This window comes from Gopherus flavomarginatus, chromosome 2 (assembly GCF_025201925.1).
Source record: "Gopherus flavomarginatus isolate rGopFla2 chromosome 2, rGopFla2.mat.asm, whole genome shotgun sequence".
NCBI classification, from domain to species: Eukaryota; Metazoa; Chordata; order Testudines; family Testudinidae; genus Gopherus; species Gopherus flavomarginatus.
The window spans coordinates 94,112,003-94,216,966 of record NC_066618.1 but is presented as its reverse complement, the minus strand read 5'-3'; the positions used below and the strand labels follow the sequence as shown (position 1 = coordinate 94,216,966).

Here is a 104,964-nt window from a genome sequence, read left to right as displayed (position 1 = left end):
AGTGGGAGTCTTTCCAGTAAAAAAAAGATTTTATCTTTTTAAAATCCTCTCCTCAGACAGTACAAGCAAAGACAGAAAGAAGCTGATGAGGGAAGATTGGTTGGCAACATGTGGAACATGTTAAGAATCCTATTAAAGGTATTATAATCTAAATATTTTACACATATTCATACAAACACTTTGTCTATAATCTGTATACTTTATATGGGAGGCAATGTATCAGTGGGTAGAACTTAGAACAGATCTGTGTTCTAAACACTGTCTTGTACTATGATCTTGAGCAAGTCATTTGGGCCCAAATACTCAAGGGTATTTAGGCACCTAAATAGCCTCTTTGTCAATTCAGTACCCCATCTGTAAAATGTGGATATTACCCATGTTTGCAGAGAGCTTTGATATCTTTGCAAGCAAAGTGCTGTAGCAAATCCAAAGTATTCTTTTTATGTTATATACATTTTCTGTATAGACACTGATTTTTATTATATGAGAACTGGCCAGTTTTGTAATAATTTTAATAAGTGAATTATAAACCTGCATTAATACAATGTTAATTTTGCATAGCTAAAGTCCTAAGAAGTTAGCAATTGCAAATAACTCAACCAACCACACTGTACATGCTGTATTTTAAGCCATAAATGTAGGCCTTCATTTTGCAAGTTCTTGTGCTGTACCCCACAGGTGGCCTGAACTGTTACATTCTAGTGAAAGCACAAATAGAAGCTCTATTTGTGTATGGGGAGGCATAGTTCTTTGCAGCACTATGCAGTAGTAGTAAATCTCAAGCCTCCTGTACATCCAGATCCTGATCCAATACTCAAGTGACGTCAGTGGAAGGTGTCAGGGTGGATATTTCAACACTGCAGCTGCAAGTGAACCTCCCAGTCTGGGTAGACAGACAAACCCTAGCTCTGCTTGAGCTACGGTCTCTCCGCTCGCATTTATCCTTATACCTGCTACCAGGCAGGAGTATCTTGGAAGCCACATAGCAGTTTTGGCAATGCAGGACCAGCTTCTCCTGCATATCTTCTTCTGCTCATCTCTCTCTCTCTCTCCTTTTTTTTTTACTGTCCATATACATATGCAACATTCCGCATCTGCACTGACAGGATCAAGCCCAAGGTGTCTACTTCAATGCATTGAGCATTCATGTAAAACTGGTTACCTCGGAATTTACAAGCTGTGCTGTCAAAGCTCTTGCATCTGGTAATCTCTGCAAATCTAAATCATCCCTAGGTTGATTTAGCTTTTCTTAAAAGGAATGTTGGAAAATCTACATCCTATAAGTCCGTCCAAAATGTATTTTTCAAACTTTGCTCCTGTTTTTGTGTCTCTTACTAATAATGAATGTGATAATCTTTCTAAACAGATTACTGGAGATTTAGATCAAGTTCTGAATCTTGGCTGTAGATATCCTTTTGTGGCTGAATAACTGATATAAATATCTGCTGTGAAGAGATTAATTATGCAACAACACACATTCACTAATCTTGTACATTTATTAGACAGACACAGCTAAAGTCTAAACCCTCATTGCTATATGATGCTGAGCTAATTGTAGTTTGTCTTGCATGACAACCTTTTCCACCATTCTTAATGCAAAACTGTTGACTTGGCTCATCTTCTTTTGGCTCTCAAGCCTTAACCATGGACTGAGTGCAATCAACTCAAGGTCCCCAGCGTGCATATACATACAGTAGGGTGACCAGATGTCCTGATTTTATAGGGACTTGTCATAAACAGATAAGTAAGAGTTAATAGAACAGAAGTACTTCATATCTCTTTTGCCTGTAAAGGGTTAACAAGATCAGCGAGCCTGGCTGTCACCTGACCAGAGGACCAATCAGGGGACAGGATACTTTCAAATCTTGAGGGAGGGAAGTTTTTGTGTGTGCTGTTAGTTTTTGGTTGTTGTTCACTCTGGGGGCTCAGAGGGACCAGACATGCAACCAGGTTTCTCTCCAATCTCTCTGATACAGGCTCTTATGTGCTCAGAATAGTAAGTAATAGGTAGATAAGGCGAGTTAGGCTTATGTTTGTTTTCTTTATTTGCAAATGTGTATTTGGCTGGAAGGAGTTCAAATTTTTATTTTGCTGAAAGGATTTTAATTTGTACTTGTATACTTAGACTGGGAGGATATTCCCAGTGTCTATAGCTGAAAGACCCTGTAACATATTCCATCTTAAATTTACAAAGATAATTTTTACTGTTTTTTTCTTTCTTTAATTAAAAGCTTTTCTTGTTTAAGAACCTGATTTGTTTTTTTATTGTGGTGAGACCTCAGGGGACTGGGTCTGGATCCACCAGGGAATTGGTGGGGAGAAAGGAGGGAAGGGGGAGAGAAAGGTTAATTTTCTCTCTGTGTTAGGATTACTTTCTTTCTCAGGGAGAGTCTGGGAGGGGGAGAGAGAAGGAGGGGGGAAGGTGAATTTTCCTCTCTGTTTTCAGATTCAAGGAGGTTGAATCACAGTAATCTTCCAGGGTAACCCAGGGAGGGGAAGCCTGGGAGAAGCAATGGTGAGGGAAAGGGTTTACTTTCCTTGTGTTAAGTTCCAGAGGGATTGGGCCTTGGGGGTCCCCAGGCAAGGTTTTGGGGGGGACCAGAGTGTACCAGGCACTGGAATTCCTGGTTGGTGGCAGTGCTACAAGTACTAAGCTGGTAACTGAGCTTAGAGGAATTCATGCTGGTACCCCATCTTTTGTACGCTAAGGTTCAGAGTGGGGAATTATACCATGACAAGACTGTCCCAGTTTTTGGGTCTTGTTCTTATATAGGCTCCTATTACCCTCCACCCCATCCTGATTTTTCACACTTGCTGTCTGGTCACCCTAACATACACACACAAAGTTACGGACTAGGGTTGATACAGAAGATCTGAGCTGCATGTAAGATCTCTTAAATATAACTGTAAGTCCCAGACTAGTTCATTCTGAAGTTTTGCATTCTTTACTATAAGTTGCTCAGTTGCAACGTTGTTGAAGTTTGTAGTAAACTTTCCCCTTTCCTCCCCACCCTCTTGAAAAAAGAAGAAAAATCCAGACGATTACAGATTTTTTGTCTGTGGACAGAACAGGATGAAAAATGCAAATGTGTCTAATAATAATAATAATAATAATTGGAGATAGATAAACCTATTTCCTAGAACTGGAAGGGACCTTGAACGGTCATCAAGTCCAGCCCCCTGCCTTCACTAGCAGGACCAAGTACTGATTTTTGCCCCAGATCCATAAGTGTCCCCCTCAAGGATTGAACTCACAACCCTGGGTTTAACAGGCCAATGCTCATCATTTCACAGTGTGAAAATATCATTTTGATTAATACAAATATATTTAAAACAATATAATTTGTTTAATGAATTACTGAAAGGGGGAAATGTTTTGTTTTATGGGCTAGCTTTGCTGAGTGTCAGTGCTATGGGGAAGGACAGAGGTGAGTTCTGTGTGGAAAATTGTGTAGTCAAAACTACATTAGCTCTGAAGATATTAAGCGGGTAGTGCTGGTGGACAAACCCTGCTAAGTCTGGTTGCCCCAGCAACGGATACTACTTTGCTGTCTCTAGATCTGGTAAAAATATTTGGCACATTTTTTTTTTAAAGAAAATGGCCCCTTTTGTGATAATAAAATTTTTTATAAAAAAAAAATTGTCAACAATATAGAATGTTTTCATTTTTCTGTGACTTTTTTTTCAAAAATTTAAATTCTTTCTGACTTTTTTTTACTGCAGAAAACTTGGTTTCAATAAGAAAACACTGGTTTTAGCAAACAAAATATGTCTTATCAGAATATTGGTAAACTTTCTATAACAATTTTGGCAAAAACATCACTAATAGTTTCAAAAAGATGAAAAAACATTTTGAAATTTGCCCTGCAGGTTTCTTCCTGCCTTTTGACCAGCTCTGTCTCTCTGTGGAGAGGGAAAGTAGAGCTCTGCTGCAGACTTCTATCTGCCTGAGGCCCCCTTATTTGTCTCCTTCCACTCATTGCCAAGTACAAAGAGCTCATCCTCTGGCAGCTTCTACTCTGGAGAGGCCAAACGTTCTATTTTTGGTCTATCCCTGCTCCCTGTCACAATATTATCTCTGCCACTGACTTTCCAGGAAGACTTAAAGGACTTCAAGCATCTATGACAACGTAAATTAACCATTGTTGGACGTATTAACACTATTTAGGGGAAACAAAACCCAGCAATCAGCCATTATGCTGTTGGGAAACATTCCTCACCAGTCCCATGATAGCAGTCAAAGAAGTCTAGAGCCAAATTAGCTTATCCATGAAGTAGATGGAAAATTCCACACAGTGATAAATGCTTGAAGCGATGAACGAGTGAAAAGAATCTGGATTCACCCTCCAGAACACTTCAGACATTAGTCATGAAGGAAGGGGGTGGGGGGGAATTTTAACCGCAGTCATGGGAAAAGAATATACAAACTCTCTGGTGCAATCAGTTGGCTTTGGAAGGAGGTTTCCATCACTAGCTTGCTTGTCTCGCTCTGCCTCTTACTTGTCTTGGGTCATCTCAGTATAGTGAGGTGAGCCAGGAAGACAGTGTGAAGCACAACACATTTAGGGGTTATGATATCAATGCCCAAGAACAAAAGGTGATCAGAATATCCTTAAGGGACAGGAAAGAGTCGTCCAGTGGTTGAAGAGCATTTTCATTCAGAGTTCTTAAACTTCAAACCTAAGAGAAAAGGGAAAGGAGCATAAAAAACTGTCAGTGACATGGCTGCTGAAGTAAAATGGGTAGGTAAAGAGGCACACTGGCAGACACTGTCTGTGAAAGAGTTCCACAGCAAGGGACTCTGACTGAGAAAGTCTTAGATCCACTCTGATCTAGTCTAAATCTAAGGACTAAGAGCAGATCTAGCTCAGTTGATCATAACTGTCTTGTCTCCCCAGATCCATCATTACAGGGACTAACAAGTCCATGTAACCATAACCAGTCCCACCCTCAGCCTGCCAAATCCCCACCTCCCAACTGCGTTAACCAACTTTCAGGACCACTGTGTATGTGGTCCTAGGACAGACCTGGCTCCTAGGGCTGAGAGTGCAAATAGAGGCCCTCAGAGCAGGAGGTAAAGGACATCTTACAATAAACTCCATCATCACCTCCCCCTGCCATCCTAGGCCAGGCGCTGTGGGGGAAGCAAACTTTCTTTAGGAAATGTTGCTTCCACTGTAGAGAACAGGAGCAGTGGAGATGTCTGGCCATGCTCTTAGCTGTTGGTAGGATGCTGGTGGTTGCCTAGCAGCTACCAAGTTCTCACATGGTATTTGATGATTTTTAAGCCAACTTCATGATGTTTGGGGAGCCTGAATCGTGGTTTTGATTGCTTGCGGTTGGCAATACTGAATTAATTATCGTATTTGGTGCTTAGGGAGTACTTTCTATGTAAGGTGGGCTAATGAACCTGAGACAGCTGGAGCTGGTCAACTCCTCCTCCTTCCCCTGCTCTGACACATTAGGTGCAAGGGAGCAGGAGGGGAAGCATCGAGAAGGGGAGCGGGAGTAGTAGTAAGTCTTGAGTTCCTCTTTACCGGTCCAACTGAAAAAGAAACCTTGATAACTACCTGCAGCCCTGCATACAAGTGCATTTTAGCTCTAATGAGTGAGAGAGAGATACTCTGGGCAAATATGTAGCTGTCCTCCAGCTGGCGACCGTCAGTAAATATGCTGCACTCTCTGCTGGTTCCTGCTAGCCCCATCGCTAATAGTGAGGGTCCCAGTCACTGGCAACATTTATATGTAAGAGGACAGCAATTGCGACTGCTGGTTTTTGTCTTCCCCAGCTGCCTATGGTCCACAGCACAGGAAAGAGGAGCACAGGCATCTGGTGGTAGCGGTGGACAGTGGTTGATACCAATGTCCTTGGCTCCCCCTGCTGTGTGTGGCAGAAAACGCTGCTTGTGGAGGAGTTGTCTGACCATGTCCTGCCTTCCGGAAGCGGTTGGAAGTTTCTGTTGATGTTTTTTGGCTGCTCTCGCTGTCCATTGTTCAGGGCCCTGCAGAGAATTCTTCCCTCTGACAAAAATTTTTTTTTTAATTGGACCTACATTTAAAAATCAATTTGGAAAATATGTTGCTTTAAATGAACCCAGTTTTAACAATCAGTTCAAGATGTGTCATTCCCTGAGCCAGCAGGGGCTGGGAGCACAGTTCACGCAGCCCACTCAGCCCCTCAGCTTCCCTCCGGCAGAGGGAGGGTTACTGCGATGCAGGCAAGAGGTACTGCAGCTGTAAAAGAAAGGAAGGCCTACAACACCTAAAAGAAAAACAAGGTGTGAATAGCAAAACCTGTATTGATGCTTTAAATCTGTGTAATACGTCATTTAATCAGGGTTAGATCCTTCATTTGCATGGAGAGTTGGCTGCAGTGTTTTAATAGGTCTTTTCCAGTTCTAATCTCTAAAACCCTACCTGTTCTTGGCAAATTACCTGTTGTAGCATATACCAATAAAAGATACAGGCTGCGAAGACTTGGGGAAAGGTAGCAACAACAGAAGCAAGCAGGACCAGGCTAATGTAGCCTGCCAACTTCCCACCCCAAAGTTACTGAGACTCAAAGCCAATCATTGCTGCAACACTAGAGATTAAAATTCTTCAGAACGCAGTCACTCATTCTCTAAGGACAAAGTGGTGTTCCGAAAGCATTCTTGACACAGCTATGCAGTTGAGGCTCTTGTCAATATCTATAGACGTGGGTGATAACTGATAAGGAATAACTGGGAATTTGGCTGAGAAAATGAAGGACACAGTGCCTGGAATAAATCAAAGTGTAGGACTGTCAGAAATGGATGTCGGAGGAACGTTAATACGATGTAATGTGAGGGGATAATGAATCAAGACAGGCTTAGAAGGAATGAATTCTTCTAAGTAAGCAATAATATATGACTGGGTGTGTATTTGCCAGTCAATATTACCCTGGCAGGGCTTGCAATTTTCCTGCTTTGGTGCACTCCTTTTATAAGAATCACCTCTGTCCTGGATGATTTGTTTCTTATAAACAGTTGATTCTTACAAGTGGAGTATCTTAGTACTTTAGGAATGATTTTGTCCCCGTGGTTTTGATTCCTATATGTGGTTGATTCTTATATCAGTGATTCTTATAAATGGAGTGCACTGTCCCACAGAATATATTTTCTTTGAATGTAACCATGGACATGATTTTTTAATTTAGAACTTTATCCCATTGACTTCAGTGGCTTGGACTCTTTCCATTGACTACAGTATGCTTCGGATCAGGGTCTTTTTTCAGTAGATTGAGTTGGCAATATTAGGTAAGTGCAGAGATGCACACGCTAGATAACAGGTTTCAGTGCAGGGGCGACATCGTTTCCATTGAGAGTTGCTATATTGCTTAATAACGATCTGGCAACATTTTGAGACTTGCACTGTAAGAAGAATTTCTAGAAATAAAGAACATTCTGAGCGTGGGAGAAATTTAAACTAGTGACCATAATGTGCAGTCAGTCTCAGCCATCTGTTCTTTCTCTTCCATTTTTCTCTTCTCTTTCCCACCCTTTAATTCCTTCTTGCACCTGAATCTGTACCGTACATAGTGTGTAAAACATGGATTCCAATATGCTCATCTGACTTTTGTGTTTTTAATTGTGTTGCTGCTTTTGGTGTTTGTGCATGTTTGTGATCTACAGCTATCTTTTTTTCCAATGTAAATTATACCTATAATATAAAATATACAACCATGTGGTGTGAAATAAAAGTTTTGTTTGCATAAGCGGGTCCTCCCAAAATATCACTTTTCTACGTCACCTCTCTTGCAGACAAAACCATCTTTAACATATTTTAGGGAGTTTTACAATTTTTTCTCCCAATTTTCCATCTAAAGACACAGATTATCTTAGTTATTCACACTGAGTTAACTGCTCTACTCACTGCTCAATGATGCCTCCTTCTGGCTGTTCTGGGGATTAGCTCTGCCCAGCTGACACCCTTGCACTCTGTCACTCTCCCTTTCTCTCTCACTCCAGGAGCTGCTGCTTTCTGTTCATGATTCAGTCCTGATATTTTCCAAGTCTCTCAGGAAAAAACAGCATTCAACAGTCCTCACGCCCGCTGTCCAGACCCTGTCACTCCTGCCATGACTCAGAAAGTCTGCTAGTTCATTGCTCCTGGCAGCACCACTCAGCAATGGTAGATTTTTTTTAAAATGGTGTCTGAAGTTAGGTTTCTAAATCCATATTTAGGCTTTTTAAATAATAATAGTTAATAACGTTTGCTTTTTTTCAGGAGAGCTAAGTACTCACAACTCCTACTGAAGTCACTGGCCTGGTTGAAAGTCAGCCCACTTATTTCAGTGCCAAATATGAACTTGGTACAGTGTTTCTCAAACTGGGGTCACCGCTTGTGTAGGGAAAGCCCCTGGTGGGCCAGGCCCGGTTTGTTTACCTACCCCATCTGCAGGTCTGGCTGATCACGGCTCCCACTGGCCACGGTTGCTGCTCCAGGCCAATGGGGGCTGCTGGAAGTGGTGGCCAGTAAGTCCCTCGGCCTGCGCCGCTTCCAGCGGCCCCCATTGGCCTGCAGCGGTGAACCGCGGCCAGTGGGAGCTGTCATCGGCTGGACTTGCTGACAGGGCAGGTAAACAAACTGACCCGGCCCACAAGGGGCTTTCCCTACACAAGCAGTGACCCTAGTTTGAGAAACACTGACTTAGTAGCTTAACTTTAGACACTCAGGGTGAAATCCTGGCCCCACTGAAGTCAATGGCAAAACTACCATTGTCTGCAATGGGACCGTGATTTCACTCCCATTATTTAGATTTTTGGCCTTCAGACCTAATTCTTCAGAGTCACAAGATGTAGAACTGTAAATTGATCACTGAGCAGAGTTAATATATATATATATTCCCCCCTTGCATTTTGACATAATATATATTTACTTTTTATAGGATAACACTTGTGTTCTTTCTCTTTATATTGATATTATAGGGCCCAGTCATGCCCACACTGAAGTCAATGCTCAGTGAGAGCAGAAGTAATTATTATTATTTTTTTTAAATAAATAACAAGTTGACTACACACTAAAAAGTAGAGATCTTTGTTCAGACCATAAAGAGGTTATGGATGAGATTTAAACTTTTAAGTCTGTTTGCACATCATAAAATGGAAGGAAAGTAAGAGCAAGAGAATTGTATAGAAAATGCAATCTATAGGAATCATAAAATATAATCACAGTGCAATAATCTATATCATTATCCATAGGGGATAAACCATGGCAACTCTTGTTGAAATATACAGCATAAGGCTACAGTAATCAGATGAAATACAAAAAAGGCTTGCAATAACATGATTATACACATTTTCAACTAAGGTTGAGTGCCTAGGGATTAACATTAGTGGGAATGGGGCATTCAGATCCCATATGCAGCTTTGAAAATCTCAGCCCTAAATCCTTACTTGGGAACCCAAATAACTGGCCTTATTTTCAAATGTACTAAGTTCAAACAACTCTCATGGACCTGAAACTTTTGGCTCAGTGTTGTTATTGGTGAATAGAAGCAGTCTGTACAAGTCATTGAGTTAAATGCTGATACGCTTGCATATGCGCTTTTCCACAGAAAACAGAGATGTGTAACTATTGTGTTTTAACCATTGTTGAGTGAACGGCACCACCCAAACTTTACATGTAGGCAGAACTTTAAAATCAATTCACCTCCCTCCAAACTGAGGGCTGACCGTTTTCTATTCAGTACGTGCATCTAATATGCAGTACATTTTGTTTTTGTCAACCCAGGAAAAATGTAGATACTGTATATTCTAGGTTTCTGTTTACCCCTTAATCCAAAACATAGAGAGAGAGAAAGGATGAGAGAAGGAAAAATGTTGAAGCGGCTAGACTTTATAAATACATTTTCCCTTTTTTTATGTTTTTTCCCTACCTTGGCAGAATGGCTTTGTTGAATAGAACAGTAATAACAAATTGAATAGGTCCACCAAACTGTATTGGATGACTAGCTGATTAGATAAGGATCATCTCAATATCCATACATATGTATATACACTCACTCACAAAAACAAACAGGTTAGATTGTAAGCTGTTTGGGGACAGGGACTGCCTCTTATTAATATATGTGTGCATAGAGTCTAGAACAATGGTGGGTACCTGGGACTTCAAGACACTGCCACAATACTAATGACTAGTAATGATAATTAACAAGAAAAGCCAAGAACAACTAAAAGAAAGTTAAATTTTTAGCAAAATGTAAATATAGAAGATATGGTTACTCAGCTTTCTAGAATCTGTGACTGCACTGCAGAAATGGTGCTATTTGCTTGCATTTCACATTTCACTAGAGCTGTCACTTGAAAAAGTAACACCATTCATTGGTAAAAGTAAAATGTGTCACCATTAATTAGTACTGCCTGCAAGATTTATATAATACTGAATTCATGACAACCTCATGCTAAGAGTTAATTAATTACAAGAATAGAAGTGTTGCCTCTGTAGTATGCAGGTATGTTTGTCTCCAACTCTTCCGTGGTGTATGTTTATACAACATTGGAGAATTCTGATACCTGCTGTGCCCTGTTAAAAAGAAATGACAGTAAATTCAAGAACACTCTCATCCATTAGTTATAGTAAAATGTTCAGCTTCCATAACACCAGACAGGTGTTATTAGAAATTATGAGGTAATGTCACCTGCATCTTCCTCTGTAGAGTCACTGGCACTCTGCGAGGCAGTTACACTGACAGAAGTAGTGACACATATTAAACTTGATATTGTCTCAAAAGGGGAGTGACTGAGTCATCATTGTGTGGGTCAGTTAAAATTAGATGGCTGGACACCTTAGCCTGCACTATATGGGAGGATCCTGGTTGGCCTACCAGTTCTTTCATATCTTTCGCTCCCATTAATGGTAGGCATGGGTTTTACAAATTGCAAATTATAGATGAGGGATCAGATCCTCACCCTGTGTAAATTGGTGTCGTTCTCCTGGATTTAGTGGAGCTTCACCAATTCACACCATCTGGCCCAAGTTCTGTTAGGTTTCCGGATTGTTGTGATTCATTCAGTGAAAAAATAAACCCATTCTTGGTTACTTTAAAAATTGAAATTAGCTGAATTAATTAGTGCTTAATTTCCTACTAGCATCAAATGCAGCCAAGGCAGCTAGTTATAACTCCAGAATGTCTCTGAAGGATTTATAGATATCACAGAAATCTTCCTTTCCAACTTCCCAAAGGTTTGAGCATGACACTTGCTTCTTAGCATCAGTTCATCTTTAGCTCCTGTGGAAACAACACCAAACCTAAACATGGAATGGGAATGAACTCACACCATCTGCAAAGACTTCTCTTTGGGACATGAAGTGTTTAACTAAGGAAGAGCCCCATGTGAGCAGCAGCAGTTCAAATAAAAAGCCTCCTATAACAAGTGCATTTTAAATGGTGTTTATGGTGATACAAAATGTTACACTCACTGATATTCCTTCCAGGATTCATTACAGGGAAACACTGAAATAGAAATTAGCTTCATGAGCAGATATCAGACTTTTCAAAATGCTAGGTTAAAACAAAGCATCATACTGAAGTGGAAACTACAGAATGAGGCTAGGAGAGGTTTATTATAGCTAGCAAAAGTGTAGTGATTGCAACATGTCCAAATGTGGCATTATGCTCATTATATATAACATGATTATGCTTTTTGATAACAGTCATATATATAGAAGCATAATAATTACAATACATTCATACTTAGCACTTCTATGCATATTGAATCTTCAAAGCATTTAAATCACCTAAGCTAATGAATCTTCACAGTATGCTTGTGAAGTAAGATGTAAGTCTTATTGTCCCCATGCTACCAAAGGAAAAACAAGCAGTGCAATTAGGTGACTTGCCCAGGGCACCAGAAAGAATCAATATCAGGACTGAGATTGGAAGCAGACATGCCAAACCTGTGGGAAAAAAACGTAGAAATTGGGCTTGTTTTTGGCTTAATTGGCTTGTGAGTTGCTTGTTGGCTAGTTTTTGGCTTGTTGCTTGTTTAGTTTGTAGCTTGTTGTGTGTTGCTTCTTTTTTTTGATCGGCTCCCAGCTAGCAGGAGCAAGGGAGGGCAAGCAGAGGCAAGGGGGAGAGAGTCAGGGGTGCACAGCAGGCCCACCGCAGTTCCAGACTGCACACTAGTGGGATTTAGTCACATAGAGTGTTGAGGTTCTTTGGGATTGGCTTGTTTTGGTCTTGTTTTGAAATAGGATTAGCTTCATTTTTGGCTTATTGTGAAAGTCGGGGTGCTTATTTACCACATGAAAGTTGGCAACTGTGACTGGAAGTTGGAAGTAGGATGTGTGTAGAATGAAGAACTTTGTACAAGAGGATGATAAACTGATATGGCTGGTACATGAACTGTGCTGGCACTGAGATACCTGGATTGTTTGAGAGCTAACAAATAGTCCAAATTTTAAGAATTTGTGAAGCCAATGGGCCCCTGACCTTCTGAGAATTCCACAATGAAAACCTCTTCCAATGGTCTTTGTTGTTGGAGTCTTCAAGTTCTCCAGAAATATTTGTTTAATTTTCAGGGAATAGTCATAATCTGAACTGATCAGTGAACCAGTATCAATATACCAGTCTCAGTGATTTCAGGTCTGGATGGAGAATCTATGCCTGTTCTTGCTGTAAGTACTCGTTGGCTGAGAACGGCGAACCGTGGCCACTGGGAGCTGCGAGCGGCCATACCTGCAGACACTCAGGTAAACAAAGCATCTCACGGCCCACCAGGGGCTTACCCTGAACAAGCCATGAACCAAGTTTGGGAACCACTGATCTGGCAGAATTGAAAGTATTGCTGGAGGTTCCAATTCTGAGGCAAGGAGATCTGAGAATCGAAACTCAAGTGCCCAAAGTTGGAGCTATTTTATGTCACCTGAACTTTCTCCTGTTGGTCCTCATGATGACCCTAAAAGAAGTGTAGGGAGGGCAAAATTCTTGACTCTGGTTCAGAAGGAAGATATGCATTAGGGAGCCCAGATCTCTGCCATATCAGGAGCAGAACTGAAGGTACCTTATATTCTCTTTCATGGTCCTATTTCATGGGCTCTTTCACGCCCATATTTGGAACACAAAGTCCTTGAAGGCCCCTCATGCTAGGTGTTATATTTCTAGCATGAATTGTCTGCCAGCATGTCATCCTTGTTGGGAAAATGAAGGGCCAGAGGAATGATTTGAAGCTGATTACATTATTCCTGGTACCTGACATCCTCCTACAGAGTGGTTGAGACTGACTTTCTCCTGTGGGTTAACATAATACAGAAGATTTCTCCATGGATTTGTCTGCAAAAAGACCTCTCTTGAGATAAAGGAAGAGAGTGTTGAAAGTCAATGAAATTGTCCTCAGCTACCCAGACATTTATTTGAAGCAATAGTTCTTTAGGTTTGTAGAGACCCTGGATCATACAATTCTGAGGTGCACTCCCCAGAAAGATGTACTTTGATGTCTGGCAAGTATTGTCATATAGATGCAGGAAGCCATGACTTCCATACCCCTAAGGAAGACTCTTATCCTCTTTTGACATTGAAATTGCACAGAGAATCCTGATCTATTAATCTCTTAAATTCTGTCATTTGACAAGTAAGTAACTGCAGAGTTGGTATCCAAAACAGCTTTTATGAAACCCAGCTGTGCCCTACAGTTACAGGCAGATTAGCTTGTAAGGGTTTCTCCAGCAACAGGAGATATATCTTGGTGGGTGGTCTTCACCCAAGCACTGCAGAAACTGAGTCTGCCAATCTGTAAACAGTATCCTTCCAACATAAAATGTACTTTATTTCAACTACAGTTCCTTACTGCAGTCTGCCATATGTAACAGCCTAGACAATCGGACTGGCTGGAGCCAAAAGAATGGCTGCTAGCTGAACTCAGCCTTCTTTGAACCAGATAGGGGAACCAGTTCAACACACAGACCGGGCAATGATGACAATACATAACCAATATTAAGACAACAAATCCTAACAACTAAAATAGGAACAAACTAGCTAATAGTTGACCAATACATAAAAGGTTCTTCCTTGAGTTAGTCAAAAGTTTCACAAATTTGTTGTTTATTTTCCTAAAAAAATTTTCACTCGAGTTTAAAAAAAAAAAATTTCCAAGATTTTTTCCCCTCCACTGTTTTAACCAGCTCTAGCTCTTTTAGACTTTGATGATAGGAAGGCAATGAGGGTTTGCTGAGTATTAACACCGCATTCTTGAATTCCGACTTGAAACTAATGGTGCACGCTCGTCACAAGAGGGGGGGTCAATATGGACAATACTCAGAAGAAAACCTGGAGATGGAGTGTGCGGTGTTATATTTTCAAAGCTATTATATGTAAACATGACAATAATACTTTTTTGTTTGAAAAAGTGTAAAATCAAGCTCATCCAACTGCTAACCGTGTACAAGATCATAACCTTACATATGTTTGCGTTATGGTATATGAAAATACTACATTTTACTATCAAAAATAGTGCAACAGGTGTCACGTAATTTCTTTGTTTATTTGTGCACACAGACTCCTCCCCTCAGCCCTAGGGGGATTTTCACATAGACAAACTCTGAAGAGGGGGAGCTGTGCCAGAATCCTTGCACCCCACTACCTCAAGTTTAGGAAATTATTTTATAGACTCAGAGTCTTTAAGGCCAGAAAGGCCCATCATGACCATCTAATCTGATCTCCTGTACATCTCCAGCCACAGAACTTTGCCCAACCACTCCAGTAATGGAGACCTAACCTCTGGCTGAGTTACTGAAGTCCCCAAATCATAATTTAAAGATTGCAGGTTACAGCAAATCCACCACTTAATTTAAACCTTCAAGTGACCCATGCCGCATCCTGCAGAGGAAGGCGAAAACCTCCCATGGTATCTGCCATTCTGGGTTGAGAGAAAATTCCTTCCTGACCCCAAATGTGGTGATTAGTTAGACCCTGAGCATGTGGGCAAGACCCACCAGGCAGACACCTGGGAAAGAATTATCTGTAGTAACGCCGAGCCCTCCTCAGCTAGTGTCCTGTCTCCAGCAGTTGGGGATTTTTGTCCCCAAATCATCAGGGAAAATTCCTTCCCAACCCCCGAAATACAGTTGGACCTTGAGCATATCAGTATGACCCACCAGCCAGACACCTAGGAAAGACTTCTCTACAGTAGCTCCGAGCCCTCCCCATCTAGGTCCCATCACCGGCCATTGAAGATATTTGCTACTAGCAGTTGCAGATCAGCTACAAGTATTCTAGGCAGTCTTGTCATATCATCCCCTCCATAAACTTATCAAGCTCAGTCTTGAATCCAGTTAGGTTTTTTTCTCCCACTGCTCCCCTTAGAAGGCTGTTCTAGAACTTCACTCCGATGGTTAGAAACAGCCATCTAATTTCAAGTGAAAACTTCTTGATGGCCGGTTTATATCCACTGCCTCTATCTTCATCTTCTTCCCTCTCTCAGGTCAGGCTGCGAGACGGAGGATTCTGCCTACTACGTTTGAAGTTTTATGCAGAGGGGGAACTGTCACGCTGATCTAGGCTTCCTTGGCACCTCTTTGGTCTGAGACTGCAGCAGAGACCTCAGATCAGTGTTCTTGCTCTGCAGATACACAGGCTCTGCTGAGCAGCACTTGCTGAGGACAGCACTGGGCCAACAGGCAAGACAGGGTGGCCACACAGGCAAACACCTTAGGTAGAGCCCAGATCATGGGGGTAGGGTCAGCAAGGTCAGCAACACATGGCTCACTCAAAGACAAATGTATATGGCTCAATACAGTGGGGTGATGTAAGCTCCAGAGGACTTTAGTATATTTGATCAAGAATGACCCACAGGTGGCACCTTTTTGACCTGATATAGGAAGATATATTCAAATACAGTTAATATAAGTTAATCATTAATATGCTTGTGGCACTTTGCTCATTCAGGTTGGGATGGCCAGTGCTAGCAGACTGTATGTGGAATCAATATCAGGTTTTTTAAAATGTGAATGGAACCGAGAGCCCTGTGGTTGAGACTTTGGCAATTTTGAAACCTCGAACAATTGAATTAATGCTATGAGCATGGTAAGGTAAACTACAACTGCTCCAAACTCTAAAAATAGCCCATTTCTTCTATAGGTGTTACATCATCTTTTCCAGCTGCACAAGTCCTTTATTAAACAGGTATGATGCGTGTTTGTATGAGATACAAAACGTATCCCCGACCATGTGTAACTTTCATAGCTCATTTGTGACTTTCCCCTTGGAGAGTTATTTCTCCACCTCACTTTGTGGGAAGAAATTCAGAGCCTATATAAACCCACAGAACATTTTTCATTTCCGAACAATTTAGAACTTATAGTTGCAAATAACCTGAATAGGCAACTGGAAATGGTAGGTGAGGTACCCATCTTGTCTCATCATTTTTGTATGCCAAAATTCATATGCATACTCGCATTTTGTAAATAAATATGTTTATAACGTGTGAGTGTGTATGGATGGATGGATGGAGGATGAAGATTATTTTATGCTGTGGCTGTGTGAGAAGCAAGGAAGAGGTTTCTTTTTTCTCTACCAGTTTCCACAAAAATTCAGCGAGTAGATCGGCTCCAGATTCCGCGTAGTAGGGTTAATCCAGATTGCCTTTGCTCAGCAAGTATTGTGAGGCCCTCCTACTGTGCAGAAATGTTGTGTTAATTTTGTGGAGAACATTGATTGGGTGAGGGGCAAACTATCTGCTTCTGTGTAGAAAGAATAAGGTTATGCATGTAGGTGAAAATTTTGTTAGCAAAGGGCTAGCCCTAGGCATTTTGCCACCCAAAGTGGAAAATGTTTTCAACTGAGCAAAAAACCAAACCAAAACAGCTGAGTAAGGTGATGTTCTCCCAGAGGCTGATTTGGCGCCCTCAGGGGAACTTCCATGATTACTCAGCCCTGCAGCCAACCCTGTGTTAGAGCTTCAGTTGGTATCACTCACAGAGATGCTGGAGGTGTTGAGAGAACTTCGGGCCACAATGTGTGTCTTGTCCCATGTTCTTCCTGGCTGGTGAAACCCAGGAAATCCATTGCTGGTGTACAGCATGAACATCTCTCTTAAAGAGGGCAGACAGTCCCTTCTTTAACTTGTGATCATATCTAAAAATGACAATTCACTATCGTCTAGGTTAAAAAAAGAGATTAAAAATGCTATTCATAAACTTGAGCTGTATGTTATACTAGATGTGATCCTATGATTTACATATGAAGATTGGAACACTAGGGACTCGTATCAAGTATCAGAGGGGTAGCCGTGTTAGTCTGGATCTGTAAAAGCAGCAAAGAATCCTGTGGCACCTTATAGACTAACAGACGTTTTGGAGCATGAGCTTTCGTGGGTGAATACCCACTTCGTCAGATGCATGTCTGGTAATGAAATATGGAGGTTTTCACCTATATATTACCCGTTCACATCTAGCTCAAGTTAGTAGGAGCCAAAAGTTATGAGTATCTGATTGCTGTGTGATAGGCTGTGTAAACTGAGTTAGTGTTGTTAGTCTAGCTACTTAAAGACTTTTTTAAAGACTACTTAAATTTTTCACATCACAGAAAAATATAATCACAGCTGGTGGTAACTGATCTTCCATTTTGGCACTTGAGTTAAAGCGTCAAAGAACTAAATGGGCATGGATAATGAAGTAATTGCCAGGGTTGAGACACATTGGTGGGATAGCGTGGAGGAGTTTGCGTCAGCATTGCCTGTGCTGTACTATCCTGTGAATAAGTAATAATAGTACTAGTTAGCTCTTCTCCAGATCTTTTCATCAGTAAATTGTGAAGCACTTTACAGAGGATGTCAGTAGAGGATTTCAGTACCCCGGGCTGTGAACATATAGTACTTTTCATAAACACTTCAGTTGTTTAATGAAGAGAAGGTGGTTGATGATGATGATAACAATAAAAATACATTATCTAGCATCTTTCATCCAGATGATTGATCGGTCTGTCTGTCCCCCCTGAGAAAGGCAAACAATGTGAAAGAATATATAGCAATATTAAATAATAGTCTGGTTCAAGAATTGCCTCATAAATCATAATTACCCTTGTTCTTTCTTTGTCCAATTGAAACTGCAGGGGGAATTTAGGTAGGTATAATGTAACTACCTGTGTGGAATTTGGCCAGAATATCTGGATCAAGTATCCTGATACTGTGACTCTTAATTTATTTCAGTTAATAAATTTGCTAATAAAAACAATCTCTTAGTGGAGACCTAATAATGAAAACAATAGTTAAACAGTGATTTGAAAAATTGATGCAATGCTAGCAGAAGACCACCAAACTCTGTCCACACAAATAAAAGAAATGCAACCCCTCCTATATCCCATCAGTTAAAAAGCCTGTGTAAACATAGGCCAAGCAATGTGCCATGAAGTCAACAAATCTGGCTCTGATACATCAGCTGGTGGAGTAAAGCTAGAGTCAAATTCCCTCCCTAAAAATGTCCTGCCACCAAGTTGCTGTTAGTTCAAGTATCATAGAATCATAGAATATCAGGGTTGGAAGGGATCTCAGAAGGTCATCTAGTCCAACCTACTCAGGCTAATTACAACTGTGGTGGTATTACCAAGGAATAACACAGTCTTTTAGGTAGTGAGGACCTAAACTATACAGTTTTATAGGCCAAAACCTACATTTTGAGTTATACTGGTAGCCATTGCAGATTATAGAAACCAAGTACAATTTACTCTTAGTGAAGAGCTCCACAAAGCAAATGGGCTGCTGAACTAGCACATTCTCAACTAGGTACAATTTCAAAATTGTCTTCAGTTATAGACTCGTACTGTCTGTAGTGTACATCAGAGTAAACTAGTGACAAAGTGCTACATAACTGCAATGAAGTCCACATCCAAATGGAAAGGTCTTATCTAATAGCCAATGTAGATGGAAAACTTTTGGGGGACTATGTGCTACTCGATTTTCTTCTAAATAAAAATGTCAAAAGATGGCCAGGTCTTGGGTTTACAACTTGTCCTCATAATTTTTGTGGGAACTAATATTAGTCAATGGAACATTTTAGTGTGACATTTTTCAGTATAAAATAAGTGCTGTTTACCACTGAGCACAGGATTTCTACAAACATATTGTGAAACAGGTGGACCTAAGTTCTTTACACATTTGAAACACCTGACCAAACACTTGGTACCTATTATATGCATCTCAAAGCCTGTTAAGACCCGATGCCTCCAGCAGCTGCCATGGAAATAGAGAAGAATCTTTGCAGGAGGCTTTACAAAATGTATTGTCTTTGGCCAACCTTCTCTGATGTTTTTGGCTGGCTGAGATGCATCTTGCTGTTAAGATATTATCCAACATTTACTACTACTCTTAAAGAGAACCTCCAGAGATGGTAATTTCATTCGTGAGCAACACTTTTGATGTCACGCAAGTACTGTATAATATATACAATATTACCAGGAATCTCTTAAGTATCATAGTTCTTTGCTTTCTGTGGCTTAATTTTCTCATTTGCCTGTTTTGCAATTCCAGCTCAAGTGGCTCACGTGGTGGAAAAGCAGCAGGTGCATGGGAACATATCATCATGCCCTGTTTCTTTTTAGACTACTCCCTTTGATTATTTCTCAGAACATTTCCCACTAGGCCCATTTGTCCTTTTCATTCACATGTGTAAGAGTAAAATAACTGGAAAAAAAAATAATCCTAAGGGCAATATAGTTTTGGCAGTGTGCTAGAAAACAAAGAGCATAAGATGGAAATTACATGGAAAGGAGTAAGGAGCATTTAATTTCCAACTTCAGCAGCTCAGTTAAGAAAGCTTTTCTTGGAAAGAAAAAGACAGGGTCATACATGATGACTGTTAATTTCCACGGACCGGATAGGATTTTGCCTTCCAATAATATCTACCTACCTATTTAATTGGGAGTTGCAAGTAATTGGCACATCTCAGAATCAAACTCTAAAGGTCAAATTTACCCTATAGCAGAGCCCACACAAATGCACCACTTGAACCATATTAAAGCCCTGGGTTAAAGGTTTAACACCAATCTCCACAGGCCAGGGGTCTGTCAGGATATATCTATACTGCAATTAAAAACCTTTGGCTGACTCAGACTAAAGGGCATGGACTAAGGGGCTGTTTAACTGGAGTGTAGACATCTGAGCTTGAACTGCAGTCCTAGCTTTAGGATTCTGGGTCCCAGAGCCTGGGCTGCAACCCAAGCCCAAACATCTACACTGCAATTAAACAGCCCCTTAGCTGGGTTGACATATGCTTAGTGAGAGGCAGTAAGTGTATTGTATGCAGAGATGAGCAAACCTTGTGGTTTTTGATATTTTGTGAATCTGCAATATACTTGGGGGGGTTGTGGTATTCTCAGAAACATCTTACTTTAAATCCAGATGTGTACTTCAAGAAAGATAAAAAAAAAATTTTAAGTTAAAGGGCAGCCTATGCTCTGTTTAGTATGCTCTGGACTAGCTCTTCATCTGCACCAGAGCTCCACTTGCCACAGTTGAGGAGAGCAAGGCAAAGTTGGCTTTAAGCACCTTTGGCATTCACCAATCCCCACAGCTTTTGGGGGCCAGTTTGACCCTGTGTCCCTTAGATCCATCCCAGAAACCCTCCCTCCCTACAAAGCAACCAAAGAAAGGGCCAAGGAGCAGTCCTCTTTGGTGTATTAGGTATCTCTTCCTTCATTAGAATTTTCTCTCTCATATTGCTTCTTTTTTCAATCTCCTTACAGTGCACCCTCATTCTGCCCACTCTCTGCTTCGCTTTTCACCCTGTTCTTTCTTGGTGTTTTCTTTCCTCTCTCTGCTCCTTTCAGGGGTCCTCTCCTAAACAGAGCATGCCCCGTTTAATGTCCAAGTCTGAGATGAAAATTACAACTCAGAATGTTTGAGTAGGTTGGAAATTAGGCAAAATGAGTTTGCTCATCCCTAATTGTGAGTGTCTCTGAAGTGAGTATGGGATGTTACTTTATTACCCATTGAATACAAAATTGACAAAACTTCTGAGAAATGTTTCATTAGAAAACTCAAACCTTCAGAACTGAATTTTTTTTGTCGGAAAGCAGAATCTTTTTTAGGTTTTTGGCAGTTTTTGGATGATTTAATTTAATTTATTCATTCTTCGGGTGAAGATTTTGTTTTTTGTTTGTTTGTTTTTAATTGTAAAATCAATTTTTTTGCTATTACAGTGAAAACCAAAAATATTTTTATTCACATTTTCTGGGGGGAAAGCTCCATTTTTCCAGGCAGCTATACTTGCAGGGGTCACAGACTGAGATGTATGGCTGCAATGGTATTAACAGGCTTCTATACTGATAACATTAGCTAGTATTTTACTAGAGCACAGATGATATACAACAGAACCTTGCTTTTATCTATTTCCACATGGTACTAGAAGAGTTCTTTTGGTTTTTTAATCACTACTCTCATATTTATGGGTAGAAACCCCAAGACGTGGCTGTTCATAAGCTGACTGAGTATATAGTTTCTATCAGTCGGGAGTATATTGTCCCTTGGTTGCATCAGCATAAATCCAATTAGCTTTAATGGGAACAGAATGTTTTATTCATCTGCCCATGGGCAATGCATAACTCCTATTCAACCCTTCATAGCTGTTTTTCTGGTCCAGCTTCTGAGCTGCCACTACTTCTGTTCCTGTTCTGACATTCCACAGGAATCGCAATGGAACTTCATGATATACCGGGAACAATGGTGGTGTGTTTTGCCTGACAGCAGCAATATATATATATATATATACACACACACATGCGTATGGATAGAGAGCAGACAACACTGATAGACAATTTCCTCCTGTTGAGAGAAACATCTATATGTGCTAAGGAACACGTGTGAAACATAAATAATCCTTTGTGAAAAGGTTTGGTTTAGTTTTAAGAAATGTATGTCCTTTCGTAAAACTGTAATTTTTCCCTTTAAAAAGTAACCTCCAGTACCTTTGTATTTAAGCCATATTTGTCATCTCTAATATCGGAGCACTCAGAGCCTCAGTTAAAAGTACTTAATTAATTGAATGCATGTAGAAGGTGCCTATTTTGTGAATATGCATACAGTGACAGTACAGTAAATTAACACTATTACAATAATAAATAAATAAGAACCACGTGAAAAGACCCCCAGCCAGCTGAAAAGGAAATGGCAAAAGAGCAAGCCCTGTATCATTAAGACAAACCACTCACCAAACAAAAGAGAGCAACTCTCTATTAAAACAAAAACCAGGAAAGATAAGGCGTTAAAGCAGCAAAGAATCCTGTGGCACCTTATAGACTAACAGACGTTATGGAGCATGAGCTTTCGTGGGTGAATACCCACTTGGTCAGATGCTCATGCTCCAAAACGTCTGTTAGTCTATAAGGTGCCACAGGATTCTTTGCTGCTTTTACAGATCCAGACTAACATGGCTACCCCTCTGATAAGGAGTTAAGATACCAAAAAGGAAATCAAAACAAAGGAGAGGGTCCAAAAAGAGTCAGTGGTGACCCTGATTCAAAAACCAGGCCCTAGAAGCAACCTATGAAGTATCACATGTGGGAGAGAGTTCTCCAACACAGGTCCCTTGCCCAAGAAAGACAACCGACAGTTGACTCATGCTTGCTGGCCAGAAATATACAGCAGGCCACGAAATGATTATTCAGGCATCTAGGGCTTAGATGATTTATGTATTACACTATCTCTTACCGCTTGACATCTGCTTTCAATTTCTATTTCGATTTATGACTAGACAATGGCTCCCTGGAATGCAGCTGTGCAGTAGCAGGGAGGGAGTCAGGAGTCTTTCCATACTTGCGTAACCCACATAAAGGTCGCCCAGAATTGGTGTCCCTGTGCTTGAAGGAGTGCAGAGGTTGCTACTTAGTTGCTCACCCAAGCAGCAAGTCACTAGAAAGGAAGAGGGGACTAGCTGTGGCAAGTTGGTCGGTTCTGTGTGTGGGGGTGAGTTGGGGGGAAAAATTGTTCTGTACCCTTAAAGGGGTATCACAGATTGCCTCCCAGCAGTCCCTGGTTGCACAGAGGGTAGCACAATCTGCCTGTAGCTGCATGCCCCAATTCAGTCCAATACAAGAACAGAAACCAGCACTGAAATGAACTTGTCTGCCTACTGAGAGAACACTTCTTTCACTGAAAACGGTACTGAGTTTGTGACTCTGAGTGAAGGATAATTTTATTGGCAAGGACAAAACTCAAACTTCTCTTAGTGATGTAGATTGCAACATAAAAATGACAACTGAACTGGTGCCCTTTCAAGAACATCAGAACTGTTTGTTTGTTAGAGCTGTCAAGCTTGCAAAAAACCTATGGCATGTGAGTCCAGTAAGCTTTTCTTTTCTTTTTCCAGCTTAGCCACATTTGCCTGGCTTGACTCGAGCCTGAGGTGAGCTCTATTAGCACTAACTGGCTTTTGGAGAAGGCATGATTCACAATCAGTGCACTCAGCTAGCACATATGGGTACAGTCAAAGGGTGCCTGTAGAAATACATGTATAAAGCATACATTTTTTGTGTGCGCGCATCAGGAGGAAGACCCTGACAGTCCCTACTCCATAGAGTTTATAATCTACATAGATAAGATAAACAAAAAAGCGGGGTGAAAAGAAATGCTATTATCCCCATATTACAGGATGGGGTAGCAAGGCACAGAGAGACTAAGGGTATGTCTACCCTGCAAAAAAAGGCCCACCGCAGTGTTAGGATATAGATATTCAAGCCTGTCTGCAAAGGCCTATACTTTAAGAATTTAGGTGTATTCTTATCACTTAGCTAGTTATAGAGTTATAAAAGAAAGAATCAAAATCATCGTCTATGTAAGGGCCTTCTCTCACTGTGACAGTTTAAGGCCCTGTTTAGTCATACTGAAATAAGGCAATCTGGGGCTATTAGGAAGGTGATCTGATCTATCACCTCCAGAGAAAGAGAAAAGCCTAGAGCATGTAAAAGGAAATTTAGTTTGATAGTTTTCTGTCTGGTAAGAACTCACTTATCAATAGACACAGCTGGAAAACCCTTATGTCTGTATAGATGTAGTTGTGAAATCCTCACTTCTGAATTGTTTTGTATGTTTGTTTGCATGGTCTCCGTATGGTTCTGTGATTGTTTCTGTCTGCTGTATAATTAATTTTGCTGAGTGTAAACTAATTAAGGTGGTGGGATATAATTGGTGAGCTAATCATGTTACAATATGTCAGGATTGGTTTGGTAAATTTTAGTAGAATGATTGGTTAAGGTATAACTAAGAATATTACTATATAAATTAAGGGCAAACAGGAAGTAAGTTGGGATTCGAAAATAAGGAAAAAGAAACTTGGATTTAAGTTTGCTGGAAGTTCACCCCAATAAACATCCAATTGTTTGCACCTTCGGACTTCAGGTATTGTTGCTCTCTCTTCATGCGAGAAGGACCAGGGAAGTGGGAGAGTGAAAGAATAAGCTCTCTAACATGCAGCAAATCTCAGAGTCTGGGTAAACCAACTTGGGCTTGTTGGGCCAAAAATTGCAGTGTAGATATTCAGGCACAGGCTGGAACCTGGGCTCTGAGACCAGCCTGAGACAATGTAATTGTAAGCTCAAAAGCTTGTTTCTCTCACCAACAGAAGTTGGGCCAATAAAAGTATTACTTCATGCACTTTGTCTCTCTAATACCCTGGGACTGACACGGCTACAACAGGACTCCTACCTGTCTTTCATAGTAGAGAGTTTTGGGTTAAGTAATCTGGTGCTTTGTTTTGTTTAATAAGTATTTTGGACCTTCATTTTGATCTGCTTCCAGAAATGGCTGTATCAATCCATGTGAATCTTTATACTAAAGCCTTTTAAAATTATATATATTAAGGAAAAAAGCAATGTTGTACCGTAGTAAAGCTACGGGGATGACACTACCACTATGATAACCACATTCAGTATAATTTCATGTGGCTGAATTCCCTTTACCTGAAAATCCTAGTTATTTGAATTCAGTGTCCCCTTCATAAATCCCTATGTTAGTAATCACTCGTTAGTAACTTCTCAGGTAACCTCTTAGTGACTGATGCAACTATCTTACAGAATCTACTGTTGCATAACTACATTAGAAAACTGAACAAAAAAGATATGCTCACAAACTACAGACTGTGATTAGTCAGTATTTTAAAAAAGATAAATAATTCAGAATTAAATTATGTCTAGAATGGTTTTGATATCATTTTGGTGTTTTAATAAAGTAAGTAAAGTTGGATTTTTACTCATTACTAAAAAACCAACTATTAAGCAAACATCAGCATTACTCCTTTTGTTCCCCGTATTTCTATGTCAGAAAAACTGCAGCTCAAAACAGCACTTCTGTTGTTCAGATAACATCCTGTTATCTGAAAGTTTCAGATGTTCCCAGGCCATTCAGATAAAGAGAGGTATATTGTATATCCTACCTATGTGTTAATCCTGTCACCAGAATGATGATGTGATAGTCTATACCCCATGTTCACCATTTTTACAAGACTACGATAAATTTTGTACAAGCATGCCTTGTGAAGTATCATTTGAAAACTCATAATCTGCTGAACATTATTTTCGTGGTAAAATGTGTATCGACATTGTATGTAAAGTTATAATTTTCTACTGTATAACATTTGCTGTAACATGTTCCGGGGTTAGAAAGGCAGGCCTAAACCAATTATTTGGAGACAAAGACACACTGGCACCCCAAGATAGGTATTAACAAAGTCGAGTGGGCTATCACTTAGTTAAGAAGCCATTTTCTGGCAGGGGGAAGGCATTGACAAGAAATTACATTTCATCACAAGGACAGCTGAAACCTCACGTCCACAAGAGACTGTTTGGTCACCATGACTCAACAAAGATATTTCTAGTTCAAGAAATTGAATTGGAAAGAGGGGAGAAAAATGCTTGACCTCACTCCTCTCCTTCTTCATCTCTGCTCATGACATCAATGATGCATAAAGAAATGAATGGGGGGAGGGACTCTTCAGCCAGGACAGCCTGCTGTAAGTTTATGGTGAGAAAACCCTTTTTCTTTTAAGTTCACTTAGCTTGTTAAGTTATGCAATTAGTGTGTGTTTTATCTTATTTCTTTTGTTATCAATCCTAACTTTTATGCCTCATTACTTGTAGCCACTTAAAAACTTTCTTTTCTTTCTGTAGTTAATAAACACATCTTATTGTTTTATCTTCACCAGTGTGGATTAAAGTGTATGGAAAATTCCATTTGGGATAACAAGGCTGGAGCATACAATTTTCCATTGATGAAATGACAGACTTTATATGAGCTTGCATTGTTCAGCAGTGTGTTGGACAGCACAAGATTCACATTTTGGTGGGAAAGTCTGGAACTAGACAGCTTGCTGGTATTGCTCTGCAGTTTAATTCATGAGTGGCTAACTAGTCCCATTTACAATGGAGTTTCAGTGGGATCAGTCCTGGAAGAGGATCACAACCCAATGTCAAGGTTAATTTTAGTGAAACAATCTCTTTGTAGTATTGCATTCCAGTCTACTAGTACAAATTGTCTTTTCCCCCTTTAAAGTTCAATGCATTCTGATGGCTATTCCTAAACAAAACAAGGGTACAAATATTTTTCCACCAAGTTGGAGAACCAAAAAATGCCACACATTGAACACAAGTTAATCACCGAGTGCTAGAATTTACCTGCCAGATTTAGATCAATCTCAAATTCGGTAGCAGTGCCAGTTTCCATCCAAACCTTGCAAGAGGAACTACAATTTAATATTAACAACAATGGTGTAAGCATTACGTCAAATGGAATTGGTGACATTCAGAACCTCTGCAAATGAGAATCGGTGCCTAAATTTAGGCATCTGAGGTAAAATTTTTAAAAATACCTAAGTGACTTACGAGTCTAAGTCCCACTGACAATTAGTTTGTTGCTACTTAATTTCAGTGGGTAAAATTTTCAAACTGAATGTCAATGGGACTTAGGCTTTTTAGCAACTTAAACTCTTAATTCACTTAGATTCTTCTACAAATTTTACCCTCACATCTACATTGAGGCACCTAAATAAATGGCCTGATTTTCACAAGTGCTCCCTACCCTGAAGCCCTCACTGATTTTAATGAGAAAAGAAAATGTTTGATTACTGTATTACACCCAGGATAGTTGTTATAAAGAAATTACTTTCCCAGAGTCTCATTTACACGAAAGCCCCTTTACATCACCCAGGCAGTGGAAATGGACCTTAAAGTTGGCATAAAGGTAATTTACTCCCACTATAAAGCACTTAACACTGCCAGAGTGGTGTAAAAGGGCCAATAAGCAATGTTAAGGGCCTTATATGCCTCTGTTGAAGACAGTGATAACAAACTAAGCAAACTTTTTGTTTAATGACGCACTCATTAAAAACAACAAAGAAACAAAGCCAAGGCTCTTTATTCTTTCTTTAACAAGTCCCTTTATTGAATATATAGAGCAGAACTAAAAAATTCAAAACCAGCATTGTTTTAAACCGTATATATTTTGCCATTGAAAATTAACTTGGATGTCACTGCAACATTTTAAAAAGCACTTTGTGTTACAGACTTCTCCAAATGAATATTAAAAGACCATCTAATATTGTTATAAGCAATATAATTATAGACATGGTATTACACCCGCACACAGAGAGAATACATAGATATCTGTTAAACTACAAGAAAGTCTTTCCTAATGATGTGGAGTCACAGTTCCATGTTTGCTAGCCAAGTTTATTATATTTTCCAGCTTTCAACAAGAAGCCCTAATGAAAACAATATGCAATTAGTCACAAAATTATAGAGGAATCACAGACTAAATGCATACTAAATTGATAGGAAATCCAATTCTATTTTCACTAGCACATCTCAATAAACTTTTCATGTTTGGGAAAATACCATTAATTAATTATATTTCAGCTAGTTCACATGTATACTTGCAGGAAGGGCTCCACTAAAGAAAATTCCTTCATGACTCCAGCTCTGAAAGGAAAATACCGTGACACTGTAGCACAGTGTGTAAGTGATAAAAGCTAGTAAGGTGTAGAGAAACTAATAATATACCTAGGTCCACTCTCTTCCAAAGGTGATTCTGGCCTTTGGTTTGTTAATTAAGGTACTACTGGTGAGTAAATTATACATTGTATATAATCCTCCACCATCACTGTAACCCTACATCATTTTCTCTTTATGAAGACTGTCCTAGAAGAGGTAGTAGTCTTGGTGGGATATTTTCAAATAACTATCTTTAAGGGCCAGAATGCGGTCCCCTTACTGATGCTGAATAGCACCTTCCTCTACAAGTTGTCCCGTTGACTTCAGCAGGACAACTCATGAAGTAAAGTACTACCCAACATGAGTCAGGGGATCAGAATTTGTCCCTACATATATTATCAAGTAACAATTGAAATAAAATGCTAGACTTATGGAAGATGAAAGCATTTACTATAATTTCAGAAACAGTAAGATGGGACAGTTATATAGTCCATATCACTTGAATATCCTGTACTGCTTATACTGCTAAAAATGTACATTACCTGGGGCTTTTTGGTTTTTGTTTGTTTGTTTATTTATTCATAACTAAGCTCTCATTCCTTCCACCAGCAAATAGCTGTATGTGGATGATTATGTTTTGGAATGCTGATTTAACAATGAACATGTTCATTGATCAAAGGAATGGGTGCAGACAAAAGCAGGATTGTCATTCATGTTTGGATCATAGTGCATTGTAATCATACTATGCAAAAGGCCTTTAAAATACCATTTTCCCTTTTGGCACACATTTAGGTCTTTTGTTAGAATTCCAACGTGAGGAGCTGTATGTGCATTAATCTAGGTGACAGGAGCAAGTGCTTTTTACTTCTACCTGAAATTGTAAAGGCCTTTCACACTCTCTGAAAAAAGAAAGACTTCTGAAAATAGGACAATTATAGCAATTCACATGCAATATCTATTAATTTCCTTGCATATGTTAAAAGCAAAAATGTCTTGACAAAAGCATGAATTAGAAATGAATAAAACAGAAATATGTCTAGTCAGACTCTGTAGAAAGTCTTCAGGGAAGGATTAGCAAATGTGAGAAAATAAACCTTTGGTTTAATTTTTTATTTTTCCCCCATTAAAGTATTACATCAGTCACGTAGTATTATATGAATAGTCACTCTGGTTTCTTTGCAAAAAGCCCAACAACTGCACACCCCCATACACTTGACTGAAAGCTTTTTGAAAAGCGAGGATAAAAAACCCCAAGAGAATGCATGTAATCACTCTGACATAGTCTGCTTAAACTATGCCATTTTATGGTTACAGTTGAGCTCTTACACAGAATATATTTGATCAACTCCATAAATCCCTCCAGAAGTAATAAACGATACCCAACTTCTCTTTTATGTTAATAGGAACACAATATACTTTTGTGCTGACATTTTGAAATATTAAATAATGAAACTTTCAAAAAATATTCACAGCTAAAATAGTGCCTATAAACATTACTTCATCAGTAACACACACCAAGTGCATCGTTGAACAGAGTTTAATTTAGTGAAACACTGAAATAAAGATATCCTTTTTGCTACACATCTTACCTTCCTGTTCAATTATATATTGTGTTCCCTTGCAGATGAAAACTCAGAATTCCAAAAAGACAAAAATCAGGTTGAAAATCAGCTTACATGTCAGTTGATGATTATTAATAATTATCCTCCATGTCATTATTTGTTTGCATGTGGCAACCCATTGTCCATAATCAGCATTCATCTTTCATCTTTATTGGCTGGGCTTCCTGGCAGGTGCTGGGTGGGGTAAACACAGAGGGGTCAGTAATACCCAGCTGTAGATCAAAAAAGCGGGTAGAGGTTGTCACGCTGTAGTTCTTGGTGTAGGTTTCTTGCACTGGGTAACAGTCCTTGACTGTGTAAACGCCAACCCAGGACTCAACTATAATGAAGCACAAAGTGTAACTATTTTATGGGACAAGCATGAATTATTTTAAAGTTGTTATTAAAGAGACAAGAGAACATTTGTATATTTTCCTGACTTCAGTGACAACTTTCAAAAGAGCCCCAGGGGATTTTGGGCACCTAGAACTTTGAAAATCCCAGCCTTTGCTATTTCAAGATAAAATGTTTAGTCATGAGCTGAATATTAATTTCTGGAGCAGTTTTTGAAAACTGTGTACTGTACACATATCTTAAGCAAGTCATGAGCTGGGCTGATATCTGCTAGTCTAATGGACAGCAGCAATCAATTTAGGATTGGGTTAATCCAACAGGGGTTAATCCCTAATTATCAGGAAATTGTTCTGATTAGAGAATCACGTTTGCAGACTTCCCTCTGTCAATCTAATATTGCCCTGATTCACTGTAATACTCCCTCCCTAACCCCCCACTGTTACTCTCTTCCATTACTTTCCCTTCCTCAACTCTCTCTCTCTCCTCTCTTTGGACCCTTCTGACATCATGCTTCCTTTGCCTTTATATTCACCTAAAACAAGTGATGACCTATAAGTAGGGCTGTAAATTTGTCAGGGTGGTAAAAATGTCATGGATGCTCTGACTTTTCTGTTTGTCTGAGACTTTTCTTTGTGCCCATTATTTTAATAAAGCACTTATATTCCAAACCCTGGGTCATGACACATCAGTGGGTCGTGAGAAGCATCTAGGTGGGTCGCCAACCTAGTGGAGAGGCGAGGCCCCAGTCGAAAGGGCTGGAGAACAAGCCCACCCCATACTCATCGCATAGTGGCAGCTCCTGTCCTGCAAGACTGGGCCTGGCTCCCTCATATCATGATGGATTGGCAACCAGGCCAAATTTGAGTGAGTTGCACTGTGACCCACATGCCAGGTGGCAATGCCCAGTGCAGGGAGCCGGGCCCAGTCCCGTGGGACAGTAGCTGCTGCTGTGAAGTGAGTGTGGGATAAGCTTGCTCTCCAGCCCCCTCGCCCCAGGGCCTTCCCTCCACACTGAGCTGGGATTAGGGCTGCTGTGTTGATGCGGAGGGTACTGCTGCAAGGTCAGTGCCTCCTCCACCCCGCCCCATTAAGGTGAGGGCAGTGAAGAAGGAGGCATTTATGTATATTGTATTTAAAGAGGTATAGTTGAGTTATCATATCCATGACTCTACACACTGTTTTCCCCTAAACCTGTCACTTTTACTAAATTGACCAATGATTTTTGATCAAAAACTGCCATGGCAAATCTGCGGCACTACCTGTAAGTATCCATTTTTCATCAATGTAATCAAAAAAGCAGATTTCTCTCACCTCTCCATCTTATTCTCATAGTTCCCATGTGTCCCTCATTTGGAGGGACATCATTTATTTTAGTCCTAAATTCACCAATCTTCCACACAAATTTGACATCTCCTTTTTATTCTCAAAAATTATTTACCTCACAAAAGAACCATGAAATTGATGTTCTAGAAGGAGTTATTTACACTAAAGGGAGGAACTCCAGGGCATTTTGTTTCCTGCACGAAAAATGTTTTATGTCCCACATTTCGAGTAAACATCAAACACTGCATCCCACATTTGGTCCTAGGTAGATTAAAAGGTCAGTATCCTTGATGGTCTTCACATTGCCCATAACTTGGAAACCTCTCTCGTTCCTGTAGTTAACACATCACCAAATGTATTTCTTCCTTCTGCTACTGAAGGCTCTTTCTCCAGTCTCATACTGCTGGGCCTCAGAGCCACCTTTGACACTGTGCAATACTCAGTTTCCTGAGCTAAGTAGGATATCTGATTCCCTCTTACCTATGAAGTCGCTCATTCTCCATTTTGGTGGAAATTCCTTCTCTACCCCAGGGCTCCTCTGTGGAGACCCACAACCTTCTACCTTCATTCTTTATAGTTATCTTAATTCCTAATGGCAATTTTACATTGATGAACTTCAGCTGTACCTATTTTGCCTTTTGTCACATCTTTAATGAAAATATGCATGGCTTCTTTTCATAATCTTCTAGCTAACTATCTCAGACACAGAAGTGTTCATCCTGGAAAAGAAGGAACGTTCCCAAACACAACTCCACTCCTCTGCCTCTTTCCTTGACTCATTCCTCCCATCTCTCTGTAAACCCTTGGTATCATCCTAATCCCTAAATTTTACTTCTCCCACAGCCCTTTGTCTGCAAATCTGCCCACCATCCTCTCCACAGCATTGCCCATCTAAGCCTTGCCCGGCCTCATTGTGGAAATCTTCATCCATATCTTCATTAGTGCAACTTCCACCTCCCTAAGCATCTCCCCTGGCTCTCCATTCATTTGAAGTCCTGTTCAAAACTGCACTCCTTGGACCCTATTCTCCACTGCAAGAGACAAGTCAAGAACACATTTGTATCCTGAGATGGAGAATACATCATGGATTTAGTCCAGACTAACTCTCCGATCTCCTCTCTCTCTCTCTCTGGTCCTCCACCACTAGTTTCCCCTTTTTCACTTCACGTAATCTTGCCACTGTTCATACAAGAATTTCTCTCTCTGCAGCTTCTGCCATCTAGAAGGGCTTCATTGACTCACCATCTTTTTTAAATCTCACCTCATAGCATTTATTTTCTCTCTTGTCTGCACCCCTTAACTTTTCTCTTTCCCTTTTTTAACGTGGTGACTGTATAGTTTTAGGGATGTGCTCAAACACCTGGATGAACTAGAGCATATTTTTGCACAGTATTTGGGATATAGTTTTTATGAAAGAGGCAATTCAAAGCTGAATTGTATTGTATTTATTATAAAGATTTTAAAAGGTGCCATAATTAGACACTGGCAGAACAGATATCTTTCCTTTGGTGTAATAATTAAGGGATTTCTTCTGTGGAAGGCTCTTAGGGATTCTAAAGGTTGATATAAAATTGTTTACTGTGTAACAAATAATTTGAAAAAACTGAGTTTCTAACTAAGACTAAAGGTGAAGAATTTAGGGCACTTTAAGGCTATTGATTCTATCTTGGCTTTTTACAAAATGTTATACTTCTTGAATTTGCATGTGTATATTATTCCAACATTGTATCTTTGCATAAGCTAGAGTCTGCCCAGAAATTTCAAAATTGGCCAGTGCACCAATTCCCATATGTCTCCTTGCTCAGTCACGGACATTACAAATTAAATTCTAAGATATGGAGAGGAAGAATACATCTGAATATAACCACTTGATACTTTTTAAGCTTTAAAGCCTAGATACTACCAAGTCCAGAGAACCTTGTACTAAACACTAGTGCATTTGATTAGTATTTCTTATTACAGAAACCCTGATTCCAGCCCCTAAGGGATGAAAAATATACACCATCATGCTGGATGCAGTGACTTCCGCATTTCAGTAATTCCTATTAGTGACAAATATTTTCTTTCTTCCAGCCCTTTAGTGGACCCTGCCTTCTCTTATCCAAAGAGTGGTCATGCGCACTTATTCTATCATTTTAAAATTCAGTCCACATTAACAAAACAATTTGAGTAGTGATATACATATAGAACATCTAAATAAAGGCTGATAAGATGAGCAATAATTCAACACACTTATCAGAAAGTCATAATACATTAGTGAACATATATAAAACAGTCTACAGGCTCCTTTTCGGACCTTCTTGTGGTGGTTTTAGTGATTTTCATATAAAAATGAATGCAAAATAAAATGCTATTAAAGTACAATATATTTCAATTGAAACCAGAATAACTTTACTATAAGAATCCAAGCCAAATTAGTTGTGAGGGATAGATAGATATGAACAAGACATTGTTTTCTTTCAATACTATCATATAAAACACACAAAAATAATTGTGGGTGTACAATATAGCCGGGCATATTCAAATGACTTCAAGAGTGCAAAATGATACTATCTGGATATTAAGTTACATAAATCTGCCAACAATACTGGATCTGAATAAAATTTTTCCTGGGACGGATGGTGATGTGTCTCTTGTGGAATGCTGGGAGGATGAATCCAGTCTAGTTAGAGTTCTAACAATCTTTTTCTTTGTTTTATTTTTAATTTTTTTATTAAAGAAATATTTTCCCTTGGCTGATTATTAAGGTTCATAACCAGCCATATATTTTGTTGGTCATAATCGTAAGTGTTGTATCAACTGGATAATGCTCTAAATTCAGTTTAAATTCAGGGAGGTTTAAGAACTCTTTTTTATTGTTAGAATCTGGGTATGATGCTTTCCAGGGGTACCCAGGGTTGTGAGGCATCTTGCTACTACCTACTCTTAGCACGAAAAGCTTTGTCTATGCCTGCGATGGGACAGCTACCTAATTCTATCAGTCAGAGGCAGCCCAAGCACCCTCTCTAGGTCTACGTAGGCCTCACTGTCTCTCTACAGGTTAGTGACAGGCACACTCTAACCTACGACCTCTTCAACCTCTCCCTGGAGTGTCCAGTCCCTGATACACTGGACTCTGGTAATATTCACAGATTCGCTGTTTCCAAAGGAACAGTACACACCAGCTTACCAGTTCCACCTAAGATCACGGCTCTGCTTAATGCACAGCACTTAGATATGTTTATAGTGAAACCAAGTATAAGTTTATTTAACAAAGCACAGTGATTCAAGTAATAGCAGGTAGAAGTATTGGAAACAAATGGTCACATATCAAATAAAGTCGTAACACATTTTAGAACCCAGACTTAATTAACTAGATACTTTCATGTCTTGTAGAGCAATGCTCACCCAAAGTCCTTCCAATGTATTTCAGACAGGTTGGCTGTGACCCAGTTTTCATGAGGCAAAACATGGCGTCAATTTGCCTTCTCAGCAAAGGATCCAGGGTATTTGCATCCATAGAAATATCAGAACAATCCGTCTTCATAAACAGGATGCCTATATACTCCTTTCTTGTAGACTTTGTAATCTCTTAATCAACAACTGGCTCAGTATGGAAATAGGTCTACACTGTGTGGCATACAATACACAATTCCCAAATGACCATACAAGGAGATAGGCGTCTCTTACCCTCTGCCTGAAAGGAAGCCGTCCAAGGTGTGTCACCTCCTGGCGATCTGCCTTAACATCAAGGCATTAAGAACATAATTTCCATGCATACATTTTGAAATTATTAGGATTACCAGTGGACTACACTACCACTTGGCAGAGACCTCACATGCTACCCTTCAGTGATTATTGTGCATATGTTTGACCAAGGGAGCCCTGTAAAACCCTGTGCAGCCCCAGTGCCCTCTGTCAGTTGGCTCCAAGAAGTCCTTGTGTCACTGGGTAATCTCCAAGCCACATAGGTCACATGCAGTTACTCCTGAAACTGTGAAAGAGTTTCTCTATATCAGGGGTCGACAACCTTTCAGAACTGCTGTGCCGCGTCTTCGTTTATTCACTCTGATTTAAGGTTTCGCATGCTGGTAATACATTTTAATGTTTTTATAAGGTCTCTTTCTATAAGTCTATATTATATAACTAAACTATTGTATGTAAAGTAAACAAGGTTTTCAAAATGTTTAAGAAGCGTCATTTCAAATTAAATTAAAATGCAGATCTTACGCCGCCAGCCTGCTCAGCTCGCTGCCAGCCTGGAGTTCTGTTCACCTAGGCCAGCAGCGGGCTGAGCAGGGCCTGCGGCCGGGACCCCAGACCTGGGTGGGGAGGTTTCAGGGGTCAGGGATGAGGGCTGGGGTGTGAGGGAGTTCAGGGATGAGGGCTGGGGTGTGTGGGGGGTGCAGGGCAGAAGGCTGGGTGTATGGGGGAGTCAAAGGTCAGGGCAGAGTGTGTGTGTGGGGGGTGCATGGCAGAAGGCTGAGTGTGGGGGGTCAGGGCAGAGGGATGGGGCTGTGGGGATGCAGAGCAGAAGGCTAGATGTGTGTGGGGTGGTGGGGTTCAGGGCAGAGGGATGGGGGTGCAGGGCAGAAGGCTGTGTGTGTGAGGGGGTTCAAGGGTCAGGGCAGAGGGCTGGGGGGTTTAGGGGCTGCAGGGCAGAAAGCTGAGTGTGTGGTGGGGGTCAGGGCAGAGGGCTAGGGGGTATGGGGGTGCAGGGCACAAGGCTGTGTGTGTGAGGGGGTTCAAGGGTCAGGGCAGAGGGCTGGGACGTATGGGGGCTGCAGGGCAGAAAGCCGAGTGTGTGGAGGGGTCAGGGCAGAAGGCTGGGTGTGTGGGGGGTTCAAAGGTCAGGGCAGAGGGCCTGGGGGTATGAGGGTGCAGGGCAGACTGCTGAGTGTGTGGGGGGTCAGAGCAGAGGGCTGGGGGGCGTGGGGAGTGTAGGATAGAAGACAGTATGGGGGGGATTAGGGCAAAGGGCTGGGGTACTCAGCCCATAGGGGTGCTCCCAGCCCTCTGCCCTGAGCGGCTCAAGGCAGGGGGCTGGAAGGGATGTGCCCTGTTCCACCCCCTTCCCCAAGGCTCCGTCCCTACCTCTCTCTGTCCCCTCTAGGGAACTGCCTGCACGCTGTTGCTCTTCCCCCCTCCCCCTCGCTAGGGCCATCAGCTGATTGGCGCAGGGAAGGAGAGAGGGCGGGGCAGGAAAGCACCACTCTGGGGGAAGAAGCAAGGGGACAGGGAAGCTTGGTTGCCGCAGAACCAAGCTTCTGCCTCCTGCCCCCGCAGGGGAGAGCGGTGGGTGAGGGGGCTGAGGGCCAGGACTGCGGCAGGCGGCTGCGTGCCGCTCAAAATTGGCTCACGTGCCATGTTTGGCACGCGTGCCGCAGGTTGCCGACCCCTGCTCTATATTATAGATTTTCTTATGAATAATTCTGGGCTCAGATTACTGGACTCTAATGGGAAAATGGTGTGGTTTCATCCTAAACTTTGTCTGAGACATGCAAACAACTCCATTATATGCTCTTCAGATATTTAACTCTTAAATAATGGGGACATTTTCTTTAATACAATGCCGCACTAATATGAGATACAGTATGTACTGGATATTTATTACATGTTATTTCTTCCTGCAAATTTTGTGGTAATATGGAAGTCAATGCTAACAGTCAGTTGGAAAATTATATCTTGGGTAAAGGAAATGCAGATATTTTTCAACAAAACCAAACCAAATACTTACATTTCCTGGCTGGTTTTCTATCAGACCATTCCTGTACCATAATTTCATCTCCAGGACCCCCAATGTAGTACTGGTCTTCATAAGTGGAGTTGTCAGGAATATCATAAGGATCCCAAGGCTCAGTCAAAGCAATCTTTGAGCACAGCTTTGTGACTTGCTCAATCTGAAACATCACTGCATCTTTATAGAGAAATATATATTCAAAGAATCTGAAACATTAAAAAAAACAGTTAATGTTCATGATGGTTTTATAGCTGGTAGAACTCCCTGTAGTTAACATTGCCTGAGATGTCTCTCTATAATACTCTGTTTTTAGTCACTTATAATTTTGTCAAATTTTAACTATTTTGGCTAAAATTTTCCATAATGGGTATCAGCCTCAGTATGAGGGGTTTTTTGTTTTATTTTTTGGTGTTTTTTTAAAAGTTTCAGCTAAAGTTCTTCAGCCATTTCTGAGAATGAGGGTATGGCTACACTTACAGCTGTACAGCGCTGGGAGTTACAGCTGTCTTCGTACAGCTGTGTAGGGAAAGCGCTGCAGTGTGGCCACACTGACAGCTACCAGCGCTGCAGTGTGGCCACATTTGCAGCGCTGTTGGGAGTGGTGCATTGTGGGCAGCTATCCCAGCATTCAAGTGGCTGCAACGTGCTTTTCAAAAGAGGGGGGTGGGGTGGAGTGTGACAGGGAGCGTGGGGGAGACAGAGAGAGTGGATTTTTGGAGCTGATGCTGTTGTCAGCTCCCTGCCTTGCAATTTCTAAGGACTGGAAGATACACAGCACCTACCTTCAATCATTTTAAAAGTTTTGACCTCTTCCCCCACCCCTCTCTTCTTCACTAAATGCAAATTATGCACTCCTAAATAGCCTTCAGACCACATAAGCAGCTGCTCAACACGGACTCCCCACTCCCCCTCCGCCGTGTGGCTTCTCTCCTCAAGCAAACAGCTGTGAACATTCCAAAGCAATTCCCCTGCCTGCCTCTCCTCGGTCACTCGAGCAAACAGGAGCTGTGTTTGTTTTTTAGATAAGCAGCTCCAGGGTGCCCGGAGTTCAGCCACTCTTCCGGTTTGTTGTGAACAGGCATTCTGCAATACCTCCTAATACCCTGGAGGCCAATTACAGCGCTTTTGGTGGCCACACTTGACGAGCAGCGCTGCATCACCAGTGCTGCAATCGTTATACCCCAAGCAGACCAGGTGTACAGCCAGCGCTGCAGCCAGGGAGTTGCAGCCCTGGATGTGCCTTGCAGGTGTGGACAGCTACTAAGTTGCAGCGCTGTAAACCCACCACCAGCGCTGCAACTCTCCAGTGTAGCCATGGCCTGAGACGAGGGGAAAATATATTTTGCCCTTGTTACATTTTTTTTAAACAACATTTTATTTTAGAAGCCCTAGCACCTGCCAGTTTTGTGGAGCAACGGCTTGACATTTGGCAGGAGGATGGCCTGTGCGTTAGGGTTATATCATTTGCATCCCTGTGAAAGTCTCTCCAAATTGGCCAAGGTATAAGCCTTTGAAAAATTTCAGCTTTCATATGCTCAACTTCTTTGAGTTTAGTGGCTAAGTTCCCTGAAGATTCCATCCTCAGTGAGCATGCTCAGTCCCTGCACAGCTCTTGCCACATGAACTGAGGCACACGGGAACTGAGGCTCAGGGGAATTAAAGCCAAAATTTTCAAAATGTCCTCTAATTTTGGGTGCCCAATTTGAGACACCTAGGGCCCAGTTTTCCAGAGTACTTAGCACATGTACAGCATATTATATATTCAAAGCACAACTCCAGTCAGATTTTTCAATTTAGTTGCAGTTGTAAGCACTCAGCACTTCTGCAAATCTGGTGTCAAGTGTAGAAATTGAGCACAAAGTTAATGGCCATCTGTGAACATTTTAATGTACGTATTTGTCTTAAATGATTAAGCCAGATCACAACTCTGAAGGACAAGAAACGATAGAATCCAATTCTCCAGGGTGGCATTCAACTTCCTTAACCAGAAAATGGAATCACCTGCCTCATTCATAACACTTGTAACAAATGAGGCACGGCTCCTATAAACAACAGCCTTACTCACTATACAAGCTTGATTCATTCTCATAGCACCATCTATCCCCTGCACTCAATGATTTAGGGGGTCCTGTGGAAAAAATAGGATGTGATTATGTAATTAAAGACTGTATCATAATGCATATGGGGAAGCTTAATTCTGGCATTTTCTAACTTTTAAGTGCTTGACTTTTCAACCTGAACATTCTTTTAATGTAATATTATGTAAGACCAGGTGGAAGTGAATGCAATTCAAAATTTTACTAATTCACCATATAAAATATACATAGGTAGGAATCACTTTACCCACTGCTCAGGTGAAGTTATTTAAATGTTAAAACATAGAAAACATTTAACAGTGGTTAAAAGCCATTTAGCAACACTCATAGCAGCTCAAGAGAGAAAGTGAAGAATAGCGTATCCGAATACAAGGGGAAATGTAGGTAAGTAAAACGTAATTAGACCAACTGGAAGTGGATTAAGACACCCTGATTCCTGCGAAAATTGCCACAAAATCATTACTGCAGGGCCATCTGGTGGGGGGGCAGGCAAGAGGGGCAATTTGCCCCGGGGCCCTCACAAGAATATAGTATTCTATAGTATTGCAACTTCTTTTTATGGAAAGAGACCCCGAAATTGCTTTGCCCCAGGCCCCCTGAATCCTCTGGGCGGCCCTGCATTACTGGCCTAAACTCAATTTACATTCTCTTTGTTGAAAGAAAAGTTCACATCATTGTGACAGGGGTCAGGAGAACTACCTGGTATCTGACCAGTAAAATGCTGAATTTGTGAACACTTAAGCATGTGCATAACTTCTGTTCCATTGAATTCAGTGGAGCTACTCATGTGAGTACAATTATGCATATGCTTAAGTGTTTGCAGGATCAGGTTTTAAGGGTTTAGCTCCAGCTCAGCTTCCTCCTCTGCTTGCACAAGTTCAGTAGTGGCTTCTTGAGATTCAAAGAGAGAGAATGCCTTTGGAAAAGTGAGCTGCACACATGCAGCTGAGTCTCATGGCATAGCAATAACGTTTGACCTTGAATTATCATCTGGAAAATTTGCAAATTAACCAAAGATAAAAATGCTGATTTATCTTTTAAAATGATGTGACATCCACATTATATCCTGCCTGGTTTTAAAGAATTTCACTTCTCTTTCTTCCTTCAAATCCCTCCTCAAAACCAATTTTCTGTTCAAATTCTTCCTACTTTATTTCCCCTAACAATAATCTCTTCACACTTTCCTTTTCCTGAACTGTTATCCAATGTCTTGCCTTCTCCATCTTGTCTTTCATATATTATAAGGTATTTGGGGGAAGGGAATATGTTTTACTCTGTATTTTGTAAAATCAAACGATACATTATTATTACATAAAGGATATATTCTACCACCATTACTCAAGCAGAGAGTACCTTAGGCTTCAATCCTCCACGTGCTTATGATGTACTCAACCTTAAGCACATGAGCAGTGTCCCCACTCTAAACTCTAGGGTACAGATGTGGGGACCTGCATGAAAGCCCCCTAAGCTTATTTCTACTAGCTTAGGTTAAAACCTGGTACGCTGCCACCACCAAGTGATTTAAGAAGAAACAGGGAAAGGACCACTTGGAGTTCCTCTTCCCCCAAAATATCCCCCCCAAGCCCTTATACCCCCTTTCCTAGGGAGGCTTGAGAATAATATCTTAACCAATTGGTTACAAAGTGATCAAAGACCCAAAGCCCTGGGTCTTTGGACAATAGAAAAATCAGTCAGGTTCTTAAAAGAAGGATTTTGTTAAAAAGAAAATGTAAAAATTATTTCTGTAAAATCAGGATGGAAAATAACTTTACAGGGTAATCAGATCCAAAGAGCCCAGAAGAACCCCTCTAGTCTTAGTTTCAAAGTTACAACAAAACAGGGATATCTCCCTCTAGCAAAGGTTAAATTCACAAGTTGAGAAAACAAAGGTAAACTAATATGCCTTGCCTGGCTGTTACTTACAGGTTTGAAATATGAGAGACTTGTTCAGAAAGATTTGGATAACATGGATTGATGTCTGGTCCCTCTTAGTCCCAAGAGCGAACACCACCAAAACAAAGAGCACAAACAAAAGCCGTTCCCTCCCCCCCACAAGATTTGAAAGTATCTTGTCCCCTTATTGGTCCTTTGGGTGAAGTGTCAGCCAGGTTACCTGAGCTTCTTAACCCTTTCCAGGTAAAAGGATTTTGGTGCCTCTGGCTGGGAGGGATTTTATAGTATTCTATACAGGAGGGTTGTTACCCTTCCCTTTATAGTTATGACAGTAGTCAATCTAACTTCAGTGGGATTATCTGCATGTTTAAAGTTAAGTGTGTATATAGCTAGGTGCAGGATTGGAGCCAAACCCTGTGGATACATTTAGTTGACTTTGCTTTCTCAAACACAAATACCTAGCAACGTGTATATTAAAAAAAAAAATAAAAACCCCTCACAACACAAAATACTCCACTGCACACACTTCTCACCCTGGGGAGAGGATAAGAAAAACTCATGACAGAAGTTAGTAATGTCGCTTAATGCACAACTGGAGGGCATTCTGATACTAAAGGGATGAGCACAGAATAAGATTCTAAATAGAACAGAATAGACTACCATGCCCACAGTGAAGTCACTGGGGTTACTTGCAGAGGTGTGAATGATAATCTTTGATAAATGAAGCAAGTGAACAAGTTTATACTGTAAATATATATACTCTCCTTAGGTCTTACAAAAAAAATCAGACATACCTTTTATCCTAATTTTTACACTGAGGATTGCTTCTATGTATGTCTATATGCCTCCACACAATGAATATAAGGTACTTTGCAGTTTTGCAAGACCTGTATTTCATTACACATTATTGAAAGTGAACTGCTAAATTGTTATTTTACAAAAAGTACTGTTTACCAATCAACATTAAGAACAAAATGTGCATAGATTTAAAAATGACAACCTGGCATATTTTAAAACAAAATATTTGAAACTATTTCCTCCTTTATTTACCTGCCAAGTCCTAAAGGCACTCCCTGTAGTTGTTTTAGGTGCTGGAGATGTCACCAGTTTTTTAAGGGGAAGCATGGATTCCTGAAAGTAGGTCTTTGCAGATAAATAAAAACTGCTTTTTCAAATATTTTGTTTTTTAAAAAGTAAATGTAGTTGGAATCTTTATCTACAATTACTATTATTCTGCTAATAATTTCATTTCTTAGGTTCTTAAAACAACCCCACAAATCCTTTATACCTCATCTTCAAATATAATTTATAAGGAGCTACGTGGTCCAGTTACTATCTTTCTGGCTTAGATTTCCCTTCCTCTCCCCTACTTTATGCTATGTACCTAAAGGGTCTCTGTTAACAGCCTTTACGATCCCTTTTTATATGACTTAAACCGGTAGATTACAGTATGTATGTAGTGTTTACTTCTTCTGTGAACATAAATCTCCCTGTCACTTCAATCAGGCTTTATATTAGCTAATAATGTTTGCAGAGCATTTAGAAGGTGAAAGGCAGAATGTTATGTATTATTATTATTATTGCTGATGTGTTGTTCAGATGTGAACAACATCATTTTAAATTGTTGCAAATGAATTCAAATTAATTTTTTTCAACTCCACTGAGATAACTGGAAGTGTGGCTAATCTACCTCTGTCTTGATGGCATTGTTTAGATTTGTCTTTCTGCATTCTCAAAAAGATCATTGGTGCAATTGATTTAAAAGCATTGTGAAAGCCTTCTTCACAACTAGAAGTGATAGAAAATTCACTTTTTAAAAAACAAATGTGTCTATGCTGATGAATATACCAAAACCTACAGGTAGCTCTAAATCATTAATTCTTTTGTTTTCTAATGCCCTGTTTGATAATGTATACCACAACTTTCATAGAAATGTTGCTTCTTTTTACAAATCAGCTGTCTAAACAAAATATTGATCAGTGTATTTCACAAGCCTAGTTCATTAAATGATGATAGCAACAGCTAATCTGTGCAATATTTTTATTTTAAATAAGAACATTGTAGAGGAGAAAAAAATGCTGTTGGGTACACATTCAGACAGATGGTAAATAATTTCTTCAGGTCAAAACGACTTCATCTGCTTTTGGATATCTCTGGCCAACTCACTTCCTAACTGTGAAGCATTCATTTTTTGGGGGTATATTTCTGGGAACTCCGTTCCTCTTTCCCATGATGTTTCAGTAATTTCAGACTTGTGTTTTTCTTCTGGTGTATCTGACTTCAACAACAGTAATTACCATATTTGATCTCACATGTCTGGCAAAGATGCAGGATTACAATATATTGTACAAATATGGTATTGTACATGTACATGTGGCAGTACATGTAATCTAATATTGTGTCAATGCAATATTTTTTAGACTGACCAAAAATGTTCTCAGATTTTACTGGATTTTATTTTCCAAGGAGCATGAGCCTTCTGTATCAGGTATCTAATTAACAAGTTATAAACGGAACTTTGACAATAGGAGTTTTGAACTGGAAGAAATAGGCAGCTTTATTCCAGTTAGTTATGAAGTTCAGTTAAAAAGAAAATTTTAAATATAAGAAAAGAATCAAAACCTGAAAAGTCAAAGCCAAATCAACTAAGGGGATTACATATTTCTGTGATTTTACTTACAAAACTCATAAAAAGTTATACAACCTTTTATTCTTTTGACATAAATTAGATGAATTACTTTGCCAAAAATGACAGGAAATGGAGTTCTTCAGTAAAAAAAAGATTTACATTGTTTTCTTTGCTGTTTTTTTATGGGCCATTTGATGTTCCATAATATAGAGCCTAATCTAGCAAATTTTAATAATCTATTCTAATTTAAGATGTGATTCAGAACAACACTTAAAACATGCTTAAATTCATTCCTATTTAGGATAGCACTTAAAGCACATTCTGAACTTTAAAGCTTAGAGCCCACTGTCTTGTGTTTCAATGGGACTTAAGCATGTGCTTATGTTCTGTCCTAAATAGGGATGGATTTGAGCAAATCTTTAAGTGCTTTCCTGAATAGGGATGTTTTCCTGAACTGGGCCTTTAATAGTCCCCTTAAAGACAATGGGATTACTCATAAGAAATGAGATGGAAAATAGTAGAGAAAAATATTATAATACCTTCATATAAATCAATGATGTGGCCTCATCTTCAACACTGTGTACAGTACTGGCCACGCTATCTTTGAGTTTGTACAGCAACTCACACAGTTGGGGCTCCTAGGGCATACAGTATACAAATAAATAAAAGGATATTGCAGAACTACAGGGGCTTCAGAAAGTTGGGGAAAAGTCTTCTATTGAGAGTCTGAAAAGACTGGGTGTGAAGGAGCAGAGAGACTGTAGCCGAGCACAGCAGGGGTTAAAGAACACCTGTGGGTTCAGCTAGCCCCACCCTGTTATACCTGCAGCCAAAGCCAGGCCTGGGGGTGGGGAGAAAAGAAGGGAACTTGGCTCAGCCAGGGACTGACTGGCAAAGATGCAGAAGTTCTCCGTATGCCTGCCTGAGAGCACAGGCCAGCAACCTGCCTGCCAACGCAGCCACTGGAGGCAAGTAAGTCTTCCCCTGCTAAGGAGAACCTGCAGAGAAGCCCCAACTGTGGGAAAACTGGACTAGCAGGGCCACACCCTAAACTAAAAGGACTTGAATAGGGAGCAGCCCAGGAAAACAGGCCCTGAAGCCCTCCTCACGGCTGGGAGGAAGGTCCATCTCCCCTGCGTTGGGTTAAGCGACACAGGACTCTGGGCCAGGACCTGAGGCAGTAGGAGAGCTCAGGTCCCTCTTCAGCCTCCCTAACCAATGATCTAGCCACTAAGCTGCCTGGCCACTGAAGGCCCTATCACAAATGGTGGAGAGTGCGGACATCGCCTTAGTTCCTGCTGAAAGGAATTTAGAAAGAGAGAGAGAGAGAGAGAGAGTCCTGAGGCCAAACACTTGACTGAAGATGGAGCAGCTGCTGAAATGGATGACAGAGCAAAACACCCATCATCAACAGAAACAACAACAACTCTGGCAGCAGATGGCCATGCAGCAGCAGCAGCTAGTTCACGAATTGGCAGCCCAACAACAGCAGCTGGTCCAACAGGTGGCATCTATTTTGCGACCTGGTGCTCCAGCAGAGCTGCCTAACCCTGCCCCTATTAGGCTTGCCAAAGTAGGGCCTAATGATGATCCTGAGGCTTTCTTAGAGACTTTCGAGAGAGTGGCCGCACTAGCCCGGTGGCCCAGAGACCAATGGGCTGCAGTGTTGCCCTGTATTTAACCAGGGTAGCACAGACTGCATACCGTGCTTTAGACCCTACCACCACCCAGGACTATGCCCAGGTTCAGGCAGTGATCCTCAACACCCTAGATCTCTCGGAGGAAACCTTCCGGCAACACTTCCAGGAGGAGCGGTACCCACTGGGGGGCCCAACCCCGCCTGGTTACCCAGAAGCTGCATGACTTATGCTGAAGATGGCTCAAATCAGAAGCAAAGATGGGGATGCAGATTGTTGAGCGGGTCCTGGTCAAGCAGTTTGTCTGCCTCCTGGGGAAAGAGAGTAGGTGTTGCGGCATCACGCTGACACCATGATGGATGCCATCCAGCTTATGGAGAACTACCTAGCCAGCAAGTCCCCCCTAATGACATCCCCTTCAGGGCTGGTTGCAACCAAGAGCCCCATGTCCCTGAAAGATGGACCCCAGGATTGTGAGGGATGCTGGCATCTTCCTCCCTACGAGACATGTGACATCAGTCCTGCAGTCCCTCCAGGAGGCTGGCCTGATAGCAAACCCCGCCAAGTGTCACCTTGGGAAGAATGAGACCACCTACCTCGGGTACACATTGGGCAAGGGCTTGATCCAAGCCTTGGCTGACAAAGTCCAGGCCCTCCAGTTTGTGTCCCACACCGTCCTCAAAGAAGCATGTATGCCGATTCCTGGGACTAGCTGGGTACTACTGCCACTTTATCCCAAGATTCTCCCCCATTGTGGCCCCCCTTTCTGATCTCCTCAAGAACAAGAGTCCTAAAAGGATCCTGTGGACCAGAGGCTGTGAGGAGGCATTTCAAACTCTGAAGGCCTGACTGTCTCAGGAATCTGTCTTGTACAGGCCTGACTTTGCCAAGTAGTTCTTGTTACAAACTGACGCCTCAGATGTGGGCCTAGGAACTGTTCTATAACAGCTAGTAGGGGGTGACAAATACCCCACCCTATATATTAGCAGGAAGCTATTCCTGTGAGAGAAGACCTATTCAGTAATTGAGAAAGAAGCCCTAGCGGTAAAATGAGCCATGGACTCGCTCCGTTATTATCTTCTGGGTGTGCACTTCACCCTTGTTACTGACCATGTGCCCCTCCACTGGCGCTATGCCATGAAAGACACAAATTCCCGAATCATGAAGTGGTACCTTTCTCTCTATCCCTTCTCCTTCAGCATCCAGCACCAGGCCGGGAAAGCCAGAGCCAGAGGTGAAAGTAAGCTGGTCTGGTCCGATCTGGCGTACCGGCAAGAGCCAATGCGCCGTGCTGGACTGAACCAGCTTCCATGGCGGGGATTGAAAGGGCTCCGGTGGCTGGGCAGGGGCTGGGATTTAAAGGGCTCAGAGCTCCCCGCCGCTGCGGGCAGCCCAGAGTCCTTTGAATCCCGGCCGCGGCTCCGGCAGCCAGGCAGGGCCCGGGATCTAAAGGGCTCAGAGCTCCCCACAGCTGTGGGCAGCCCTGAGCCCTTTAAATCCCAGCGACAGCGGCTGAGATTTAAAGGGCTCAGAGCTCCCTGAGGCTGCAGGCAGCCCAGAGCCCTTTGAATCCCTGCCGTGGCTCTGGCGGCCGGGATGGGGCCAGGATTTAAAGGGCTCAGGGCTCCCCTGAGGGGCAGGAGCTCTGGGCCCTTTAAATCCCTGCCCCAGCCCCGCAAAGCTCAGGGTTCTCCCTGGCAGCCGGAGCCCCAGGCCCTTTAATTTGCCCCTGAGCCCCGAGGGGCTCCCAGCCAACTTTTCAGCTGCGAGCCCCTGGTTGATTTAAAGGCCCTGGGTCTCCCAGCCAGAGCCAGTGCCCCAGGGCCTTTAAATCTTGAGAGGCCACGCCTCTTCCGGATGAGGCCACGCCTCTTCCGGATGAGGCAACTCCCCCCCCCCCAGGACTCCAGCAGTACCAGTGAGCCCTGTAAGTTACTTTCACCCCTGGCCAGAGCCCATCTGAATGCAGACTTCTTTTCACAGGATAGTGGACAGCAGTTAGAGGGGGCAGACCCCAAATGGGGTCATGGAGGCAGGGAATGTGTGAAAGAGTAGAGAGACTGCATCCAGGCACAGCAGGGGTGAAAGAACACCTGTGGGTTCAGCTAGCCCCACCCTGTTATACCTACAGCCAATGCCAGGCCTGGAGGGGGGAGAAAAGAAGGGAGCTTGGCTCAGTCAGGGGCTGACTGGCAAAGAGGCAGGAGCTCTCAGTATGCCTGCCTGAAGGCACAGACCAGCAACTTGCCTGCCAGTGCAGCCACTGGAGGCAAGTAAGTCTTCCCCTGCAAATGGGAACCTGCAGACAAAGCCCAACTTCAGGAAAACTGGACTAACAGGGCCACATGCCAAACTAAAAGGACTTGCATAGGAGGCAGCTCAGGAAAACAGGCCCCGAAGCCCTCCTCAGGGCTGGGAGGAAGGTCCATCTCCCCTGCTTTTGGGTGAGCGTCACAGGACCCTGGCCAGGACCTGAGGGAGGAGGGGTCAGGTCCCTTCATCCCTCCCTAACCAATGATCTGGCCACTAGACTGCCCGGCCACTGAAGGCTCTACCACACTGGGATAGCTTATATTTACCTTAGAAAGGTGATGAATAAGAAGGGCATGATGATAAAAGTACAGAAAATAATGAATGATAGAGAAAGGAAATGGGGAACTTCTTTTCTCCTTGTCTTATAATACAAGAACAAGGGGACATTCAATGCAATGGACAGGTGGGTAATTCAAAACTGAGAAAAGGAAATACTTTTTCACGCAACAGGTGATTAAACTGAAGAATTCATTGAACTTGGCAAGATTCAAAAAGGGACTGGATATTTATGTGGCTATCAGGTGTATCCAGAGTTATCAAAATTCATCTTAAAACCTTGTCCTCATTATCTCTAACTATCAGAGAGTAGGATGAGAGCTCTGTGGGGAGCAGATTAAGCTGCATTTGCCTACTATGGGATTCTTACACTTGCCTCTGAAGCATTTGGTACTAGCCACAGTTGGAGACAAGATACTGGATTAGATGGACCTTGGATCTCATCCAGTATGACAATCCTTATGTTCCATGTGAGAGAGGCAAGGCAAAATGCGGCCCGTATACTATACAAGCAATCTCCTTTTCACAGAAAGCTATTTCAGAACAGTTGACAATAAATACGCATTTTTAAACTGGGGCTGTGGACTGCAGCTTCATACACAATTTAACTTCAGTACATACATAGGGCCAGGTTCTCAGCTGGTGTAAACTGGCATTATTCTATTGAAGTCAATGGGACTGTACTAATTTACACAGAGAACCTGTCCCACAGACCCCGTATGGTATTTGACATTTCTGTTTTGAAAATCTTGTGTATACATCTTTGTATGTGAAGCAAACATTACATGAACTCTCCAGTGGACCTGCACAGCACAGGAGTTTGAGAAAAATCCAAGGGAGTACAATAGGCTCTTGTGGATCCCCAGATCACGCATTCTAGTAGGGCAAAATATGCTTTCATAATGGAATTCTCTCAGGAAAAATCCTCCTATAGCTGTTTATTTGCCCAAGATTCCTCCTTTGGGTATTTCCTTAGGAGAAGGGCAATGCAGGCAATAGTAATTATCATTCTAATGTTATAAACTAAAACACTAGCACTGTATTTTTAAGGAACTTTGGAAGGCAGGCCATTTTGAGTAATCAGACATCATAGTAGGGAAGTTACATACACTTTAACTTTCTAACATCTTTATTCAAAGCTTTGAGAATAGTTTATTTTTAAATAAGCTTTGTGCATGATGAAGATTCACTTCATTGAAAATAAATGCAACCTGAAGTTCTGGCTCTTTCATCAAGTTTCCTTCACAGCCTAAAAATAACTTTCCTTTGCCTCATCCAGAATTCTTTGTGCAGGTCTCTCTCTCTGTCTCTCCTTGCTACAGAACAAAGAGAATATTGTGTGCATCCTACGAAGCTCAGTTTATACACCAGTGGATGGGCTCAAACCCATATAATTTGATGAATTTAAACCCTGGATGGAATTAACATTGATTAGATGTGAAAAACAAAGAGTATTGTGAGAGACAAGAGACAGACAGGCAGTGACAAAGAGAGAAATAATTAAGCATTCATAGGACAATCACTGCAATAAGCAAGTGTGGTACAATATATAACAAGGGTTTAAACAATGTAGGTTCGTAATTATGGATCAGTTTGTGACACATACATTGAGCAGTTCCAAATCCATCGCAGCCCTCTACTGCCTTAAAGGCAGTCAAGAGACAATAGACTCAACAGATCACCCAAGTGGTGTCAATCTCACTCAAGAAACCATTTTTAGACATGAATAACCCTGCCAGTTGTTGTCCTGTCTCAATTCTCCTAATTTTAAGGAAGGCTATTGAGAAAATAGTTATGGGCCAACTCCAGCTGCCCCTGGATTCCTTCAGTGTCTTAGATCCCACTTAAGTCTTGGTTCAAATGGTATGAAAATGAGACTGCATTGATAGCAGTGGTTAATAATCTCCTCCTTGAAATGGATAAGGTTTAGATGTCAGTGTTATCAGCTCTATCTGCAGCTTTTGATACCAAGGTATTGCCATCTGCATAACCTTGCCAGAGTGGATCAAATGGCTTTTCTGAGAGCTCCCATAGAGTAGCACTGGGTAACTGCTCATTCTCTTTGAGGGTCTTCTCATGGCAGTTCAATAGGAGCCATTTTGTTACTCTTATTCCATGTACATTGAAGGAGATTGTGAAATATGGGCAACTGCAGCATCTCCTGTGTACTGAGGATACTCAGCTGTATGTCTCTTTTTCACTTAACCCAGATTAACTCACTCAGGCACTGGGGAATAATAAGATGGTGTAAAGGCCTAGACAAAAGCAGCCTGGCTAGAGCTCTGTACAGATACAATGGAAGTGATGCTTCTTGGCACTGGGAGACATGTGGTTGCTTTTCATCAAAATGGGTCCAAGTCTTTGTTTTCTATTGAATCTATTGTACCTTTCATTAAGTACAAATGGCCAGAAACCTGCAACTATTCCTCTGATTGGGAGGTCTTTCCACTGTCACTCACACATTTGTCATCTCCATCACTGTTACCTGCTGCTGTACTGGAGATAAATATAAGGACAGATCTTGATCCCTAATCTTACTGTTTAAAAGATACACACAGATAAGACAAGATGCACTAGGGGAGCCAGATTAGAGTGCAGGATTAGATAATTTATTTTGTTTTGTTTCATTGATCTCACTCTCATCTCCTATAATGTATATTGTGTGGAAGAGACATTCAACAGAGGCTATCGTTATTAGGTGCTACAGAAGAAGTGAGGCTTTGGGAGGGAGTCCTTTGAAGTATACCGCCTGGAATCTCCCACTTGTGGAGAATACAGCTGGCTACCTCTGGAATGGGCCACTGTGAATACAATACTGTGTACTCAAGTCTTCCCATTGGCTTTGTGGTCATTTCTGAGTCAGTTCAAGGTGTGCATCCTAACCTTTAAAGCCCTGAATAGTCTGTAACCTAGCCATCTTAGATGAGGTTTCCTCTCACTCTTTTCCTCTGTGACATTTAGATCAGCTGGAAGGCTCTTTTCTGTTTGTTCTTGAGGTTAAACACTGCACAATCAGCTGCAGGGCTTTCTCTGTAAAGGGCTCTTGCCTAGAGAATTTGCTTTCTTTGCAGGTCTTCCAAAACCTGAGTCTAGTGAGTGCACAATGTAAGGCAACAATATTTGGTTAAGTATCTTACAGAGCAAAGTATCTTACTTTGGTTAAGTATCTTACAGAGCATTTGTGTTTTTTTATTTCTGTTTGATTTTATTTCTGTCAAAAGGACAGCAGTTTTTAAGATGTGTAATGACAATAGGTATCTAGCTGCTACTGTGATAATTGTTAATAAATTAATGAATAATAATGGTAAAAGTGTATTTGGTATAGAATTATTTCATACATTACCTGTTAATAAACTGCAGAAATTGACCATCGTTGTTAAACAACCGTAACTAAAGACATGACTTTCAGATAAAACAGATTGGCTAAACACACATTTCTATTTTTAAGAAAGTTATATCCATTTTAATTGTATTAAAAAACAGGTGTGACTAAAAGTCTGACTGACACATTTATTTTTTATTCAAGGACAGGTCTAAGAAATAGTAGCAAGGAAGACAAGACTTGTAAATAATAGTGGTATAAAAATACAGCACTGGCACTGCTGAAAGTTTTCCATTGCTCAGGAAAAGGTCAGTAGACCTACTGAATATGTTTAGACTACCCCGTGCTGATTAAAACATGACAGAAATAGGTTTACCATTTGGCATCTGACATGAATACAAAACCAAAGTCTCTGGCAAACAGGTAAAACTATCTAACTTTCCTGAAATTAAAGTGTCTGTGGCAGGTATCAGCTGAAAAAAAGAGCTGCAGTTCACTTTTTTCATCAACAAGAATTGAGAACTTTTCTTATATGTGCAATAGTGATTTACTTTTTCCTTCTAAGAAACATTACCTCCACCATCAAAACAAATATTCTTACCAAATATCAGAGGAGTAGCCGTGTTAGTCTGGATCTCTAAAAGCAGCAAAGAGTCCTGTGGCACCTTATAGACTAACAGACGTATTGGAGCATGAGCTTTCGTGGGTGAATACCCACTTCGTCGGATGCATGTGACGAAGTGGGTATTCACCCACGAAAACTCATGCTCCAATACGTTTGTTAGTCTACAAGGTGCCATAGGACTCTTTGCTATTCTTACCAAAGTAACTTATCTTTTGAAGTGGACAAATTATAATTATTATTAATAATCATCCAAAGTGTGCATATTGTAATTTTCTTGTATTTCCTTTCAGGCACATTTAATAAGAAGTAAAGGCCAAGATTTTCAAAAGTGACTAGTGATTCTGACTACCTCATTTTTGGGGTGCTTGATTTTCAGAGAATGAGTATTCCGCATTTTCTGAAAATGAGCATGGATGCACAGCATTTTCTGAGAATCACGTCTGTTTAAGTTGTCTCAAGTTGAACACCCAAAAATGAAGATGAAAATCATCCAAAATCATTACTTAAATTTGAAAATCTTGATCAAGGGGCTGCTTGCTTGTCTATTGTTTGCTTAAATTATTATCCTAATATACCAGAAGATCAACCTTCTTACTGAGGGGGTCTTATGTCTCTGGCTTACATTTTCAGGACTTCCAAAGCTTAGGCATTTCTGGCACACCCCTACCTCTTTACACACACATTCTTGAGGCTGTATATCCAACCCTTTGGGATTCTTTTCTCAAAGGCTATACTCTTGCATCTGTGATTGGGTAGGTGACTCTTCAGAAAGAGCTACATCAGCATTAACCACTTATTCACCAATACAGTTGAGACCTGTCCCTCCAACCTCCCACAACGGCTATCAAGAGCCTTTTCACATCTCATCATCTACATCGGGTCCCCAAACACCTGCTACTATTTACAGATCCCATTCCAGCACCCTCTCTATGCAAAATACATACACCAATATACTTATCTCATTTTCCATCACAGTGTGAGCATGAGACCCAGCCATCTCAATACAACCAGATAATCACTATCACTCCAGCTACTGTACAAATACCAGCATAGACTACAATGAACTGTAACTCATTTTCCAAAACAAATTTAGGGCCTTATCTAAAGTCCAATGAAGTCAGTGGAATGAAGTCACTTGAATTCAATAGACTTTTAAAGCAGGTCCTTATTACCTGTTACATGTGGAGAACAAAGAGTAGTTGAAAAAAATCTAAAAAAGGCATTTGAAATACTTAACACATATACCAATGTCCATCAAGTGGATAATGCAGATTACATGGGTGCATGCTGGAGTATGGAATGGGGGCAGAGAGAACGTTGTTCATAAAATCTTAATTTCCAAAAGTTTATTTTTCACAAATTTAAGGTAACTTTGAATTTTCTGGTTTTAATGTTCTAGAATTTATTTTAGGCAAAATGATAACTAATAGAATATATCTTTACATCCTTGATTATAACCACCTGAATTATCTGGTGCACATTCCCTGTCATAAAAGAACTGTGCTGGTTTTGGGGACACCCCTGCCCCTTTTTATCCTCAATCTTTAAAGTTAACTGGATAACTTCTTAGGGCAGTGGTTTTCAACCTGTGGTCTATGGACCTCAGAGGGTCCGCAGACTATGTCTAAGATTTCCAAAGGGGTCTGCACCTCCACTCAAAACTTTTAAAGGGTCCTCAAATGAAAAAAGGTTAAAAACCAACGTCTTAGCAATATGAGATTTAGGAAAGTAAGAGACTTTTTTGCTCCTTGTAACATTTTATTATAATTCCATATCTCAAAGATGCCATGGTCTAGAGAAACTCCATATTTTCTGTACAAGGTTGACCCTGGAGAGGAGTGAGGGAATAGAAGTTCTTCACGGAGTGATAGGGGCTACTGAGAGTTTCTCAGAGATGGGCTTATAAGGAGTTAGTGAATCAAAGAGCAAGGATCTGAGGGGAATTCATTGCATATGAGGAGTGAAGATCCTGTTGTGACTCATCTCTTCTGGCAGGAAGTGTTTGTGTGTGAGTACGGCAGAGGCCAAGAGCAGGATCTAAAAAGAGAAGGCCAGATTGTCCTCTACACCAAATGACTCTGCATCATATGGCGATTTCCCCTATGCTGGGAAAATTCCTGGGTAGCTAGTTAAGACCTTCTTTATGCTGCTGGAGGGGCACAGATGGGAAACTGTTGCCCTAAGCTCCTATGTCATGGCTGTCATAATTCAGGTGAGACTTACAGCTGCAATTCATTATGCATGGGTGCACTGCTGCACCTGTGTAGGTCTTTGTGCATGGAGAACCCCCCTAAAGTCAATGGGACTCCATGTGGGAACAGCGATGCACCTATGCAAACTAAACTGTAGGATTCTATGCTGCTATTGTAAGACACTACTGGCTGCTTCATCAGAGTTTTAGATTCAGCAAACTCTATATTTATTAACCTCATAAACTGAAACAGATGGACACCTATGTGTAAACTGGATCAAATTTTGTTTTTAGTTACATTGATGTACTGCCTATCCCCCACTCATTATACTGGAATAAATTATAGTGATAACATATATATTACAATTATACTGATGTGCATATATTGATATTTTAAAGGCAATTATGGCTAATGTAGCTAAATATGTATTTTGTTGTTTGCTATGCTGTTTGCTGTTTCAGTAGATAGGGTCCTGGCTGACAAAGATTTACACATTTGTTCTTTATATTCTGTGTTTATTAATACTCTATTCTAATAGGTGTCATATAAATATGGTAATGATGATCTTCTATTTTTAAACAAAAAATCTAGTAACATTTCTGAACATAAAGACAGAGAGAGAACTCTGTTTATATTGCACTTCTCATGGAAAGCCAAAATTACACTTGAATAAGTTTTGGGGGGAATTAATATGAAGACCGGGTTGATGTTAAAAGTAGGTAGTAATTAAAACCAAGGGGTAATTAAGCATGGGCGAGCTGGCCTCATTTGACCCCGGAGCAAAAGACAACAAATTTAAAATCAGATCAGCTGTTTTTTTAAAAAATCCCCAAAACATATTTTACATTTATACTGCCTATTGCTATGGCATATAAGCATCTCAGTTACAACATATATTCTGCAATGTCAGAATCCAAACTTTACATAGTTTTGAAGGATTTTTTTTTATTTCAGCCAAAACACAAATAAACACTTAAAGTAAATTCAAACAAACATTGCTTTAAATCCATACTAGTATTTATAGAAATAGAGAAGGTCACCACTTCTAACAGGGATATATATATATATATATATATCCCTGTTAGAAGTGGTGACCTTATATATATATATAAGTACTGTATAATATAATTTTATCATCTAATGCATGATTTGTATCTAAGTGGTGTTTCCAAGTTTGCTGTTTTGTTTCATTTCAGAAACCTATATGCTGTCACACTTTGTGCCTGCAGTCATAGGTTTCACATCCATGAGTGTAATATATTATGAATCATTATAGCTTAACTACAGTGTAACAAACAAAAACAAATCTGTAGATAAACAAAGAGTAGTGAAACAAATATATGAGTAAACATTAATTAATAAAATACATATTGCAAAATTAGTCTTTATAGAGAGAGTCAAGATCCAAATCGTGTGTGCTTGTTCACACATGGTTGTAGACACAGACAGCTCAAGCACAGGGTGAAGAAAAAGGAAGCATCTCATCTGCACAGCCCTTATTCTAAAATGGTAGCCTCATACAATGTGAACAACTGGATGAATGAACCTAGTCACCTGGTCTCATCTTCCCTTCACTCCTTTTACGTCTCCCATCCTAATTTCCTCCTCATTGCCACGAAAAGTGCAAGAGACATAAGAAACATCTTGACTCTTTTACCAACTGGTCAATTATATAATCAAGGTTCCTTTTCTCTCTTTTGTAAGGCATGTAGAATAACATAACAGACTGATTGGGTGGGTGGGTTATGCGTTTGTGCCTGTGAACACATCAGGAAACTCACGAGTCTCCATGAGCCACAGTATAAGAAACAACGAATGTGTATCTACAACAGTAGGTATGGGATAATGAATCTGGATTAAGTTAAATTATAACAACAGTGCCTGATACTTTATGGAAACAGGTTTTCCAAATATACAATCCCTTGAGAAAGAGTCATATCCATGCAGAATGAGTAAACTTTCCAGTGCTGTCTGCCTAAAAGTGTGACAGAAAACACAAGTTTCCTGGCAAGAAAAGCATCTGAAGATCATAGAAACCACAGATGCTAATGATATAAGGATGTAATGAAACTGAATACAACAAAATGTCTTTCCTTGCACTTCTAAACAATGGAACTGTTCTCCACCTGAGCATTCAAAAGTTTTAGCACGGTCATGTGCATCATTACATTTTTATACTCTTCAGGTGAAATCTAGCTTCTCCACCTCAAAAACAAGTTTTATGACATAGGTAGGTATATATTTCCTAGTGAGAGCGCGTGAAATCTACCACTTTGCAAAAGCCTGGCACAAAGTGGGACTGAAGAGGTGGACAGAATTCATGCTAGGAGTGAATTCCATTCAAAATGTTTTAAAGAACTGAGAAAAGGAAAGGGTGCCACATTTTTGTGCACTCGTATATGCAGATTTCCCTGATTCTAGATGAAGTATTAATCTTATCTTAAACTGCAAGGAGATGACAGAAGGAAGCTGATAGATTTTGCTATGCTAAATATGAAAGTTCAAGAATTTACAGAGAAACAGATGGACAAGATTAATGCCTGAAACCTGAGTGGACATTCTTATATTGTTTCCTTTCTGTAATTAGTTACAGGTTTAGAACAAGAACTCAGCAAAAAAAACCAAACAGAATTATTTTGTTCTGTTCCTATTGGGAACTGGTGCCATTTAATGATGTGGCATTTTATGATGAAAACCTCAAGGAGAATTATATTAGTTCTCTGAATAACTTCCATAAGAAAACATCATTTAAATCATAGTAGCCACTTTGGATATTTGTTACAGACTTTTAAAAACATTTCATCTTGAATAAACCCCACAACAGCGTGCTTTAAACAGATATGCAAGGATCTGTGATAACATTTGAAATTAGTTACACAGGACCAGATTATGATACCCTTATTTATTCTGAATCAGTAGTGCCCAAAGCTATATGCATGGTACCCACAGTCTATACCATAGGCCAGGGGACCAACTCGGGGGGAGTGGCAGGGTTGTCCAGGGTGAGGATCAGTTTTTCCTAGGCCCCCCCGTTTGAGAAGGCCACCAAACCAAGTGACGTTGTGACATGGCATATGAGGTCGCCACACCACTCAGGTTTTCCCCAGTGGCTCCTTGACAGACGGGTGCTGAGCCAAAGCTGGGTGGTGACTCCGTGGAATAGATTGCAACACCCCTCCATGAAATTTGGCCCAGCAGCTGCTCCCTCATGGCATTTTAAGTTAAAGTGAGAGTGGTTCGGTTGTGCATACTATGCGATACATTTCTGGAGATGCCTCTGTTCTGAATACCCGCTTACGCCATGAGCATTGACTTCAGAGGGACTATTTATGGAGTAATTTATTTTTCCACTTGAGTAAGTACAGAAGAATCTGGCCCACTGTAAGGTAAATAAGTCAAGGGAGAGTGGAACCTTTTTACAGAGATGTAATTTTTCTAACAGATCAAATTTACTATAAGAAAAAGTTCACTAGAACCATTATTGAAATGTTTACATTACACTTCACTGAGGTAATTTTGGTCTTTATATTATTTCACCATAAGATTCACAGTATCAGAGTTTAGTAAAAGTGGCTTTCACTATATATAATACATAGAGAAAATATAATACCCAGTTTAAAATGCAAAGCTACATTTTCTCTCAAAGAGAAAATAACTTCACTTTAAAGAACAATACTGCACTTCCACTGACATTTTATTTTTAAAGAAAATTTTAAACACCATACTAAGATTGCTCCTATTTACAATTTGAGACCTTGAGCAAAACTGTTTGTAGGGATTAAATTTATCTGAGATTAAAAAGAAGAAAACCCAATCTATACTGCTCTTCCAAAATTGTAGCATAATGTAGATCTTTTGTATACTGAACTGAACACCAGTTATTTTGCTCCTTGGGAACATAACAGTTGATTTTAGACAATTATGCAGTTCCATTTATATTTTCAATATATGATAGAAGGAAAAGAATCCATTTTTAATCTACAAAACATCCAATTATAGGGATGCAGATTTCAAATATTTTGCATCTGACTGTCCCAATATATAATCTTAGTTTTTTGACAGACAAGAAATTAGCAGTATCCAAGATAACTCAGATACAAGTAGCGTTTATATGCAAAAGAAATATATGTGTGTGTGTGTACATGCACAGGCGCATGTGTATGCATGTGCAATTACTATGGATTTCCTTCTCCTATGTTTTGTGTTGTGTTAGCTACTTAAATTTTCTTTTGGAACATAGCACTTGAGCAAGTTTAACCTGATTACCAATGTAGTTTGGAGTAGCATTCCCGCTCCTTCCTCCAGCACATTGGTAGAGATTTTGCAGTTTTTTTGTAATCTTTTCATAGAGCTCTAACTAAGGATCACCTGAAGTTGCATCCCACACAATCAATTCCCTGCCTAAAAGGCTAGTCTTCATCTCCTGGCGTAAGGAGTGAAAAGTGAGTCGGACTCAGAGAGTGGCTGAGTAGTTGATGAATTTCACAAAATCTTGCCAGCTAGAACCTAGAATTCTTAATAAATACATTCCTAATCATGTAGATACTCATCAAGAATGAGAGTATGACAGTTTCTTATTCTCATAAGAAGAGAAACAACAAGACAAGTAAATTTAAAGGGCATTTTGATTAGAAAACAAAAATACAAAAAAGGAAAAAGACATGGTCATAGCTAAGACCACTGAGGCATATGATTTGTTGGAGGGGAAGTCAACATGGCTTTTGTAAAGGGAAGTCCTGCCTCACCAATCTATTAGAATTCTTTAAGAGTGTCAACAAGCATGTGGATAAGGGTGATCCAGTCGATATAACATATTTGGATTTTCAGAAAGCCTTTGACGTGGTTCCTCACCAAAGACTCTTAAGGAAACTAAGTAGTCATGGTATATTGATGGATCAGTAACTGATTGAAAGATAGGAAACAAAGGGTAAAAACAAACGGTCAGTTTTCACAATGGAGAGAGATAAACAGCAGTGTCCCCCAAGGATCTGTACTGGAACCAGTGTTGTTCATCATAAATGATCTGAGGAAAGGGTGAACAGTGAGGTGGACAAATCTGCAAATGATACAAAACTACTCAAGACAGTTAAGTCCAAAGCTGATTGCAAAGAGTTACAAGGGCATGACACAAAATTGGATGACTGGGCAACAAAATAACAGATGAAATTCAACGTTAATAAGTGCAAAGTAATGCACATTGTAAAAAATAATCTGAACTACACATACATAATGATAATTTCTAAATTAGCTGTTACCACTCAAGAAAGAGATTTTGGAATCAGCATGGATACTTCTCTGAAAAGTTCATCTCAAAGCGCAGCAGAGGTGAAACAGGCTAACTGTTAGGAAAGAGATATATTCTGTCCTATTTTCTATCACAGTGCACTATATAAATCCATGGTGTGCCTATGCCTCGAACATTGCACGCAGTTCTGGTCACCCCATCTTAAAAATGATATAGTGGAACTTTAAAAGATTCAGAAAAGGCCAATAAAGATGATCAAGGGTCTGGTATGGCTTCCATATGAGGAGAGACTGAAAAGATATGGGCTGTGCATCGGGGGAAGGGATAGCTCAGTGGTTTGAGCATTGGCCTGCTAACCCACAGTTGTGAGCTCAATCCTCAAGGGGGCCATCTGGGGATTTAGTTGGGGATTGGTCCTGAGCAGGGGGTTGGACTAGATGACCTCCTGAGATCCCTTCCAATCCTTATATTCTATGATCTTAGAAAATAAACAATTAAGGGGGGAATAGGATACAGGTCTATAAAACAATGTAACCCAAACTTGGGACACTGCTTGTGTAGGGAAAGCCCCTGGTGGGCCAGGCCAGTTTGTGTACCTGCCACGTCCACAGGTCCGGCCAATCGTGGCTCCCACTGGCCGCAGTTCGCTGCTCCAGGCCAACGGGGACTACAGAAAGCGGCAGCCAGTACATCCCTTGGCAAGCGCCGCTTCCAGCAGCACTCATTGGCCTGAAGCAGCAAACCAGTGGGAGCCGCAATTGGCCAGACCTTCGGACACGGCAGGTACACAAACCAGCCCGGCCCACCAGGGGCTTTCCCTACACAAGCAGCGTCCCAAGTTTGGGAAACCATGCTATAAAATCATGAATGGTGTGGAAAAAGTGAATAGAGACGTGTTATTTACACTTTTCCCCAATACAGAAACAAGGGGTCACCCATGAAATTAATAGGCTTTAATACAAACAAGAGGAATTACTTTTTCATATAACACACAATTAACTTGTGGGACTCGTCTCATGGAATGCTGTGATAGACAAAGATATGACAGCGTTCAAAAATGAACTGGATAAATTCATGGAGGATAGTTCCATCAATAGCTATTAGCCAAGATGGACAGGGATATAACCCCATGCTTGGGGCAATCCTAAACCTCTGACTGCCAGAAGCTAAGAGGGGAAGACGGGTCAATCACTCCAAAATTGTCTTGTTCTGTACTCTTCCTGTGAAGCTCTGGTAGTGGTCAATGTCAGAGACAGGATACTGGGCTAGATGGATCACTGGCCTAATCCAGTATGGCCATTCTTACGTTTTTATACTGATTGAAGGACAATATTATTATGATATTCTTTCCAGCATCAACTTCAATCACTTCTAAATCTACTGAATATTACCCATAATTCATAGTAAGGCAGATGAACAAATCTTTCATCAGTCAAGTTTGGCCATGGAGCAAAACATATATATGTGTGTTTTTCCTTTTAAAAATACAATATAATAAGGACACTATTACATGTTAATAAGCTTATTTGAGATTTGTGTTCCTGATTCTCAAGAGTCTCTAATTTATGTTGCTGTAGAAATATTTTATTTATTTATTTACTTTTATGCTTGTGCTTTACATATAGAAATTACATCTTCATGAAAAACAGTTTGGGGTGTTCAAAATAATAAATTTATTTTATTTTATTGTCAGCTGTCAGAAATTAGTCTCCTCGGGCAAAGACAGCTGTGCTGATGTAGAAATTCCCTTGGTAGTAATTATGAGAAAATTATTTTATTGTAAAGGAGCCCAACTGAGAAATCAATAGAACACTGGCCATAAGAATTATTTTATGGAACTGCTACTATGGGACACTTATGCATGGAAATAACTCTTGGCAGAAAAAGCTTGTTCTAGATCTGTGGCTCTCAGGTTTGGGCTCATAACCAGTAGGTGAGTGAAAAGCAGTTTCCAGGGGTGATGGTGGGGGAGGTACCACAAAATTTCCTACAGGATCTAAGTTTTAATGTAAATATTATACATACACATTCTTCTGTCTTGGTTACAAATCTGATCTTTATGGATATAAATAGCTGAGATATTTAGGATCATTGAATACATATCATGAATGGTACATTTCCCAATGCTACTTTCAGTGAAGTATAAATTATGCTAAAAATGTGAAATCATTTAATGTGTACGTGTTAAGGAGAAAATCCTACAGGCTCGATAAAGGGCGCTGATGGTTCTGAATGCAGTAGAACCAGTGCTCTGGAAAGAGGAGCTGCAGGTAGAATTCCTAGGAGGACCTCCACACACCAAGCAAGCAGCAGGACACACTTCCATGGCAGCTTCCACAGCAGCCCTATAAAGTGTGGGGGCTGGGGGAGGCTCAGGATGCGGATAGGGAAGGTCAGCAAAAGGGTGAGATCATGATCAGTGTAGCGGCAACTTCACAGATACACCAACCAAAGTCCTGCGCATAGAGGGCTTAGTGGCCACAGAGGCTGCTGCAACCCAGTTGCTCCAGTAGTAGCCCTAGAGCAGTGGGGCTAGGAGGATTCTCTCCTTCAATCCTCACAGAACTCTACTGCACAAGGCATATTTACTTGATTTTCTATAAAGGAGAGAACTTTGGCCCGAATATAAATATGGTATCTATCGGACTATTGAGTATTAGGGGTCTCCAGCCCAGTGTTTCTAAGTTATTTTCTATTGCATTTATTTCTGTATTAGCTTGTTCACCAGTCTTCTTCTAACACAATCTAAAGATCTAATCTGATTTAATACATTTATTTACACAATGTCTTCATGTCTCTCTCCTTCTCTCTTCTTCTGTTTGGGCTGCCTGGCATATATCTTCTTTCCCACACTTTTTAAACATCCCAACATGCAATTTTCTCTGACAGACCTATGCTTATATTGGATTATTTGGCAGTGAGTGAGTTACTATTATGTAAAAGTATGTTCCTGGGTTGAAAGCACAAATTGCATAGAGGTTAACATCAGCTTACAGCAAAATGAAGGAATGGGGGACCTGTAAGTTATTTTGCCCTATTATCCTACCATGCCAGATCATTAGATGCCACAAAATCTCTTAAAGGCAGATCCTTAGCTGGTGTAATTTGTCATACTTCCTTTGACTCTAATAGAGCTATGACAATTTACACCAGCTGAGAAACTGTCCCTTAATATTTATGGTACTGATAAACCTGCCATTAATAAGCAAATAACTTTATATAATTAAACAAATTGTGTCAAGTATGGTCACCTTATCATGATCAAAGAAGACTACAAGAATGGCAGCCTCCAAAGAAGGGAATAATTCAGTTGGGGCTTCGTTGGTTGTGTATTATATGTCCACCCCAAACTCAGGCGGATAAATCCTTTGTGATATTATCATGTGTCCTCTTTCATTTTATGTATAGTCCATATAAGAATCAGCAATAACATGAATCTATATCAAAGAACACAGAGGCTGCAAAGTGAAGCATGCATGACATGGTGCTGAAAACACCTGAGCCATGTCCACACTACAGCCTCTGCCATTGCTACCAATGGTGAAGCTGCACTGGAGGTCAATCATGGGTCCTAAGTGAGGTGTTTATAACCTATGCTTGAATAAAGGTAGTTCTGACATATAGTCTTTGGACCTCTGAAGATAAATGTAATGTTGCCAATCTGTACCATCTCAATTACATCAAACCTCAAGTTGAACTAGAACCTAATATAAGATCATGAATATAAAGATTTATTTCATAGTGTTTGTATAACTGCTCAGTCACGTCATCACCACTGTCTGTATCCTGTCTGTAAACACAAAACAAAATCAGAATTTGAAAATATATATATTTGATTCAAAGACACCCAGACATACTCTACTCCTAGTTCAGATATGGTTTTGCTTTACTTTTATTAATAGTAGTATTATAGTAGTGTTTAAAGGCACCAGTCAAAACTGGGGCCCAGTGTGTTAGATATTGCACAAACACATAGCAGAAACGGTCCCTTTCCCAAAGAGTTTACAATCTAAATAGAAGAGACAGACCCAGTGGAAGGAATAAAGTATTATTCCCACTTTATGAGGTTCAGAAATATTAAGGGTTTAATCCAGCTCCCATTAAATGCAATAGCAACCTGGTCGATAAAGGACTATGAATTAACAGTGATTCTCACTAAGAAGACATCTTTTTTTAACAACCCCTCAGCAATATTTAGAATCTACAAGACAATAAAGATCCCCTGAGAACGTCAGAGATACGAACACCTTGGAAATAGCAGATGAAGCTATAGGCAAAATTATCAAAGTGCCTAAGTGACTCAGAAGCCTAGGTCCTATTTTCAAAAGTGACTTAGGCACTTAAAAGCTTAATAGTTACTTAGGTTCCTAAGTCCTTGTTAGTTTTGAAAATGGGATTTAGACCCCTCAGTCACTTAGGCAATTTTGAAAACTTTATCCCTAGTCACGTTTTATTTTCCTAAATGTTGACTAGCAAAAACCACTCTCAAAATCAAGTCTGAGAAACAAGTTTGCAGTCACTCACTGTTATGAGCTCAATGATTTAGCCTGTTAAGTCATCATAATGGCCACAGAAACAAAATGAATAACATTATTTTAATAGGTCAGACACAACTGTTTTTCTCTTTACAACTGCACATTCTTAAACAATTTAAGAATTGGCTCAAGATAAATCAGAGACACCTGCCCATACTCTTGTTTATTTTGAAAAGTGATCATCTCATCTCTGGACAGATGCTGTTATATTTGCACCTGACCATATGGCTCTTCTTATCAGTCTGGGAGAAGGATTGACACAAATATGCAGACAGGCTACAGGACTGCAAGATGCACTTGCCTAATCATAGCACTGTCCCTCCTTTAGAGCACCAGCAGCTTTTGTTCTCAAGTCAAAGAGTTAAGCAGATTCATAATTCATGTCTGTCCTTTCAAATACCACTGAGACTAGAGAAATTATCAATAATCACTTTTGTTATTAAATAAATACTATCATATTTTAATAGTTCAGTTTTTTTATCTCCATTATTATTGCCATTATGATAGGTGCCAAAAGGCATTGACCGTACTGGGGTCCCATTATGCTAGGCACTATACAAGCATACCTACATTTCAGTTCCTGTCCCAAAGAGTTTATTGTTCATGACACACTTATAGAAGGTTGAAAATGAAATTTCTTCCTCTCTTGATGGTGCTGACCATGCAGTGAATTTAATATTTTTCTGTATTTCTTGTAGAGTAGAAGCTAACACCAATGTGGATTCCTTTTTGTGTATATAGAATCATAGAATTTAAGGTCAGAAGGAACCATTACGATCATCTAGTCTGACCTCCTGCACGATGCAGGCCACAGAATCTCACCCACCCACTCCTGTATCAAACCTGTGTCTAAGCCATTGAAGTCCTCAAATCATGGTTTAAAGACTTCAAGGTGCAGAGAACCTTCCAGCAAGTGACCCATGCCCCACGCTGCAGAGGAAGGCGAACCCCACCCCCAGGGTTTCTGCCAATCTGCCCTGGAGGAAAATTCCTTCACGACCTCAAATAAGGCGATCGGCTAAACCCTGAGCATGTGGGCAAGACTCACCAGCCAGATACCCAGGAAAGAATTCTCTGTAGTAACTCAGATTCCACCCCACCTAACATCCCATCACAAGCCATTGGCCATATTTACCGCTAGTAGTCAAAGATGAATTAATTGCCAAAATTAAGGTATCCCATTATACCATCCCCTCCATAAACTTATCAAGCTCAGTCTTGAAGCCAGATATGTCTTTTGCCCCCACTACTCCTCTTGGAAGGCTGTTCCAGAACTTCACTCCTCTGATGGTTAGAAACCTTTGTCTAATTTCAAGACTAAACTTCCTGATAGCCAGTTTATATCCATTTGTTTTTGTGTCCACATTGGTACTGAATTTAAATAATTCCTCTCCCTCCCTGGTATTTATTCCTCTAATATATTTATAGAGAGCAATCATATCTCCCCTCAGCCTTCTTTTGGTTAGGCTAAACAAGCCAAGCTCTTTGAGTCTCCTTTCATAAGACAGGTTTTCCATTCCTTGGATCATCCTAGTAGCCCTTCTCTGCACCTGTCCCAGTTTGAATTCATCCTTCTTAAACATGGGATATCAGAACTGCACATAGTATTCCAGATGAGGTCTCACCAGTGCCTTGTATAATGGTACTAACACCTCCTTATCTCTACTGGAAATACCTTGCCTGATGCATCCCAAGACCGCATTAGCTTTTTTCACAGCCATATCACATTGGTGGCTCATAGTCGTCCTGTGATCAACCAACACTCCAAGATCCTTCTCCTCATCTGTTACTTCCAACCGATGCCTCCCAGCTTATAACAATAGTTCTTGTTATTAATCTCTAAATGCATGACCTTGCACTTTTCACTATTAAATTTCATCCTATTACTATTACTCCAGTTTACAAGGTAATCCAGATCTTCCTGTATGATATCCAGGTCCTTCTCTGTATTGGCAATACGTCACAGATTTGTGTCATCCGCAAACTTTACTAGTACATTCCCACGTTTTATGCCAAGGTCAGTAATAAAAAGATTAAATAAGTTTGGTCCCAAAACCGATCCCTGAGGAACTCCACTAGTAACCTCCCTCCAGCCTGACAATTCACTTTTCAGTATGACCCATTGTAGTCTCCCCTTTAACCAGTTCCTTATTTGCCTTTCAATTTTCATATTGATCCCCATCTTTCCAATTTAGCTAATAATTCCCCATGTGGAACCGTATCAAATGCCTTACTGAAATCGAGGTAAATTAGATTCACTTCATTTCCTTTGTCTAAAAAATCTGTTACCTTCTCAGAGAAGGAGATCATGCTGGTTTGGCACGATGTACCTTTTGAAAAACCATTTTGTATTTTGTCCCGATTACCATTGACCTCAATAACCTTGACTACTTTTTCCTTCAAAATTTTTTCCAAGACCTTGCATACTACAGATGTCAAATTGACAGGACTGTAGTTGCCTGGATCACCTTTTTCCCCCTTTCTTAAAGATAGGAACTATGTTAGCAATTCTCCAGTCATACGGTACAACCCCTGAGTTTACAGATTCATTAAAAATTCTTGCTAATGGGCTTGCAATTTCATGTGCCAGTTTCTTTAATATTCTTGGATGAAGATTATCTGGGCCCCCTGATTTCGTCCCATTAAACTGTTCGAGTTTGGCTTCTACCTCGGATGTGGTAATATCTACCTCCATATCCTCATTCCCATTTGTCATCCTACCATTATCCCTAAGCTCCTCATTAGCCTTATTAAAGACTGAGGCAAAGTATTTTAGATATTGGGCCATGCCTAGATTATCCTTCACCTCCACTCCATCCTCAGTGTTTAGTGGTCCTGCTTCTTTCTTTGTTTTCTTCTTATTTATATGGCTATAGAACCTTTTATTATTGGTTTTAATTCCCTTTGCAAGGGAAAACTCTACATGGCTTTTGGCCTTTCTAACTTTATCCCTATATGTTCTGACCTCAATAAGGTAGTTTTCCTTGCTGATCACTCCTTTCTTCTTTTTCTTAATCACTACTCTGAGATGCTTGCTTATCCAGCTTGGTCTACAATTTCTGCCTATGAATTTCTTCCCCTTTATTGGGATGTAGGCTTCTGATAGTTTCTGCAACTCTGACTTGAAGTAATTCCAGGCTTCCTCCACCTTTAGATCCCCAAGTTCTTCAATCCAATCCACTTCCCTAACTAATTACCTTAATTCTTTAAAGTTAGCCCTTTTGAAATAAAAAACCCTAGTCACAGATCTATTTTTGTTTATTCTTCCATTTAGTTTAAACTGAATTAGCTCATGATCGCTCGAACCAAGGTTGTCCCCTACAACCATTTATTCTATGAGGTCCTCACTACTCACAAAAAACCAAATCTAAAATGGCATCCCCTCTTGTTGGTTCAGCAACTACTTGGGGAAGGAATCCATCTGCTATTGCATCTGGGAAAATCTGAGCCCTAGTATTATTATTACTAGCACTTGTCCTCCAGTCTATATCTGGGAAGTTAAAGTCTCCTGTCTCTGTATGTGTATGTAAATGCTATGAGGGGCCAGGAGTGAAATTGTCTGAGTCCTGCAGCTATTGTTCTCCTTTCAACTGAATCCAAAAGGTATCATAAAAGATCTACACACTCATGCTAAGTTGAAGCTCGCAAAATATAGCATGAAGGTAAATTAGCACTGATCTTCTTCTCCAGTGCCTCATTGACTCACCCTATTACCTTTGAAAGAGATCACATTCAAAAACAACAAATGTCTCAGACCCCAATGTGTAAAATAGGGATAATGATACTTACCACATTTATATGATACTTTTCATCCATGGATCTCAAAGCACTTTACAAGAACTAGGTATTACTGCTACTGTATACTATTGGCACACTTAAGTTCCTTCCAGCATTAGACAGTAAAGATTTAAGATATTCCCTATTTTTAAAAAGAGAAATACCACAATAACTGGTAATATCTCTAGGACCAGGATGAATGTTTTAAGCATGCTCAGTGAACATGATATGATAGCACTACTGGAGTGAACTATGGAATACGTAATACACCATGAGATGGCACATCTAGTGGATGAAAATTATTTTTTTCTTTATTATTTGTATTATGGTAGAACCTCATGGTTCCAGCCAGAATTGGGGCTCCATTGTGCTGGGTGATGCACAAATGTAAAATAAGACAGTCCCTGCCCCAAGAATTTTATAATCTACAGTAATCTGAATAACACAATGCAGTGGAGAATGGCAGAAGACAAGAGTGAGTGAAATAGATATACAGGGTTGCATTTATTAGCTAAAACTGGGATTTTCAAAGAAGTTAGGCACCGAGCTCCCATTTGAATTCAATATCCTTTGTAAATCTCAGCCTAAATGCACAATTTGCAGACTTCAATGTTTGTTTGTTCTTAAATAAGGTAAGTGAAGAGGAGATATTAATGAAACCCTAAGAATATGTCTACACTGCAATTAGACACATGTGGCTGGCCCGTGCCAGCTGACTCGGGCTCACGGGGCTCAGGCTGCAGCACTGTTTAATGGCAGTGTGCACTTACAGGCTTGGGCAGAAGCCCGGGCACTAGGAGCAGAGGTGGTGCTAGCCCATTGGGGGCCCTAAGCAGGAATAGTTTTGCTCTCCCCAACACACAACACATACTAATAATAGAGGGCCCCCTTGAGCTGCTCAGGGCCCTAAGCAATTACTTAGTTTGCTTATGCCTACCGCCGGCTCTGTCTAGGACCCTGGGAGGGAGGGTTCCAGAGCTCAGGCTGCAGCCCAAGCCCGGAAGTCTACACTGTAATTAAACAGCTCCACAGCCCAAGCCCCACGAGCCTGAGTCAGAGTCAGCTGACACGTGCCAGCTGTGGTTTTTAATTGCAGTGTACACATACCCTAAGAAGCCACCTACCTGGCTATTATCTTTACGCAGTTCACTGTAGGCATCATGGCTGAAGTGGGTATGAAAATACCACATGATTTGTTAGTTTCATTTGGGAGCTGCGGGCAGCCATGCCTGTGGACGGTCAATGTAAACAAATTGTCTCGTGGCCCGCCAGCAGATTACCCTGACGGGCCGCAGGTTGCCCACCACTGATATACATACATGGAAAGCCCTAATAAGTATAGTCCTTACTACGGCTACCATCCTGCAAGCAGGCAGACCCTTGCACCCCTGTGGATCCCACTGATATCACCCAACTTCAGTGGGGCTGGGCATTAGCACAAGAGTCACACAGCATGGAACAGTTTGCAGGATGAGAGCCCATATTTGTAGGATTTAGAAAACATTTTATTTACAATTTAATTAAATCTTTGGTTAGCACTGATTACTGCATCTTAGTTACATTTGATGTGAGTAAAGTTTGTATATTGCTGATCATGGGAAGTGTTACTAACAGTTCTCTAGAGGGTTGCATAGCAGTTTTGTTTGTTTTTGTAGTCAGCGCCTTGGCCTAATTATCTTTCTCTTGACAATAACAAAACAGAAGTTGGGAGACAGAACTATTTTTTTCAAAAGTCTGGACAATTCCTTTTGATTTTAACTTCTGATGCCTTCAGGATACGACTATGTCCAAAGTAAAATGAAGTTGTGATCACAACTTGAGGCCTGATCCAACACCTATTGAAATCCATGGAAGTCTTTCTATTGACTTCAGTGGGAATTGGATCAGGCCCTTAGTGGACACTATTTGCACATGCAATAAAACCTCCCTACAATTTTGTATGACAGGAAATCTGCCCACCAGAGATAGTGAAGGTCAGAGGATTGTCTGCAATAAATGAATGGTACTCCTGGGGGAATGTTGTGTCACTGCACGTGCACAGAATTTATGTCCCCCACAGATTTCTTTGCTTCCCCACAGAAAAATTACTTCTGATGGGGTAGCAAAGGGAAGCCACAAGAGTGGTAACAGGCAGTGCAGGCTGGTCAATCTGAGCACCTGGAGCAGCTGGTAGAAATGTAAATCACTGCCAGAGGGAGATAGGTGGTTGTGCGTGTGAGACAGAATGATGCTGTCCCTCTCACTCGTTATTGCGGCTCACTTGGCATAGAGGGGCAGGGCTTCGGAGTGTTTCTGAGGAGCTAGCAGTAGGGAAGGCTCTTGTCCCCTAAGGCAGATCATAATGTATACTCCTGGGGGACTTCTGAATGCAAAATTTTGCAGAAATTAATGTAAATGCAGAATTTCTTTTCCCCCACAGAAATGGGCTGCAGGGCCCTGTGGCTGGGCTCTGGGCGAGAGGGGATGTGGGTATCTGGGCCGGCAGGTCCCCGTGGCTGGGTTCTTGTAGGGAGAGGGTTCAGGTGTATTGGCTGGGGAGGCATGGCTGGGCCCTGGGAAGGAGGGATTGTGGGTGTCTGGCTCCCCAGCTGGGCTTGGGAGGTTGGAAGGGGACAGAGAAACAGGAACTGGGTTTTCACAGGCATTTCAACTCTCTGCTCCTGGGGGAATTTGTGTGTGTGTCTGTATTGTTACAGACATACTTGCTGGTAGATATTTTGAAATAAATTACCAAAATAATTGAAACTGGCGTGATTATGTTGTGTTATTTTGACAAACAGAATTTACAGAATTTTAAATTATTGTGTGCAGAATGTTTTATTTGTTGGTGAAGAATTTTTTTATTTTTTGGTGCAGAATGCCCCCAGGAATAGAATGGGTAGCACTAATGTAGGGAGGCTTCGACTGCACCTGCCTGCCCTGTGCCCAGCTCTATCAGCCTACACATAGTTGAATCCAGTCCAAACATATAAAATATTCAAAATATTCAAAAAAAAATTAAAAAACAGAATAGTCAAATAATACAGAAATATGTTTATGCAAACATGGGAATATGTGTTGTAGTTTGCATATCAGAACACAATACAACATTAGCTTTTCTAATGCAGTTCTAGGTTGATTTTCAAAATAGACACAAGTGTAGAACTGATATATGAAGAAACTTGTACCTCATAGGCCTCCTGAGATCAATTTAAGACATGTATGACAAGGAACAGATCCCAGGAATGAATTACCACCTTTCATGTTTGACCTGTCTTATATTTAACACTGTTAAAACTGTTCCTTTTCAAAATATCACTAAAAGAAAAACCAACAATTTAGAAAGGGAGAAGAAAATTTAGATTTAAAACAGGATACCGAATAAAAATGTTGTGACAACCATTCTGACACAGAAAAAGAATTCAGGAGCATGCAGTTTAGAAAGATTTTAAAAATGATTATATGATGCTGGAAAGAATGGAAATTAACAATAAGATAGCAAAAGTATTATTTATGTTACATTTTAGTGCACTCAGAACTGCATTAATAGTTAAAGTATCTGTCAATTCATGCAAGCAAACAGTACAGTTTGTAAATGTCAATAATTTTGAACTGATTGATCTGAAGTTTGGGTGGCCACAGGATGGGGATCAGATCTCCTGAGGGAAAATCCTGACCCCAGTGAAGTCAATGGGAGTTTTGCTATTGACTTCAATGGAGGCAGGATTTCACCCATATTTCTAGCTCTGCCATTGGTTCTGTGTGATCTACAAGTCACTTAACCTCTGTGATTCATTTTACCTATCTGTAAAATGAGGTGCAGTGAGAATAAGTATTTGAGATAGTTGGATGAAGGAAGTGACAAAGTACTGGGCAACAGCAGCTGAGCCAGCACACTTATCCAGGATATTAGCTGGTGCGAGGGTTCAGTGGCCTGAACAGTGGAGGAGACCCTGCAATGACTGGTAAAACAACAGGCAGAGAGGCAGAAGATGCTGCAAAGCTTCCAGCAATTCCACCATCTGGAGAGGCAAGCTTTACGTGCTGAGCAACAGATGAGCCTGCAGGATTTTATAAGAGAACAAGCCAACAAGCAGAAGCCGCTTTTACTGCAGGTGGTGAGTTCTGCAGTGGTGAACAGCAACTAGGCACTGACCCTGGGGCTCTGTAAGATGGGCCCTGCGGACAACCCCGATGCATTCCTGGGGACCTTCCAGAGGGCGGCCACGTGTGCAGGCTGGTACAGGGAAACCTGGGCTATCCAGCTAGCCCCTTATTTGACTGGGTACATAAGAACATAAGAATGGCCATACTGGGTCAGACCAAAGGTCCATCCAGCCCAGTATCCTGTCTACCAATAGTAACCTATGCCAGGTGTCCCAGAGGGAGTGAACCTAACAGGTAATGATCAAGTGATTTCTCTCCTGCCATCCATCTACACCCTTTGACAAACAGAAGCTAGGGACACCATTCCTTACCCATCCTGGCTAATAGCCATTAATAGACTTAACCTCCATGAATTTATCTAGAGCTCAAGTGGCCTTTATGGCCCTGAATGATGAGCAGGCCAGGGATAATGGATGCTCTGGTGTTGGCACAGTTTCTTCAGGGCCTCCCCAAGAATAAATTTAAATGGGTTAGATGGCTTCAACTGATCTCTTTTAATGCAGCTACAAAACTGATGGAGAAGTTTGAGGAGGTGGATCTATCAAGAAAAGAGGGTGAGCTCTATAAAGGACTGGGGTTTGACATAACATGTTTCCAGTGCAGGCATCGGGAACACGTGAAAAAGTTCTGCCCTGTGGCAGAGGTAACTCTGGAAGTCGGGAGGAGGATTAATTGGAAGCAAGTTCGGGGAGTGGACAGACTACCCTACCCTGTTGTGTTGGGCACCAATTGGAACCTGTTCCCATTAGGAAAAGAAGGTGGTGTTAGGGGGCCATAGGCAGGGAAACAGAAAGCCTGAGAGGAACGAAATGTAGCCCAAGTGAAAGAGAAAAAAACCTAAATAACAGAGCCTAACTCAAGTGAAAGGGGAGAAAAAGAGAGTCCTCCCAAAAATTGATGGGGAGAGGAGGGAATTAAGGAAGTAGAAATAGTGGAGAAGACAAGCTCCATAGTGGAAGTTGAGGGACCCATGGAGCCCACCAGTACAAGCTGGATTAAATCCAGGCAAGTCATGCACCAGTCAAGTGCTGAACATCACCCAATACACTAAAGATGGTTTGTAAAATGGTGTGATAGCAGACATCATGTTGACAGGTTGATACTATAGCTAAAATATCACTTAAGGCTCCTTACTAAAACATATTAAATGAAATCACCCAGTAAGATTCACAAGCTGCCACTGATAAATATACTCATCATAAAAACAGAAGGCCAAATCTTGCTCTCAACTAGGCCAGTGTAAAGTCAGAGAAATTTCACTGACTTAAACTAAGTTCTCATTTTACACTGGGGTAAATGATCTGAATCTGATGAAAATGTTCAGGGCAGAATCAGCTCCAGGATGTCCACCAACCTGTGGGAGTCCAATTTTTGGGAATGGCTGTAAAGTGAGCTACAAAATCTGCCAAATTGCTGTGGCTGAAATAAATGATTTCTTGTGACATTCTTTGGGCACGCTCACAGCAGGATAGTAAAACTGTGACCCGGGATGCATAAATGATATAATTAGCATGCAGCAGCAGAGTGATGAACAAACTATGGGGAAACTAGGAGAGGAAGAAAAAAATGCATCCCCTGGTTGCAAACTGAGTAATGTGCTGCTGGTGAGAGGAATGGAATGGAATGGAATCTCTCTCTGGGCCTTTATACCACCTGGTAGGTATGTGGAGGGGGGAAGAAGGGGAGTGGGGCTAGAGCCCTTAAAGGGGGGATTCTCTGGGGTTGTGCTCCCCAGTAGATTGGTGTAGGCATGTGGAGCGTGTTCCAATGCCCACTGACGTCAGTGGAAATATTCCCATTGACTTCAATGGGCTCTTACTCAGTCCCTGGGTGCAGCTGAAAGCTTTACCAAACCAATCCTCCTGCTCCAGAGACTGTCTCCCTGTCCCGCCAACGCCAGCCCGGCTGGGGGAGGAGCAGAAGAAGTTTAGGGCAGGTTTGCATAGGCAGCAGGTCACTGACTGCCGAAAGGGAGGGATGGGGAGTTCCAGCCCCCGCCGCCCCTTCCCCAGAGATGACTGGCTGCAAGGCTGCTCTCCCCTCCCCGCGAAGGAGGGGCCGCGCGAAGCCGCCCCCGGGAGCTCGCACGCGCGCCCCAGCAGCACCTACTTCTTGCAGGGGATGAGCGCCTTTCTCTCCTCCAGGAGCCGGAGGCGCTGGTTGGGGCCGTCGTAGGACACCGCCGCCCTGGTGTTCCTGCCGCTGCTGTGGTCATACGCCACCGTGCGCCCTTCCCACTGCCGCGGCGCCTGGCACGGGGTGGGCGGCTGCCCCCGCCCAGCGCGGCCCTGCGGGGCGGCCGCCCGTGGAGCCCCGCCATGCAGGCACAGGAGGCCGCCCAGCAGCAGCAGCCGCAGCCGGGGTTGCCCCAAGCAAGCGCCGCTTCGCGCCATCCTCGGTGTCGCCGCTGTCAGCGCGAGCCCGGGGTCCCGCTCCGGAGGCGCTGGTGGGATGAAGGGGGGAGGGGAGAGCGCCGGGGGCCGCTGAGGTGCTGGAGCTGCCGCCGCTCGCTCTCTGGCCCCTTCTGCGTAGCTGACTGGGGAGGCGAAGGCGGGTCCGGTGACTGCGGCAGCGGCAGGCGCGGAGCCAGGGCCCAGCAAATTCTGCAGCTGGGAGAGAGACAGGAGCGGGTGCAATGCTGAGCAAGGGCGGCGGCTGTTTGATCTCTCTCCCTCTGCGGCCAGCAGGGACTGCGGAGGCAGAGTGCCACCTGCAGCCCGCCGGGCACCAGTTAGTTAAACAACACACACGATGGGCAAGGACACACACGCCTCCTTCCGCCAGCGCCCTCGTGTTCGCTCCCCGTTCGTCTCACCTCTTCCCTTAGGCGTTTCCTCCCACAGGCATTGCGGGTGGTATAGCCCCGAGACTGCAGCGGGATGAACGTCATTTCATACCAGTGCTATAGGGGGGGAGCCATCATTTGATGCCGGTGTCATAGTTGGGTGGCAGCATATGATACCAGTGCCACAGCTGGGAGCGCTGCACCTGAAGTAATACTCTGACTAGAAATACTGGCTAGTAAGCCTGTATTGATAGCTATTTCATATACCTCTTTATCTTCAGCCCTGAGAGTTTTCTCCTTGAAGGCTTAATTAAGATAAAAGGGAAGCAAACACTGTATATGTTAATTTTATTGCTGAGTTTATAATGATCACATATTTCTTATTCAGCAAAAAAGGGGGGGCAATATGTGCTTTAAAATACGTTCATGCTCGTGCTCCATATATAAACCAGGATAGGAAAGTAGACACTTTTCAGCAAGGAGCAAAATGGCCACTTGTTTGGGAAGTCGATTGTTTGCTTGCTTCCCACTTGGGCCCTATGTTTTCGGTTTGTCTTTGACAAGAGCATCTGTGATGTGGAATTTGATTGTGAGCAGATCTGATCACATTTGCTTGTGTTTTGTGCGTGTCTGTGGTCAAGGGTTCCTATAAGGCAGTGAAAGCACACATTTGAGCGGACAATGTTGCCTGCCCCCCCAAATTCCTACTAGTCTCAAAGCAGAGCTATTGCCTGAAGGACTGAACGTTGCAGACCAATTTTATCATATCGCCGTGTATTCGTGTCGATTTGTTGTGTGTTTGAGGCTCATAGAGGGAGGGGGTTAAAGAAGGATCTGCTAGAGAGACCTCTCTAAAATGTTGCTTTTGGGGAAAAATATTTCACTTTCTCTGGCACCTGCTGTCCAGTGACTAATACGATCATCCCCTTTCCCCCAAACATATCCGTTCTTCCCCCATTTGCCTTGGAGATCCCTTGACCTAGGTTTGCTGTCTCCTGAGCAGTTTCCTAGAAAAGAGGGAGGGAGACTGAGATAGGAAACATGGGTTACTAAAGCACACACAGGGAACTAGAGGCCAGGGCGCCGCTGCTGCTGCTACTACAACCAGGAGAGCACATCAGCTGAAAATGCGCCCTGCAAACTAATCTTAATGAGAGGGGATGGGAAATTGCTACCCTAGGAGGACCACAGTCTGCCCTCAGTTACCTCCCCGCTATGCCAGTGGCTGCAATATGTCATTGCTCTCATCGGAGTTGAACTGAGGGCAGAATTTGGTCCCTATTAATCAAGGACGAAATTCAAATATTTTAAATAGCTGTAAATCCGGAGCAATTCCAGTGAACGCTATGGGGTTACTCCTCAATTACACCGATGTAACCGTATAAATTTAGTCAAATGAAAGTCTCTAGGTTCAGACTAATGAAAGAGACAGAACAACTCGAATGTGAACGGTCTGCACTGTTTTCTAAAACACTGTCCGCTGCTGGTTTGTGACACAAAGTGCTTTTGAAAAAAAAATTAAATAATATCGTATCTTTCCCTCCCACCGATTCCTTTGCTGATCCGATTTATGGGGCGGGGGGTGCGTGAAGATTTTACTAGGGCGAAGTGGGTAGCTAATGGGCTTTCTCATAGCAGCAACAGCAGGTGCAACACGACTGTGAGCTGTGCACTGAGGTTCACTCCAGGCTCGGATCGGCTGCTGTTCCAGCCAAGTTCGTTTCCAGAAAAAGTAATTGACCAGTTTGTATATTTCATGTTTGTTTGTTCTGTGAAGTCTAAGTTTCACATGCGGTATCTACTGCTGGAGCCATTGCAGTTACTGCGTAATCACCTACAGGCGACAGAAATAATAGCAGCATTTTTTAAAAAGCGGCAAAAGTTTCTGTGCTTTGTCACTTTGAAATTGTAGGAAAAGGGCGTAAAGTTCAGTGCTGCTTTAAAAAGTATCGTCCTTGCTCCTATTTAATTTCCCCTCCCTCTCTCTTAATTCTGCTACTGAATTTACAGACCCGAGATAGATGAGGGAAGCGCTTTTTTCTCTCTCTCGTCTTGAAAGAATTTGTTGCACAGATCAACACTGAATGGCTTGTTGAAATTTATCTTGAGACGCAATGAGAAATTTAGTGATGTCGCCCTGGGATTAAACCGAGTGGAGGTGATGTCACCCTGTCTGAAAAGAAAAACACACACACACACAGACACACCAAGTGAATGATGCTGCCAAGAAGAAAGATCAACCCCCACGTCACTTGTGGCACTGGTATAAATATGGCCCTACAATTTCCATGGCTGTCTGTAAGTCTCAGATAGCTTGAACTTTGGAACAAGAGAGAAGCTCTGTGTCTTTTTAGCACGGAGACACAAGGAAATCTAGAAGTTCATCTTTGCCAGTGGATTTTATGTGCCAAGGTGCTAGGGAACGGGGATAGACCAGCATCTCTTTAGCTCTTTCCACTGAAAGCTGAATCAGCGACAAGATCAGCCTGTGAGAGTGAGACGTCGTGAGAGGAAGCAGAGAATCTCCGGAGTGCCAAACGTTAGTCCCGCCGCTAAAGGCTGGGAAAATGCTAGCAACCTTGGCAGCATTCTTCCTGTGGCTCAGGGTCAGCATGGGGGTGCATGGTGCTCCCTGCGAGGCTGTGCGCATCCCCATGTGCAAGACCATGCCCTGGAACATCACCAGGATGCCCAATCACCTGCACCACAGTACTCAGGAGAATGCCATCCTGGCCATCGAGCAGTATCAGGAGCTGGTGGACATCAGCTGTAGCCAGGTGCTCAGCTTCTTCCTGTGCGCCATGTATGCCCCTATCTGCACCTTAGAGTTCCTCCACGACCCCATCAAGCCCTGCAAATCGGTGTGCCAAAGAGCCCGGGATGGATGCGAGCCCATCATGAAGAGGTATAACCACAGCTGGCCCGAAAGCCTGGCTTGCGATGACCTGCCTGTGTACGACCGAGGGGTCTGCATATCTCCTGAAGCCATAGTCACCGATGTCCCTGAAGGTGAGGAGGGACCAGGGGGCGTGTGTGTGTGTGTGGGGGGGGGGAGAGTGGTGGTACACTAAGGCTGGGCTCATGGGGTAGAGAACCTTGATTATAAGATGGCAATTTTGAATTCAGATTTGTGCCCCTCTTCACCAAGTCTTTGGAAAGCAGAAAGCTTTAGTTAAGCGGGTCCCAAAAGCACAGAGCTCCGGAAGCTCCAGCACAGTGTAGGGCAATCTCTCTCTCAAATATAACACAGAGGGACAGGTTTTGGCGAGGACTGCAACTAGTCTCTCGGGTAGTTTAAATATTTGTCTCTTTAAAAAAAAAAGAAAAGAAAAAAGACTTCTCAACAACAAACAAACCAACCCAAACAAGAAGAGATTGAATTTCCTGTGGGAAGGCAGCTTTTCTGAGAACACTGAAAAGCCAATCTGGGCAGAAGGACTCCAATATCCTCTCCAAGTCTCACTGGTTTTGCTAGTCAAAACGAGAGATTATTCAGAGTTAGGCATAAGTGAACACTGAATAGCGATGTTTAAGTACGCCTTTCAAATTTAAATGTCAAATTGGCAGTGCAATACACAAAACTACACACCAGGCTTTTGTCCACGAAGCGAACTAGCAGTCACACAATGATATATTGCAAGATTTTATTCCCTTCGTTAAAACAATTTACAGTGCTGTTTTTAAAAAAAGTATAAAACCTGATGCAGACATATTTTCGAAAATATAGTGAATCAATTTTTTTGGGACAGATTAACTATTTTAAATGTTCCCCAAGATGTGTGTGCTAGTGAAGTGATTCCGAAAATATCAGAGATGATTATTTTCGTTTATCTTGTGTTCATTTATTTTCGGTAGCAGAAACCAAATTCTGTGCAAATCTTACTGTGTATGTTTTTAAATAGATGTGAAGTGGACGGATTTCACTCAAGACGTAATGGTCCAAGAAAAACCTCAAGAGTCTAACTGCAAGAATGTAAACCAAGGTGCGTCTTCGTAAGGGTCCCCCTTTATTTCTCTTGAAAATAATTCCGTAATTGACATTAATTTGTAATTTTTTCTTATGATTTTTTTTGGAAGCTCGATGCAAGTGCCGGAAGATAAAGCCTACCCTAACAACATACCTGACCAAAAACTACAGCTACAGTAAGTCAACCAGTGAAATAATTTCATTTCAACTCTTGGCAAAATTTCCCTAGAATCGCACTATCTTCCAGTTCCCTTCCCCTGGTTCTTTTGATATTATCAAATTATTATAGCTCCTCGACTTGTAATCCATGGCAAACCGCATCGTAGGTTTTAAGATTAAATCAATAAATGAATCATAAAGAAGCACTTTTATCTGGCACTTTGAAGATGTTGCTCCCGAAAAACAACAAGAAACAAATATTTGGAGCTTACGTGGTAATTAAAATCGCTAAAGTGTTGTAGTGTTTTTAGAATACAGACCGGTCTAACAAAACGTAGTGGGACAGATTGTTTAGCAAAAATGGAGAGGGCCATGTGAGCCGTTTCTAAATTTTCCTGACATTGTTTAATGCAACTCAGTCTAGTGGCAAGTAACAAAATAGCTGGAGATCCTATGAATTGCAATTTTTATTTTGCTATTTCAGTTGGAATAATTTGGAATCTGGATTGATCAAGTAAGCACTATTGTGCTGTTCTCACTCGAAATGAGTTCGTGTGAAAACAATGAAATTGGAGAGACGTGAAAAGGTTGAAAAGCAACTTTTTTGTTTTATTTAGTCACAAATTAAGTCATAGAATATTTACTATATTTTGCATATTAGCCATTAGAGTACAATTGCCAGATCCTTAACTTATGTAAATTTTCATAGCTCTATTGAAGTCCATGGAGTTGTGACAACTTACACCAGCTGAGATCTGGCCTATGGGTTTTATTATAATTGTATGGCATTTTGACAATACAAGTGCCCAGCCACAAAAAGGATTTCTGACCAAAGGAACTCAAAATATTTATTTATAATTTAGTTTTTCTTTCAATAACAAGTCCGTATGATTAACAGTGAATGCAAAGTGAGCTATTAATTTAATATGTAATATTATGGTCTACTGCAAGTTTACAGCGACTGTTTCTGGGAGGGATATTATTTTAATTCACTTATTTTAAACTATGGATATCACACAATAGGCAGTTTAAAAACTTATATTTAATATCAAATTAAAATAAAAATGGGTACATGCTTAAGTCTTTGTTAAATAATTGTTTAATTCAAATTCAGTTTGATATTAGCAAAACAGTTGTGACATTAACCTTACAAACTGTAAATACATTTGTTTTAAGTTGTTGCATTTTGATGCACTTATGAAACATTAATATTTTCTAATATCTAATTTCCGAATCTATCGCTCTACAACACACACTACCATTTGGTGGAACACTGAGATTCTGCATTGTGTAATATACACATACATCTATACTCTATGACTGTATATAAATATATATGGTAATGTAAAATGTCTGTATTCTGAACTGAAATAGAATTTTTAAAATAATTTTTGGCCCAATCCTGTTTCCATTGTCTTCAACAGGAGTGTTGCATGAAGAAAGACTGCCAGTACTGGTCCTACAATTAAAAGAGCTGAAAACACTGCATTCAATTGGCCTAGTTTGTATTCAAGATTTTAGCTTTGCAATGCAGGGCCTTATTCTGCCCTCAGTGAAATCAATAGGAGAGTTACCATTTGCAGTGGGATGAGGAGATAATATGGGAGAAAAGTTGAAGTACAAATCCAGTTTTGCTAGAAATTCCCTTTAAATAATATATACAGTTAACCAGTAATTTGTAATGAAAGAGGTTCAAGCACTATTTTTAAATTCATAACTGATGCAGCAAACCCAGAGATGCCAGGGCTGTGAACAGGGATGGCTCTAGGCACCAGCAAACCAAACACCTGCTTGAGGCAGCCCATTTGCAGGGGTGGCAGCCAGCAGGGATCCAGCCTGCAAGCTGAGAACCAACAGGGGGCTCTGGGAGCTGTAGTTCCTTGGTTAGCTCCTTACCTATAGAGCCAGCCTTGGAGCAGGGAAAGAACTACATTTCCCAACATTCCCTTGGCCACTACCAACTGGAAAGGAAGGCGGGGGACCTCATGCGGCAGCATGCTGTGAGTGGAGAGTTGCACTGTTAATGGTAGGGATACCATATTTTAACATTAAAAAAACAGGACGCTCCACAGGGAGGGAAGCCCCACCCTGCCACCATCCACTCTCTCCAACTGCCCCCCACAGAAACCCCAACCCATCCAACCTTTCCCCTCACTCCTTGTCCCCTGATCACCCCCTCCTGGGACCCCTGCCCCTAACTGCCTCCCAGAACCCCATCCCCTATCTAAGCACCGCTGGTCCTTGTCCCCTGATTGCCCCCTCCTGGGGCATGCCACTAACTGCCCCTTGGGACGCCACCCCCTATCTAAGCCTCCCTTCTTCTTGTCCCCAACTGCCCCCTCCTGAGACCCCCCCAACTTCCCCCCTAGGACTCCACCCCATACCTGTTCCCTGACAAACCCCTGGGACTCCCATGCCTATCCAACCTCTGCCTGTCCCCTGACTGCCCCCCTGAACCCCTGACCCATCTAACCCCCCTTCTCCCTGCCCCTGACTGCCCCCCCGAACCTCCGCCCCATCCAACCTCCTCTGCTCCCTGTCCCTTGACTGCCCCCCCGGAATCCCCTACCCCTTCTCCAACCCCCCAGCCCCCTTACCGTGCCACTCAGACCAGCATGTCTGGCTCTGTGCAGCGCCAGACACTCTGCTGCATACATGCTGCCGTGCTCCCCCGTGGAACCACAGCCTCCCCCCCGGCACCTGCCTTCCAGATTTGAACACCTCAAAATTCAGGAGTGCTCAAGCTCAGTTTGGGCAGCTGTTACTTCATTTCTCGCAAATCAAATATGCTGATCCACTGTAACTTGCTGTAGAAAAAGTAGGATAAAATTGAGCAAGAAATGCTTCCCAGTGGTTATTAGGACTGGAATTGCTATTTTCAACAGCCATTGCCTTTTTGTTTGTTTGTTTGTTTAAAAAGAAGACAGCAATATTGCATTGGCAAATTCCCCATAGAAAGAAAGAGTGGAACAAAAGAATAATAAAGGAACCTCAACTTTTCCTCATTTTTGGAGGACAGTCTTATAATTTGCATCTAGATATCCTCTAGTCACACAAGCTGAAAATTGTTCAACTTTACTGCAGTTCTGTAACCATATGGGAACCAAACCTCTCTGTGTTTTGTGCACATCCAAAATTCCTGCTGAATGACCCGCCCTGGGAGTCAGTTACCAGTGACCCAGGGCTGCGGTGAAAGGAGGGTGCAGGTGAGGGGGGAGCCCAGGATTGGGGCGGCAGGGGGGTGGGGGAAGGGCACTGGTGGGGAGGAAAGGGAGAAGCCCAGTGCTGGGGCAGCACGGGGGGAAAGCCCAGGGCTGCGGCAGCAGAAGGATGCAGGGGGGGGGAAGCTCAGGGCTGCGATGAGGGACAGCCAACATTTTTTTTACTTGGGGCGGCAAAAAACCTAGAGCCAGCCCTGGCTGTGAACTGCTAAAACTAGAGGGGTTGGGACTCAGCATTGGCAAGTCTTGGCAGAAATTAAGCACCAAAACGAACTCATTCTTCCACTTGATTGGGAGTACTGTTTAGTTGTAAATATAAAAGAATCACTTATGGTTATCTGGGTTTAGCTATGATATTATAGCTTATTTTGTAAACAGTTCCCAACAACAATCATGTTTTATAGTAAGTCTACATGAAGTCTTCACCTTTTTAATTATAAAGCAAATTTCCAACTAAAAATTCATGTAAAGATTATGGGTCGACATTTTCAAAAGCATCTAAATTACATAGGACCCCAAATCCCATCATGTTTCAGTAACTTTTGAAAATGGGACATAGACTGTTAAGTCACTTAAATGCTTTTGAAAATGTCACCAATATTCCTAAAACACTATGTGGGTACTACAGATTTTGATATAGTTACTGTTAACACAGATAGCACAGATTGTGTTATAGCTACTGTTCTCAGTAGATATTATTCCTCCTTTATCTGAAACCTTGATATAGTTCTAGAATTTGCTAGTTACTAATATTGTTTATTGAAGATGGAATTAAAAATGTTAAAAAAGAAATTGTAGACACAGCTCAGGTACAGGATGTGCCGCTGATCAGGTGTGTCCTTTGAGAGTAATGAGTGACCCTTTTTTAAATCCACATAGGTGTATAGTTTTCTTCAGGATGTTTAGCACTCCAGAGCTCAAAAAGAATCTTAATTTCTCCTTTATATAGTTAAGTAACAAGAGTCAATGGATATTGTATCTGGATCTCTATTCTGTGTAAAATCCACAGTTGAGATACCACTTTTAAAACAGTTTCTCAAAGACTTTTATTTGAAGGAAGACAGTATAAACTATATACATTGTGAAAACCTTAGCCTATTAATTTTTCAGCTTTTCGTTTAAAATCATAGTTTTTTCACAGTGTGTTTGACATAGTTAATTTATACCTGGAAAATGCATTCAGTGTCTAGATTATGTCTAGACATCAGTAATTTAAATGGTTTATTATTTAAAACAGTGTGGATTTCATGGTAAATCTTTGACAAATATTTTTAGCTAATCATAAATAACATGTAGGGACTGAAAAAACTTTTATTCATATGAATAGTTCTTATTAATTTATATTATAATTGTCCTTGCATATATATTTTCCTACTTGCAGTTATTCATGCTAAAGTAAAGGGTGTAGAGAGAGGTAGCTGCAATGAAATAACTACAGTGGTTGACGTGAAAGAGATACTTAAATCTTCAATACCCATTCCTCGGTCTCAAGTGCCTCTTCTTACTAATTCATCCTGCCAGTGTCCACATCTTCTCCCAAATCAAGATGTTCTCATTATGTGTTATGAATGGCATTCAAGGTAAGAAATTACAATGCAGTGCAGAAATTTACTGTAGTCAAGTTTAATAGAAAGCATGCAAGCAATCAAGCAAGAAAGTAAAGGCCATTTTCTCTGTTCAGAAGCAAATGTGAACCTAGTGCCGAGTTTAATTCCCCCGATTAGTATCCCATATACAGTTCAGGGGAATATATATAAATATTCTATTACTTTTACAAGTCCATGGCTTCAGGTAGCAACATTAACATTTCAAAATTCACTTGCACATTTCATAAGCAACCTGAACTCCGACCTACAACCCATACTTACAAACTTTGATGTGTACATGGAAATGAGACTCAGACATGTAGCATGGTAAAATGCAGCCACCACAACTTTATCTGAAGTTATTGCCCCACTGGGCTAATCACCCCAAACTGCCCGTCAGGAACTAGTTAGAGAAAAACAGTGAAAGATCACTATCTGCTTTTTTATTACTGTGGAAAACCAAGCTAATCACCAAATATGTTGTGAATGATTTGGAAAGGTCACTCAGGTTTTTATTTTCATATGCTCTGCTAAAATGGATTTGAAAAAACTGTTATATGTTTCCTGTTGAACTCAGTTGTATGTAACAGAAGGTTTTGAGTTACAGTGGCTTTTTAAAATGTCAGAAGTCACAACTGGTAAAATCCTGTCTCCATTGAAGTTGATGGCAAACACCTATTGATTTCAATGGGACTAGGATTGCACCCAATAACTAGTTTTGAGCCAAAGTGACATCAGCACTGAAGGAAATATCACATTGTGGTTTCATTTATAATGATTTCTCCTTCAGTTTTATGCTACTATTTTTTCTATAATCAATACTAGAGGATGGAAGGAGTGGTCTATAATACTGGCCAGATTCTCCACTGTGTTGCTATCTGTGTAGTCATTTACATCTGTGCAAAGTGGGTATAAAATGCTATCAACTCCGCATGGTACCATTTCATACTCACTTTGCACTGTGTACATGACTACCTGGGGTGCAAGACAGTGCGGACTCAGGCCCTATATTAGGTAGTGCAGATCCCCGATTGGCTGTTAAATGTCATATGGAATCAGGCATATTTATATCAGTGTTTTGCTTTCTTCAGCTGATTAATGCATGCATCTTAATTAATATCTTCAAAGCATGGAAAATTATTGCAGGATTGCAGTGCCTCAACTAGTCAATAGATTTAAGGTCCGATATCTCATGAATCAATGAGGGTCTGAAATGTGTGCTTTATAGCATGGAGGTTTGGGAATCCCAGTCTCCCAGTGAGACAACAACACGTTTCTAGTTTGTGAGATGTCAGACCTTAAAACTGTGACATTATGATTTCTGGATTAAATTATTTTAAGCTTTTGTTAGAGGCTTTCAACATTCTGTAGTTACAATTTTATTTTTCTCATTTTGAGTCCTGTACTATAGCACTCTTGTAATATGGCCAGCCTGCTTTACAGGAAAAAAAATGCAAATACTAGTAGCTGAAAGCCTGTGCTGTTGCGTGGGTGTGGCATTTGGGTCAAGTAGTCCACCATCTATGTAGTCTCCCTCATATAACCAATGAAATTCTTGCATGCAAATTAGTGGCTGGTGATTGATTGAGTTATCTCTGATATCACAATACTGTAGGATTCTTAGCATGGCATAAATACATGCCTTACTATGGCTGTACACTGCATGGGTGTAATTCATAAAGTCAACATGGCTGAGAGCTTAAAAACTGAATGGTAACAGACAGCAAATCCCAGTGATGATTGAACCTGGAGATCAGGGCTTAAATTCAGTTGGAGCTATCTGGAGCAGAATGCTGGTAAATGTTTTCAACCCCCCTGGGGTGTTTATTGCATGTTGAGCTGGGGTGGGGAGGCTCCTGGAAATACTTTATAAGAATTTAAGCCCTACTGGAGATGTTCCAAAAAAGAGCTGTCAGCTGTGCTTGTAGCTGTTTCCATTACCTCACACTGACTCAACAGACATTCTAGGCTTCAGCGTGACATGCAGTTATGCAAGACAAACAAAATGTAAGATTGGACAGTGTGTTTATAAAATGATTATACCTGCATGACTCATTTGTGGTTAGGTACATGGGAGTATTAACATTGTCCTACTAGATCAAGCCAGTGGGCCATCTAAACTACTATTCTGTGTCTGATAGTGGCCTCTGCCAGCTGCTTCAGAGGATTACATTTCTCATGAATAATAGAATTGTCATAAATAAGTGCCAATCAAATCTTTATACCACAGTGTATAATCATATGTACTCTTTCTCCTGGTGACATTTCCCAGCTGGAGTTACAGCAGAAGCCCCGCTATGTCACTGTGTGATAGGGCCACTGAAGCCACTTAAGTTCAGATCTGACTGCCTTTCCTCTAGCCCAACCCACCATGGCCATCGGCTGCACCATGGCTGGTATTGGACCAGTATAGAGACCCTCTCTGTCTGGCAGTGGGGGTATGGAGGCATTCAGTTTCTGCCCAGCAAATGTCCCAGTGAGAAACTAAGATGATTGGGCCTTGTGATGTCCTTCACCATACTGATATAGTTAGAGAGAGAGTTTAATTAAATGGCGTGTCATGGAACATGCTACCCAACCCATTGTTCTTCTTTATACCTGGTGAAGCAGGGGTATCTTTCACCTACAGCACTATTGCAGGTAAGGACACAGATCCTGAAGTGTTTCATAGGCACCAGCACAAAGCCTATGTTTTATGGGTAGCAAACATATCAGGGAAGTGTTGATATTTTTAAAACAATGTTTTCATAAGAATTTAAAAATGAATATATGGAAACATTTCTGTTGGTCTTAGGTTTTGTAAAAGTTTATTTGTAGAAAACTTAAATTTGGGGTCATTTTGACCTGACTGGTTCCCTTTGGGAAACATTTCTTGTCTAGGGTAAATCAACTGGAATGATAACTAAGCATATAAAATCAGGGATCATATCTTTTAGTTACCTGGCATATAGGAAACTAGCTATAGCTCACATTTTAATCTTTTAAAAATTTTAGGTTGATGCTTCTTGATGGATGTTTAGTTGAAAAATGGAAGGATCAGTTAGATAAAAGATATAAGGTAAGTTTAACCAATGAAAGTAATTCTTACATTCCTAATAAAAAGTCAACCATCAAAATCTATTTGATCACCTAAATAAATGACCTGAATTTCAGAGATATTGAGCAGTGGCAGCTGCTACTGTCTTCAGTGAAGGTGTTTAGCAGGACTTCTATTTAGATGAACAAATGTAGATTTAAGTATGTAAATTTGAATATTTTGGCCTTAAATTTTGGAGAGGGTCTCTAATGATGAGACATTTATATGTTTCTAATTTTCTTAGATGAAAACAATTTTTATAACAAATATCTATAAACATTTAATAAAAATCTAAAATATTTTGAATATATATATGTTCTATGTTAGTGTTCTTTTCTTAAACACTGCCTTGTTACAACAATGAACTTGTGAATTATTTTCATACAGTTGCTAGTGCATTAACCTATAAATGATAACCTGTGATTGTTAAGCATACAGTGCTCATTACAAAGTGAATATGAGAGTAAGGCCAAATCCTGTTGCATTAAATAAAACTAATGTAAACAGGCGTTGATCCATTTAGAAACATTGCAGGACTGAGGTATCGAATCCTACGCACTAAGGTCCCTACCCAAAGTCTACTGAACTTACTGGGAGTTGCCCCATTATTTCAATGGGCTGCAGACTGGACCTTAATTGGCCTGGATGCCTGTGCAGCTACAATACACCTCCTTCAGCATGGGGAGGAAGAGTAGACATAGCACACTTCTCCCTGACTTTACAAGGTCACTGACCACCAGCCCCCCGCCCCCCCCCCATCTTCCTGTAAGTCCCAGTGCAGAGATCCACCATGGATAGGGTGTTCATAGATTCAAAGATTCTAGGAGTGGAAGGGACCTCCAGAGGTCATTGAGTCCAGTCCTCTGCCCTCATGGCAGGACCAAATACTGTCCACTATGTTATGGAGTTCTGATTCAGCTGTGCTCAGCATGGAGCCTGAGCCCATTAGGAATTGGAGGCAGATTTGCCTCTTAGTTCTGAAAAAAGTTTGCAAAGAATTAAATAATGGGCTGAGATCATACATATTTTTTTGCTTTTAATTACTGGCTGGCTGGAGAATGCCAGGGAAGAGAGAAAGAAGGCTCATTTTTAACTAAAGAAGCTTTTAAGTTATGAATCAACTCTTTGCTGCAGCTGTGTGTCTGCTACATTTTATTCTTCTTGTTCTCCAGTCCTTTGACTATAAACTACCTATGAAATGGGGAAACACACTTTAAAAAAGAGTTTTAAAGAAAAAGAAATGGGAAAAAAAAGTAAAACTAGATTATAATAGCAATAAGGCAGCACAGGCTGTGATTTATGGATTTATTAACATATGACTGGGGCATCTGAAAACACTTAGCCTTTAACCTCATGCCTCCTCTCTGGCCCATGGTATGATTTAATGGCCTTCAGATAGCACCTTAGTCATGTCTGAATACATAATTAGACATCTCAAAACCTGCTTAAACAATAATTTATAGACCACTAAATGTTTCATGGATATCTTACAAGTTGTGATGCTTATTCACTGTATTTTGTTCAGAGATTAGTATGGTTTTGTCCAGAATACAGGAAATAATCACCATTTAAACTTGTTGCTTTTAAATATAACCCCAAATACCAACTGATATTTTTGATGTTGTTTAATGGGCTGTATGCGGTTGTTGTTGAATAACACAAGACTCTCTGTCACTCTGCAACAATTCACATATATTTTGTCACCCTAGGCAAAACTGCACACACATTGTCCTTCACAGGTGTCACATTGTACCCCTAAAAATTCAGTGGCTTAGGTGGTCATCTAGCTGGTTTATTCCTAACATCAGCCCTGTTATTTCTAGTCTAGTGAAAAAATAATCCATAAATTAAATACAGCTTTCTTATATGGTGCTATGTTTACATATATCATATGTGTGTGTGTGTGTGTGTATATATATATATATATTCTTTTAAAAGATAGGCTGCCCTCCACTTAGCCGGAACAATAGGCCAAGTAGGCATGTTCTGTAAGTCATTTAGTAGTGGTCCTGCAAAGGTGTGCGCACATACAGACCCTTATGCCCACTGACTTCACTGAAGTCCCAACAAGTTGTTAGGTTTTGCATTTGTAGATCCCTTTGCAGGGTAAGGGCCATAGTATGCCGCTATCTATTGCACCAGTTTCATTGACAATATCACTGAATCAATGGGAATTTTGACTGCACAAAGAATACAGGACCAGGCTGTTATTGTAGACATTGGTGACATATTGACAGTAAGTTGAGTAAAATATTAAACTACTGAGAGCTGCACTAGAGTTCACAGTTTATGTTAGCTTTTATTAATTAACTCAGAGTGTGGTAACATCTTTTTCTAAGTGTTTTGTTTTGACATTATTTCCCTAGAGGTGGGAACAGAGACTGCAAGAAAAGGTGCGAACAGCCCACGAAAAAAATCAAAACGTTGGACGCACTGGTCGGAGTGGTGCACCAAAACTGAACACTAAGAACACCAGCCCAGTGCTGGGGACCCCCAAAAAGACCACTAAAATAAGAAATGACCAAAAACAAGCAACCCCCAAAAAAGTATGAGTTCTGAATTTCCCTAAGGAAAGACTTTCTTGCATGATGAGGGTCACAAGCTGGCTTGAGTGGCATGTGTATTACTCCAGAATTCATCAACTGCGGTATTCTGCATAGACATTTTTTGTAGCACTTTACTTTTAAATGTTTGCTTTTTATTTCAGACCACTGCAAATCATAGATTGTAGGTTTGCACTGATGTGTGGTAGGCATATGAAAGCTGATTGATGGTGCTTATCATATTCAGAGCAGTCAAACGCATAGTTTACCAATAAGCATCGGGATATACATTATCCAATTTTTTTATGTGTGTGCCATAAATATGCTTACATTATTAGTGTTTGAACTGTGTGTGTTTGTGTAGCAAAAACACATCAAAAGGAAACATTTAATTTTTTATTGTACTTCAGGCTGGCTTCTGTTGTTATAACTTTAAATATATTTAAACATTTAGATGAAAAAAATCAATGTTTCTAAAAGGAACAAATTAAAGTGAAACAAAACTATAGAGTGCATAACAGTAACATTTACAGGTTTGCCATTTGCTGAAATATGGCTTTGTTATGAAAAGTGATTTAAAACAACTGGAGGGAAAACATATTCTTCTGTTACTGTAAACATGCCCTTCAGTTACTCTGTAGTGCAGATGTTACACTAGTCCCTCTCTTGAATATTTTATCTCAGGAGTAAAGTGGGCTATTAGCCATTTTACCACTCGAGACCTGATTTTAAATTTTGCTTAGATCACACAAGGAAATGAGATTGCTACTCCCTGTTCATAAACTCCTCAACTTCCACACAGTTTGGCACAACTGGAAGGCACTGTTCAACAAGTTCAACAAGTTGTATTGAACAAGGAGCAGGACAACGCTGATGCAGCTACTCATGTGGTTAAGGATAAGCATGTGCTTAAATGCTTTGCTGGGTCAGGGCTTAAAATTGCAAAGGTGAGAACTTAAATTTGAGGTACATTGGCACAACTCTGGGGTTCAGTTTACACTGCTCCAACTGCACTCTGCCTGGCTCAAGCCATTGCTACGAAGGCACTCTGCTTTTTGCTAACACCTATTTAATGCAGTTGCATAATGAACATTTGGCTGTTAAAAGTTTCAGTGCCCCTGAGCTTTAATTAAGGTGTTAGAGTTCACAACAAATGTCTCAAAGAACCCCCAAGAATCTTCCAGCAAAACCAAAAAATACTAGACTTAACACCCCTGATATTTTCTATTTTTTAAAGGGGCAAAATACCATTCTTAAAAACAAGCAAGCAGACAAGCTTTCCTGCCCTCTTTACTCAACTTAAATAAGAAGGAAGGGGAAAAAAGACACAAACCCAAGTTTAAAAAAAATCCTTTACACGTCTCCCAATTTATCGTGTCAACGCATTAGTATGCTGATCTAAGTTATTGTAGGAGTCCTAATGAAGGTTGCATGCATTTTATCTGAGGGCATAATTTGTCACCCTGACTTGGTAACAAAATGTTCTAGTACAAGCAACAAAAGATGCACAAATAAATCCAAATAGCACCCTGCAAAAATATTACTTTCCTTAGCCATGCTCGTACCTGTGCAGCACAATCACCTCGCTCGCTGGCGTGCAAGCTAATGAACTTTTCATGTGTGCAATTTCTAGCTGCGAGACCCGAGTGGCAATAGATGTGTGCTCTGTGTACTTACACAACTAGAAGAACACAGTGACAAAAAGATCCAGCCAAAATGTCCAAATGTGGGCCTCCTAAGCTAGGCAACTCCAGCCATTGTCTTGGTGCAGATGCAAGAATTCAACCTTGCAGAATTGGGTCCTAGATCTATGTTTAGGCACCCAAGTGACCTAATTTTTAGAAGTGCTGAGCACCCATAGTTCCCATTGATTACAGCGGAATTGGGGATGATCAGCTTCTCTGAAATTCAGGCCACATAGTTAGGTGCCTAAATAAAATATATGGATGAAATCCTCTTTCCATTGAAGTAAATCGTAAAACTCCCATTGGCTTCAGTGGAGCCAGAATTTCACTTGAGGTGCCTAAATTAGACACCCAAGTTTGAAAATATTGACCTAAACAAGCATAAGCAAAAAATTCAATATTTTTAAAAAGCTTCTAAAATAGTATGCATTGTGGAAGTTCTAATGCTTTGTTTTCATATCAATCTCAAATTAACCCCTAAAAGAAAGCTGGTGAATACATGTAAGTGTAATTATTAAAAAAGGATCAATATTCTTAACATTGCATTGTTAAACCAGCAAATACTGTAGCTGTGATGCTTCATTTTAACAAGCTTTGCTGTGAGCATACAATATTGTGATCATAAGTGTTTGTTGTCTAAAACACTGCTATTTAGAAATTATAGCAGAATTACATATTATTTTACGTCTGTTAAAATCAAACTTTTATCCATAGCTTTTTTGATATTAAAGAAAAAGTGTAAAAATTGTTTGCTACATAGAATTTTCACCATTCCTTCATATTATAAGATCATTCAGCATTCCACTGTACGGGAATAAATGTTAATGCACCAATACTAGTGATTTATATGTTTGCTTTTACATGTTCCCTAACGTATGCTATATGCACATTTTATGCTGACTGCATTTTCCCTTTCCTAGTCCTTACAATTGGAAATACCTATGGTTAAAAACGCTTGGGAATGAAGGGCAGTACTGCAGATAGCATGGGGCTATACTGTATAAGGAGCAACTCCATCTACACAAGGGAGATGGACTGGACGAGCTAATGTTCTATTTTCCATCTCTAATTTTTATGATACCATTATATTATAATAATAATACTATATACATATGTAGTACTAATATAAGTCTTTACCTTTACAAACTACCTTACAAATATTAGCTAATAAATCCACACAATGCCCCTGTGAGGCTTCTCAGTGAATATTTTAACATTTGACATTTTAACATTTAACATGCTGATTTTGTTGCTAAAATATGGATTTAGACACCTGTCTTTAGCTACTCGAGTTTGAAAATTTGATTAGAAGTCACATATCCAAGGCCACAGCAACTCATTGTCACAACCAGGGTTAGAACTAAGGGGTTCCTGACTCCCAGTCACTAAGATATATGCACAATTATTGGAACAACAAGGTAGAGTGGCACAATGAGAATGTGCAGGACTCATAATCTATATGTTGATGGACAGAAGTCATCCTCTCTGTCTTTTTTAGTGCTGGGTCCAATAGCAGTTGTGGGGGCAAACAACTTAATTAATTTTAAGACAGAACTGGACAAAATTATGGGTGTGATTGTATTTTGCATTTGTTTGTGATGGTAGGGGGCAGAGCTACTCGGGGGCTCACTTCCAATGTATGTCTTACGTTCCTAAAAGCTTATGTTTAAGTTTTCAGCTGGCCAAGAGGTCAGGAAAGGATTTCCCCCCCCCCCCTCTTAATGTATTCTGGATGTTATTTTTAGGGCTTGTCTTCACTACTGGGGTAAATTGACCTAAATAACTCTACTCAGGCTACGTGAATAATGTAGCTGGAGTTAATGTAACTTAGGTTGACTTATCACGGTGTCTTCATTGCGCTGCATCGACAGGAGATGCTCTTCGGTCAACTTACCTTACTCTTCTCAGAGTGCTGCAGTATGGGGGTTGACTGGGGGGGGTCATCATTAGACCCGCTAAATTGCCCCCGCTGCATTGATCTCCCCGTAGTGAAGAGAAGCCCTTAATCTCCTTCCTATAAAGCACTGGGAATGGCCATGGCTGGAGATGGGACATTGGATGGGGAGGGCCAGGACACTAAGGGGTACTGAGCATTCTCCCACTCTGCTGCTTGGCTTGCTGTTTCTTGCTCCCATGCTCAAGGTCTAACTGATCACCATATGTGGGGTTAGGAAAGACTTTTTTCTCTAGTCATATTGGCAGTGACCTTGGAGGGTTTTCACCTTCCTCTGCAGTGCATGGGTAGGGACACATGTCAGGATTATCTGGGTATACCTAACAATCATTTATCTGCCATTGTGGGGGTACCTTTGTCCCTACTATTTGCTGTCTATGGCACATGCGAACCTAGTCTCCTGTTAGCTGTAATATTTTGGTGTAATTGTGGTTGTTGGATTTAGTGTGCAGGTGCTGTGTGGTTTTGGTGGCCTGAGATATACAGAAGATCAGACTAGATGACCGTGTGGTCCCTTATGGCTCTAAACTCTGACTCTGAGAAGGTAGCAGGCCAAACTGAATGACCCAAGCTATCTTTTGTTGCAATGGTTGCCTGACTACTATAGGGTCTTTTTTTTGAGGGCATGGGGGTAGTAAATTGGGAGTTGAGGACAGGGAAACTTACAATTCTCCCAGTCAAACTAGGGAGTTTTAAATGTAATTGAGATAGAACCTTTTTTTATTATTTCTAGTTTCACAAGGAAGCCCTGACAAGACTATTTGGTGTGCATTGCTAGACTCATCTCCTTGTGTAGCTTTTCTTCCAGTAAAGTTATAGCACCACCTTGCCCATACCCCTAAAATGGGTATCAATTGGGTATAATCCTTTTTAAATACATAACTTTGACAAATTGAGAGGAGAGCATTTGTCTGCATCACCAATGTAGTTAATATGCTCAGATCCTAGGTGCTTTAACTCCGACTCTTGTCATCACGCAAACATGTATCCATGTTTTCCAATGTGCATTACTTTGCATTTATCAACACTGAATTTCACCTGCCATTTTGTTGCTCAGTCACCCAGTTTTGAGAGATCCTTTTGTAGCTCTTCGCAGTCTGCCTGGGACCTAACTATCTTGAGTAGTTTTGTATTATCTGCAAATTTTGCTACCTCACTGTTTACCCCTTTTCCCAGATCATTTATGAATATGGGGTTGAATAGGATTGGGCCCAGTACACACCCAGTACAGTCTCTGAGGGCGTGTTGGGGGAACATCACTATTTACCTCTCTCCATTCTGAAAACTGGCCATTTATTCCTCCTCTTTGTTTCCTATCTTTTAACCAGTTACCAATCCATGAGAGGACCTTCTCTCTTATCCCATGACAGCTTACTTTGCTTAAGAGCCTTTGGTGAGGGACCATGTTGAAGGCTTTCTGAAAATCTAAATACATTATATCCACTGGATCCCCTTTGTCCACATGCTTGTTGATCCTCCTCAAAGAATTCTAATAGATTGGTGAGGAATGGTTTCCCCTTACAAAAAACATGTTGACTATTCCCCAACAAGTTATTTTCACCTATGTGTCTGACAATTTTGTTCTTTACTATAGTTTTACCAGTTTGCCTGGCACTGAAGTCAGGCTTAATGGCCTGTAATTGCCAGGGTCACCTCTGGAGCCCTTTAAAAAAATTGCAATCACATTAGCTATCCTCCAGTCATTTGGTACAGAAGTTGATTTAAATGATAGGTTATAGAGTACAGTTAGTAGTCCTGTAATTTCACATTTGAGTTCCTTCAGAACTCTTGGGTGAATACCATCTGGTCCTGGTGACTTATTACTGTTTAGTTTATCAATTTGTTCCAAAATCTCCTGTAATGACACCTCAATCTAGGACAGTTCTTCGGCTTTGTCACCTAAAAAGAATGGCTCAGGTTTGGGAATCTCCCTCACATCCTCAACCATGAAGACCGAAGCAAAGAATTAATTTAGTTTCTCCACAAAGACCTTATTGTTTTATTTATTTTATAGACACTTTAATGGTGTCTATAAAAAGTTTCTATGCAGCTTGCAGGGATTTGACTTTTGGTGCTGTACCTTTTAATTTCTGTTTAACTAACCTCTTCATTTTTGTGTAGTTCCCCTTTCTGAAATTAAGTGCTACAGTCTTAGGCCACTGTGGTGTTTTCCCTGCCATAGGGATGTTAAATTTAATTATATTATGGTCACTATTACCATGTAGTCCAGCTATATTCACCTCTTGGACCTAATCCTGTGCTCCACTTAGGACTAAATCAAGAATTGCCTCTCCTCTTATGGGTTCCAAGACTAGCTTCTCCAAGAAACAGTCATTTAAGGTGTAAAGAAACTTTATCTCTGCATCTGTCTGAGATGACATGTACCCAGTCAATATGGGGATAGTTGAAATCCCCCATTATTACTAAGTTTTTTATTTCAGTAGCCCCTCTAATATCCCTGAGGATTTCATGGTCACTATCACCATCCTGGTCAGATAGTTGGTAATATAACCCTACTACTATATTCTCATTATTAGAGCATGGAATTACTATCCATAGAGATTCTATGGTGCAGTTTGGTTCATTTAAGATTTTTACTTCATTTAATTCTATGCTTTCTTTTGCATATAGTGCCACTCCCCCACCAGCATGACCTGTTCTGTCCTTCCAATATATTTTATACCCTGGTATGATGTGTCCAATTGATTATCCTCATTCCACCACGTTTCTGTGATGCCTATTATAACAATATCCTCATTTAATACCAGGCACTTTAGTTCACCCATCTTATTATTTAGACTTCCAGCATTGGTATATAAGCCCTTTAAAAACTTGTCACTTTTTAGTTGTCTCCCATTACATGATGTAATTGAATGAGAGTTTTTTTCATTTGACTGTTTCTCATCAGATCCTACCTGTATTTTATCATCTTCCATACTCTCCTCCTTACTAGGACATAGACAATCTCCATTAATAGATCCTCCTCTAAGGGATGTCTCTGTCCGAACCACATGCTTCTCCGCACGGGTCAGCTTTCCCCCAGCCCTTAGTTTAAAAATTGTTCTACGACCTTTTTGATTTTAAGTGCCAGCAATCTGGTTCCATTGTGGTTTAGGTAGAGCCCATCCTTCCTGTATAAGCTCCTCCTTTCCCAAAAGTTTCCCAAGAGCCTAATAAATTTAAACCTCTCCTCTGTATACCATTTTCTCATCCACTCACTGAGACTCTGCAGTTCTGCCTGTCTAACTGGCCCTGCGTGTGGAACTGGAAGCATTTCAGAGAATGCTACCATGGAGTCCTGGACTTCAATCTCTTACCTAGCAGCCTCGAGGACTTCTCTCCTATCCTTCCCTGTGTCACTGGTACCTACATGTACCATGACCACTGGCTCCTCCCCAGTACTACACATAGGTCTATCTAGATGTCTTGAGAGATCTGCAACCTTTGTACCAGGCAGGCAAGTCACCATGTGGTTCTCTCAGTCATCGCAAATCCAGCCACCTATGTTTCTTATGATCAAATTGGCCATTACTAATACCTGTCTCTTCCTAATAACTGGAGTTCCCTCCTCCGGAGAAGTATCCTCAGTGCGAGAGGATACCACAACATCATCTGGAAGGAGGGTCCCAACTATGGGATCATTTCCCTCTGCTCCAGTTCGATGTTCTCCTTCCCTGAGACTTTCATTCTCTTCAACAGCACAGAGGCTGTCAGACCAGAGTTGGGACCTTTCTACTATGTCCTGGAAAGTCTCATCTATGTATCTGTCTCCCTTAGCTCCTCCAGTTCAGCCACTCTGGTCCAAAGCCCATACATGGTCTCTGAGGGCCAGGAGCTCCTTGCACCGAATGCACACATACACCACCTGCCCATAGGGCAGGTAATCATACATACTGCATTGGGTGCAATAAACTGGATAATCTTAAACTGGATAATCCCCATTCTGTTGCTGGACTTCTGCCTGCATTCTCTTCTGACTCCTGAAGTTAGTTCCTTTGTTGAGGTTTTGTTTTTAATCAGGGGGTGTTTTTGGCTTAAGTTAAAAGAAATTTAAGGAATGTTATGTGTATTTAGCCCTCCACTCTCCCACTTCCCCTGTAAACTCCCTCGCAAAACTCCCGTTAGCCACTCCTGTTTGCTAGTTCCTCTGGTCGCTTAGGAGTGGTCTTTTTAAAGCCCTGATCTTCCTGAGTAGCCCACCCTTGGTTAAGGGTTGATGGGTGCTAAAGGGCTTAGGCATCAAAGCCTCGTTAAGAAGATCTCGGCTCTCAGCCTTGCCTAGCAGGTTGCTAGGCTCAGCACCCACATGGTCAGCACACCGTCCCCCAAACAAACAGACCACATGGTATATTTCAGTCCAGCAGTTAGCACAGCACAACAAACACAAACACACAGACAACAGACAACAAACTTACCCCACTGGTCATGTAATCGCTCCTCCTTCACCTGGAGAAGTCCCTCGCAAAACTCCCCTGTTAGCCACTCCTGCTCAGTAGCTTCCTCCTGTTCGCTAGCTAGAATCAAATCTAACTCAACACAAAACAGAAATTGCCTTTCCATTTATCTTAAAATCTATATCACACAAGGACCCACAGCCTAGGATTTTCATTAAAAACACCCAAAACCAAACACGCACAACAAAAGAGCAGCAAAGAATCCTGTGGCACCTTATAGACTAACAGACGTTTTGGAGCATTAGCTTTCGTGAGTGAATACCCACTTCGTCAGATGCATGTAGTGGAAATTTCCAGGGGCAGGTATATATATATGCTAGAGTTCTCTAGCTTGCCTGCATATATATATATACCTGCCCCTGGAAATTTCCACTGCATGCATCTGACGAAGTGGGTATTCACCCATGAAAGCTCATGCTCCAAAACGTCTGTTAGTCTATAAGGTGCCACTGGATTCTTTTCTGCTTTTACAGATCCAGACTAACACGGCTACCCCTCTGATACTTAACAAAAGAGCAGGATACATTGTAGAGTAGTGGCTCTCAAACTTTTTTACTGGTGACCCCTTCCACCCAGCAAGCCTCTGAGTGTGACCCCCCCCTTATAAATTAAAAACACTTTTTATATATTTAACACCATTCTAAATGCTGGAGGCAAAGCGGGCTTTGGGGTGGAGGTTGACAGCTTGCAACCCCCCCATGTAATAACCTCATAACCCCCTGAGGGATCCCGACCCCCAGTTTGAGAACCCCTGTTGTAGAAGCTGTTGGAAAAAAAAAAGCAAATGCAATTTTAGATCACATTAACAGACGCATAGCATACAGGTCATGGGAGGTGATAGTACTGCTCTCCGTGGTGCTGATTAGGTCTCAGCTGGAGTACTGTGCCCAATTTTGGTCGCGAATGTATAAAAAGGATGTGGAGAAATTGGAAAAGATCCAGAGGCGAATGACAAGGATAATCAGAGGAATGCAAGCCATACGAGCAAAGGCTGAAGAAACTGGGTAAGTTTAGTTTGGAAAAGAAAAGATTGAGGGGGGACACAATAGCTGTCTTTAAATACTTGAAAGGCTGCCATAAAAAAGATGGAGAAAAGTTGTTCTGTCTTGACACAGAGGGCAGGACAAGAGGCAATGGGTTCAAATTGCAGCATAGCAGATTTAGATTAAATCTCAGGAAAAACTTCCTAACCGTAAGAACAGTAGGACAATGGAACAAACTGTCTAGGGACTTGTGGAAGCTCCTTCACTGGAGGCTTTCAAAAGGAGGCTGGATAGCCATCTGTCTTGGATGGTTTAGACACAACAAATCCTAGACTAGATGACCCTTGAAGTCCCTTCTAACCTATAACTCTATGATTCTAGATGTGCATCATAAATGTACATCACACCTGAATGTTTAACTGTGCTCTGAAAGTGATGAAAAAATTTGAATGCTAAAAGGTAGACAGTGTTTGGGTTGCAACCCTTAGAATATATTTTGATGTTCTCATGTAGGTTAGTATCTATAGAAGACACCCAACCTCCATGTACGAATAACATTCTGCCAATAGGTTAAAGAGTATCTTTTTTATGGCTTTGAATACAACTTTTCACCAAATCTCCTTCAGACTTTTGAAGTCTCCACTGCTAAAAGAAGGTAAGTTCAAGAAGATAATTAAAAAGGGTAATTAAGCAGTGATAGATCACATGTTCTATTTTGCTTGCATGATATATAGGCAATATGCATAAATATGTGTCACAGATCTAACTATAACATTTCAGCATCAAGAGCAGTATAATCTGTTCCATGAAGGATGATAAAATAAAACTGCTAATTTGAATGAAGCTCACATGATGCTGTTCAAAAGAGATAAGGGACACTAACCAAAAAGTGCAATCCATCTACGGCTAAAGTTCAAAATCTCCTAACATACAAGAGTAACCATATTTTTGTTCAGAGCAGATTAGGTATATCTGAATTATGAGGCCTGGGTGATGTAATGGTCTATTAAAAAAATCAAAGTTAAGCAAATAATAGCACAGTAAATAAAATTACATCACACTTAACCAGGCAGATCTATAATACAGCTAGAGTTAAATGAAACTTCTAAAATAGGTGCAATAAATATACTAAGCATTCAAAGCCTTTGTGTGATACCTATCAAACATCCATTATTTTGTTGGCAGTCTTCCAATAGTTATTTTCTCACACATACAGTACTTGATAAGACGTGTCTAGTTCACAGCATCAAAATTTTTTATATTGTCATAAAACAATGCTGTATGAAGTCATAACCACTTCATACTTTATTAGAGTGTAATCAAGGTGTCATAACATTTCTTCCCAGATCTGGACCTTAGCGTCCAAAATATGGGTGTTAGCATGAAAACCTCCAAGCTTAGTTACCAGCTTGGACCTGGCAATTGCTGCCACCAGCCAGGAATTATACAGTGCCTAGCTCACTGTGGTCTCCCCAAAACCTTCCCTGGGGGACCCCAAGACTCAGATTCCTTGAGTCTCACAACAAAGGGGAATAAATACCTCTCCTCCCCTCCAGGTGTTCCCTCCCTGGGTTCCTGGAGAGATATACAGAAGCAAGCTCCGTGAATCTAAACAAAGGGATTCTACCCTCCCTGTTTCCAGTCCTGGAAACACAAGTACCGAGAGAGCTAATCTCTCTTCCCCCTCACCCAGAGGGTATGCAAAGTCAGGCTTAGTAAATCTAACACAAAGAGATTTTCCCCCTGACTTCTTCCACCCACCAATTCCCTGTTGAGCTGCAGACTCAATTCCCTGGAGTCCCCACTAAAGAAAAACTCCAACAGGTCTTAAAAAGAAAGCTTTATATAAAAAGAATGAAAAAGGATATAAAATATAGTCTCTGTATTAAGGTGACAATATACAGGGTCAATTGCTTAAAGGAAAAAAATGAATAAACAGCCTTATCCAAAAAGAATACAATTTAACACATTCCAGCCTCTACACACATGTAAATACAAAAAAACAATATAAAGCTATTGTCTTACTATCCTTGTACTTACAACTTGGAAACAGAAGACTAGAAAGCCTGGAGATAGAAAACTCACTCTCAGAGCCGAGAGAGCACAGACACAAGACAAAGAACAAAGAACTCACACCCAAAACTTCCCTCCACCCAGATTTGAAAAAGTCTTGTTTCCTGATTGGTCCTCTGGTCAGGTGTTTCAGGTTACTGGTGTTACCCCTTTACAGGTAAAATAACATTAACCCTTAGCTATCTGTTTATGACACAAGGCAAACTACATTTGTTGAAAAACATAATGAGCTCCATTCACCCATGGTGGTGGTGAACTGTTTGTGCATGTGTGTGCATAAGCAAATTGCACTCCCTGCATCCCAAAAGGAGAGGGCAGACAATGTTTGTACCAACAAATTCTCTCAGTCTAGAACACCGGAGACGTGATCTAGAAAAGGCCTTAAACAATTGCACTCCACCGATGCATCCCTTGCTGCCCTGATCATGCCGCTTTCTCAGAATTGTCTTCCTTCCACCTTAGTATGATGTAATATGCTCTGCATCCATCCAGCTCCACAGGTCCCAGATAATGTATGGTTTTAAATAATGTAACTAACCCCTTGAATTGCATCCAGAAGCAAAAGAAAGCCCAGAGGAGAACATACAACAGCTGTGTATTGTGCTCTTGAGTACCCAATTCACTATACAGGATGACATTTAAATTTGCAGTAATTAAAGCTTCCAAGTGGTCTTCCAAGATTCCTGGCTAGTGGGAGCTGCGAAGCCAGTGCTCTGGGAGGAAGCAGCATGCAGAGCTGCTTGGCCACACCTCCACCTAGCAGCTGAGTGAGGGGGATGTTGCTACTTCTGGGGAGCCCCCCCAGGTAAGTACCGCCCAGAGCCTGCCTCACCCCGTCCTGTGCCCCAACTCCCTGCCCTCTTCCCACACCCAAACTCTGTTGCTGAGGGGAAGCACAGGGGGCACAAGACTGCCCCAGCAGTACGCCCGGCACAGGGGCTGCCTGAGCTTCTCCTGAGCCAGGCGCACCGGTTGCTGCAGAAGTCACAGAGGTCATGGAAAATCATGGAATCCATGACTTCCGTGACCAACTTGCATCCTTAGCAATGAGATATGAAATTCAGCTTCTCATATATGGCTTACCTCCTCCAGGTCTGACAAAGCCTTAAATCTTCTAATGGAGACTTTTTTTTCTTATATTGCTGGTGAATGCAAGATCTGACTAAAGATATTAGCCACTAGACTTCATGGCCTTTTCTTATAGAGATCAAATGAGGCTCACAAAAAGGAGACTTACACTAAACTACATTAGAAACATTGTTTGTCATTCATCAAGCTCAAATGACAGATCACAATCGCAGTATAACTGCTCTATTAATGGACACAAAACATACATTCAGTGAAAGAAATCACCTTTGGTAAATATCAAATTGAAATTTTCAGACTCAAATGTGTACATTTCAGAAAGTTACAAGCATGTTGACTGTGATCAGCTGTTGTCCATATCCACTGAAGGCAGTTATGAGGGATGTACCTGTCCTCAGCATCTCCCTGTAGGAGGTCCCATAATCCTACTATATCCTGCTCCAGGAAACAGTGAGGTAACAGGAAAGGAGCAGTGAAAATGTGTCCTTCTGGCCTGCCTAGAGAGATCTCATTGAACCAACCCATCAGAGCCAAGCAGGCTCAGATAAAAGAAGCTGCAGAGCCTTAGCAAGTCAATTCCTTGCTGGGACCAAGGGCAAGGAAAGGTGGTCCTCTATGGCCATTGGGGCTTGAGGGGTAGCCAGAGTTTATTTTTCTGTCTGCATTTGCTTAAGCTGGGTTTTCTGGGAGAGATCATTTAAGAGCCTTAACCCTTATCTAGAGGTGAAGTTAAAATGAGCCAGGTAGGAAGAGGCTCAGGGAAGAAGCAGGAACCAACTGAAATTGAGCCATGCATACTATTTGCAGAACTTGGACAGGCGGTTCTAGGCCCACCCAAGACTAAAGGCCTCCCTCCTCAACCACTAAAGCCCAGGCTGCAGTTAAGTACTAGGGACAACAAAGGAAAAAAGAGGAACAGGAAAGAGGTCAAACATTGAAAACCAGGAGACCAGAAGGGGATGCTGAGCAGAGAAACCCAGACTGCACCCACCACTTCTCAATGGTGTCTTAAGGATTCAGTGGACACTGTCCAGAGGAACTCTGCCTGGAAATGTGATTGAACAAGGAAACGGAAATAGGCCCTACAGTTGCAGAGTACTTCCTCTACCCGTCCAGCTTCCTCCTCCTGGAGCGATGGATGGCCATCTTGGCCAGTACCAGGAGAAGGTGGACAAGGAGGTCCCAGGACTTTGTGAGGCCATACATGGGGAGAGTAAGAATTAGGAAGTTGGGGAAAATTACAGCCAGAACCTCAGTAAAAATTTCTGGAGGAACCAGAAGAGGGGCTGCAGCCTGATGCACTTTCTGTAGATGTGTGCCAGGGTTTCCCTCTTGCTGCAAAAGAGACAGTTTTCAGGGAGTTCATGAACCGCACCAACTACATGCCCTTGCTCATAGCTCCAAAGAGGAGCTATTAACTAATAACCCCAGGAGGCTGTGGAATCAGAATAGAATACATATTGGCCCACCAGGGTTCCTCAGCCTCTGCAGGTTGCAACAAGTCCCACCACTTGGTGTTGAGATGGGACAAAAGCATGAAGAAATGGATTGTATGAAGCATGAGCTCAGATGTTTTCAGGGCATGGTGTGGAGGCACACCAACTGGATGTCATTCAGCCAGCTCAAGTGGCATGTGCGAGCATGGCCAAGCAGGCTCAGAGGGCAGAAGCCTGATGTTGAGTTCCGGAGGACCAGAGATGAGAGGTGGGAAGTGAGCACCATCCTGCAGGACCTGCACAAGGAAAATGAGAGTAGGAGGCAAGGAGCACACAGCAAGTCACGTGCACGGTGGCAGGCCCGTGAACTGACGAAGCACCATGGGGCCAAGAGGTCTCTGAGTCTGGTGATAACAGCCAGTGTCATCACTGAGTGCACAAAGGGGGACTCACTACCTTCACACAAAGATGGGGGTTGTGTAGCTGGGGTTCTTGAGGAGGTTCGCCCCTTTAGAGGCCACTACAGACTGGTTGCTGAAATGAGCTTCCAGGTCCTGAGGAGGTCCTGGTAAAGCTCGGCAGCTCAGAGAGATCTCAGGAGAGACCTCTCGCATGGAGAAAAAAGAGCTGCCTGTTGTATCGGAGCCCTTAGAGGCAGTGGAGGAAGGCGAACAACAGCATGCTCCATGCTGGACTACTTGCACTGTAAAGGAGTTTCTGCAAGGCCTGAAGGTGGAAGTGTAATAAACAGACTGTACCCAAGACAGGCTCTTTCAAAATTTTCCAAGAAGGCCTCGGTGTCATCACCTGCCTTGTAGGTGGGAAATTTCCTGTGCTGTGGAGCAATAATGGGCGCCGGGTTGTTAGGGTTGGCTGGCACATGCAGCCCAGCTTTTGCCAACTCCAGTTCATGTTTTCTCTGTTTTTCCTTCTCTTCATTCTCTTTTTGTTGCTTTTCCATTTCTCGGCGGTGGGCCAACTCTTCTTCTGCTTGTTTCCTTCGGTAGGCCACCTCTTCTTCTTCTAGTTTTCTTTTGTGTGCTGCCTCTTGGGCTGCCTGTTCTCTTTGGAAGGCTGCCAGTTTCATGCTTTCTTCCTTTTCTTTCATCTCCATCTCTCGCCTGTGTTCAGCTTCTTTGATTTGTTCTTCGGCCTCAATTTTTGCCTTAGAAGTCATGGTTCCTGTTTTCTTGTGTTGGGGTGCCCTCCGGTGTTTATCTTCTGAACTGCAGGTTCTCTGTTGCCTCCTGAAGTCTGCCTAGCAACAGTGCCTTTAGCTAATCTTCAATGTTAAGTAAACCTGAAAAACCACTTTATTTGCATGCATATAGTGCTGGACTTGCCTCCTAATGGGAGGGCTATTGCATGACAAAAGACCCTTAACAGTCTGGTAATGGCTTCTTGCTTAACATGCAAGCCACAAACTGCCAGAGAGAGCAGAAAAAAAAAAATTTCTCTCTGGTTCCCTTTTAAAACCAACTGTTTCTCTCTGCTAAAAAGCCCTTAGCAGAGAAGAGAAAAACATAATATTCCTACTGGCTTCTGGATTCTGTCTATATCCCACCGCTTCCACCATGTGATAACCTTAGTCCCAGATTTGGACCTTAGCGTCCAAAATATGGGGGTTAGCATGAAAACCTCCAAGCTTAGTTACCAGCTTGGACCTGGTACCTGCTGCCACCACCCAAAAAATTAGAGTGTTTTGGGGCACTCTGGTCCCCCTGAAAAACCTTCCCTGGGGACCCCAAGACCCAAATCCCTTGAGTCTCACAACAAAGGGAAATAATCCTTTTTCCCTTCCCCCCTCCAGGTGCTCCTGGAGAGATACACAGACACAAGCTCTGTGAAACTACACAGAGTGACTTCCCCTCTCTGTTTCCAGTCCTGGAAACCAAAAGTACTTTCCTATTCCCCCAGAGGGAATGCAAAATCAGGCTAGCAATCCAACACACAGATCTCCCCTTGATTTCTTCCTCCCACCAATTCCCTGGTGAGTACAGACTCAATTTCCCTGAAGTAAAGAAAAACTTCAACAGGTCTTAAAAGAAAGCTTTATATAAAAAGAAAGAAAAATACATACAAATGGGCTCTCTGTATTAAGATGATACAACACAGGGTCAATTGCTTAAAAGAATATTGAATAAACAGCCTTATTCAAAAAGAATACAAATCAAAGCACTCCAGCACTTATATTCATGCAAATACCAAAGAAAGAAACCATAGAACTTACTATCTGATCTCTTTGTCCTTACACTTAGAAACAGAAGACTAGAAAGTAGAAACTACTTCTCCAAAGCTCAGAGAAAGCAGGCAGGCAGACAAAAGACTCAGACACTCAATTCCCT

General features: G+C 41.3%; 2 protein-coding genes across 3 annotated transcripts; one reads left to right on the top strand and one right to left on the bottom strand.

The window, feature by feature from the left end:
• Positions 1 to 27,351: 27,351 nt before the first annotated feature.
• Positions 27,352 to 74,551, bottom strand: EPDR1 (ependymin related 1). Its single transcript, XM_050937816.1, has 3 exons — positions 73,721 to 74,551; positions 36,923 to 37,131; positions 27,352 to 29,869 (listed from the first exon to the last, which is right to left on the bottom strand). The coding sequence occupies exons 1-3, from the start codon at positions 74,002 to 74,004 to the stop codon at positions 29,679 to 29,681; spliced, it is 684 nt and encodes a 227-aa protein (XP_050793773.1). The 5' UTR covers positions 74,005 to 74,551; the 3' UTR covers positions 27,352 to 29,678.
• Positions 74,552 to 75,746: 1,195 nt separating this feature from the next.
• On the top strand, positions 75,747 to 91,451 carry SFRP4 (secreted frizzled related protein 4). 2 transcript variants are annotated; one of them, XM_050937784.1, is made up of 7 exons: positions 75,747 to 76,128; positions 76,407 to 77,405; positions 78,299 to 78,379; positions 78,474 to 78,539; positions 83,125 to 83,323; positions 86,324 to 86,387; positions 88,772 to 91,451. In XM_050937784.1, exons 2-7 carry the CDS (start codon positions 76,964 to 76,966, stop codon positions 88,955 to 88,957), a joined length of 1,038 nt encoding a protein of 345 aa, XP_050793741.1. In that variant the 5' UTR covers positions 75,747 to 76,128; positions 76,407 to 76,963; the 3' UTR covers positions 88,958 to 91,451. The 2 variants fall into 2 exon arrangements, with proteins under 2 accessions (XP_050793741.1, XP_050793740.1); XM_050937783.1 differs by having other exon boundaries at positions 75,747 to 77,405.
• Positions 91,452 to 104,964: the final 13,513 nt, after the last annotated feature.

What these genes read in the sequence shown, in the direction of transcription:
- EPDR1 (XM_050937816.1), bottom strand. Translation starts at nt 74,004, where the DNA reads ATGGCGCGAAGCGGCGCTTGCTTGGGGCAACCCCGGCTGCGGCTGCTG. An exon ending in GCGCTCATCCCCTGCAAGAA is followed by an intron (nt 37,132 to 73,720) that starts GTAGGTGCTGCT and finishes TTAATGTTTCAG; the next exon opens with ATTCTTTGAATATATATTTC. An exon ending in TAGAAAACCAGCCAGGAAAT is followed by an intron (nt 29,870 to 36,922) that starts GTAAGTATTTGG and finishes GCTTCATTATAG; the next exon opens with TTGAGTCCTGGGTTGGCGTT.
- SFRP4 (XM_050937784.1), top strand. Translation starts at nt 76,964, where the DNA reads ATGCTAGCAACCTTGGCAGCATTCTTCCTGTGGCTCAGGGTCAGCATG. An exon ending in GACCAAAAACTACAGCTACA is followed by an intron (nt 78,540 to 83,124) that starts GTAAGTCAACCA and finishes TCCTACTTGCAG; the next exon opens with TTATTCATGCTAAAGTAAAG. An exon ending in TGTTATGAATGGCATTCAAG is followed by an intron (nt 83,324 to 86,323) that starts GTAAGAAATTAC and finishes TAAAAATTTTAG; the next exon opens with GTTGATGCTTCTTGATGGAT.